We start from the raw sequence: 127333 nt of genomic DNA, 5'->3' as shown, positions 1-127333 counted from the left end.
GCTTGAGATGTAATTCCGCTGCTACCCATGCTGGCAAATCTGTGAAGCACAAGCTCGAAAAAGGCTGCTTTCATAAAAGACTCTTGAAGTTGACACATAGTAAGAACACTTACTTCCTAAGTGAAATGCTGTGTTAATTTTTCTGGTGTTAAAGCAGTGGTATTTAGAGCCACCACTTGATTGAAGGTTAAATTCTCAAGATTTTTTTATAAGTTCACAATCTTCACTTGAAAATTGTTAAGACTAGTCAGATTTGCTTGCAGTCGGACAGAAAATTAAATCAGAAATGTATCTAAGTTGAAAACACAACCTTCCTGTCTTTAAATAAAACGTCTCCAATATTTTAGCTGCAGTCCATAGAGAATTTACTGAACAAAAGGAGGAAAAATGTCACTTCCTATTGGTAATACTTCATGAGTTCATTGTGCTTTCCCGCTCAGATGCTGTGCGTCTAGGTAGAGTGAAGTAGTATGAAACACTTGAAAAGAAAAAAATTACATGACTTGTCGTTTCCTACTGATACAAAGTCGAATTAAGCATGGGAAAACTTTAAAGGGAGGAAGGGGGCTTGCTCATATGACTAAGGCACAGTCCCGTGCTCAACTGGAAAAATCTTAGCAGCAATTAGCATCTGATCAGCGGAAGGAAGAGAGGCTGAGGAGACGGACGGAGAGCTTAGGTCACCCATAGCACGAGGAAACTGCGTGAAACGCTCGGCACAGCCCAGGAGCCTGGCTGCACTTCCGCTGGGACTCGACTCCCTTTCCAATAGAAAGTCATCATAGCCTCTGCCGCTGCACGGAATTGCTGAATAGGTTTTGATCTGGAAAAAAAACATGCCTTTGTCCTGAGGGTGGAAGAAGGCAGGTTTTTCCTTTCGCTGGCCTTGTGGGTAGGTGTGGGACAGCTCTGGTCAGGAGCTGGCTCCTTCCTCCTGACTCATGGGGACAGATGCCACCCATTTCCCGGTCAGAAAGAAAGAAAGGGGACTGATCTACATCCCAACAATTCGCCCTGCTGACAGACCATACTAGTAAAAAAATGGATCCTCTTCCTCTTACCAACCCTCCGAAGAGGCCGTCACTTGATTGCAGAGAGCGGGCTGGGCTCCAATGCACGGTGAGCAGGGCTGAGGGCAGAGGCTCCTGGGGGCTGCCCCTTCCCCAGCGCAGATCCCTGCTCCCGCTGTTCCCCAAAACGCTGAGCTGCAGTGAAACTCCCTCCTGAAGAGCCTGGGGCCCACAGGCCAGCTGATCTCCAGCTGGTCTATTTTTGGAAGTTATCTGTCTGGCAGTTAATATTTATACTCACTAAAATTTGTGTATTTTCTTTCCTCGTTCATCATCTGTAAGCCTCCATGGGGTTTTAGTCCTGAAGCTGACATCGTAACAAAACCTGGGAGTTAGTCTTCCCACCAGACTTTCACTTTGCTCAAGCCCAGGTAAAATCAGCATGTCCTAGGGGTGGCCACAGAATCAGAGAAGGGTTGAGGTTGGAAGGCACCTCTGGAGGTCACCTGGTCCAACCTCCTGCTCAAGTAGGGCCACCTAGAGCTGGTTGCCCAGGACCATGTCCAGATGGCTTTTGAATACCTCCAAGGATGGAGACTCCACAGCCTCCCTGGGGCAACCTGTGCCAGTGCTCGGTCACCCTTACAGGGAAAAAGTGTTTCCTCATGTTCAGAGGAAATCCCCTGTGTCACAGTTTGTGCCCATCGCCTCTGGTCCTGTCACTGGGCACCACTGGTCCTTTCCCTGTTGTTTTGCTCACTTCATCCATGCACGTCTTTCATTTGATAGTCCTGCTCTGGGGGTTCCCAGCTGAAAATGGGCATGTTCATTCCTGGTGATGAAGCAACCAAAGTGGCAGCAGATCATCAGAAACCAGTCTGTAACTTCAAGGTTAGTCCCTTCCTTGGAGCAAAACTGCAAAATACTTCACTTTTCCCAACTCCCAGTTCTCTCACCTACTTTTACAACCCTGGAGGAAAAAAATTCTTTGTATTAAAGTGAAGATTAGCAATTTAATACCTTTGCATAATAAAATACTTTTGCATATTTGCCTGTAAATGACTTAACAGACCTGATTCCCTCCTAATTTTCCTCCCTGCCTGCCGCCACAGGCTGCAGGCACGCAGTGAAAGATTTCCACAGGTGCCAGAGAAGAGCCTACTTCCCAATATGGAGCACTTCACAGCCTCTGGGAATGTGTTTTGAGAAAAAAAAATGTGCTTAATAACACATGCCTGTTTAAATGTATTCTCAAACGTGGTGGCAAAGCCATATTGTGAGCCTCAGCCCCAGGAGTAACTGAGCAGGGCGGGGAATGCAGCTTTTGCTCCAGACTGGGAGGTCAAGCTTCGCTCGGGCTGTTCCCTTGACCGAATTGTTTATAGTCTGAGGTTGGGTTGCTATTTTATTCTTTTTGCATAAACTTTCCAAGTCGAACTGGGGAAAGCTATCAATTAGTGGTTCACCTCATTCCCAAATGTTTGCTCTTCACAGTGGTCTGAAAGTTAGAGTGAAAATAAGGAAAAACCTGAGAAACACTGAATTATTTCGATCTTTCTGAAACGACACCCTCTGCAGAAAAAGCATCCAACATAGAAACCAGAAAATTAATGGGGAATGTACTTACCTGACCCAAGCCCACACAAATCATAATTTTATGGGACAACACAGTGTATGCCAATTAAAGAGAAACAGTGGGTACAGTGAACCAGGCTCGTTCCAACGGCAGGTCTGTTTTACTGTAACACGAGCAATGGTAAGAAGCAATTGGATTTGGCTGGTTATTAGTGGGATGTGTAGACTGAAAAAACAAGAAGTCGAAATGCCGTAGCTGGTTTTCTACTTCATTTCCAGGCTCAGGGCAGAAATATCATTGAAAAGGGTGCCATAGGGCAGCAGCAACACTATGGGGAGGGCAGTTAGTGCTAGCAGCAGGATGAAGTTTCAGCAGTAAAATCCCTGCAACTGCCCAGAAAAGCAGCCTAAGAAGAAAATATTACAAAGGAGAGCTTGCGAGTTGTTTGGCCGTAACCATTAGGTTTATGCTATGGGCATAAAATGAAAATAGTATGACCCAGCATTAACACCTAAACTTGCTGGATGGCAATGTGCAGTACTGGTATAAAAAACCTCCTTTTCCAGCACTGTAGAAAATGGCAGGACTTGTGGCTTCTCATGGAGAAAGAGACAAATACCAGTTTGATGTTACAAACCCCTCTGGTGACATCCTGGTTACGTCTGGGGCAGGCATCAGACGCCGGGAACATGCCTTCAAATGCACAGGGCACCTGAGAAATACGCGTCCTGGGAAGGGGGGAGGTGTGCATTAGTGACTATCCATTAACAATCCCTATTGCAGGGTAATCATGGCTGTAGAAGACAGCTGGCACGCCGGCCGTGGGGCGAGCACTGACCCAGCCCTGTACAACTCCTCAGACTCTTTTTTTAAGACCATGTATTTTCAAGACCCAAAGACGTGATGGTAATGCCCAGTCGCTCTTCTCCTGTGGTAGGGAGAACTTGAAAGCATCAGCAAGAGCTCACACCTTCTTCATGCAGTAGAGTCAACCAGTCGGGAGATAAAAATCCACAGGAAAACTTGGTAGGTCCAGTCACAACGGAGCTGCCTGTAGTTTGTTTTTCTTTTGAAAAATCAGGACCCTGAGCAACATGATGTGGTTTTGAAGCTGGATCTGGTTCAGAACCAGGTCCCGCTCCAAGTGTGTGGTAGGACCAGCAGCCCTCAAGAAGTCCTCCCAACCTAACTTGTTTTACAAGCCTGTGACCAGCTCTAACCACACCTGGAAGCCAGATTTCGGAGCTGCAACAACTGCCGCTCTCCAGCCTTTTGGTCACATTGCAACTCCGCCACCCCGCCGATCTACCCACAGCAAAAATTTACAATGGGGTTTCGAAAAAAATCCCTCATCAGGAAGAGGTGAAATGTCCCTTTCTGAATGAGGCTGCAGGGCGTTGCTGAGGGAGGGAGAGGCTGGAAGAAACAGAGCTGCAAACTCACAACTGACCGCTGCGCTGGGGACAGTGACGGGTTGAATCCTTAAATGGCAGGAGCTGTCGCTCAGGTGAGAGACAAAGCAGAGGTGGTGTGATATTTCACACAGCGGTGCCCCCAGACCCTCACATGCTAACATGAGTGGCAGCTGTATGCTGATTATCAGGGAAAAAAAATCCCCATACAACAATTTTTAACTGCAACGTTAGAAGTACTTGGCTGTATTACTCAGCCTTTGCTGAGAGCTGCTCTCACAAACACAACCCTTGGAATAAAACAGTAATTACCTTTTCTTTTTCCTTGAGGAAGTGCCAGGTTTCCTCTTTTCGCTATAAACTTCCTCATTCTCAACGCAACCCCGCCATAGCTGCTGTACAGCCCGTACTCACCGGAGCACGGGACGGGGACACGCACAGCCCTCGACACAGGCGGGCAGGTGGGTTTGGGTGAGGCACGGTCGCGTCCCCGGCACGTGTGGGCAGCCAGGGCTGGGTGGTGAGAGGGGACAGCCTGTGGGCACCCCGGGCCACCGCCGCCCTGTCACCCAGCGCCCCGAGATGGCGGGCGAGGATGGGAACAGCTGGAGGAAAGGCGCGAGCTCGTGCTCTTGGTGACTCGCAACTCGCACACCGACAGCAGATGACAGCCAGGCAGGCGGGTGCAATGCGTTGCATCTTCCTCCAAGACCGGTGTGCCAGAGCACACGGGCTCGGGAGGTCACTGGCGGCTGGGAAATCCTCCAGTCTGCTGGCAGGGAGACCTTGCTGCCCGTGGTGACGGGTCTCCTCCGCTTTCTGGCCCCATCAGGCCAGACCTTTGCAGGCTCCCGGCTCCCATGGTTGTTGGTGCTGAGCAGGAACAAAAGCTGCACCCCAGCAGGACGTCAGCGCTGCCGAAAGCAGCGGGTCCAGCTCCCCGCGCCCACTGGGCCCCCACCTCCGGCACAGAGTCAGGGACCGCGTGCTCACCGCCCTCCCCGGGGTCACCTCTGCTGCAAGGGCAGCCCACTACAGCCACCCCATCCTGCAGCCATGCGGACGGCGGTCTCCTCCTGACATTCACAAAACCCGCAACTGAGCACAAGGGTTTGGCGGGTGGAGGAGGGGGAACGAGAGGAAAAATAATCAGGAAATGTCCCCAGAGTATTTTAAAACACATTGCATACATTTGGCTCACCCTGCTCTAAGACCTTCCAATGCAACAGACAAATTCCAGCTGCCCGGTGGCTTTTGCCCATGAGCCTCACGCAGTAAAACCAAACAGGAAAACAGGTTTGTGGAGTCGGGAGAACCCACTGGCAGGTGCGGGGCAGGCCTGGAGCGGCGTCGGTGTTGCAAGGCAGAGCAGCATTTGCGGAGCAGCACCCGCCCCGCATCCTGGGGAGCGCAGCCGACCTGCCGGGGGGGAAGCAGCGCAGGAGCCACGACCACACAGCACCAAGTGCCCGTGCCTTGCTTCCTCTCATGCTCCTGTTCAAGGAAACCTCAATAGCACATTAAGGACTATAATGGCATTAGCAACTCCTACAACACATAATATAAATTTCCATTCATCAGGATGGTGATATGGTCACAAAAGAAACATTTTAGCAATGTGCATGTCCTTTGATAGAGAACGGATTTTCCCTCTAGAAGGGCATGTCTGCTATCAAACTCCCAGAAATAAACAGTTTAGAAGAAAGATAAAATGCTTTTGCACATTTGCAAGCCAGTGTGTGGTGCTTCTATCTCATAATTCTCAAATTCTTTACAGTAGATATATAAATACCTATAGGCTTTGCTGTGTTCCTGTACTCTTTCATCTTTCTCCAGCAAGTTCATTCCATTTCAGCCACAACAAATGAATCCAGCAGATCCACAGATGCTGTTGTGAGAACTCAGAAGAGCATTGATCCTATGGACTGTTTCCTCAGCTAAAGAAGAAAATGGCCAATTACAGCAGAGAACAGCAGTCAAAGATACATAGAATAAAATGGAGTTTCTTCTGTGTTAATTACTTCCTATGCCTGATTTTCCCTTGCTTTTAGGGAGGAAATGACAGTATTGTAAGCACCATAATCAAAGGTCCTGTTGAAACACGCCCCTTGGAATCCTCCATATAATGGTAATTTAAAAGTCTGTTTCACTGAAACAATAGCTCTCAAGAAGTCTTGGAAATGCAATAAAGCTTCTTGGGCTTCTTTGACAACTATGCCAGCTGCAGAGAGAACTCTGCTGGGAGGAAGGCGCTAGCAAGGCATTAGGGTTTTGTCATGGAAAAGCAGTTTGTTGCAGTCATGGATGTGCCGTGGTGTTTAACGAGTGAAATCCGGGGAGTATAGATACTTTACCGCTTATGTTATTTTCATTTTGTCTTCTCTGCTATTGAATACTTTCCTGGTATCAAGGACATTAAATCACATGGCCGAAAGCCAACTATGACTTCAGTTATTTACAGGACTGGGAGTCCACAGAACAAACTCCTCGGAATAATACTAATCTAAGATGAAAGCTCTATTTGTAAGAGGGATTCAGTTGGATATTTTCAGGCATTCATTATAACTGACCCAAAACATCTGGGAAGCTTCCTGCCGAGGCCACTAATCTCAATGCAGTTATGACTAAGCTAAAGTAACGAAAAAAAGCTACTTTCAAATGACGAGGAGCAAGCAAATAAGTACCTGGCTGCGTAAATGCCAATAAATAAGCACCGCCACGTAAGGTCACGTTGCAACCCCTGATCCAGGAGCGGATCTCTAGACCAGGTAGCTTATGGGCAGTCCATCTTTTGGGAATCTCCCTCCCACGTCGGCAGGTGGCACAGCTGGCTGTCCTCAGCCGGCTTCTTAAACAGAAAAGATGAGATTTTGGGGAGCGGGAAGTGTTGTCACAAGCAGCACATGAAAAAAAGCGATCCCTGGAGGAATTTAGTTTGGAAACTGCCAGCTTTTAAGTCCCCCCAAAACAAAATGTGCCAGGCTGCCACACAACTTGCTTTAGAAGCTTATAAACACGGCTAAGTCATTAATGTGTAAATAGTAATTTGATTTTTTTTGAAGGATATATGTAATTGCCCAAAATAAATACTTACTTTCCTGAACCTGTTCTGAAATTTGGGACCTCAGACAGCATTCGTACACATCCCTGTGAAACCCATTAAGGAGAGCATCGCAAGAAAGAGGGGAGAGGAGGGAGAGGTTTTATATCTGTGGAAGCTTCCTTAAAAGCCACAGCAACACCTGGGCCTCTTACAACCTGTAGGACTGATCAGGAGCTGGAGCTAGGTAACTAACAGCTTTTATAATAAATAAATGAATTTTATTAATGATTTCACTGAGTGCTGCCAATCCCAGTTATGGATCGAGACGATTCATCATATCTCTGTGGGTTGCAATGACGCCACTGATATTAAGAAATTAAGTATTTCCAGATTTTCTTCACTCCGCCCTTTGATGACAGCAAAGGAACACATTAGGAAAAAAAGCCTTCAGCTACAGAAATGGTTAAAAACCTCCAAAGAATTGTACAGGACACTGATTTTCATCTGACAGAGTGGTAGAACAAGGTATTCTTTTAAAATTCTCTCCATTTTCTTGACATATTGAAATAAATCCAAGTAGGTTTAAAATATAAAATATTTGAAGTTTTGCAACTTGGAAAAATCACATATACTGATTTTTTTTTTTTTTTTTGTAAAAAACATGTTACTGTGAAGTATTCCAGAAAAGTTACCAGACACAAAACTTTCCTAAAAGAATCAGTGATTGAAGTAAAAACACCATTAATTTTTAATGGCATTAATTCTCTTTTCTGTATTCAATGTTCCAGCTGCAAGTTCAACAAACACTTCAGTTTAACTTGATCAGCATCTCTTCAATCATACTAATACTTAAAGAAAGTAATTATTTTTTTCATTGCAATGGAAGAAAACAGCTATCAAAACACCTTCTTTTTGTTATTTTACAATTATTCAAACAGAGAGATTTAAGCCAGCAGTATTGAGATTTGTGAATCTGGAGAGCCACAGCCAGGTATTTTTAGCGGACAGTCAGTGACCACAGAATTTACTTCCATCTTGTTGCGCTGGCTGGTTCGGCAAGGCAGGAAGATTCTGGTTGATAATACCTCAGACATTTGTGTTTTCAAATGTCTCTGCCACTAAGCCCTCCTGACATGAGGATTAGGGCATGAATAAGACAAAAAAACCATCAATGAAAGATGTCAAATGTGGGTGTAAGTTCAGACAGCAAGCATAACCCATCTGACTTCTAGAGTTGCTGAGCAGCCCTAGCAGCACAGTGCATAACAACGCACCTGCAAAAAATACTTGACATTAAAACTTGACATAAACTACGTGCTGATGAGGAACTGCCTATTCTTAAGACCGATGGAGTTTGTGAACATGATCTAGTTTGGCTCAGGTGGAAAGGAAGCACATGTATGCAGGGGCAACATGGTATCCTGAAGTCTATTGCAAACTACAAAACCAACATCCTGAGCTGGCTTCCCTTTCTGCGCTGCAGAACGGAAAAGGTATGCGTTCTCGGCTCCCTGCTGCTCTAGGGACAACTGTTTTGGGGTGTGAACGAAGACATAATTTCAACTGTTGGCTGTAAGTGCCCACATCTGTTTGCCTCTTTTTAAAACACTCAGTTTTTCCTCATGCAGAATTTTCAGGGCACCCTGGCTTTCCACTGCTCAGCAACCTGACAAGTATGCACATCTGCCTCCATAAAAAAGCACCTCCTTTAAGGACACAGAAGTCTAAACAAGTAAAACTTGAGGAACTTGTTTCTAAACATTAATTATCTACCTAGATAATTCTAGAGATTTAATTATCCATTAGTCACACAGTATCCCAAATCAGAATTCTCCCTCCAAATACAGACACATTAGCTTCAAGTCTACTAGCATTTCCTTTGTTAAGTCTTGAACCCAGGAACTGACTGAGGATACACTTTAGAAACAATAACAGGATCCTAAACATCAAGCATAGTGGAAACCTCTCCAATAAATGTAATGATTTCTCATGGTAAGATGCTGATTTGTTAGAAACTAAACACTTCTAATCCAGTCATAATCTTAGAAGCACTTCCACGTTAGAGATCTTGCCCTATTAAACTTGGTTTTATTGTATTCAATCTACTTGCAAATGATGCTTACTTTTCTAAACAGACTTCTGTCAACCTTTTATATAAAAGCATCATGGCTAACAGCTTGTTAAACTGAATGAGATCACTAGGTTGGCTTCCAATGTCAATGAAAATTAAACCAAAATAATGAAAATGAAGCATTCCACAAGGATTTTCATGTTATTTGTGTTTATGTAAAAATGCTTCCTTTAAACAATAGTTAAGAGGTCAACTCATTTAAAAACGATAGTTTGGAACTAGCTATGTTGAAATGCAAACAAGCACATAAAAATCACTAATTTTCACTGGATTAGCCTGGAGAAACTGATTTCTTATAAAATAAATTACCTTCTACAGACCGTACCATCTAAAAAGAAATGCAAGAATCAGGAAGGAAGTATAAAGACCACACAAAACAATACCAAACATTCTAGTGCATATTTGCTAGATATATTATCTATGAAACAGGTTAATATTTCAATATTCAAATTACAAGTTTCTAATAAAATAACAAACTTCAACAGGATTGATTCTGTTCTTTGCAGAGACAAGTGCTGCTACAGTTACATAGAAATGTAAACATTTATTGAAATCCTAAGGCTGAAACAGGCATCTGCTATGGAAGTGACAATTTCAGCTTTTGTAGGCAGCATCTACCGCACACAACACAACTCCTTGTTGCAAACAAGTGTATCAACCAAACAGCTTAAAGAGGCAAAAAGGTATTTGCAGAGCTTCATCTTGGACCCCATTTGATGTCTTTTACACCATGGAATTGCCTTTTCAAAGCATGGTTGTCTGCCCACTCAGCATTTAGAAATGAGTCGTCGTCATCCTCTTCTAGTTTCTGTAAACAGAATCGACAGGTTAAGAAGGCAGTAACGAATGTTACCTGTGGTTAGTGTCTCCAACAACACAGCTCACACACAGTAAAAAGACACTGTTACCTTAAGTTCCTCCTGCTTTCTGTAGTAGTACAGCATCATCTGTTTTTGCTCTTCATGACTAATCAGAGGTTCACGCCCTGGAGCTCCTTGTCCTTTCTGAAAGGGAAATCGTAAATTTTATTTATGATGGCATTTGCAATACAAAAGAGAAGCTGCTACGCAAAGATAGCAAAATTTTTCTTCAGACAATAGGATTCCTCAAACTTAATAAGGTCCCACAGGACAGGAAAATAAACGTTGAGAAACTTCTGCTGCATTCAAGTGAGAATTATTTTTTCATCTCAACATTCGAATCATGCTGCCCATTTTGTGGACATCAACGGAAGCTGGAAACAGGATTAAGTCTATTTTACTTAAACTTTGGCTCTAAAAGACATAATAAATATCTCTGCTTTAAGGCCTTTCTAGATGTCTCAGGATGGGCCCATCTACCTTTAGTTCCCCTGCTAATACAGACTCAAGATGGCATAAGACTTAGTAAAGCAGGGAAGGAAGGCAGTTACAAAACACTACTAATAAAAGAAATTTTATTTGTTACTACAAACAAAACTTTTTTTTTCCAGGCAACTGTTCTCATGGAAGAAATGATGCACACAGCAGAAAATAGCTGATGACAGCTATTGTCAACAATAGCAAACAGGACAGTTTGAATGGAGATGGTGAATCCTCTCTGGAACAAAAACGGTCTGAGGTGGTTTCAATTAGCTCTCCAACCCAAGAATGCAGGCATCCCTTGTCAGACAGAGAACCACCGTACTACTTTGTATTCTCTGAAGAAGTCCATCAACTAATTAAACAGTAAGACAACTTTCCTGGGAGCCTACATTTCAATGGCTGTTGAGTTGTCACACAATTTTTCAGACACCCTGATAGGAAAGAGAAAGCAATTCTGGTCTTCTAAATGACAAACTCATACATCACTTGACTTACCTTTGAGTAATTCTATTACAAACACCTGCAGATAATAAGATCTGCCATAACCATTAATGCTTTCTGTGACAGAGAAGCTCTCAGTGACATGGAGGTGAAATGCAGCTCCAGAATAATTCTGAGCTGTAGGTAAGTACTCTGAGACATTTGACATTCACAAAAGCACCCTTGGAATGTGATTTTATATATAGAGAGAGATACATACACGAACAGGGTGAGCATCTTCTGACAAAGCTCTGAAAATGAACTGAAACACCAAACATTCTTCCCTTGAGTATGGCATTCTCACCAGAGATGAACACAACTGTGCAGTTAGTACAAAATCATTTTTTCCAAAAAATAATGAACAGTGCCAGCAGCTTGGTGCTAATTTTGATATCGTAAGAACATGACCATTGCATCAGACACCAGTATACACTTAATGACTGGCTTCTGCTGAAGCATCAGGTCTATAAATTGAGGAGCAGCAGGAGATCTTTGCCTCATTTTAGCTCATTACTCCAGAGGATGACTCAGACCTGTGTTCACAATTAATACAGAAGGCCTCATCTGCTTCACCACATCTGACAACTGGGAAGTTTCATTTCTTTAAAAAAAGTTCAGCTGGAAGCTTTAGGTGAGCTGCAGCTGACAGCGCAACTGGGTGGTACAGGCCCAGCAGCTTGTTTTTTCTTCCAGCACTCAGCGAGTTCTCACTGAAAACTTCCGGAGAGCACAAGTTCAGGCTCTTCCACAACCTGTGTCCTCTCAAATAGGAGACATGTCCATATTTCCAAGGCAACTGAGACAGTTTGAGGACCTGCCATCAAGAAACTCAGGACATCACAGGCTGAAAACTGAGTTACAGACACTGTCTTTCAGACACAGAACAGACTGAAACAAGGATGAGAGGTATCCACACCACATATGTACAAAACATTAAAACTGTTTTTTAAAGGGCAGAATGTGGAGACAAAAACATTCAGATGTAAAATTAGAAAAACTGTGCAGAATGATTGGGTCTGTTCAGTGCTCTACACTGACACAGAACTGAGAGCCATTTGAGTTTTTTTTAATTTTTCAGTTTGTATTTCATCAATTTTTAAATACCTCTTGGCTGTACTTTAGAAAAGTGCTATGGAGCAAGTAATAGCAACTACAGTATTTAACTGATAGGCAAAGGAATTACTAAAGAAAAACTTACAGTATAATACATTAAAACCTTAAAATAGATGTACAGTTTTAAGACACTCAAGCCGAAACTAATCTAATCCATTTTATACACCTACAGATAATTCTCTTCCACAGAGAATTAGACAGCCAAAGGTGAATAACTTGTAAAGAAATCTCCCAGAAATACTTACTTTCTGTATCTTGACAATGATGGTTGTTTTCTCATTTTTGCCTACATAGTCAGAGAGCAACTTTGTTTCTTTCAACTCCTTTCCTGCCCACCATAATTGTGCTTCTGATTCTTCTATGACTTCAAGTCCAGCCTATGACAAATAAATAAACAAGGTGAAGTGTTGGGGGGTGTTGTTTTTTGCTTTTTTTCAAAACCAGAAAAAATTTCTGGGAAAATCTTTCTGGAGTTCTTAACAGAAAGGCCAATGTAATTCACCTGCTTTTACACTATACTTCTGCTACATTTTTCTCCTCATATTAATCTATGGCATTTTCATTCATATTCCAGTCAATCTTGATCTAACGTAAACACTTTGGGAAATAAATTCTCAATACTGGCATTACAAAGAAATGACAACCTATTTAAAATGGGTCCAAGACTTGCCTCGACTTTGTATGTACATTTGTATGTAACATTTGAAATAAGCTTCATTCATCTTATTTCTACTCTATTGGTGTGCTTTTACATAAACTATCAAACAAAAATCTTGAACAAAATTTGTCATGCAAATGAAAACAACCTTCATTGATACAATGGAGAACATTATAGCACATATTTAACCCAGGCACTGCATGTAATCCAAAAACATTATTGCATACATGAGTTCCTGACAAGTCTTCTTTATCTTCAAACTCCATCCTAACTGGATCATGTGGAGGCAATCCCATTGGATACACAATCATCACAGCCCCTCGGAGCTGGTCCAATGCATCTTTCACCATCTCCATATTAACGCACACATTGGCCTGAACTTGTTTCTGAAACACAGGCAGGGATCATTGTTAATTTAAAAAAATATGCAGGAAGACTTTGCTTTGCAGTCAGTTCAAAGGTTCAACAGAGGGATATTTGAGCAAAGCTAACTGGCTGCACAGATACTAGGAGCACAAATTTTCTCAACTGAGTATCAACTTCTGAATACATCACTACACTTTTGCCCCCTCCTTTTAGCTTGCTTACACTGGGGGGGTGGGAAAAAAGATCTTCACTGAATTGTGCAGCAGGCATTTTGTAACAAATGTCTGTGGGATACAGGCATTCAAACAAATGCGCATATAGACACAGAAACTGGATGTGGAGTCTTTTGTTCCAAGTACTTGTGATTCATGAACAAGATTCAAAACAGTAGAATTCAAGTGAGCGCTAGAGAAGGGGCCTAAAACTTGAGGAAAAAATAGAGCACATGTGAGCAGAAGAGTGAAGTTTGGCATATTGTATGGCTTATGCAGAGATCTGTAAGATCAAATACTTGAGATCGTTCCAAACCCTACTGCAACTGATAGAGGAAAAACAAGACACATCTGGAAGAGAAGAAATAAAGTTGTTGCTTACGGATTTAACAGTTCCAATATTTTAAGTAACAAGGTTTATAAAAAAGAGAGTAAGAGAGCATTGCCTCCTTGTGGACATTCTTAAACTAGTTAACTGGCAAGTACAACTGATCTCCCAATCTCAGATGATCAACCTTTTTTTTTTTTTTTTTTTAACATACACAGGCATATTTCTTCATTTTCATCATTATAAAGTGATGAACCTCACAAACCACTTCACAAACTATCCTTAACTTCATTCACCAATGAATGGCAGTAATTTCTGGAGTAAAGTCAGCATGCAGTGCAACAATTTTGCAGCTTTTTATTGTAAGTGACAACATGGTATATACAGTTGGAAGTTTCACCCAGTAAGACCTGCGAAGTAGAGACACGATGTGCAGATATTTTTGACTCAAGAAGTAAAACTACATATTACTAATTTCCTCCCTGTTTAGAAATAGAGTTGATGAGATGCAATCCAACAGGAAAAAAAAAAAAGTCAGTCTGGAGAAAACCTTTATCGTCCAGAAGCTTTAATCCGAAACATGTCTCATTTTGCGTAGATTTTGCTATGACTCAGAACAGTTTGGCTGAAATCCTGCCTCAATTCAGGAAAGGTTTGCTGCAACTCAGGGCACTGGAAGTGCCGCAGGGCGACAGGGCAGCTCCTCTGCTTGCCTCCACCAGGCCTTTGGAAACACTGAGATGCTCGCTCTAAATGACTGATATGACACCGTTACCAGCAACAAAATAGCCAAGAAGGCTGTAAGCGCACAGGCAACACTAAAAATTCAGTAACATTATCTATTAGCATAACTGGTTTAAAGCTGTTTTAAAGTTCCACACATACCAATTCCCAGAACTGTAGGGGTGGGGAGAAGAAAATTACTTGCAGATGTTTACAAAAAAGCAATCTGATAATAAATACTACTTAATTTGTGTTTCAAAGTCATATGAAAGCTGAGACACAATACAGAGCATCTACAGATTTGATAAAGTCAAGCTGAATAACTGAGACCACAGTCCCATCAGGGCATACCCTCACGCTTATCTTTAAACACACAAACTCATTGGGACTGAGTATGAGTTCAAGTGCTTGTAAAACCAAGGCCTAATCTAAGAGATTAGAACACATTTTTCAATTAATTATACATAAAACTCAAAAGACTATGTTAACGAGCAAAAGGTATTTTATTCCAGGAACATCACAGAATGCAGTTAATTTTTCACCAGAAAACATGACAAGCATTTGCCTAAAGAATGCATCAATAGCAAATTAAGAGCGTGTGGATAAAATTAAATGCGATTTAATCATTCACTGTGGTCTCAGTTGCCAGCATTCACTTGGAGTTTAATATCTGATTCCTTAACTTGTTGAACCAGCTTGCCAAAAGCCATTAAGAAAATCACTAACAGAAATGTCAGGTTTTATTAGACTATTCACATCACTTCATGATATTACTTAAAAATGGTCAGCCCTGGCACTGAAAAAAGTCTATTTTTTCTTAAGCTGCCCAGCTACATAGCACCTATAAGAAAGTCCCACATACCACATGCTACTTCAGGAAACTTACCCTAGAGATTAATGCCTTGGCTTCCTCTATTGTCTTCTTTATAACTTGCTGCATTTTTTCATTTGGAGCTAAAAATAAGAGACACATATTTAATAGTCTACACTTACTATAAAGAAACCAAGCAAACGACCTGTCCAGGTTATTCTCTACTGTAAGCAAATGAAACATTGTTAAATCACAAAGCAAGAGAGACACTACTAAGTTGCAGTCTATTTACTGGTTTGATAGTTCATTGCTATATTTCTTACTAACTTAAGAAACAAAACAGTATTGCTCCTGGGAGAGCCAAACTTACTTTTCCACAAAGACATCTGACTGGTACTTAGAACTTCATTTGGAACAAAAGTACTGAGTAGAAAGCAACAGCCTAATCTCATACTCCCCACAACTGAAGACAAGACTCCCTCCCCCATGCCATACTTACAACTATTGTGGGCTGTGCTGGCAAATGTACTTTAACTGGGGACAAGAGCTTGGAGTTTGCTGACTTTTTTCTAATTAAAATCTCAATCTAACATCAAATGCAATTTTGCAATACAATGCGCATTTCATGTCATAGTTATCTATTTTAATTGTTACAAAAAGCCTCCCCTCAAATACAAAAATCCAATTAAGTCATACTCACTCACAGCTGAACACTTAAATGCATCGTTTGATGTTATTTAGTTTGGCCTACATTTACACACTGTCCAATACTATAACTTTGTTAATATTACAAAGCTGTCCTCTCACTAACAAATAAATAGCAGAGTATAACTACAAGTAAAAGCAGTAGTGTCCTTATGTTAAAGCTGCTTGCAAACTTTTACTGTAAGGCCCAACGCTGCTCACAACCACACCAAACAAGACAGGCTTTGTCTGCGTGCCTACGTACGAGACACTCGGCTATTTCCGAGAATACAGTTAGGAGGGAAAACATTTCACTACAATATAAGCTCTTAATCAAGTTCAGTAAAGGCTTAAATTTGATTGGCAATGTGTTGTTTTAGAAGAATTATTTTCCCCAAAATAAGATACTTGGAGTAAGCTGTTTGTGGATGACTAGTTAAGACTAAGATATTTAAAGATTCCTCCTTAACTGAGCTGCCCTGCAATGAACATCTAAAGGGCTGCTGACCCGACAAGGGCTGTTGTGGTGTCGGGAGTACAGGAACAGACAGCAAGAAGACAATGGCAGTCTCTTCTGTGCAATCAGTCCTCGTGCTCTCGACTGTAGAGTGGTGCTCGATAGACATACCAAGTGCTAAGGCAAAACCACTTGGCTGGAGTTGCAAAAAGAAGAAGTGACAGGAGTGAGTTCAGTAAGTCTGAGTCACAGTGAATGAGAAAAAAGGAGAAATATTAGAAAAACAACCTGTTAATGTATCTTGGAGCCTCTGGAGAAAAATAGTACACAAATACACATTTACAAATGGGGAAAATAAATTAAAGTGAAACAGTCAAACTTGCCTCTGATAATTGTTTACTTATCTTTGGAGTTTACTTCAAGTACTACAGCTGCAAAGTTAAACAGCATATGTGCTGAAGAGATATACTACTATTTAGGTTTTTAAATCAACATTACACCAGGTCCTAATCCAAGACAGAAGACTTATGTACGTAACTGATAGTTTAGTTGATCTGTTGTGAAAACAGGCTTTTAAAATAGCTCCTACAAACAAATCTATGACTGCCTTTAATACAGTTTATTTATATTATGACTTTTATAATTAGCAAATAAACATGAGCTAGCTAACATGCTGGCCTGAAATCAAAGGTATACTTCATATGTACTCGTTTTTTTCTTCTTCCAGGGCAATGAGGTAAAAGTGAAAGATCCAGCATTATGGTTTTTATGTTCCTCATTGTATTATAGATGATCTGTGTCTGCAGGGAAAGAAACAAACATTTACATTTGATTTACCATGTCCATTTCTTCGCCCAATTTCATCCTTCTTGAAGACACTTCCACCACTTGGTACACACTTTTCTGCCCACTCATCCTTTAACTTCAGTTCTTCGATTTGCTCCTCTGTCAGTCCTTGCATATTATAAGGCAAGAAAACACCATGCTCTGCCAGCTCCTCCATCTCTTTAAAGTGTTTAGAGAACAAGATTAAAAATTTGTTACTGAGAACATACCATTTACAAAAGCCTTTCACATTACGTACATGCAGGCAAAACCTTACTCCTAGCCTTCAGCTTTTTAAAGAGCTAAGTATATGGAATAAATAATAAGGTCTATAAATACACATATATAGATATATATACTGTAATTACATTACAATTAATACATTCCACACATATATGAAACAATGTAACAAACGACACAGTGCAGGTATGCAAACCTAGATGATACTTGCTGGCCATAAACCTTTTCTTTTTGTTATTTCCTTAGTCAGCTTTAGCTGACTGCCTATTCCTTTTTCTAAGTACTTTTGGAAAAGAAACTTTTTTCAAAATGGAAAAACATTTTCTTGTTATGCAGTAATTAATTTCTTTGCAGTTGAGAAAACATGTAACTAGACTACCTATAGCTTTGCTCATACTACATCCGACCCAAAGGGTCAGAGTCACAGCCAGTATGAAATAAAAAATAAACAGAAGTCTCTATAGTAATTTATGTCTAATCAAGAAGCAATGGTCCAGGATCATTCTAGCTGAGACAACAGAGAAGTGTCAGCCCACTTCACAGCATCCTTTCCTTGAAGGCCCTCCAGCCTCTTTACCATCATCATATTAATTAAAGCATATCCATCTCACAACAGACACACCAGAAGTACCCCAAGTCCCAAGAAATGGCAATTTTGTTCCTGTGGCTGGGAATATAGGCTACCACATGAAAACATATAAAGGCTAAGACTAAATTAGCAAGTACGGTGGAGCAACAGCAGCAGATCTGTAGAAAGAGTGAGTGCTGAAAATATGGTAACCACAGTGTCTGGCTTTTGGAATTTTTTTATTTCAGATTAGCCTCAGTATAGCCTCATACACTATGTACGTATTTGTGGCTGGAGCACATCAGGTGTAGACGGGCTGCACCGCTTGGGTCAGTCTCATCTGAAGGGAATCCCACTTCACGTGTCCCCAGGCTGATCCGCAATGCAAACCAAAGTGGGTCAGCAGGGACAAACAGTAAATGTTTTTCAAAAGCTGCCTCTTGAATTGAACTAAAGTACTAATTTAGACACAGCCAGTGACTCTCCATTATGTGGCAAGTAGATGCCTTGCACCAAGCATGAGGTAGGCAACATGAGAATTTCATTCACGTGTAGGGTACGCTACCGGCCACAAAGGATTTATGCAGCCACTATGGGACAGGACATGCTGCAGTTCAGTCATGCAACAGATGAATTTCCATCCATGTACAGCAGGAAGCTCTGAGCCGCATGGTCACCAAAAAATAAGGACTACTAAAATACCAGAAGGTGGGAATTTACATGCAGTTTGGCAGTTTTGGTGGGTGCTCACTGTTCTCTTAAATTTAGGGGAGGATTGCTTGTCTGCTGCTAAGCTGGGATTTGAGAGATATTTCCTAATTTCTGCTAGGGTAGAACTCCTGCGAGGCTGCAGCTAAGTGACCTTCTAGTGCTGCCCCTCAGCTCCCAGTCTGTGAGCCAGTGGGGCACAAATACCCAAAAGACTGCGCAGCGCTCCAGCCCGGGGCAGCTGGGCTCCCGTTGCTCTGAAGGCAGCCCGTCCCACCGCCTCAGAGCTCTGCACCCGCCGGAGGTGCGGCCAGGCCCGGGCAGGCGGCGAGCCGACTCCGGCCTACGGGGAGAAGCCAGCACCCGCCGGCTGCCGGGGGTAGCGGGCCGGTACCTGAGCAGAGGCGCTGCACCTTCAGCCGCCCGTTGTAGATGCGGGCGACGAGGGGCGCCAGGTCGGCGAGACGGGCGCTGCCGGCCACCTCCAGCAGGAACTGGCTCTCGTCGCCGCGCTTCACGTGCAGCCGCACCATGGCGGGGCCGGGCCGACAGCAACGCCGCTCCGCACCTGTGTGGAGAAAGGAGGCCGTTAGTGCCGTTGCAGCCGCTGCCCGCCTCCCCTCCCCCCCAGCAACCGATCCGCGTCCTTGGATACCGGCGGCAGAAAGGGAGCGCGGGGGGGGGGAAGGCCACGCCCGGCCCTTCCTGGCCACCCTGAGGGCGCAGCGCGGCGCGGCGCCGCCCCGCTACCGCCCGTCCGCCTCTCGCACCCGCCCGAGCGCCCACCGGAGCCGCGAGCAACCGTAGGTGCCACCCGGCGCCGGCCCTGCCCTCGGCCGGCCCTGCCCTCGGCCGGCCCTGCCCTCGGCCGGCCCTGCCCTCGGCCGGCCCTGCCCTCGGCCGGCGCTTCCGCTTCCGGCCCTCCCGCTGTCGTCATCAGAGACGCGTCAGGGCCCGCGCCACCCCTCCTAGCGGTAACTGCGGGCACTGAGGCGCCGCGGCAGGGCGGGGGCGCGGCAAGTACCTGGGCGACAGAGAGAGAAAGAGCTGACATTTCTTAAGGGCAGGTATGTTTATTTCATCAATACACCACCGCCTTCCACAGGGCAGATACGGAATGTTGTACGCCACTGAGTTTCAATACTGCAGCTCTGGAACGGATACAGCCATAAATACGTGTGTGCCACAAGCAAGAAAATCGTTACATTTAACAGAGCAATTTACCACAGGGAACACAGAATTCATGAAAATGTGTGGAGCGTTTCTAATTTTAACTCTTAGTATTTTCAGAACTTCTGCTAGTAATTATTTTCGTTAATACATGTTACAGCGGTTAGCTATATATATACACTATAGTTTTGGAGCATTTCTTGTGATCTTTGCAGTGCTTTGCTGTCAATCTCCATAATCCCAAAAAGTGTAGAGGTGCTGTATACCAGGTACATTTTAGACAGTAGTTTTTAATCACTGTAATTAAATAGTCAACAAAGAACATATTTATCACTTAACTCCCACTAGCAAAAAGTTTCCCCCCAAAATTGTTTTGCTAATGTAAGAATATACCAACACACCAATCACACAGATGTTTATAGCAACAGTTTAAAACAAGGTAATTCACATACCAAAGCACAAGGAGTATAGTACCACTGCTGTGTAAAATGTACAAGTACTGTTCAATGACCCGAACGGAAAAAAGCACGATATAAAACTCGCTATCGTCACTCCTCTATCCACCTGCAGCTCATGGCTAACCACTACTGTTTAAAGGAAGAGTGGATTATTTTATAAATAATGTTTTGATAGCACTTGAGAATTTAAAAAAAAGTACTGTCATCATGTATTTTGCTACTATAAATATGCTGTTATGTTGTGTTTCAGTCCCTGGTTTTGCAGAACCAGTACAGTTTGTTGGCAAGTAAGCCAGTGCGTGTAGGCATGTATGTGCAGTCCCCCGAGAGATGACAACATTGTGACACATGCAGTTTTGGATGAAAGTACGCAGCTGCGCATACGAGCTATGTCCTAAGACACTGCGAACTGTAAGGAGAACTGCGGGGTTTTATAGCGTATATAAATGGAGCTAAGGAAATAATTTATTTTAAATTGCCTCAAGATAACAAAATGTCGTATTTTATGTAATCTCAGGTGAGCTTTAGAAAATCATAAAAGCACAAAGAGTTGCATTTTTACAGCATAATACGTAGAACTGTGACCTAGCCTTCACTAGCCTCAAAGCAGCTCCACACAGAGGATGCTCACTCTCTCTGGGCAAGGAAGAGTCACTCATTTAGTTTTAACTGCAAAAGTGAACGAATTATATTGTTCAGCTCAGAGAATTACTGTTCTCCTCTTCTCTTTGAAAGCAAGATTTTGAAAATACAGCTGTAAGTCTAGTAGATGGGGAGGATGCTGAGCAGACAGCCCAATCACATTAAGATGACTTTCTCCTTCTCTGATGTTGTAACATGGCTGCTGATTCCCTCGCTCAGGTCTTTCTATAGGACAAGAAAACCCTTCTGATGTGCAAAACAGGAGAGTAGGACAAGCCAACTCCAGTATCTTGTCTGCAACTGGTAAAGACTGCTTTATATCTCAAAACCCAAGGAGAATTTATTTCCAGAGGTTGCGGGAAAACTTGTTGTATCAGTTGTTTCCAATTTGTGGAAAAAAGTATCTTCAAAATAGTAACGAATAAATGGATGATATGGAACAATTATTCTGAAGTAACGCTAGTGAATATATGTCACAATAATATTTAATAGCTGAAATGTACCGACACAGAAAATTAAAGTCAACTATTGAATATATTAATATGCACAGTTTTGTTTGTATTTTGAAATTAAACTATTTTTGTTGTGCCTCAAATTCAAATATAAGCCTTACAAATATCATAGCCTCTGTTATAAATTAAACAACTTCTAAACAATACTTGTGAACATTCAAATCTCAAACTTTGGCAGATCTTTGGTAAATACTTATAAATATCAATTAACGAAACAGTAAAAAGGGAGTGGGGATGCTACCAGCAGGGAGCATCTTTTTTTTTTAAATTCCACAAAGGGGAACAGAAATGAGAGAGCTCCCTAAGCAAAAACTATTTCCAAGATTTGTATATTTTAATGAGATTAGTAGCTCATCCTTCTTTTCTCTGTCTATTCAAATACTATTACATCAGCATTTTAATAAATTTCAGACAATTTTTTGTGCTCTACCATATATACATACTCAAAATTTATACACAAACAATAGTGGCTGTTTATGAGTAGAGTTAAGTTTCAGTGCATTTTACAATCAATTATTGCACACAGAATAATCTCAAATGCCCAATTTTTCTACTGGATAAATGTAGCAACAAATATAACCTCATATTTTTAAACATCTATCTTTCTGTAAAATCTTGCGTTGGTGACACCTTAGGTGCCAAAGAAGTGAAAGGATCTGCGGGGGATCTGTTGCTGGTTATTCTTGATGGTATAGGAGGTGCAGGTAGTCTTCTTGCTGGCATTGTATAGAAGCAATCAGTAGAACTTTTATTCCAGTCATTATCAAAGTTAAAGTCTGAACCAAGAAAAGTATTTTGTTCAGTGCCCAGCAAATCTGGAGATCCAGCTGACTTCCTGGAACTGATTTGCTTAAAATCTGGAACACTTTTAGATGGCTTTAGCTTTATATTGAAATTCTCCTCCTCATCATCAAACGTTACCCATCCTTTTGGCTGTACATTTTTTACCATGAGAGATTTACTTCGCAAGCAAAAAGTGTTTTCAGATGCATCAACAGAAAATACAGGCTTGCTTGTATTACAACTGGGGGGATTTAGAGAAGGGAAAGGATTGCAAGCGGCACGTCCTTCTAGTGAATGTGAAGTTATTTCAGACTTTTGTGTTTCTGTTCTAAATGGGTTTCCAGCATTAGGAGTTCTTTCAGTGAATGGATTTGTGCAGTTCAGTCCAGTAATAAATGGATTTGGAGAGCTGCGCATATGTTCCTGGGATGTGCTAAAGGTTGGAATAGGAGGCATTGCTGGCATGCAATTTACAGTATTCAAAATATCAGCATTTCTTTGTGTTGCTGAAGGCAACTGTATCAACTCCTTTTGGTTTAAAGTCGGAACAGGTGATGTTCGAACAGACGTCTGCATCTTTGACACAAGCAGCTTAAATGACAAATCTTCAAAAGGGTCACTGTTTAATTGTGTTTCAAGTTTAGTGCCATAGTTTCCATTTGTTTTAATCTGGAAAGAAAACAAGGTGCTTAGTAATAATCTTGAAACAGCCAGCCATGTGATTACTAACTCCCCATTTCTCACTCTTCTATGAGAAGAAAAGAAGCTCTTGGGCTTAAACTGAAACTTCAATACAATTTGGTTGTAACTTGCACAATGCACTTGTAGTGGAACAATTGCTTCTTTTCTGGAAAACAGTAATCCTTAACCCCTTCTCTGAAGAAAAGCCTACTAGTTGTTAAACATAATTTTCCCCCTTGTCGGTTGATGCAGCTTGAATATACTTCATGCAGGTCAGAATCCGAGCCAAAAGCGCTAGTGGACATGTATAAGAAAAGCTTTAAGAAACTTGGGAAATGATGCTGTATTCTAAACAAGTGATAACCAAGCACAAATATGAAATAAAAAGCTCTAGGTTTCATTGTTTGAGAATTTATAACACTGATGTTACAAGCAATATTTAAGCATCACAATGAAAGGAAAAATTAGTGTTATTATTATATGCACTTCAGACATTTCTATGTAGACATAGGCATCTGTAGGCATCTCCAGTGCTTCTTGATGTGTGAAGGTACGATCATCGGTTTGTAATATTTTGAAATGGCACGTTATCATTGTTTAGAATAATACCAAATGGAGAAGACGGAGTCTTCTCCACAGAACTTCTCATCTTTTAAAAACAAAATATTCCTGTTTCTATACATTTCTTCAAACAACAATGCAAATTCTATACCTTGTAACAACAGTCCAAGAATGGACTTTGGTTCAAGTCATCACATTGACAGAACAGAGTTTGGAGCTTCCCCTTATGCAAAGAATGCAAAGAATTAAGCTTAAGTTAAAACAGCTTCTAAGCATTCAAATTTCACAAACAAATTTGTCATTTTAACACATCACCTTAATATACCCAAATAGTTTGGATATTTAGCATGAAAATTCTGTTAACTAATGTTTTTTTGAACTAGGATGTTAGCTAATAGCTAACTATCAACTAAAATGCAATATTATAGCCTAACCTCAGCCTTTAAACATCTTGTTTTTACTGCATTTATTGTGAATAGTTTGAAGCACATCTCCACACATCCACTGCCTAAGCATCTATGCAAAACTAGTCTACAGGCTTTAGAGACTCTCAGGAATAGGAAGAATATTGTAAGTTTTTCCCAATGTATCCAGCGTAGCAATTTATTTTAAAAAATTGCAGCTGTAGCTTGAATTGGTTGGCAGGAGAAACAAAGTATGCTCACAACAATGCATTTGCTCTGGTGGGTTTTTTTGAAACAATAATGTTGGTTACAAGCATCCCTGGTACTACTATGTCAGAGAGTTTCTAAAATAGATGAGGCCTTATGTTACCAAACCATAAATAGAGTAGTTCAATATTGGTATTTTTATATGTATATAGTAAGTGTTTTGGAAAATAATATTAAAACCAAGTCGTCAAGTAACTGAGGGGGGAAATGTGAAAAATTGAACTGTAGAAAGAATAAAAATCAAATACAGCTTGGCACCAGCTGGTGAAGTAGTCCTGTGTTCATTAACCAAGTAATCAAAAAGTACAAGAACCAAAGAAACTATGAATCCCAATTGCTCTTTATTGTAAGTAAAAATTTGCTCTGAATAATTCTGGAACCAAATGCTTTTAAAATTGTAACAAACAGTATATTTTACTTTGGGTAATAGTAAGTTCTCTGTTCTTTGAGAAATGTGAAATATGGATTTTATTTTGAAAAAACTTTGGCAGTGCAATTGCATCAGGATTTATTTGTATTAAAGAGAAATGTTAACTCCAACACCTACTCATTTTTTTCCAAATAGACTGAGACCAGGAGATTCAGCAGTGACTAAGCAACATACGTGAGGTTCCAATTGTTTCATAAAAGATGATGAAGCAAAATATTTGCTATGGCACTAATAAATACACTTAACAGTATCAATTTTAATTGCATTATGAAAGGAAAAAGCAAACTATGGTATGACAGTCAATTCATTAATGTGGACAGGTGGTTTTTAATGTGGATGAGACTGCAGATGTATGAAAACAAAATTCATACATCTTTTCTGCTTGGATAGATGGAGACCACATAAAAGATTGGTAAATAGTCAGATACCTGTTACCCTGATGGTTGCTCCTGCTTGTGAAAGAGAAACAGACATCAAAGGAAAGAAAATTAGGAAGAAAATCCAAGTATCAAAGCAACCTCATATTAAAAATACTTTAAGTTTTCACAAAGCCATTTTTTGAGATATGAATACAAACCAAAAATATTTATTTATTACCCACTATACTAAATTCTAAGTTTCTGTCGTATTTTAAGACTTATAAGCTCTACCATTAAGAGTCAAAAAAACCAGCTCAAGCCAATTCTAATGTTATTTCCATACAGACATTCATTGTGCAGCTGATTGTGCTATTTTTTGAAGACTGATTATAATAATTTGACTATTGATGGTCTAATTCTAACCATCGATTAACAGGAAAAGCACTATAGCCCTCATTCTGGGAACTGTGTTGGTATAATCACTCATCTATATTACAGTTTTTCAAGCTGAAAATAACCATAAGACTTCTCATTCCATCAAAACCAAAATCTCCTTAACTTACAATAAATAAAACTATTTACAATAACTACTTTTCTTTTTTAATTTATTGCTTGGTAATCTCTAGAGTCCTGAATATTCACACTGTACACAAACAATTATTTTTATAAGGAGATATTTAGGTTCTTAAATATCACAATCAAGCTTTGAATCAAAGGATGGGCTTGGAATCCATTACCTCTCAAAAGGCTGTATTTATTTAAAGACCTGTTCTCAGAAAACTTCATATATACAAATGGTAATCAAGAAATGAAATAAACATCATTTAACTAAACTCAAAAAAAGAAAACTGAAATAAAAAACCTAAGCTGGAGACAATAAATGAAGCTCAGAGTGGGCCTTGTGATTCCACAGCCTGCATTAATCAAAGAAATCTGATTGCAGAGAAAATTATAAGCTCCCTGAACTAGTCTTAAACTATCTGGTTTGGATATTGTTAACAATATAGCCACAGCATTACACAGCTCAAAAACCTGTTTACAGTGTTCTTAAGCATATTTATGATTGCTGTATATACACACAGATAAATGTAATTTTCGTAATAATTTTGACAACTGCTTGTACCTCTTTCACAAAATAATCACTGGTAAAACTACATTTAGAAGGTGTGAGGCTTTCAGAAGTGACACAATGCAATCTGTTTCTATTCACAAAATTGGTACGTTAAAGTACCTTATGCCTCCATGTATATTCTCTGCTGGCAACGTACTTTCTAACAAACTACAAAAAGTCCTGATATTCTACCTGTATTTTCAAAAATATCCTTTGTTTTTTCACCTAAATTTCCAAAATGGAAAAAAGTTAACAGGCAGAGAGGTTCAGCAGAAAGAAAGGAAGAGCATTTAAAGATTTTTCAGTTCGAATTCAAAATCAACTCACTGAGGACTGAATTTGGCTGTTTCACTGTGGTATGAAATAGGTATTAACTAACTGCTTTAGTGAAAGTGGGCTTCAGATGTAGAGATAAGGTAAAATCCAAAATATTGATGAAAACTTACGTAGTCATAAATATCCACAGCCAAGTTATGTTTAAAAAACCAAACACCAGAAAACAAAACCACAAATTTACTCTTGGTAAGAACTGGGCACAAATCCATCAGCTTCAATAAATCTTTGCTTTTATTCAAGTAGTGTATTATCTGACCTAGCACCTGATACTTTAACAGCACTGGCCTTTAGTGAAGAAGTTTAGCCTTTTGTATATACAAACGAAACTGAAAACCTACTTCTGCATTTTTAAGCAGTAGTAAGAAACTACATCTTCTCCCAGAAAAAAGGGGTTTTTTTGAAAATAACACTCTAAATGGTCCCACAGAACAGAATATTTATGTTACTATATTATATTTTTAGATAATTTTGTTATGTTTCTATATTTTAATTTACACTGATGAATGGGGAGAAATGTATTTCTACTAAGTATCAATCAGTATTGTCTTCCTGCAATGAATTATCATCAACAGAAAGCACCACATCGTGCAATCTATAAAGCTTACTTCATAATCAAAACCTGTGTTAGCTAGTTACTACACAGTTTAAGTCATGCATGTGTCATTATAAAATTACATTTCTTAGACTGAGTATTTTTCCATACAAACTTGTCAGATGACAACATAATTTTAAGAACAAGCTGTCCATAAGTTGTAAGTCTGTCATACAAAATCTTAAGTTAAATGTTTAGTATTTGAGATGTTAGTTATTCATGGACAATACATAAACAATTACAGTATTATCCTACTAGAGCCTGATGATCTTTGAATCCACTCTTTTGACCTTTATTTTTGTTTGTTTGCTTGCTTTAGGAGTTTCTCACAAATCTACAGCATTCAGTACAAACTGTGTTAATTTACATAATGAAAAAAAGTGTATATACAAGGTTTTTCTACTTACTTGCTGCTGTGAAGGAGCAGATTCAGAAGGCAAACTGTGAGATGATCGGCTACGAGGGGGCGGTTGTGGGGGTTCCAGACTTTGTGGGGCACTTGTCTGAGATGGATGTGATGCCACAGGTATCAGAGGCTCCTGCATCCTTAGCACAGGCAGTGGCTGAGTGGTTGGCTGAGCAGGTCCAGCAGCCTGAGGCTTTAGTGGTTCAGGAAGCAATGGTGAGCCTGCAAGTATATTTGCAGTGTTTTTCATTGTAAAGAATTGTATTAGAAATCTTAAGAATGGCACAAATGAGAACACGTGGCTGTGGAAGCACCAGACAGAACTGCAGAAGAAGGGGCTGTAAGAATAGCAGGTGTTCATGGCAACGAGATTAGAAGTCATCAAAAGCTCAGCATATCTCCATTTAAAATTGCTACTACAGATACAAAATAGAGAACCAGAAACCATGTCATTCTTAAGTGTACTTCAGTTGTATTTAAAAGTATTTTGGAAGTCACTATTATAAAATGCATATTTTGATAGTAATACAATTTAAAAAAAACCTTTACGTTTAGGAAGTGGCTTTGAGACTCAAACATGAACACTATTCCAAATATCATGATTATGGAGCAACCACTGCAGAGAATGATCCAGTGATCAACACCTATGATAGGACACACCAATGTGCCCAGACCAGAACACAGCAGTCTGATTAAAGTTTCTCATGATGGTGTAAGCTCTGTGGGTCTAGATCTTCTCTGACTGCTGCCTATTATCTCATAATGGTTTACAATACTTGTGGATGATCAACACTAACAGAAACTGCTACTACGTTTGGGAATCTTAATTTCTAGCAAAAACCGCAGAGTTCTGTTGAAAACAAAGCATTTGAACCAGAGACAGTACCTCTTCACTGAATAGTGACATTTATATTTAACTTCTAAAGTAAACCTACCCCTTGGTGGTTCAGCTGGTTTGGTTTGAGTTTCAGGCGCTGGTCTTCCCCCAGAGGGACGGACATGGCTTTGTGGTGCACTAATAACTCCAGCTCGAGGTGGAACAGTCTGACACAATAATTGGTAAAAAGAAATTATTTTAGTTCTACTTCTGATCTGTAGTCACCTACTGTTAAATGATTCAGGATAATTAGGACTCTGTGAAAAATAAATTCTTTGATAACAGTTGCTAAGCGAATTTTTTATGCATCTATAAAAGCAAAGAATATATTCTCGAAACATTATGAGGGTCCAATTCAAAGCAAAGGATTTTTACAACAGTTTTCAACTTTATATAAATATTTACCTGTGCAACAATGTTTGAAACACTTGGTTTTTTAGTATTAGTAGGTTAATTTTACCTAAGTCTGTGAATTGTTGTAAGCAACAAAAACAACTACTTTATTTGGAGATCTCATATGGACACATTGATAGCCCACTGTCAATGCAGACTGTAGACACCATCTACCTTTTAGGCTATAACTATAGCCTGCCATTTGCAAACAACAGCTACAGTCAGTTTTATATAGTTGAAGTCCAAGATATGCATAAAAGACCATGGTTAGTTCTTTTCTCTGAAACTCATGTTTGCTAACTGTAATGCAGTTACTCCTGTTCCTCAGCAAACAGTATTAATGAAACATACATTCTGCCTCATCTGAAGGCTGGAGTCTTCCCAAACTTGTTGGAATAGAAGTTAATATGCTGGGAATGGAATTGCTCTCATAAAACAAAATAAAGTCTACATCTCTACATCAGTATTTAAAGAGAAATAGAAAACTATTCCAGATTATAACTGAAGCTGAATGAATTACAAAGACCACATTTGAAAGCTGAATGTAAAGCGTTAGAATAAAAATGCTAGATTTCAGAAAAAAGAGATCATGAAGCAAGATAGTTTCTAAGATTTGTTTCCTCTAAAATTGTGTCCTTGGTATATTCTGACAAAATCTTAGTAACAGTGGATGTTGTAGAAATGGTTTTCAGAGCAAACCCCATTACACAACTGTCTACACAAACATGATTTAAAAACAAAGAAACTTCACCACTGCAAAACAAGTATCATCCTTGATCTTACTTTTACTAGATGTATGTACTCCGAAGACTTTGTATCTAACACTTGATTCATTATGCTTGGCTGAGTCCATTTAACAACTTTCTAAATGCTTTAAACCACCTAACCTCTGAAATATGTGTCTTCCCTTTAATTGCCAAGATGCGTTTTGTCATTTCTTTGAATATTCTGAAAGCAGGCAGAAGGGTGGTTGGATTAAATGCCAAAATGTATTAAAAAAAATACATCAAAAAGGAACAGAAAAGAAAGGAAGTCTAACATAATCCTCAGGCCACTGGGTGGGAAGCGGCGGCCGCCGTGGCTACTGTCCCTGGTCCTGAATTCCTTGAAATGAGAAGCTGCCCAAAAAACAAACTGAGAAAAAGGAAAGAAGCAATGTCAGTTAGGAAATCCAAATAAGGGATGAGCTAACACTTGAAAAACCAAGCAGATCTTAGGAGATGTTTTTTCAGACCTTCTATTACATTTGTTTGGTTGGTTTGTTGTGGGGTATTTTTGGTTTGGTTTGCTTAGGTGTTTTTTAAAGAAAATCTCAATGTCTGCAAAAGAAGAGATGTAGTCAGCTTTGTCTTGTCAAATTATGCTGGCAATTGAAGTACTGTGCTCCTTGCTGGAAAGGGGCAAGCAGCTCTAACTGTAGTCCAGCCTGGCTGGTGAGAAGCACAGCACAAGAGAACAGTACTACTTTTTTTCCATCTTGTTCATATGAACAAAAATTCTTGCACTTATGCCAATTCCAAGATACTGGTGGAGTCTCTTCTGTATGCCCAATTTTTTTATTGAATTATTTTGATTTAGAAATGGCAAATCCTGTGCTGGGTCTAAATTACAATTAAAAAAAAAAAAAGGAAGAAAGCGAGGCACATGGTGATAAATGAATACATTCTTTCCTATGTATACCAGGTTTTCTTTATCCAAATTTTAGAAGAGGGCATTTCACGTTTCTGGGAAAAAAACAAAAAAGTGCAAAGATCAAGAACTGTTCACTGTGAGAATCAATCTCTTTGAGAAAAATGAATTAGCAAAAAGTGATTTCAGTGGTAGCTTTCTACAGTAGTTTTCCGTGGTTTCAATATTGTACAAGAGTACAACAGAAATGGCAATACCAGTAAGGTACAACTCCTTTAAGGTCTACAAGAACTCTGATATCTCTGCACAGCTGGCAGCATTCTTTTGTTTCTTGCTCATTTAAAAGGTGGAAAAGGACCCTACAACCTTTTATAAAAGAAATTTATATGGATTTATGTTAAACTCTTGTGGTTAGTTGCATCTTTATTTTAATGGCTTCTTCACACTCTCTCTCATTCACAACAACTGGTCTATCACTCTACTTGAAAGAAAGGTATGGCATTAAAGAAGAGGTGCCATATTTGTAGATAGGTCAAAAACCTCATCAGTATCTACCCCACTGACATTTATGCAAGCGGAATGCTTTTTAGCCTTACTAAAGACTCATATCTGTGCTCTCCATGTTGTCAGTGTTGTTGTGAACATTATCCCAATGAGAAGAGTGAAATGCCTTAGAGAAGGAAAACAAAGTTCTCTAATGACCAAGAAATGATCAGAAAGAGAAAACTTTTGCTGCTTTTTAGTCTATAAAATGTCCAGCTATAAAGAGGTATGGTCTAAGTTAAAGACCCTGGAACTGCCACAACAGAGGGAACAAAGTAAGCACAAATACTGTGGTTGATGTAGCTATAGAAAGAAAAAGTCCATGCTGCTGCAAAAACTCTGAAACACGCTGCAAAGTCTAAAGAATTATCAACAAACAATACCATTCCTTAGTAATTCTTTAAGAAGACCTATAGCTATTAAAACACTTTCTCCTGCCCTAACGCAAAGCTCCTCCTACTTGCTGCTGTTAAGAGAAATAAGGCAGATGCCTTCAATCTCTTGATTTCTTGCTTGTAGTGAAGCACTCAAGTGCCCATAAATCCTTCATTCAGTTCCTTCAGTTCTGTTCCACAAATAAAAAATGAAATGCAGAACTAATGTTTGTTTTGTTACCCTTATCAAAATTAATTTTTAAAACAATGTACAAAATTCCATTACATATCAACTAATCAGCAATATAATACATCAGCTACCTATATAATACATTAACTGCCTGAAAGCAATTAATGGCCATCAGGATATATGTTTCAGCACAGAAGATAATACATTTTATCATACCAAATCAGCAACGTAGTCAACAAGAACTTATAATACAAAGAATAACTTTGCACTTTGCAGTTATTTGAAAGTGGACATAAAACGTGGTATTACTTGAGAGCCTATGAAGTGTGCATAGAGTGCAAAACAATAAAGTCATGTCCAGTATTTGTACTCTGAAGTATTTTTAGTCAACAGACAAGAATTGCTGAGGGAATTAACTCATATAAGCTGTAAAATGGCTAGTCAATTTTGCAGTTTTCTTACATCTGTTATGACTCACAAAAACCCACCGACAACGTAATAAACTGTAGAAACTTAGGAGGAAAATTATTTCAAGACAGAATACCTACCGGTCTGGTTGTACCATATCCAGCAGTTCCTGTGCTTGAAATTCCAGCTGAAGGTGGAGGCTGAGTACGAACTGGAACAGATATTAGAGATCTCTGACTTAGAACATATTTCAACATCAACTTCCTTCTGTATTATAGTTAGTACAAAGCATGTATCTGTATTACCTAAGTTATCTTTTCTTTGTGTTCCAGGACTTTTTTGTGCTTTGAAGCATGGAAAAAAAATTAGATTATCTTTGTTAGATAAGCTACAAACAGGTATTATACAGCAATGGTACATTATCACTAACGGAAATGGGAGTAAAAAGACATTAGTGATTTTTTTTAAAGTTGTTACATATTAAAGTCTATCCACCAGCTAGGCTGTTACTCTAGCACACTCTTATCTCATGGCACACATGAAGTAATTTGACCCTTCTAATTACAAATTAAGTCAAATCACCTCCTATTTCTTGCAAGCTAAAGACGCCCACTTGTACAGGTACCCGGTGTTCTCAATTGTGCTAGAAGTTGTTTTCGTTTGTAGTATATGCTGCAGGTATTCTAACAGCAGTCTTTAAAACAAAGAGAACTTATGTAACGTGCTGATTCAAAAAATTACATGATCAGAAGAGTACATCTGTAATTATACATGGTTCAGCAATCTACAGGGTCTACAGCAAAGTTCCTGAACCTACTCTCTTTGTTTATGGGATAAATATATTACAGCACCAACCTCAACATTTACATGCTGATGCTAATGACAACCTTCTATGCAACATTCAAATTGTGAAGTGCAAGATAGGAAAAAATTACCTTTACCTCAGAAAAGTGCACAATTTCTAACAGGCAAAGAAGTTTACGATTCTGGCTTGTGTTTCTGTTGCCTGTTTCCCAGGAAGGTAAAATCACCATGTCAGTTACAGTACTGGAAGGAATACTCTGTGGTACACTTAGTTTATCAAATTCTCTTAAGACACTTAGTTTATCAAATCGACTTCCAGTTGTTAGACAACCCTGCTTTCTTAGAACCGGTTAGAATGGGTTTCCGGGTACAGTTCTCAGTAATGCAACTCGTACCCTGAGCAACCTGGTGCCAGTTTACCCTACTTTGAGCAGGGGGTTGGACTAGATAACCACCAGAGGACCCTTCCAACCTGAACTATTCTATGCATATAGTGATTTTGCCAATTTAGAAAAATGAACCAGCAATAGAGTCAAAATTAATTGTAGTATACAGGAGGACATCTTGATTGTGACTATATTAGGACTTTCACTGCTATACCTGTATTTGCTACAAAGGGTCACATTCCCGAGGGAATAAGAAGAAACCGAAAACCGTGACTCCACTGGCATGGCTAAAACACAACCCATTCAGCATTATACATTATACACACATACTCCAACTAGAATAATGCAAGAGAGATGCTTCTCATTAATGTATGTCACATACATTTAGGCACCAGAATGAAAAGACATATACTGTATTTTGTACCTACATCTCTTTAGGAAGTGATAAAAATATTAAATTATAGGCCAAATTATTTAAATGGAAATTTCTCCCCCAAAATATATGAACATATGTAGTTCTTCATAGAAAAATTAGGCTTCCTAGATTCCTGATTTAGTTACAGGTATAGCATTTACTCTAGCAATCAGTCAGCTACAGCTTCTTCTGAGAGTCAGTCTTCAAAGTATTCTTCTTGATTAGTGCAGTCTAAGTTTTCACTTTGTTTTTCATAAAAGGAAGACTGCCTTCTATAACAATTCACACCATCACTGAAAAGCAGCAACTTGCCTGTCTGAAAACCATGTTAAACAAAAGAAAAAAGATCCCACATAAACACCTTCATGAAACTACCTTTAGTATCACAAGGGCAATAATATTACTCAGATATTAAATTAGAAATCCATTTCTAGAATACAAAAATTGTTATGTTACCTTCTACTTCTCTCCTAGCTACCCCAGGACTGGGAGGAGCTCCAAGACCTTTTCAGAGAAAGAAGAGAAGCTGTACATTGTATAAGAAAAGCAGTAGATTGAGAAAGTAAACCCAGAAAGAACACTGCCACAAGACAGCTTTACATAATTTAAAAATTGCCTAGCTAGATTGTAGTTACTTGTAGGAGATAACTGTTCATAGCAGCATGGGGAAACCAGACTGATACAAATTAAGTATCAGCAAATATGATCATGTTTAGAAACATGCTATTATTTCAATTTTACATTACAGTTGAAAGAGAATTTAATTTCTTCAGTATTCACTCTCCACAAACTTTTGTAAATTCTGAACGGTATTAAACATCAGTCTTGAAACTCTTCTAAAGCAGAGCACACGTCTATACTCAAAACACTTGAAAATAAACAGGTACATTAGTTATACCCTGCAACATTAAGTCTGCTTCTTGTAATTCAGGAGAATACTACGTAGTATGTTTCTGCCAAGACTACATATAAATAAGCAAGTTTATGGAATAAATAAGTTTCCCATTTTATATGATGTATTGTATCCTACAGAATTGTATCATTAGAATCATAGAATCATTTAGGTTGGAAAAGACTTTAAGATCATCAAGTCCAATTAAGTTATCTCCAAGCAGCACTCTGTACTTGGGAAAGCTGTATCAACTGGTGCGCAGTAGATGTTACAGTTCAGATTGAGAGAAAGAAGATTTTCAATCATGCATAACCATGCTGAATTATTTTATTTCTGCAATATGATCAAGTATATACGGGGTCTGTAAAAATGTATGGTAAAAACATGGCAGGACATAGGTAACACTAGATGGTACGCAAGGAGAAATCCTTAAGGCATGCGCAGAGGAATAAGTAATATCTGGCAACTCTGGAGTGGCTCAAGTATAGAGGAAGGAAAGGGAGCCAGTGTTCAAGAATCCTACCTTAAAAGCAACTTTTGCCTTAGCGATGACACAGCCTCATGCTTTCTCATCATGTGCCACTGTGTGGTATCTGCTCAGGAGCTCTCTATGATCTGGAAAGAGTGCTGTGAATTTTGTCAGATATGGGTGGAGGTGTTACTCAGAGTAGGAAGAGTGAAGGTTGCAGATGTGGCTGGTATGTGATTATCTCCAGAGATGTCAGATCTCTGGTTTTGCTGAACATCTGGTTCAAAGATGTTAAATACTAACATATGTTATATATTCTGGGTGAGTTCCAGGCTCTGCCAATTAACATTAGATTTCCATCACAAAAGTTTCTGGCAGCAAACTCTGTGAGAGAAGCAGCACTGAGGAGGGATGAACAGAGAGCATTTGTAAGGAGGGGGCACAGGAGGAGAGCACTGCCTGAGAACATTTCATTGCTTTCAGCTACTAGCTCTGCCCTTCTCCCATGGAACCCAGACGAACTGTGAGGGGAAAAAAGAAAGTGGTAACCCATAGGCTATGAGAAGCCTACCTGCTAACTGGAGGAAAATAAAGGGAGGTGGAGAGCGGCCCAACGGAGTACAGGACACTCCTCAGAACCCTCTGTGGTTACAGAGACATAAAGCTAACTGTTCATCTCAGAGTATTAATGGAAATGGACATAATAAAGCCTCTTCAAGAGCAGGGAACTAGCCTGTTCATTTCACAGATCTTCTGCACTTTCCCCTCCCAAAGCTCAACTCAGCCCATGCTTTGAATGGGTATTTTCAGGATGCTCTTGTTAAGCAAATCTTGTTTTATGCAAGATTATTAATAAAGTCAACTCCTTGCGAGAGTAGGAAGGCAGAGAGCCTCTCTGACCATAGCATATAGACATGTTCCTATGTTGGTGGACTATACGGAGGGAAGATTTCTGTGAATGAGGATTTTAAAAGCTTTTGCAAATTTAAAAATATTCATTATATGGGAGAGAAAGGGCATAAAGGTCAAATACCCCAAATTTCACTTACTAATAATACTCTTCAACAGTGATAAAGCAAAATTACGGTGCTGTGATAATGCTATCACAATTGGCGTTATAGGAAGATTTTAATCTTAAGGACAGTGAAAAATGTGCATCAGAACCTGAAACACATTTTTGGGTATCATTTTAAACCATTACTGTAGTCTGTATATAGCTTGAAATATCTGTTGCAGTTTGAAACAGTATTTTGCAAGTAAAGATATCACATACTTGTTTTAAATAGCATTTTAAGGAAAGGGGTTGGATTTATACAGAAACAACCTGTAATTTATGCCCTGACATGTTTTAGACAGAACTGCATGTTTTGCAAAGATTACATTTACACATTAGCTTAATGGAAAATAAAGCAACCCCAACTTCTCATAAAGTAAAATGTGCATATATGCACGCGTGTGTGTGTGTGTGTATATATATATGAAATCTAGGCCATTGGCCTACATTTGAACAATGCATTTACTGTTTTAGCATTAAGGCTTTTCATTTCCTTCATTACTGAACATTCCTTCTTCAGCAAGAGAAGAAGAAAGGTGCTCTTCCCCATGTTTAAAAAAAAATAAACAAAACACACCAACAAAAAACAAACCAACAAAAAAAGCTTTTTCAAAATGACTGCCATATCCTAATGCACCCAAACAACCTGAACTCTGTTCTGCAAGAAAAAAAAAAAAAGGCGCTACAAGGGAAAAATAAAGATGTTAAATGGTTCTTACAAGGCTAAGTTTAATGTGTGACTATAAATATCAGTGTACACTAGTAAGTACTTGCTGCTTGGGTGCATGTATTTTCATAGCTTAACATACTTGCATTTCTTTTATTAGTCAACTTTATTACTGTATTTTCTAATTTTATTTTATTTATTTGGAGGATAATCACAGTGAAAATGTAATGCATTTTACCCAAGTTACTGCATATACTAAAAATACTGTGCATTCTCTCAATCTTAATCTAATTTTAACCCCATTTTAACAGTTAAAACCAATGATAAAAGACAACTATAAGCCTTTCCTGCATTAATCAGGAAAAGTCTGACTAATATTATTAAAGGAAAAAAAACCCAACAAATGTTATTTTTTAACTTCAAGTAATTGACAATTAGCAGCCTTTATAATTTTTAAGTTCTGTAAGAATTTACTCTGTAATGTATTAAAAAAACTTGCATAAACAGAGTGCAACATTTTAATTTTTAACTACAAACAACTGAGAGCTTATAAAATCCTCAGTGGAAATCTTTCGTATTAGCAGGCAAAAAGTCTACACTTTGCAAACCCCTGCAATGAGTACATAGCCTTGTTTCCTTGAATTCTGAGTTATTTCTGATGTAAAATATGACCCAACTCTGAAAAAAACCCAAAAAACTTAGATGCCCAAATCCTGCTGCCATCTTCAAAGCATACTGAGCCATTAGAAGAAATGTTATGGGCATTGAAGGGAGTGAAGCACTCAGAAAAAAGGTTAAAACACATGAGCAAAAAAAAAAAAAGGTAACATTTGAAATGCACAACATTTTAAAGACGTGATCAATGTCACTTTGCACGTGCTACAGCAGTCTAAAAACAAAGTTTGATACACTTATACAGTAAACAGGGATATTTTCGCAGTGCTTTAGGACCCTTCATTCTAGGTAAGAGAAAGAGATGCCATTTCCCCAAGCATAGTAACAAGCTATGATATTTATACTGCTTCCAGTCCTGTGCTAGCTTGCTCAGAGCTGAGCTCAGGTACTGCTGAAAAGCAAAGCATTATGCCTTATAAATGTACATCATGAGCGGAAAATGAAGAGGATAGGATAGAAAAAATGGGATGAACTTCAGGGCAGAATAGTGTGTGAAAAAAACCCCTACAATCTCTTTTAAAAGACTGCATAAAAAGCAAGTTTTATGCAACTCAGAATTCTTTATTGAAAGCTATGCTGGGAAAGAAGGTAAAAAAAGGTGGCTAGTCTTTGCATAATTGAGACAAACTAGGCAAACAGGACTGTGTCAGGGCACACAAAACTATATAAGACTGCAGTAGTACAATGAATTAAATCTCCCATATGTTGCGTGGTAGGTATAAACTGGCTATTTTCTAAAACTTGAGTATTTTAACTAATTAGAAATATTATGCCTTTGGCATAATAACCTCTTCCCCTCAGCTGTATCTAAGAGCCATGCACATCTCCACCTGACATCATAATAAGTTAGCTGCTATTTATATACTAGGTAAAAGAGTCTACTTATTTTCTGAGATTGCTCAAAACTTTTGAATTATTTTCTCAACAAAACCTCTTTCCTACCATCTGAATGGCAGTGTCTGAAAAGCCATTAAGAAAGTATTTCAGAGCCACTAACTATTCTCACTCTATCCCATGTATTAATGAGCTGATTTAAGTCCAAGCAGGACAGCTCAACTATGAAGTATGTGACAAAGAAGGACAGAGATTAGTTTCAAGAAGCAGCACTTCTGAGAACGTGTGAGTCGTTATTACATGCAAAACCAGATCACGGTGGAAAAAAACAAAACTAGCCTGAAGGGTTGATAAGGCCCTCAGCATTATCAAAAGGGGAGGAATTAGGGGAGAATTATTTCAGGATTTTGTTACTTTGTAAAGACCTGTAGCTCTGGAGCGCCTTCAAAGTAACTGGGTAAATTCCTTTGCTAAGTTCTGAAGTACACACTAGTTCCAAGAACTATGGAGGATGTTTCATGTCTCTAGGAAGGGCTTAGGAGCACAGACTTGGAAACAGAAAATAAACTACCCGTATGTCAGTGTTCAGCTTAGAGACAAATATAGCTCAGCAATTTGGAGCTCTCTGTTAACTGGTGATCATCCAGAGGAAACTGGGCCAGACCAGCAGTAGTTTTAACTTGAACAATTAATTAATGGATAATCACTGCAAGTAGCTACAATCACAATCCATTTTACAGTGTTCCTTGTCATGGACTGTGAGGAAAAGAGACAGCCTTTTCACAACTAAAGACAAGTTTCTGCTTTCCCAGAAAAGTTAGCTGGGTGTATTTTGACCAGGACAAAATAATAAAAACCTGGAACAACTTTAATCTCTCGGACTATAATGTACCAACTTCTGGAGAAATATTTTTTCACTAAGAAGTCAAATGTAATTCAGAGGTGGATACAAACCCGGAGAAAGAAATTACATTGACATTCAAGAATTACCCATTTTTATACCTTTGAACATCATCATGTTAAGTACTGTCACAACAGACCACCATAGTAGTTTTGCTATGTAGTCATATTCAAAAACAATTAAAATCATTACCTCCAAATTCTTTTCTAGCAGGTGCAGGACTCCTACCGCCTTACAGTATTTAAGAAATGAATGCAGCAATAATGAAAAATATCAGTACAGTAAGAGGGAAGAAAAAGAATGAGAAAGTTAAAGATGACAAGGGTCAGTTTGTTATTAACTATGTTGCCCATATGCTTCTGAACATCCAGTTTCTCTTAGTGCGCAATTGTTTACATTTTCAGATGATCCAGATGAACTCTACATTAAAAACTTGGACATGATAAAATGTATACATACTGATCCCAAAATTAAAGGAATATAAATCAGTGAGTGCATAAGATTATTTATCTTTTATTTTAAAAATGAAGATGCTATAAAAATGAAAATGTTGAGTAAACACTGCTGTAGGAAGCCCACATTTTTAAACTGTGAAGTAAGTTTATAAAAATTTAAAAACTTACTTACTAAGCAAAGACAATAATATTTAAATGGTACTGAAAAATGGTGTTACTTCCCATGCTGTTATTGCTATTAAATATACCAACTAAATATTTTAGTGAAAAAATTGTATGTTCCATTGAGCCCCAAACCAACAATACAATAGTTGTAGTTTGGGTGTGGACTTTAAAGTTCACCTCACAGACTTGAAACAAAATATTCCTGACCACCTGATATACATCACTGCATTACCTGATGGTGGAGGTGGCCTCTGTGGTGGAGCGGGGCGTGCAGGAGGAGCAACGGGGCGAGGTGGTGGAGGACGCTTAGGCTCCAAGCTCTGAGAAGACTCTTTCTGCTGGGTACCAAGCTGAAATTCAGCTGAAGAACATGACAGAAAACAATGCAAAAATTAGTCACTTGTACACTGTAATCACAGTAAAGCTTTTCTAATAGCAAATTATTTTCACAGAGAGTACAGTCAGTCCCCAGCCCTGGAAACAATGATACAGAAGTTTTTGAGAAGTTTTTTTGAGAGAGGGAAAACAAGAGGTGTAAACAAATGGTGAAAATAAGCAGATTTCCTAAACCAAGATTTTTGTCTCATATGCTTTAATCAGTATATGCTTTTCATGGAATCCTGAACATTCTTATAAATTGCAGAGTTCCATATTTTGATTTTGACCCTTATCTGCGAACTAAGTGCTCTGGAAAAAAATGTTACAAGGGGAATTCTGAAGGCATTTTAGCAGTCTTTGTAAAGTTACTCCAAATTACATTCAAATAAACTCTTTTAGAAGCCACTGTAATTCTAAATGTCCGCTTTGTCACTAAAATAAAGTTGTGTTTAAACAGAAGCTTTCATATTATACACCCAGTTTACAAATCTACTGATTATAATTTATGTATTACAGCTGATAGGAGCATTAATTGAAATGGGCTGTATTTTAATAAAATGAACAAGGATTATACTGACACATTGCAACAGAATTTTTGAACAGAGGTTTCAAACTAATCAAACTAATCAAAGCCTATTAAGCACATAACTTTTTGAGGTGTCTCTTTCATGATGAAATGCTGAAGAACTAGAGCAAGTTAGGTAGTTTGCGGCAGCGTAGAACAGTGAACAGGGTACTAAATAAGATTCAGGAAATGAAGCTCTTCCACATCCCATTAGGAAAACCGAAACTACAAAGAGTGAGGTGATTTGCCCCAGGCCACTTATGCGTAAAATGCTAGATAATGACAAGAACAGACTTTTATATTAATCTAAAAGCTCTATTAAAAATAATCTATAAGCTAGTATTCTACCACTGGGCCGTACAGCTGCCAGATTGTATAGTAGTAATAGAGGCAGTCCAGCAATGTAATACACACTGTGTGTGGAAACAGGTGGTCCAGGAGTTTTTGTTGGTGCTCGGCTCGGTCTTACTGGGAGCGTAGGTCCATCTGACAGTGTAGGGGATTGACAGGGACTGGAACGCGGTGAAGAGCTTGGGGAGGTTCCAAGACCAGAGCTTGAAGTTGGCTGTAGATGTTGAGGAAGGATTTCTTCTACTTCAGCACTATAGTCATCAATGTCTCCTAAATAACAAACCCCACCCCAAAAAAGAAAAAGCATGTAAAATAAAGGGAACAATAGTTACTTTAAAAAGTGGGGAAATTATAAACTGATTCTGGGCATGGGATTTTCTGCAAAAAGTCCTCAAGTTCCAAGAGATTAACTCAACAACCAAAGTATGATTCTTGTGTCATAAAATTACACATGAAGAATGCATATGTATTCAAACCAGTTGAAAATACTCCAAACACACAGTATATACTATAGATAGATATTATAGGTAATTACAATAGTGTGGCAACTGTAATGTTGCTTAATCTAAGAAACAATTAGCTTTACAAAGAAGACTTTTGCAAAAATTATTTCCCTGGTTTGCAATAGATGGCAAGCTTCACTTATCATTCTTCAGAAGGCTGGGCAGGGGATTTCAAGATATCTGCTATTTGTAATACCTTCTTTTTGAAAAGGTGGAATGATGTTTAAAAAAAGGTTCAACATGGACGTGCCTTTGAAAGTAAACTGTCAATTTAGAATATTTTAATGTTGATGTTCAAAATGCCTAAAATAGACAATTATCTCATCAGACCATAGTAATTCTTTCTTCCATAACTTCTAGGCTTCTCTCTCTTCAGGTACATGAATGACACACAATGTTCTACAGAAGTTCCAGCTTCAACTCTGCACTGCTCAGCAGTAACAGAGTAACCATGCTGCTAATTAGATATTAGCTCTTGATTTAAGAGTCTTGTGGTATTTGAGACGTCACATTTTAAGGGAATCATACCACTTCACATAGGACTATTAATAAAATCAACCAATCATACAGGCGTCTAAACTGTTAAAGTCCTGTTTCCTACCTGCATTGGAAAAAAAGATGAAGTATCTTATGACACCAAGACTAATGCAAATTCCAACTTTTCATACAGGTTTCCCATATCTATACCCTTACCAAAATATATCTTCCTTTATGAAATATCTGTACAAAATAACCTTAGTCTACTCTTTCCAGTATACATAGCTGCCATCTCTTTTCTTGAAACTTTTGCAACGTAATGTTTGCCACTAAGGAGCTTGGCTAGAAATTCAAAGCAAATGAGCTACTCAAACTTAGAATAAATCAATATAGACACAATGACTACATCTAGAAAGTAAATCTGTTCAAGAAATGACAAAAAAATGACCCTGTAAAATAAATATGGAAATGCAATACACACAGGAAGTGTCATCAGCTAAGATTTGTGGGGAGGGGTTTGCTGCTGTTTGAAAAACAGCTGTTTTACTTGCCAAGGATATAAGAATATATTTTAATGTAAAAAAGAGAGTGAAGCAGACCTTTCATAAAAATTAATGAATACATTAAAAAATAAGCTGTGACAAAGTATATAGATTAGAAACATGCAAGTAAAGAAAAGCAAAAATGCAGAAGCACAATTGCTGCAACAGTGATATTCAGCAACTGGAGGATTCTGCTAGAAAAGTATGACATGGAAAGATAAAAAAACCCTTCAGGGAAAAACCAAAACTGACAAAAATCAGGGAACCAGAAAACAGCAACTCATCAATGCCAAAGATCAGCCTGTTCCAAGGAGCAACAGAGGCTGAACATTTCCTTGCCCAACTCATATTTGTCTGCCTGTCAAAGGCTCACCAGGTGTTTACGTGGGGGTGGTAAGCATATCAATGCTTAGCATGGGAGCTCGTTAGTCCTATTAATCTATTATGTGTGTTGGCAAAAAAATAATTGCTTTGCACTCTGAAGTTGTATACATCCTGCTTGTAGGGTTTCTCCATGAACAGTACAAGTTGCCTGAATGAAGTGACCCTGAGAGGGGAGGTCACAGGATAAAGTGAGAAGAATAAAGAGAATGTCAGTAAATTAGTGAAACCTAGAGATACAGTGCAAACTGACACTGCTCAATAGTTGTTGACAGTATCCAACAGTCAAGATACTGTTGGAAGTAACGGGATTTCTAATTTATCTGTTTTAGATGGGCATAAACTTGTTAAATTAAACTATTGATATATGCATTAAATTAACTACATTATTTAGTACTGTAAGCATTTCAAAACGCAGAATACTTTATTTCAACAAACCTTCCATATCATAGTCTGCAGTAACCTCAGCATCTTCACAAAGCAAAGTGGAGCTAGTTGATGAAGGCAGACCAATATTAATCTTCTCTAGATTCATTTCATCTTCCAAACTTCTGATCCAGTCTGGATTTTTCAAGCTTATGTTTATAATCCTTCCTAGTAGCTGAATTGCCAAAAAGATATGCACAAAACAGAAACTGTTAAAAGTAGGAACGTTAAAATTCAGCATTCTAGATTTAAAAAGAAAAAAAAAAATTACTGAAAATATTACAAATAAGGTTATCAGAATTTCTGGGATTAAACAATGACAGTGACACGTCACAAAAATAATTACGCTTTTCACTTCATTTTGGTAATTAAGTACATTAATGTAGTTTAGACTGTTCATTACAACTATTTAATATTTTTCTAAAGAAAACCTAACAAATTGTCTTATAAGATTTTCATTTTCAGTTAATAGGAAAGCTTCCAGTTTCTTTATTCTGACAGAAACACTACTCTTTGTAAAGAAAAACAGACTTGCTTATAAACTACATTAATAAAGCCATTTTTAGAGAATGATAAAACAGCAGGCCTTCATTCTGCAAACTGACACGTGACACTGAGCCGCTGTCCTGCATGGACTGTCAGTGAAACTCGCAGCAGATGCAAGGATCCATCTGCAAACATCACATTACAGAATCTGAGTCTTAACAGGAACATAGATCCATAAAAATTTGAACATGAAAATTACAATTTTTACAAAGATTAAATACTGGCCCTACAGAAATTAATGAGAGATTAAATTTTAACATTTTTCAGTGATTGCAGTACAGGAGTGCTGAATTTTAAATAAGTGCAGGCTATAGATATGATAAACCAGTTCATACTACAAACTCAAGGTAGAAACTCTGCTTTTTAAATTAAAAAAATAAAACACCAGAAACAATTTAAAAATTGCTCATTTGATGAAGATGCCCCTCAATATGGGATCTTCATTTCTCTAACTGTTCTCCCCCTAAAAATAAATTGTTTGGTACTTCTCTCAGCTGGCTTTTGAAACTCAACATAATGCTATGTGGCTATAAAAAGTAAAAAAAAATATAAAAAAATATTAGATGCAACAGTGTAGTATGGAACATGAAAAACTTTTAAGAATTAAAAACAAACAAACAAAAACCCAATGCACCCAAGCATTCTTTAAAAAGTTGGATTTTCTCTTGCTATATGAAAGTTCAGTAATTTTTACATTACCTCAGTACCACTCAAATTCATAACATTCAAAGCAGAGCTTCCTTCTAAAAATGTTACCCACATCTTGTCTTCCACGAACCTGCAAAGTCCATGGAAACAGTAATTAAAATACTTTATCCTACCTACTAACTTTTGAAAAACCTTTAAGATAAGAAGCTTCAATGTTTTACTTGATGGAGAAGAATTATTTTTTTAAGTTCATTAAAATATATATAATTGGCTAATAAGCTTTAACTGAATGTATCCTTGCAACAACAACAAAAAACAGCAAAAGATACTCAGGTAAATATAACACAGCAAAAGCACTGTCCTCTTAAATGTGTAACTGTAGTCACATAATTTTTAATAGTAATTGTGTGGCTACAGGTTAGATATTTGTATTAGGTGTTCCACGTTACATCACACTATGGACTTGTGACTATGCTCCTAGTCTTCTGGAAAAAAACTAAAACAACGAAACAAAACAACTCCCCAGAAAATCCAAACAAAAACCCGCAACACTTATAATTCAATTAACAGCTTAGTAAAAATGCAACATTCACATGGGTCCTCTCGTGTTCAGTTCATTTAAAACTATTAACCTAATTTTAGAATAGAAAATTTGTATAAAATTACATAAATAACAAATTTTAACTCTGACTGATTTCTGACAAAGTCAGTATGATACTCTGTGTCAAAAAGAGTATCTGGAAAAATAAAGTCTGAAAACTGAGACACATAGAGGTACATAAAACTAATTTTCAATTGTAAAGACATTAAAAGTTGAAATGTTAAAAATTAAGCAGATCATAACTGAAATGCCTGCTAAGAAAGTAACTTTATTCAGGAAGTAAGTGGGAACAATGAAGAGGAATAGAGATTAAAAGTAAAAAGTCTTTTTAACCTTATAAGTATAACTTCACCATAGCTTGCAAATTTTTGAAGGAGATCATCAATCAAGTTATCATCAAAATAGTTTTCTTCTGCTGAAGAACTTCTGATGGAGACCATTACAGTACCATCAGGTGGTCCTTGCATTGCGATCACCTCCTTATAAACTTTTTGTCTCTCTTCTGCTTCAATTTCAAATATGTCGATGTCAATCAATGCAACCACAGGCCTTGGAAAAAAATACACGAGAAAAACCTGTAAGCAGAGTATCTGAGCAACAAAATATGTAACATGAATATTAAATCTTCAGTGATTAGGAAGTAATGTATAAAATAAAAATGAAACCTATGATCAGATGTTTTCAGCTCTGCTCTTCCGTAGTGCAACAAAGTACCAGGATTCCATGTGTAAGGGACATTACTGTCATCATGAAAACTAGCATTCAGAAGATCCAGGTCTTCAGCTATATTCAGTATTAATGAAAACAAAAGGGGAAAAACACAGTGATTGCAAGAATATGCTTTAAAAAATAAGCTATTTGTAAAAAGAGAAAAAAGAAAGTAAACCAAAACCAAGTGTTTTACAGAAAAAAACAGAAGTTCCTTTTGAACTACTGAAATATCAGTAACTGGCATCTGATTCTTGATCCTCCTGTCCACTGTCACTGTATTTATTGCAGATGCTATTATAAGCTTTCTGCCTCATACAAAGTCAGGGATAGAAACTCAGAATCACTAACACTGTGAATGTCACTAAATGGATTCTATAAGCCAGTTAAAAGAATATTTTAAACAATTTAAGGAAGCACTCAAACCTGATCGGTCAAAAGGCCATTTTCTTCTTCTCCAAAGAATACGATCTGTCCATGCCGGTGTACGACATTTTTCACTGGTGTCATAGTCATCAGAAAACAGATCATATTTGTATGTAGGAGCAAAATTTATTTTCCCTTCCAAAAATCCCCTAAAAATCTGTAAGAAGCAAAGCAGTTATGTGTCATGCCAGAAGACAGAAACAGATGGGAAACAGCTTGAAACTAATCAGAATTCTCTTTTCTAACAGTGAAAACCTGTATACACATCTCAAAAAAAACCCCCCAAGTCATTTGATAACATGAATCCTTCTCCAAATTTTATCTGCTGAAAATATTCTACATTTGCCATTAAGACTAAATAGTGACCCAGACAGATCATCGTTAAACAGAAGTATGTCAACATTTATATCTTTAAACCCAGGCTCATGAGCAACCTACTGTTCCTCCAATGTTGTTCAGAACTTGAGGTGATCCAGAACACAGATGCTGTCCACAGCACTTTAATTAGTTGGTTAGTTGCTCATGTGTCAGCAAAAGTTGGGAATTAAGGTTTATATTTTGTGTACCTATCTGAACCTGCAAAGCATTCCCCCAAATTACAGAATCACAGAATCACTAAGGTTGGAAAAGACCTGTAAGATCATCAAGTCCAACCATAATTGACACAAGATACCCCACCAATAAATAGGAGTCAAGAAAAAAAAAAGTCCTTGATACATTCAATATGAACTGAAAGATTATAAAGATAATACCACCATTTCTTCTCAAGCAATAGGAAAGCAGAATAAAGAGATATTATATGAAATTATCTGCCAAGAGTACATATGGTATTTAGAGATACAGAGTCAATTGAAAGGAATCAAAAACTCCATTAGGTACTTTGCAACATAAACAGATACAGCCAGCTGACAAGACCCTAGAAGGCCAGGAGATTTGCTCACTCCTTAAGTGTTTAAACTACACATAAGCTAAAACCCTTCAGTTAACTTAACCAGCTCCAGTCTTGTACGGGCGGTTTTACTTCACATCAGAGATCTGTAAAATATAAATCTAACTTAGATCTTATAGTCAAGTCTGCATCAAATGACAGGTTAACTTGCTTTTCGCGTTGGAAATAGAAATTGAAATTCAGTCTATTTAAAAATCAATGGCAGAAGATCAATGTCAGGATGTCAGAAGATTTGCAACTTCTGAGACAATTTATTAATTTCTTTGCCTTTGGTAATAATTACTTAACCTACTTTTACGAAGGAAGTTGCTATGTAAACACCTTTCCTGAACAGCAGATACACCAGTTAACAGCCACACACAACAACCGTGGAGCTACCCTCACTAGCCAGCTGATATCCCCTGCTACCCAGCCAGCCACTTCCAAATAATGGAATATTACCCCAACAGTGCAATAATACCCCTTCTTCTCCCCAGCCAGGAGACTATTTTGAGTCTTTCGCATATTCCAGTAGCTTCCATAGATCTTTCCAGCTTTATAACTGCTGTAAGTGTCCTCAAGACCGCTACACCTCTCTTGTTTTGGTCAAATTAACAGACAATCATGCTGTCTGCCCATTTGAACATACGTCTCTCTCGCTAGGAACCGGGCTATAAAAAAAAATTAATAATCTCAAGTGTTTTTCCTCCTGTTCTGGTGCGCAAGACACCAGCACAAATGGAAGAGAACTCTAATTAAGAAAAAATACTGCTTATGAACAAAGTGCTGGCAAGCAGACAAAACTAACAACAGAGGATTGTCTCTCATTTTACCATCTACAGCATTCCCACATAAAGCTGGAAAGAAAGAATACACACTTTCACACAAAATTTGATTCATTACAAATATTCCTTTAATTGCTATGTGCTGTCTCCCAAGAAACACTAAAAATCTAAAATCTGAAGCTTCCTTCAGGCTTTGTTATTCCATGCTCTTTTTCTTTGTAAGTAAAAAGGCTACCATTTAGACTATTCCTTTTTCCAACAGAATGACAGTTAACAGCATAAGACCTATTACTGCAGCAATTTAAAGTAAATGGTAACATTACCAAAAGAACTTCTATAAATATTTTTTTAAATAGTTGCACCTCATAAAAAGAAAAATATTATAATTAGTAAACTCCAACACAAAGTTCTAAAAAGATTATAGAGTTTCCTTTTATTTTTAGGAGAGAAAGAAAAACCTCAATCCTACAGCTAGTCACTGTATTTGTATCACTGTCTTTTCAGGTCTGTTACTAGGAATAAGTTAATATATGTTGCTATGTCCCACCCTTCCATACCACTACCTGGACAAAAGTGGTAAGTAAAACATGCTGAGGATATAGAGTTACGGAAGCACCACAGAAAATTGCTAAGGGCAAAAAGAAAAAGAAAGTAATCTTAAGTGTGGCAACATTTTTAAGATACCTGTCCAGAATTTTTCTGATTGATAAGTTGGTCTCCTGCTATAAGGGGATCCCAATTTTGTTGTCGTATTAGGTCCTTAACCTCCTCATTTGGAATATCTATTCGATAATTAAAATCACCACACCAAAAGATATAGTCATGGGAAAAGAGCATCCTTCCCTATAAAACAGAAGCACACAGTGAAATTAAGAACAACCAAGTGACAAATTTACTACTTCCAGGTGCAGAAGTTCAGTTTTTAACTGTAAAATATGCATCATTTCTAGCTGATGAGGACAACTGAAATACATGTTAGTGTTTAGTGTTCATATGGTTAGAACAACATAGCCAACTGTACGGTGTTCACACATATAGAATACGAAAGAAGAAGTAACATTTCTAATGTAATTTGCATTTCTAAAGAAACATGAATCATCTGAATTGGACTCTAAAATTCTTCATCTTTCTACTGCTGTTTTAGAAGTCTGCTCTAAGATGATGACTGCTACCTGTGTCACAAACGGGTAACAAAGCTGAACAAAACACTACCCTGGGATCTTATGGCACAATATCCTGACAAAATGCAGATTGAGGGCTTTATTATTCAGATTTAATTGAAGACTTTTCAGTTACATACAATTTTCATGGCTAGGGAGAGACAGAAGGGCTCTGTTAGTTTAAACAAAGCCTAGGGTTTAAAGTGAGAACTTTTACTTCCCTCTTTGTTTTGGTTTTTCCATTGCCCTTAAGTAAATCAAAGCAGATACACTGGCAGATTAAAACAGCAGCATTTAGGAAGCTGTTTCTGGGGACCATAAGAATACAGTACTTTCAAGAACAACTGAAACGTGACCATGGGAACAAAGTTAGAAATTAAAAAACACTGTAAAATAAGATGTTAGACTCCTGGACAGTGCCACAGAAACTAACAAAGGACAGTTTGACTACAAAATTTAAGACAGCTTTAAGTCTCAAGGAAGCATTTTGTTGCACTGAGAAAATTATTAAGTATTTACTTGGTGTTTGATAATCCTTTATGAGAATATGGTATAGAACTGTACAATCCAACTTGACAAAAATGAATAAACAAAGTTAAAATGAGTTAGCAAAAACCATTCTTGTGTACTGAAAATAGTGCTGTTTCCCATGGATTTTTTTCTCATAGTTGACTAACTCTGGTGCCTAACAAATTTCTACTGCATGTCAGGAATCTATAAGGTCTCCTTCCTATGCTAAATCCTTGATGCCTAATGCAAGTGAATTCACGCTTCATCATCTCTATCAGTCATTGCACTGGAAAGGTCTATTCTTTCTGCAGTCATCTATTTCAATAAAAATTGTGGGAACTTAATTATCTCCAAGACCTCTAACCCAAGGAAATTTGATTTCCACAGGAATCTGGGGAGCAGAAAAAAAATAAATAGAGCTTTTGGATTACACTGCTGGAGCTCAAAGGGTTTAATTTCTCATTCAATATGGAATTTGAATACTGTTGCTTACCATTGGAAAGCCAAGCTTGCGAGCTATTTCTACGAAGTCTTCATTTCTCTCTTTAACTTGTGATTGCCCTGCAGCAAAATGACTGCAGACAAAGCAAAGACTGGATGTATGAAACAACATCCGAATTGCTACTGCACCTTTATTACCAGTGGCTCCTCCCATGCCAGTCTTTACAGTATCAACAGCAACATCCCTAAAAGAGTTAAACAACTATTAAACCTTTAAATACAACAGCACAGAAGTTAGCAGCTTTAAGTATGTCTGATGTTATGTTGGTAAGAGAACATTTTCACATTGTTCTTTCAGCGATAAGGCCACTGGGCTATTTTAAAAAAATGCCAACAGCTGTTGAGCAGTTAACAATATAACACTTCAGCTTTTCAAACTTTCTTGGCAACTGATGAGGCATTTAAAAACTAAGATAAAAGAATTTAAGCAACTAGTTTCCCAGAAGATGGAACAGATCTTTTAGAGCCCCATATGCTTCTTAGTACATTTGTATGTTAGCTTGCAATGCAAAGCAAACTGAAGGTGACCCAACTTGGGCACAGCTGTGTGTTCACTGACCTGATAAAAGGAGCATGCTGGGGCCTGATGAACACGAAAAGGCAGACGCCCACCAACTGCTCAGAAGCCAGCAGCACATACTTGTAATCTCTTGATATAGTCTTCTGCAGTTCAGCAGCCCAGAGCTTCTGATTGGTTGTGCTAGCAGTGAGATTAAAAATGCTAGTTTTAAAATAAATCAAATTAAGCAGGTATCTAAACTGTTGCTCTAATTGAAGAAACTTCATACAATAACCTTAACTAAACCTTGGGGTAGTAAGCCAAAGCCAAGTTGTAAATGGTGCTCAAATGCTTCCTAGCAGAGACATAGGCTATAGACTGTCACGACATCAAAATTGCAAATTCAGCCTCATAAAATGCTGCCTCACATTTTTTTTCTCAACACCACAGACAATGTTAGGATCCAGGGCTATCTTTCCTGTATTTCTGAGGCTAGACTAGAGGAGCAAAACCTAAGAATTTTTCTAGGGAGTTACTTCCTAGCCTGGAGCTCAGTCAATATTGGAAAACAGAGATATCCATCGTCTTAGATGAAGAAGAAACTTCCTTGGAGACCTAAGAGACTATCATTTTCAGAGGTAGCATTGGATATAACTGAAAAATATCAGACCTGGAAACATTGCTAAGTAGACATAGTGTGAAATTAGGGGATAACAAACTTTTCCTCAAGACAAAAGCCTGTGCCAAGGCTAACAGTGTTACAGGCTTTAGATGCTTTTTCCAATGAGGTAGGGCTTGCTGAACACCAGAAAACATGCAAAACAGGCAGACAAAACAATGGACAAAGTGAATACGATCCTAGGACTACACATAAAGACTTCATCACTGGTATCACCCACCACGGGTAAAAATATATTTTCATAACCCACTCTGCTAGGGGTGAAAAATCCGAACCCACGATAATAAGTACGTGGAATGACAGCGAAAACTGACAATATGGAAGGAAGCCTTGCTTTATACAGATCAAAATCTGATGCAAGACACTATATAAAGGCATACCAACAATACATGCTTTTGGAAGGAATTTCACAGGACTCGCTGTTCCCAGCAGTAGTAAGGCACAGAGACTGCCGAACACTACAAGCATTGGAGGTAAATTCCTTCAAAGTGTTAAATGAAGGAAAAAGTTGAGGGGCTGCTCAAAGTGCAATCCAAAATATGGTCAAGTATTGACTGTTTGGAGCTTAAGATTACACTATTCACGATCTAAGTGATCAGAGCTTTGCTAGGGAAAGCTGAGATGAAGTCTGCAATCCTGGCATAGAAACTGGCAGAGAGAACTGGAATACAGTCAAAAATTAATCCAGACTAATCCCAACCATTACAAAACAGGAGAAAAAAAAATTAAATAATATTTTATTCAAAAAATGTGATTATAAACTAAACTAGTACTGTATCGATTATATCACGTACCTGGCATTCACAATGTTTCCTGCATTTAACTCCACCATTTCTTCAAATCCAATGGCAAATATGTCTACAGGCTTGCTTTTGCGATCTGCATTTAAGTATTAAAAAAGCTATTTGTAGTTTATCATTAACTTAAGAACCAAGACCTCATATATCTAGTTTAGTGTTTATGATCTAATTATGAAAATCTGAGTTTTCAAGAAAAAATTGATAGAATCCAAATCCTACCTTGGAACTCATGAATACCAGCTAACTTTGGTGCATCTAGAAGCCAGTCAGTGAGGGTCTGATTTCTAAAGGCAATACTTCGAAACTGCTTCCCCCCGTTGACATTCCACGTCCCGACGCAGACTCTAATTTTTTTCGGTTTTGCATACTTATAAAAGTTTTCACACATACTCTTTAGCACTTTTACAGATGCTGCAAAAACATTTGAAAAGACATTATTTTTATATAGAATGTTTCTTCAGAAAACTTGGCAATGAGATCTTTCCCTTAAAAAAATGGCAATAAATCCATGCACAGACATATAGAAAGTTAAACTGTGAAAGCAAGATGAATGCAGCTTTTCACAAGGGAAAGTACATTTGCAGACATTTTACTTGTCTGGGTAGGATACTGACTGATGAAAGACAGTAGTAATTTTTCAAAGTAATATATATATATAAATAATATATAAAAGAAACATGATTTCTATGTTTTATAAATATCTGTCATTCTTTCATCCTGTGATTCTCTACAGAAACCATTATTTTTTATGCATGCCAACACAGATATCAACCTCATTTTCACAGATTACATTTATGAAATTCAATCTCCATTACAAAAACAACTTACAGATAAGTTAATTTCTAGAAGTAAAAATGACTGATATACTCCATTTACTAAAATAGATACGTTACATTATTTTTATCATATTAGAGTATGTCTATTTAAGCCACAAATCTGAATTATTTTTTAGTTCAGTTGAATTCCTAAAATTCTGCTTTAATAATGAAAGTAGGCAAGGATTCAAAACAATTAAACTAATTTCTCTGTCACACCAGCCTTTCTCTGTGCCTTGTTTCTATCTGCCAGATGGGATAGAGAGTAATGACCCATCTGTAAAGGGCACTGTGAGAAACAAACAAACAAAGAAGATTATGTGATGGTCAGACACTAGAGTTACAGAGATTTTAGAAGTCCCTTCATAAATCAGCTGCTCGTATACCCATATAGATATATGAGACAGGTGTAAACAGTATTTTTTGCATTGTACTTTACCTAAGTGATATTAATTTACCTATTTTGAGAGTCATGGTTATGAGACTCTGTGAGAATCATATAAACAATCTTAGATGGAATTCTTCCCTCCACTGTGTGCTGTCTTGCAAAATGGTCAGCTACTGAGCACAATATTTTCATTCAAATCCCCAAAACAGGATCATTAGTGAACTGTTGTTGTCTTTTCAGTTATTTTTAAGTTTACCACCTTTAAATTTCCTACAGGATATTGGCTACCCAATTAAAACAAAAATCAAGGATTCTCTAGCCCTCATGGTTTTGAAACAAACTGGAAACAACAGAAGAAAATAATACATTGTGTTTGTTGTTTGTGAACTCTTTCACTGCTGAACAAATCGTATATCCATATATGGGCTAATCAAATATAAAAGACAATGAACTGACTGGCATCTCATTGGGGTGCTACAAGCAGATCACGCTTGGGATCGTGCTTTCCTTATCATAATCCAGGTAAACGAACTCAAGAAAACAGCAAGGAACCAAAAGAATACTCTACACCTTCAGGTGAGAGCCAAATACTGAGCCTACTACGGAATGTATCTACACGCTAGGTAACAGTCAAGTCAAGAAGTCCACCAAATGCCAGAACAGCCTCCGAGGGTCAAGGACCGAAGCTACCCAAGCACCTGAGCACAGAAGAGAAACCAATCCAAGAAATGTTGTAGCGACGATACATACAAGTACCCAAACCATCCAAAGGATTAGCTGAACCCGATGAACCCAAAATAGCATCACAGACAGCTTTGAAGAACTGCACAGATTAGCTGTTGTAGTACTCCAAGCAAGTTTAAAAGCAGAGTTTGGACTTTTATTCTCTCCACTTCAGTTCCTTCTTTTTCTTTTGCAAATTTAGCAAATTTCAGCTGAATTTTAAGTAGTTACTGCAAATAATTCATATTTGCTACCAAGCAGCTTTTAAGAAAAGCTGCAAAATTGAATTATTGCCTGTTTAACTCCTGACTTTGTCATGAATCCCTAATGCGAAAAATCTTACCGGGATAGAATCTAACTTTAGAATTGAACTGACATGCTTATTACAAATAAGAAATTCATACCTTTAAACTATCAATCTTTCTAAATTGTAGAATGACTCTTTTTCTAAATTGGAATAAAGGTGACATTGTAATTTATTTTCCAAAATACTGAGTGAACCAATTGTTTTTCAGAGCTCCTGAGCCTCCCACATACATTATTTTCCTACACATTTCTAGCTATTTATCTTTTCAACAAAATTGTGTCTCACTCTACAACGTTAAAAATCCAATCAATTACATTTTCTGTTATTTTGCAGCAAAAATACTTTAACTGCTGTTCATACTAGGCAGGCAGACATTTGGAAATCGGTTCTACAAAGGGAATATTAATTTAAAATTCTTGGTGGGATATTCTGTGCAACTGAACTTGATCGAACTATTTTACTACAACATCCAAATTATTGTAGGTATGTTTCAATATACGCAATTTGTATCCAGATGAAACCCACAGTGAAATGTTACATCAGGAAGTTAAAAAATAGTTGACATGTATGACTCTTCATGAGTTCTAAACTAGGCTGATACACTCTAGATGGTAACACCATAAATGACAGTGTGACTGTTTACTCCAATAAACAGTTTTTAACACTGACAAAATGCCAGTGAATCAGTTAATTTCAGGTGTATATTACCTGTGACTCAGATTTCATTTTTTACGTACTCAGTAATTAAGCAGATACAGTAAAACACTAATAGAAAAAGCAAAGCTGAGAAGCACAGAAAGGGAAAAAACATTTAAAGCTCAAAAATACAGATTACAGTTGGTGGGTTTCTGAGGAGAGGAAAAAAAAAAAGGAAAAAAGCTTCAAATGTATTTGAACAACCACCTAGCTAACAACAAATCCTCATGTTTTCTTCCAAGGATCATCCCCTGTCGATCTTCAGTACCCGGGGCTAGCGTCTACTACCTGAGCACACAGGTTATGGGGATACTGTGCACAATTTTGCTATTCTCTTAAAATGTAAGACTTGTCTGAACAATTATTAAGAGGTTGCTTGTTTCTTTACCTCATCCTCTCCCTTCATCTTCCCAGGTATTAAGAACGTACTGTTTTTCCTCTTACCCAGAAACTAGGCATCTGCTCTGGTTTCACTGAACCTACTTCCAAGAGGTAGCACAATGAGCCCTATTAAGGCAATAGCTCAGAAATGGCTGTTTAAATTTTCTCAACACATAGTAAATTCTGAATATATGAGCATTAAAATATTTTATTTCAAATAATAGTTTCTGGGAACAAGGAGATGATGAAGTGTTGCACAGCTGACAAGTACACGCAGCTCTCCCTTAAAAATATGGAGTATGTATATATCACATCTCCCCAAATGGAGCAGCTTCATGTAAACAGCTTAAGTTAGAACAAAAGGAGAATTTCCACTAAGAATTAGAAAATTTTGAAAACAAAGTTCAAAGGCATTATGTTGCTAACTTACAAGGATAATAACGAAGAGTTTTCAGAAGTTTCTTAAATTGAAGAGATCTTTCATGTCATTTTCCTCTATCTGGCTCATCCCTACACATTCTTATTACATAACACTTCTTCACGTTCACAGTATTGCTGAATCCTCTGAAGCCAACAACTCATATTTTAAGCCCAACATCACAGACATTGGGCAAGATATTATTATGCAATGTCTCTAAGTAGATTAGGAGTTAACCATAAAGTTCCCTCTTCAGGCCTTCTCTTCACCAAGAGTTTTACCTAAATAGATGCTCTAATATTTTCATTTTGTGCCACGTGCAGAGGTAACTGTATCTCAATAGTTTTACTGTACTTTTGCTGCACAAAACAGAAGTGTCAGCATGTTATTTCAGATCATTCCAGTACAATGTTAACCTTTGCTGGGAGATATTACAAAATCAGTCCATCTCATGCACGTACACAAGCAGGTAGAGCCTTTTAACGGCAAGTCAGATGAAGTTACAAATTGTACTGAAGAATTTTACCTCTTATCCTCAACAAAACAATATCGACAAACAAAAATACAGAAGCTCCCAAACCAGATAAAAAAGCAAATCCCTCTACAGCTAGAATAAAGCATTTCCAAAAATAAACCCCAAAGAATTGGTTGCCTCTTTTCATAACTCACACCGAAGCACAACTGCAACATTTTTCACCCCTTATATTTTCACTTTTCTTGTATTAAAGAGCTCTTCTTGGATTAAGGGATTTTGGGGCACAGGAATGCCAGATCCAAACACTACTAGGAAAATGTAAGTCCACAACCAAATACTATGCAAGAGGCACAAGACAAAAAGCCAGAGAAGAACAATAGCTGCTTAGATATTTACAGCTTAATTTACTATACTATACCTGATTGTAATGATTGCTCTGAAACTACGGATGCAGTAAGAAGGAAACAAGAAAAAAATTAGTCAAATAAGTAATTATTTTTTTAAATTTTCCAGCAATATGTGAGAGAACATGCTGTAATATACAATTTATTACACATAACCATTTGCATCAGTTAAAGCACATCTTTTATGCTGCAAAATCTAATATGTTCCACAACAGTATTAACAAATTATCTTTTCTTGCTTTATTAATAATGGATGTATGTATGATGAAGTATGTCTCTAGTTAATTCACCACCTAGCATACAATGCAAAGACATTATGTTCAGTGAAGAGGGATTAATGTTCCTCAGCTGACAGGAGCTGCAAATACTGAAAGGACAGCTTGCATTCACAGAGAAAGTGAGAAGAAACTAAAACGACTTTCAACTAATTTTGAGGTGAGGCCAGTTTAGCAGGTTTCAGATACAGGACAAGTTACAATAACACAAAACCTCGTGGTAAAGAAATGAGAGGAAAACAGTCTTTCAGGTTCCAAACAGGAAATATATAAATACCCACAAGATGAAGACTACAATTGGGCAAGAATTTTTTCCCTTTTGCCACAGATTTACACTGAAGCTTTGACACATTTTTCTCATTCTAGGTTGAGAAGTGTCCAGGAGAAACAGAAAAGGAAAAATTAAGAATGCTGTTAATCCCTAAAAGTGGTAATAACCCACCATTTAGGACACTCTTACCTGGGATCTTGGAAAGACGACTCAAATTTAAGTTCCTTCTTTGCCCAAGAATTAGCTCCTCTATTTTTTATATCCCAGGAGAGTATTCTAAACACAGCCCTACACCTGGCCCACTTACTATTTCCCTGCCCATCAGACCTGCAGAAGGATGGGTCATGACTGTAGTCCTGGGGACCACGTAGGCTACACCTCTGTTTGGGGATGCAGGATGCTGTGGTTCAGCTCCCTGTTCTGATTAGGTGAACCACCTTCCTGTAAACAGACCACCCACATCCCACATGGCTACTCTGCCTAAGCAGAGTTTCTTACTGAAATCTCTTTGATTTTGATGCAGAATTTCACCCACAGCCTGACAAGCTTTTGTGGTGCATACGTTCCTGGGAAAGACGACTTCTCACAAAAAACATGGAAAATTGTTCATCAGGAATTTTCTGATAGCTCCTGTTATCTTAAATTTTCTTCCATTACCAAAACCCTTTCTGTTCCTCAGCAGCATAGAAACCAAAATGAAGGTAAATAGCAGCATTCTTAAGCTTAAGAAAAGAATAAATGCTTTCTATCTAGTTTACACCATGGTGAGAATTTCTTCACTGACATGACAGATCAAATTAAGGAAGATGTTTAGCAAACAATAAAAAACCCTAATATTTTAATAAAACAGGATTTTTTTCCCCAAATTCAGCACGTAATTGTCATGATTAACACTTGCTATAAATGGAAGAACTGAACAGAACATATCTAACATGCATCTACAGTAAAGTTCTGAACAAATATGCTCCACAAATATTTACTTATTACACCACCAGACATAAACAAAATATAAACAGTAAAGAAATTCCTGCAGCATGTTAGTTTGGTAATATTAGTAAAGCAGAAGTAATTTTCATCTTTTAATAAGCCAACAGAACATAAAATAGCATTTATACTTTCCAATATTGCTTTGAAAACAGACTCCATACAGCTTTCTTACACCAAATAGTTATCAGACAGATTAAAATCCTGAAAGACACATACCGCGTAAACTGCTGGTGGTTAAGAGAGCCCGTGCTTTATCTGCTAAATCACTATTTAGGGTATTTCCCAATAACAAAACATCAATGGCCTCCTGCTTGGAGCTATCAAAAAAGTTATTTTGAATCGTTCTGGTCACAGAACGAGCACCATCCTTCAGCTTTCCAGCCTGTTAGGGAGGAACACGTATAAAATATTTTATGTAGGACACTGCTCACAATAACATTGGCAATATTCAGTAACATATTTGTAAACTGCATTAATGATTTTAAAATCTAAGGCAATTTCCTTCTTTAAGTGTTAAATAAAGTCTTCTGAGCCTACTGTACTATGTGTGCTTTCCCTGCCCCCCCCTCCGACCCCCAATGCTAAACAACACAGTAATACCTTCAAGGCATATCTAACAACCAGATTATTCCAGTTTAAATTCTATAAATTAAACAAAATACTGCAGGGAAGAGAATAATTTTTTTTCCCTAAACCCCTGGTCTTCAAAAATTAAATTGATATAGTGCCATGTTTCGACCATGACACAGGATTTTGGGCTTTTCCCCAAATAGTGAGAGATGAGCAAGCACTTGAGTCCAAATGTCATGATACATGAATATGTATGTATATGCAGATATGAGCATATTAGTTCAGAATTCCCATTCTGAAATATCCATGTTAAAAAAAGAGATAGCTTCAACTTCCTAAGACCCCTTACTAATTTTTTAAAATAACATGCATGTCTCATGCAGTATCCCAGAAGGAACATTTACACTAATCTATAGCTACATACATACGAAGACACTGTCATTGCACACACTGCACACAAGTGGCACAATTGAACAGTGCTCCAAAAGAACAGTGTCCAACTACTTGAACTAAACAAGAATCTCCAAGAGATGTACTGCTACTACAGATATTCCCTGTGGGTCAGACACCTAGAGGATAATGTAATCAACACATCATGCAGTCTCACACTTGATTCAAAAACCAGCAGTGTTAATCTGTGTACACAGCACTGACAATGACAGGCACAAAGACATTTTCTTGATTTCATGGTTTATTGTGTCTTATGCACATAAGTGTATTTTGCCTGTGAGGTGTATGTAAACACATGCTATTGCATGTATATGAAATATAGACCGTAATCCATCAGGGATGCTGCATGGTATTATATTATTATAAAAAATACTCTAAGTTTACAGCTTGCATTGTTCATGAAGGTCTCTTAAATGCATAAGAAAAAAAGACAAAAGCTTAAGAAAACTACAAAACTAACCCATCATTTAGTTCTACGAATGGTACTAGATAACAAGAAAGAAAGTACTCTTTTGTCAAGGATACGTAGTAGTAAATTAGCACCATGATTTTTGGAAGACAATGTGGATGAGGTGTTGGGGAGCATACTATTGCAATAGGATTTTAGTAGGATGCTGCTCCCTTTCTGTCAGACAATGTATAATTTATGACATGATCCAAAAAACACACTCACCATTCACATATCAGGCAATTAATTGAAAGGAACCCAGAGAAAGCAAAAGAAAGAGTAGGTAAGGAGTTAGATGTAACGAGTATTATAATACTTTAAAAAGGACTGTTTTTCAGTACAGAAATGTATATTAACACATTTAAGGTTAAAATGTATTTTCTCCTATCCTAAATTTCCAGATTTTTACTTCTAAGTATTCTTGGACTTTGAAGAATTAAACTGTCGAGCAAGAAATGGAAAAATTTCAACCATCAAACTTTTCATTTGAGAAACAAGAATACAACTAACAACTTAGAAACTACATTTTAAAATATATTATCAGAGTACTCAAGAAGATACTGCATAGTGACCTGGTCAGGTTTCACTGAAATAATGGCAAGTAGTGTATGGCTTTGCAAGTACTAAAGATCCTCTTCAAATAGATGGAGCTTCTGCCATGGATGCTGTGCTTGATTTATGAGATGTGGTACTCATTAACAGTTGTACCAGGGCAGGGATTCTTTGTTATTACAAAGACAGCAGAGTAAATGTACTCTGTGTTTTAAACATTAAAAATGGAAGTGTAACTACAGTAAACACATTTTACAAAGTAAAAAATTTAAGTAGCCAAATGAATGGCAGAAAACTATTAATTTAGGAAAAGAAACAAGTAAGGCTGAATGAGAAAGTTCGGAGAAGGGGAGACATCCCATAAAATACTTACTGTAGTTTTCCTGATGGTCTGGGTGACATTTTTGAAAGAAAATAAAACTAAACATCTTTAACCAAATTCCACTCTGTACTAAAATACAAGCAATTCCCAAATGAAAAAAGTCTTGTATGCACCAATTAAGGGTAGAATAAGCAACAAGTCTATTTTACTTATTTTCTTTCCTTGTAGCTTACAGCGATGCCTTGTACATGTGCAGAGAAGGACCCTGACGTGGTTTGAATGAACAAGTGATGGAAAAACAAAACAGTCAACTATGAGTACACAGTATATAATATGGAATAAGAAGCAGCGCATTCTTGAACAAAAAGAATGGTATGAAAAGAAATTATTGAAGGAACTAAGGGCAAAAGCTGCTATGGTTCAACATTTGTTTGTCTTGACAGGTATCAAGTGATAAGAGAAAGAATTATGGAAACAAAAAAAGCAACATTGTTAAAAGAAAAATAAAAGACAGCATTGGAAAATCTGAACAACTCAGGTATCAAAGACAAAACAAGGTGAAGAGAAACAGAGCATTACACTGTCATGTAGTACAGAATTGTTATCACAACATTAGAAAGCAAGGTAGAAACAGAATTTGGGTTTTTTTCAGTAATTGCAAAACTAAAAGGAAATAGCTGCAGGAACATGCAAACAAAAAACACCCAGCTGCAACCTGTTTAATTTTAACACTGTTAATAAACACTAAAAGCATGAACAACATCCAGTGAAACACATTTTAAAAGAAAGGAAATATAGTGAATGAAACTGAAACAATAGGAGGCAGAAGTACAGAGAGAAAAATGAAATTCAAATATTCAAAGAAACTAAAGCTGATGTGAATATATGTTTTTCTGAACTATGATCTAAAAAATGAAAGTTTTGAGCCTCATCCTTTCCTTCAGAATGGTGTTATCTGGGAGGCATGGGCATGGCTGAGAAAGGATGTACTGAAACAAAATCTGGTTATCAACATAACCAACCTTATGTTAATTTTTTTTGGTTGGTTGGTTGGCTTTTTTAGGATTACAACAAACGTACATTTTAAAAAAGAAAATCTCATTGTTGTTATATTAATGACAGAATTTTTTAAAACCCATACTGACTACTGCTAAAGTTTTTAATAAAATGTACTTTACCTTAGCTTTTCCTTCAAGGGCTCCAGTTCCAGCATAAATTTTACTAACAGAATCACCATTCACAGACCACATGGATCGGAAAACTTCCTGAAAGCGAGTAACCAACTGAGGCTTCTCAGCTAATCCTAATACCTCCAGTTGTTTTGTTAGCATCTGCAACAGTTGAGGAGAACATTTGCAAAAGAAAAATCTTTAAATGTATTTATTAAAAGGTACATCGTATTTTTTCAGCATATATGCACAAAAAAACTCTTTTGTTTATAGGTATCATTCTGAACAAACTGACACCATGTCATGTTTGAAAGGCTGCATCGTACGTATAACTTTAGCACCAGCATTTCATTTTCTTTTAAAGATAGGTAGTAATATGGGAAAAGAATTATGTAGTTGATTTATAAATACTTTCATCTAAAAATTCACTAATTACAAGGTAAGTTATTTTTGGTCCTCAAGTCTCTCTATTTACATAATTTAAAATTAGAGCAATTAATGTTCTTCCCAAAAAAGTAATACCAAACACACCGACCTCTATTACTACATGCAGCAGCAACAGAGCTCTGTGATCAGTGAAATGGTAATGGCTTCTGTCATTCACTCTGTTTTCATGCGTAACACACTTCAATCTTTACCCTTACAATAAATATACCTGATTTACTTTTCCACAATGCACAGTCTACATTAAATGCTTTTAAATTGTATACACATAAGACATATAAATGTATTATTTTATATTTAAATACATTACTTAAATGTAGCATTATGCTCATGGATGTAGAATGGGGTATTGTACCTTGTTTGAAATCCTGGTTTATGGAATCATGATTATTTAAAAAAAGTCAAGTAAGTGTCTAGTGTTCGTGGCTACCAACATAATACTGAAAATAAATATCAAAAATTAAAACTAAGTAAAAAAAGCTATTTTCAAGAGCTGTTAAAAATCTTTAAAACCCTGAGGTGTCCAACAGGAAGAAGGATTCGTCTAAAATGATGAACATAAAATGACATAAAGGCAAAATTCTGAAGGTTGGGCAGGAATGAATGAAAGTTACAAAAGGAAACTTGCAGACAAAATTAAGTAGAAATAAACAAGAAAAGAAGCTTCAGAAATTGGGTGCTTCATCTTGCAATTTTAGGTGGTCATCCAGAGCTCAGTACTTGTTATATGAAGTATCTATCAAGTTAAAAAAAGTAAGAATTTAAGTATCTCATTTAAATAGAATTTTCAAATTAAGTAAGGAGCTCACAAGGATTTACCATTTTCCTTCTTATTAATTAGTTTTATACTTTCAGCTCTCGTATTTTAGCTGAAATAATAATTTAGCTCTCACCAAAAAAAAATTTGGCACACCTGGCCTAAAAAAAATGACAATATTTAATCCAGTTCTTAAAAGGATAAGAGAGGAAAAATATAGAGCTGCAAACCTCAGTTTGCCATATAAGTACTATATGCATTAAGGGTGTATAAAGATTTGTTCTTACGCCATAGAAAACTACTGTATTATCAGTAAAGTACATAAGGCAATGTTTCTCACGGCTCATTTAAGATAATCTAATTGCTTACTTCAAGCTTGTATTTCTATCTACAGTGAACTGTTAAACTCCAACAAACAGATTTAGACCAGGAAAGACTTGAAGGTAATCATTTGTCTCTCCCATGGCAAAGCCAATACAGGATGGACAGATATACAAACTAGATAATGCAATACAATGATGTGAGATTGTCAAACCATGCCACTACTCTTTTCAACACGCAGTGAACTAAAGAAAAGCCCGAGAATTATTTTTCTTAGTTTTAGTAATCAAAAAGCGTGACCCCCTATGGTACATGCAGAGCTGAAACAATGGAGAAAAAAAGGCATTAGATCTTTCAAACTGTGTTGTATCTGCTACAGTATGTACCAACGTTGAATGTTAAGAGAAAAATTTTCAGAGTATTTGCATGAGGGTAAACAGTTCAGTATTCCATTCAACTAAAACACCAATGAACTGGCAACAATGTTCACTTGGTAAATGCAGCAGTAAAGCACTACGTATTCCAGAATCAGAAATGTTTGTTCTACAGCCAATGGATTTTTGCAGTTCTCACAGAAATTCCTCCTATAGATGCTAAAACAAGCACATTTTAATTAAATAAAATTCAGAAAACAAAAGAATAATACTTTTACTTAGTGCGATGTTACAGCACCCACAATTTTTCATTTTTAAACATGCTAAGGATTTTAGCTTCAGGAGTCAAACTTAGTTTATTAAGATGAGTGGAGCTGTCAACAGTTTTTCACAGCTACTCTTTCAGCCCAATCAGTACTATTTTACTCCATCAATTTGTATCAGGTTCATGTGTTCAAGCTCTACTGTATAAGCCTGCAGGCTAGAACCTTTTTGTTCAACAGCAAGCCAATATGCTGAAGCACAACCCTGCAGAAGGACTGAATCCCACAGTTAACTTCCAACTACTCAATTTGAGTGTGGCCAAAGCCTCCACCATGGTATCACCCCATGAAGAATTCACAGCACAGTGCTGTGAAAACATGAACACAGTAATCCTATATGCTGAAGAACTTCACCTAATGAGTAACTGTGAACGCAAGTGTTTTCATGAGGGACTACAACACTACTAGAATTACAGGCCTGAACCTTAACAGACTTAAGAAACTGACACCTAAAGAAGAATGAACATTTCTCATAATGCTGCATGACTGTTTAATTACAACTACTACACAACGACTGCTTCTGTAACTAAGATCTGGTTGCCCCAGAACAAGAGAAGTATCATGCTATAAATCAAACTGCCATCTATGACAGATTTTAATTCATCTTTCATAAGGAAGGTAACGCTACTTTTACAGCCTAACTGCTACAGAAGCATCAGGAGCAGCTGTGTATCTGGACACTGTTTTTCCTACCTCTAAGCCAAAGAAAGCCTGCACGCTGTTTGTTCTATCCAGACAGTCCAAGCAGTTTGTTCTGACAGTACCGCTTTGAGATCTGTGCCAAGGACAATGAGAGACAGAGAGAGAAAACAACTGAAATAACTCATTTAACACACATATCATCAACAAAGACAGGGACATCAAGATCTGAACAAGAATAGTAAATCAGGGTATTGTCAGTGCAATGTTACTATCATTGAAAGTCTGTTTATAAATACATCAGCAATAGAGGCTTAGCTCCAATAAGAGCAGTGAATTTTGCAGCAGCGGTCACTTTACAAAACCAATTTATTTTCTGCAAATAACATGAGTCTTTCTTCTTCAGTTTTTCTCTATTCTTCTTGCTTGCTCGGCTAAAGTGTTATGCAGGATTAAGTTTTCTTTTCAAACAATCCAACTAACACACTTCCCAAGAATCTCAGAAGGAAATAGTAACTCTTAGTTAAAACAAAAATGAAAAAAAATGTTAGGACAGTTCTTGGATTTGTTTAACTAAAGTAACAAGAATTTGTGATAAAACTAAAGCCAATTTCAACCCCTCATTACTTTCTCTTTCCTCTCCAAATAAAAATGAAAAATAAGCCTCGCTTCCTTAGCTCAACAGATGCTTGAGGCCCTCAGGCACTCTGAACTGCTCTCCCTTCTTTGCAAGAAGCCCAATAACCCCACGCTATAAGCTCTCAGAAGGATCATATTAGACAATATCCATGTTGTTCTTGCGTGGCTATGACTACAAAATTCTGATGGCTCTCCCAATGATACACACTTATTCCTTACTTTCATTATTTCCTCTACACACTTTATCCAATCAAGTCAGTGAGGCTTCATCACATTTATTTGGAGATCTAACCATAACTTGTAGAAAGTTTTGAAGAACTTTCTCCAAGATTATTTTTTTTCATTACTATCTCTGTATTTTATTTGAAATACAAAGCAACTTGCTATCTATGTTAGAAAAAAACCTGACATTCTTCAAAGGAAGTGGTCCATGAATTTATAAAAATCATCACTGTATCATCTTTTATTAATGCAATTCTTCAAGCTGTCACAAGCCACAGCCTATTTGGCTGTCATTCTATTGTCAGTCTTTTTGTGGCCAGCAGGAGTAGGGGAGTGATCGTGCCCCTGTACTTGGCACTGGTGAGGCCGCACCTCGAATACTGTGTTCAGTTTTGGGCCCCTCACTACAAGAAGGACATTGAGGTGCTGGAGCGTGTCCAGAGAAGGGCAACAAAGCTGGTGAGGGGTCTGGAGCACAAGTCTTATGAGGAGCGGCTGAGGGAACTGGGGTTGTTCAGTCTGGAGAAGAGGAGGTTGAGGGGAGACCTTATTGCTCTCTACAGTTACCTGAAAGGGGTTTGCAGAGAGGCAGGTGTTGGTCTCTTCTTCCAAGTAACTAGCGATAAGATAAGAGGAAATGGCCTCCAGTTGCACCAGGGGAGGCTCAGGCTGGATATCAGGAAAAAATTCTTTACTGAGAGAGTGGTGAAGCACTGGAACAGGCTGCCCAGGGAGGTGGTGGAGTCACCATCACTGGAGGCGTTCAAGGAACGTGTGGACGTGGCATTGTGGGACATGGTTTAGTGGGCATGGTGGTGTTGGGTTGACAGTTGGACTTGATGTTACAGATCTTTTCCAACCTTAGTGATTCTGTGATTCATAATAATATTATCTGAATCTCCATCAACACAAAATGGTGTTCTCCCAACATGAAGTGTCACACCACAGCTTTCTGGAGAAGGGTCAGTGACGTTCTGAGGTGGAGATGGGACCTAAGCACTCTCCCACTAGATCTAATCTTATTCAGGCCTACTAAAACCTGCCCTTAGGGGATTTAATCCCACAGCCAAGTTAGAGCACAGAGTGGCACTGGAACCCTCTTCTCCTCTCCCACTACACTAGAAGATGAAACCCCACTGCATGTGGCACAACCCACTCACTCAACAATTCTCTTTCTCATGAGGAACCTCACTCAGCAGTTTGCTCTGGTATTAATTAAAAGGAGGAAGGATGTGGAAAGGAGATGAGCAGGAATGTTGCCTATTTTTAACCCTACTTCCCTTTTCCTGCTGAGATAAGCACAGCCTTTGCTCTAGGAAGAGGGGTGGGGAAATAGGGACAGAAGTACAAGTACAGCAGGACGGGGAAGTACAGAGCAGAGCAGAAAACATGCATCCCATTCATACTTTGTGGAGAACTGAATCTCTCAAATGGGGCATCCAGGCACAAACAGATTTAGAAAAAGATTGCACTGAACATCAGCATTTACAACAAACAGAACATGGTATGCTCCATCGCTGAGGAAAATATGAATAACGTTATACAGGAAGATGGAAAGATATTAATTCTTTAATCCCATGCGGGTGCACCCAAGAAAAAGGACAATTGCCCATTTTCACCAAAATCATGAGGTCAAGGCCTGAAATTTAGTCATGCCCCATTAATGTCTCAGCGATATTTTCCATTAAGATTTTTAGAGCATAATAAGAACGAGACAAAATTTTAATAGAATAAAATCATATTTCAGTTGTTGAGCATCACCTTGGATACAATAAAAACAGAAGCAACATTTTTCTTCTCTTATCTTCTTGCTAAGGGGTGGAAAGCATCCCCAAACCATAATTTAATTTGAAGAAATTTACAAAAGTTATACACACAAACCTTTTAACTTCCTTTCCATCAAAATAAAAAAATCCACACTCTAAGAATTTCTGGACTTGAGGTTTAAGCACACTGTGTAGTTTTTCTGCCTTTCCACCTTTAACCATTTGATGATAGTCGAAGTTCACCATTTTGATATCAGCTGAATGTTCAGATGCTTTCAAATGGCTCTGACATTGTAAAAAGAGAAGAAAAAAGTATATACCAATATCTCAACATATAGTAGTATAAGCTAAATAAGAGGCTACAAATATTTTTAAAGCTGTTTTATTAGCTATCTTGTTTATTACATGCTTTCTCAGGTAAAACGAAACCATTTTTATCACTATTGTTCAACAAATCACTCAGAACTGATTAGTATTTCACCTGTTTTTTCTTTCTCTTGTCACAATCAAAGTCAGTTTTTTCCTCACTATACTAGGGATCACCAAGGCAGTCTACAGCCTCTTCTACTGTTAAAATGCTTCGATTTACAAAGAGCTGTTTCAGTGGAAACCCCTTTCACTAACAGTCACATTTTTAGACACACCTGCCAGCAATGGGGACTGAGTAAACACTCCATAAACTACTACTGAAAAAAACAGACAAATTATTTAGGTTGCTGTGAAGGGTGGCTTAAGCAAAACTTTCCCTGAAAAACCTTGAAGTGCTCACTTTTGGCAAAGCTATGATCTGCATGCATTAGGCATTGATACGCATCTGGTAGCACTAATGCCTCCTACCAGGAGAGCTGGATACAGAAAAGATACTAGTGAATGGCCTAAGATATGTAACCATTATAACAGAAAGGCAAAAGGAAAATGGGAAAGGGAAATAACAGATGGCTATTGACATGTTCTCTGGCTTCAGACGAACTTCTCAAACTGCCAGTATTTATGGACTACAATGTGACAGTTATTTTTAACCTAACTAGTGGGAATTCATGAAAATGGCCACTTAGAGTTAACATCTTCTGAACAAGCATTTCTATTTAATCACGAAGCAGCTTTTATGCTTAAATTAATTAAAAAAATCAGTGATTTTTAAAAAATATTAAGGAATATATCCAGGAATTGCAAGGCAAAGATTTTTAAAAGAAACATCACAGTATTAAATACCACAAAGTATCATTTATTTATTCACCAATTTCATAGTGCAAAAAAGATTTCTTTTTCAAATAAGCCACTAATAAGCATGAAATATGAAAATAACTGAAAATCCCTCAACACTATGTTGATGTTATAATTTTTCAGTACAGTAACCAATCTAAACATAATCAAATACTAATTGTATATAGAGCTTTTAAAAATTCCTTTCATGTTATGTATCTTAAGCAGTGCTTTTATGATAAAAACAATTTTAACCACAAGTGGTAGTTGCTCCAGAGCACAGCATACCTGTTTCATTTTTCGAAGGCTATATAAAAGCTTCATTGCAAACAGGCAAATTCCAAGGATAAGTACAGTGAGAGAATTGTCATACTCACCTGAAAAGCTTTGCTGAGCATGTGCTCCCCTTCTTTTGCCCCAAGTAAATTTACAATAATTTGCTTGCCATATAAATTTTTAAGAGTTTGGAAATGCCTGTTAACAGAAGAAAAATTCCATGCTCATCTTCTGGCATGCAGAAAATTAACATGAACATGTGCAACACTGACTGAGATGCTGCAGAAATGTACTGGGTACTCTAATAACTGCCACAAGCCTTTTATTATGTCATGTCCAAACAAATCGGTATAACTCAGTAACAGCATACAACCATTGACTGCTATTTAATTAGGATAATAGCACTAATTTAGCAACATACATTTAGTTAAAACCGTAAGCCTGTGAAGCTGATGTGTCATGGCAGGAATAAAATCAAGATATAATTTTTTCTTTTATACAGCAGCTGACAAACATAGATTATTCAATGTAAACATGCTGTAATTTTTGTTTTCAATTTAACAAAGTATTTCACTATTCTTAAATTTTCTTCAAACTTTTCAACAAAGCACTCAAAGGCATAAACAATTCTGCAGAAGTTTGAAAAAGCTGCCCAGGCAGTTTACTGCTTTGCTGAATCACACATTTGTATAGACAAAGCCTCCCATTTGGAATAACATATCCCATCCCTCTGAAGCATCATTTATCAGAGGTTTGTAGTGCATTAACAAAAATTTAAGACATTCTTTCACCTGTCAAAAGCTGGTGCATTTGCCTCAAAACCCCTTGACATTCTGACACGATGGGATCCCACCTATGACATGAAGATTACATTGAATTATTTAGTTTTACACATTTGATTAATTGTTCTTCAAAGACCTCTTTTGATCCTAAAAATGACCTAAAAATTAATTTCACTTTCTAAATGAAATCTCCAAAATTTATTCTGCTTGCTATGGTATGCATTCTTTTTACAGGCTTTTCTTAAATTCCTCTTATTTTTCCTAAAAAACACTTTTTTCATTTAATATACTTAGTCATATCATCTAATTACTTCTTGTTTTGAGTAAAAGGCATGTAAATGTTTCAGCAATTCTATTGCAAAATGCTTGTACGTCTAGTTTAAAGAGCCCAGAGTAACTGTGAGGCATGAACTTTTTTTAATCTTCCCTGTAAAAATTGTATCACAGTAGTAGTTGCTGATACAATCCTTCTTTCAAGGAAACTGGGATGAAATTTTATTACAGTAACTCTTTATTCAAACTGACTTCTTGAAAAGCCTTATCTTCAAGAACAGTTCACTGCGTGCCCTTAGATAAGCTATTTTAAAATAGCAATTTAAATTAAAACAGAAAAACTCAGAATGTCAAAGAGAAAACATCTAAAAAGCAATGGACAATCAAATCTTGTGCAAAACAGCATTCAGAGACTCGAGAGTAGCAGACTTGGTGAATTAAACAATAGCACCAACCTGCTTCCAAAGGATAACCTCATCCTGACAGGTAACTGTGCAGGAGAGCCTAAATGCTACCGTAAGATGTTTAAAAAGACATGAATAAGAATTATCTGTATAATTAAATCTACCTCCTGCTTACCTGCAGGCCTGGCTGTTCCCAAAATAATGGAACAGATCCTCGAATCTGTATGAAAGATGACACAGCGTCATCTAAAAATATCACCTGTTAAGAAAAAAAAAGCATAATATTGATAGGTATTACAGAGTATAAGGTTTTAGGTTTCTTAACCTTAGCTAAACATAGAGAAAATAAAATATATTTACATATTACATATTCCACACTACAAGCTAAAATATTAAGTGTGTTCGCTAGACTTTTCTCTCTATCCCCTCTGAGCAATTCATAAAAGGAGTTCTGGCACTTTCATGCTTCCTTGCAGAGTCATGATTCACAACCTCTGAGAAAATACAGCAAGCTTTTATTATCTGGGCCTGAATAACTTCTGTGCTAACAGTAACTTGTTTTAGAAAAGACCTTCCTGTAGGAACAGTTAAAATGTATACCAATGCACCAAAAATAACAATGCAGCCTACTCAGAACACCTGCACAGATCTTGTGCATCAGAATCCAAAATACAATGGTCTATTAAGTATACAGGAAAGGAAACTTTAAGTGGAATGATATGCCACAGTCATCTAGTGACATTAGCCTGCCAGGAAACTTGGACAGAGAAACTGTAACAACAGTGTTCTGACTAAACTCCTGAAATTGGATGTGTACAAGCAGAGCCCTTCCTGGATTAAAGCCTACCAAACTCACCTAGGCTTTGCAAAGAGTCAGTGAGTCAACCAAAAGATACCTGTTCACATGAATACAGTTGCAGGAACAACATATCTTGGTAACTAGGTTATGGTAAGAAGTGAGCAAAAAAAGGCCAGCAAACAATGATTTAATAGCTTCTTGCATTTCGATGTAATAAGGGCAAAGATACGAAATCAAATGCAGCGGAATTACAGTGGCTTTAAAAACTACCTTTCAGAGGAGCTGTGTTAAGTAACCATAGGCATGCTTTTATCTTTCCTGAACCACAAGATACCATGTATTTGCCAAAAATCTCTTCGCTTGTTTCTAAGGTCTTTTACATTACTATTAGCTCAGGCCAAAAGAAGTACACACTCACCTACAGCTCAAGGGGCTAAAAGGAAGTACAGCCACCTACAATCGTTCGGGTAATGGATAACAGCTTCTTAAGCTATTGAAACTCAGACCCATGCACGCCCTTACCCTAAGCTACACTAAAAACCAAGATCATGAAATTATGTAACCTACTTAGATTCCTTATTTAGCAGCAAAGGAACTATTCCAGTATCTGTTGGTTACAAACTTGACTTGTGATCTGTTGATTTAGGGCAAAAAAACTATCCACACACATGCTTATTTTGAGTTCATCAGCCAAGAAATGTGCACTGTAGTGTGACATACCTGCTCTGTTTCAACAAAATTAGCAACATGACCATCATCATTTGTTCCCCGGACATTAAATCTGGTGCCAGCCCGTTCACAGCTTAGTCGTGAAATGAGACAAGCCTTTGCCTGCTTGTGAGCCGCATAAATTGTCCTTATCTCCACTCCTCCACACATGAGCCGTAGCAACCAGTCATCACAGTTCACACCATAGTGCTTCAGATGTAAATGCAGTGACTGGTTCCTAACAGGAAAAAAAAAAAAAAAATAACTGGAAGGAAATAAAATACAGCTCAAATTGTTAAGCCAGCTACTAACGTCTTATATTTTGCACCCACTACTACAAATAAGGAAAATACATGTTATAGTTTTATGATATAACTCTTATTTAAACATACTTGAAATAGCAAAGTTTACAAGAGAACAGCTTAAATGTTTGCACAATAAGAATATGGAGTGAAGCCATGAATTGTAATGACCTTAAAAAAAAACAACCCTTACAGTCTCTGCCCTTCACCCAGCAAAAAACAACACTCCAAGCTTGTTTATATTTCTCCACTCAGCCTTGCTATGAGAAGCCAAAGATTACAGACTCTAGGAAAAGCAAGCCAGAATTCCAATTACGGGGTTACTTCTTGTGATGAGTAAAGCACCATTCAATTTCACAACACCACAAAATAAAGCTAGAAAAAAATTATTGTCAACATACATTGATTATTTCTATTATACATCACCATAATGCATCACTTGCCCAGACAGACTTCCAGGAATACATTCATAGCCAACTCATTTTCAAATTTCTGTACATATCAATTTCAGGTTTAAGTGTTGGTACATTATATACTGCATATACCATTCTCTAATACCAATTACTGCTCAAATGAAAGAAAGATCCACAGTTTGGATATACCTGTGCATTACATTGTACCAATCAACACTGTAGTAACCAAATCAGACTAAAATTTGAGTATTGTGAGTTTTTTTTGGTTTACCTCACTCTAGTGGGGCTTGGCTTTTGCTCTTCTTTGGAAACACTCACTTGTATAAAAAGGAAGTAAAGTTTTCTGCATAGCAAAGAAAAGTAAACTCTAGTAAGACGGCTGGTTTTGTCACCGCCCAGAAAATTCTACCATAATTGCAAATAACTTACTTGGTATAAAGGTTTAAGCTATTCACTTTCATTTTAGCCTTTTCATTCTAAACTTCCAATTTAAAAAAAACAAACCTGCAACTTATCAAACAACTCAGTTCAATCATTAATGAAGATTCAAATCCCGTGAATCAAGTATGCATTCACTTTACAGAAAAGTATACAGATGGATTACAACAGGAGACTGAGAAAGCAAAAAATATTCTTTCCCTAGGCAATCTGAGACTGGAACTTTTGGATAGAAAAAGCCCAAGAAAGCTTACTGAAGTCCATAAGCAGAATACTTTCTGTTATTGACTTGCAGTGTTTGCATTTTTAGATCTTGGAATCTGGGACATTCCATCTACCTCCTCCGAGGACTGATTCTTACTGAAAAAAAAGCCACGTAACTTAAGAAGTTTTACAACAGAGATCAAAATCAGCTAAGCTTATTTGGACAGGGTCAACAGGCACCACAATTTCTCAAGCCTTGAAATACTGACTTATCAACAGAGAGCCCAGTCTTTTTCCAGATGCAGAGAGACAAACAGCTAGGTTCCCGTAACTCCTGTAAACCTACATCAAGGTAGATGTGTTTGTGAAGACTAGAGCTTATTTTCTGTCTTAATACACATATTTTGTCTTACATAGCAATCTGATCATACTCCTCTATCTGACAAAAATAGTGGCAAAGAGTACAGTAGCACTGGCACATATGCCAGAGCTGATTTGGTGTCTTGTATATTGGACAGAAGAGGGGGGAAGATGTAGCTTTTCACCTGTTCTCACAGCATACTGACAAGTCTTCAGAACCCTTCCAAGGTTCATGGACACATACACCATTTTTAACAAAGGCTGAAAATATGGGAGCAGAATTTCTTACATGACAGTATGCATCATTGGCATTACTTAAGCTGCTTATTGGCAGAAACAGCAGTATTCCTTTTACCAGGAATTCTCTGTGTGAAAACCTATACTTTATTCAAAAATATTCAGTAAAAAGATAGTGAGTTCAGCAGCCAAGCAATGTGCACTGTAGCATAGCCTACCGGCTCTGTTTTCAACAAAATCAGCAACCTGACAATTATCTTTGTAACAGAGCTTTTAAAGCCCTTTTGTATGTTGGAAACCCACTTGGAAACTATATATAAATACCACACCATTTTGGAATCCCGAATGTTCAAAACATTAAAATTTTCTTTAAAGCTCCATTACCACACTCATTTTTTAAAACTGACACACTTGATGAAGAATTGAGACACTAAAGCTGAAACACGACATCATAACAACTGTTCAGATGAAAGTATAATATCATAAGCAGTGAAATCTGTGTCTTCCAATTAAGAAACTCCAAGTGGCCATGAAAATGTTGCATCATTAATAACATATTTATGCCCTTAGAGTTAAAATAATGCTATTCTATCTCATCAACGTTTATGGGACATAGGTGTATATTTAAGATCTGATAAAAACAACGATAAAAATTTGCCACAGATTAGTTTGTACAGGCATGCATTATTCTACATAGTGTCTGATAAAACGCATCATGAACTCACCAGAAAAACCTATTGTCAGTAGTGTGCTCCTGCATGCTGCGGTGAGCATTGAGACTAAGATCTAAACTGACACCAGTTGCAGACCATGCAAAATAAAAGTTTCCCGAGTTCAAAACTTTGCGCACTTCTGAAATACGATCCTCATCTGTTGAATCAATTCGTAATGATACAAATTCAGTGGAAGTAACTCGAAAAACTTCAGAGTCTTGAATCTTTCCCACTGACATGCATCCTGTTACTAGAACCAGATAATGTAACAATGTGTCTCCTGTAAAACAAGAAAAGGCAGAGGTAACAGTTAGTAGAGTGTGATGTTGATGTACTTACATGTTCAAATGCACACAATCTGACCCCAGTTTGCCTGAAAAAAGTATAAAAAGAATCAACATCAAGAACTCTTTCTCAAGTTCTACAGAAGAAAAGGAAACGCAAACAGGAGAAACCATGCTGCAAATAATAGGGATTGTGAAAACGGAAGTTAGTTTTGTCCACTCCCTCATTTCTGGGAGTGCTCCAAACTTGCAAGTTACTCTACAAAGACAGAAAATAAAAAGAAAAAAAGAGCTCAGTTCCTGTTGCAAAGATCCTGTGCTGTGCAGTTCTACAGGAGCAGCACAATTTTCTTTCCCAAATGAAAAATTAAGGTTTTGCATGTTTTACTCACCAAGATTTAATCTCAATACACCCAAGAGTCCATATGCATCCATTACTTTGGAGTAGGTATTCTTGATCGTGTCTTTTTCTGCAGAAGCTATGGAGACAAAACATAAGATTTTATGATGTAAAAGACCATACACTATGGCAGGGAGAATGAGTCCACTCTAAACTGTAAATCCAAGAGATTACAAAAGTAGCGCTTACATGAAACTTCTGGAAAGAAATCAAAATGTATGAGCATATGGCATTTTATAATGGAAAATGAGCATTTGATTTTATGACAAAGTATGATCACGCTATGTTTTTAGGCAACAAAAAAAGCACTTGCAAAAAAAAGTTATATTAAAGGAGAATGTTGGCATTTTTAACATCATCATCTCCTAATATAAAAAGCATCTAAAACACAGGCAAATGAGTTCCATGAGAATGCTCTCCTGTAATTCGTTAAAATTAGAGTAGTGCTAAATGCCACTTTTCTTCAGGAAAAAAATTATCCTTTTTCTCCAAGAATAAAACCATGATATGGCAGTATTATTTCCAGATAAGTAAACAAGATTTTCACAAGTGCATTTTAGCTAGTTTTAGATATATTCCAAGCAAACCAAAACTCATGTCTTAGATCAGGAAATCCCAATTTTCATAGACATTTTTGACAAAAAAAATTTTTGTAATATTTTAGAAGAAATTAAAGTATATCTACCATTATTCAACTGGGAGTTAATGCTAGTGTACACTTTAGAACTTTAGTCAACACTCAAAAAACCAGGCCCACAAGTTTGACTGCACAGCCAGGTGACAGAGATGCTGCACAGCAGAAACTGGATCCCACCTGTCCTGAGCTTTTGCTCATGACTGAGACTGCACCTGAGGCACAAAGACTGACAATTCCAGCTGTGCCACTGGATTCACAGGGGTCAAGATTTCTGGGTCACCAAAGATCAGCACCTTCTCCCTCCTCAGAAATGATCTGCTAATTAATTTTCACTCTGACACTAAAAAGAAAATAATCAGAATTTGACATAAAGAAAAGCGTAAATCAAAATGCTTATTGCCCTGGCATTCTGCTGTGCTCTCTCTCACATTACCTATATTTTCTTTAGAATTGCTGTTGTGAATCTAATGAGTATTCCCTAAGCATAGCCTGTGCACAAGCCTATCCCTTCTGTTCAAATGTCCGCCAGCTCTATTATTAAAGTGGATCAGAAACTCCAATATAGATGAAAAAATTATTTAACCTCAGCCTGAAATCTAAGCTCATTTAATGTTTTAAGTGCATTTTAAAAAAGCTTCTTTAACTATTTGCACTGATACACTCTATTCCTGTAACGAAGATGTTAAAGGTAAGATAGTTATAGCAGCATGATTATTTCGAAAGTCCTCTACCCATAATAAGCGTTAAGACTCACAGCCAATCTAAATACATTGTTTACGCACAGTGATTTTGTCAGCATCACCAAACCATGTTTTTCTTAACCAGACCACCATCAGGCTGGAAAGAACAACTTCTACACTTCAAAACCTGGTTCTTCCAATCCATTTTTCCAGCAAGCATTTAATGATGTCAACATACTCTTCTAAACTCAACTTTCGGTAACCAGAGACCTGCCACGTTCTTCTTTCACATTTCAAATTATTAATGAAAGATGAGGTTTAGTTTCACACTTTTTGCAGGACTTTTCTTAAAGGTGCCTGCCAGCATTTAATGACATTACAGAACAATGGCTTTTCTGTTTTCTATGGATTTATTCTCTTTTTCCATTGCATAGAACACCCGTTATCCTTGCTAAGCCTTAATAATCAAATGTCCAAAGTACATTAAGTAACATGGGCTTTGCAAATTCAGATCACTAAAAAAGGTCACCGCTAATAAAGCGACAAAGGGTTGCAAAAACAAAACAAAAATGGAAATAGAAAAACTTACAGTGGCTAGTCAATTATTATTTTCTTAACAAAGCACCCAAGCACCAACCAAAAGCATTTCATGCCGTGTTTTTCAGTTACATTAGATCTAATACAGTGTGAACTCTGAGCAAAGCTTTTCCACAGTGAGCGTGTAAGTATTTCTATCTCGCACTGCCTGCATTTTTCCCCATATTTTTTTTTTTTAGGCCAAAATTCACATGGGAAAGTGGCAAATATCACACACCTCAGAAGGTTCACTTCATCCATCCTGCCCTGGCCCATCCTCACCTACCCCCAGGTTTCAGCCACTGCCTCCGCAGAACCAGTCTAGGTGCAAGGTACATTTAACAGGCTCCGCAGCAGGCAGCCAGGACACAGAAGAGCTTACCTGCAACATGCTCCTAACATCCTCCCATAAGGCACATCATGCCTACTACAAGTTACAACTTTATAACATAAATTTGTAAGGCAGATACCCCTTCCTTGAGGGCATCTCTTTGAACCTCTAGCCATCAGCGTTCATGAAACCTGAAAGAATTGAGATTTGGTGATGACTGATACTAGCCAATACAGAGGGATAAAAAAAGATTATCACATAAACCTCCTTTTCCTTAAGGAACCAAGCTAAAAAGCAGTCACGGAAGTAGCACCAACAGCAGAAAAAGGAGCAACTCCACAGCACCGCACTGCTGCCTTTTCCCTACCGCAGCAGCAGCACCAACCCAAGCTACGCAGGGCTGTTTTGGATGGTTGACTGCAGCAGTGCTCAGGCTGCTTTAGGGGTAATGCACAATAAGGGACTTCCCATGATCAGGAGTGCTACAATATTAAGGCACTTGAGTTTTCTGAAAACCAAGATGAAATCAGGAATAAGACACAGCTACACCACACTCCTTTCCATTTTCTTCCATTTGAATTGTTGGGACACAGTGGGGACCAGCATGTCCCTGGGGGCCAGGGCATTGGTAGCCATGGGGACCCCCCCAGGGGGGCAGGGCAGGCTGGGGGCAGCCCCAGCCCAGGACATCAGGCACTTCTGTGCAGATGGGCTGAGGCCAGACCAGGATGTCAGTCTGTGGGCAAGGGTCAGGCCTGGTGAGGGTAACCAGGGCCAGATACAGTCCCAGGGTGGCCAGGCAGGCCATGGGGACAGGAACAGGCCAAGGCTGGGCTAGGACATCAGCCCGGCTTGGCAGGGCCCCTGACCAGGCTGGGAAGGGGTGTGTAGAGCTGGAGACCAGCACTTTGCTGCAGCATCGATGCGGCAGGGACTGACAGCCCTCAGGGGACTGAAATAGGGTCCTGGGCTGTGGGCAAGGTGGGGGAAGCCCCAGAGGGGCTGGGCAGGGACAGTCAGGGCTAGTGGTGTCCTCAAGGCCCTGACATGAACAAGCAGTAACACTATGAAAACGTGCAAATGGTTGTACAGTTGGTTTAGACCAAAAGTCCACTTAGGTCCAAACATTTACAAGAATTTCCTGAACCAGCACTTCCACCCCAGTGCTAGCCACAAGGATGCCTTTCCTTCATGGATGCTAAAAGAAAAAAACCAAATACCCAGGCCAGAGTGTAATCTATTACTGACTGCCACTGCACATGGCATTTCCCATTTCTGAAGGTACCAAAATTAAATTTGCAGGTTTTCATATCACTCCATAGCAAACAGCGTGAATAACAACGTAAGTGCCCTGGAACCATCCAGATTCTCCCCGTAAGCATCATATTTAACTCTTCCTTCTTCACCAAAGCAGTAAGCTTCATGAAGATATATGGTCTCTCACTTCATTCAGCATACAAAGTCATCAGATACAGCTGGATATGCAAAAGCCACTGAAGTTACAAAAATACACAGCTAAGACACCATCACTATATTAACTTATATTCAGTGTATATGCAAAGCCAACTTCCAGTTTCCTCTATGAATAGTTGAAATTACCAACTGGGTGAACTGCAGCTTAGAAGTTAAACCGCAGGAAGGCTAAGGTAATCCTGACAGAAGGAGAGAGCATTTCCAAGAGCATTTCCTCATTTCCTCTGTAACGTTCTTAATGAATGAGAGTATCTCTTCCCAGAATGGTAGGTTGGCCTGCAGCCATGAGAACCCTTTTGACTTTGATTTATGAGATCCATATCTTGAAAAAAAAAAATGCAGCTAATATAAATATGCACTCAGAAAAACATGAAGTCCTACAAATTAATGAACCTACTTCTCCTCAAGAAATTGACTTTTCTATTTATCCATCTTTAAATAGCTGGAAGTAAGCAAACACAATTAAGGCTGTCTAAAAAAAATATAAAATGGTGTCACTTGCTAAGAAGAATGAATTAAGACATGCAGCTTCTAAAGACAGAAATTACCAGCTGGAATGACAACTTTCATCCACAACACTGGACTTAACAGATTTAAAATTATACTGTAGAGGAGCACTAAACAGTAGACAATGCAAGCATACCTATGTCTGTGTATAAAGATGGACAAAAACATTATGAGGCAGTATTTCTTCTATTCCTTTTTGTCAGTTCAGATGCTAAGCAGAAAGGAAATTAAAAGCAGCTTCTGCTTAACCCACTGCATTAATTAGATTCGGGTTAATTAATTTCTAAAACAGAAATAATGACTCGCTATTTAGCAGTACAAAAAAAAGCCCCACAACACTTTTAATGTGGTTTTCAGGTCAAGTTGTAATGCATTCTTGTAGAAAACCAGCAAGCCTCGTTTGTGGTGTCAAGAGAAAAAGAATAAAATAATTTAAAGTCAATCTTTATTAAAAATTAATGTGTCACAGTATTTTTAAACTCCAAGTTAATTCACAAGTCTGCATCTGTAATAACCACACTTTATCAATCACTGACTCATTTAAAAAAAGGCGACTGATTAAATTATTTTAAAGGGATTATGTCAGCCCTCTTACTGTTACGCAAATTGAACCCCATTAAAAATCCTGTCTTCAGAACAACTTTGTTCAACATGTACTCTGCTTAATTCCAGATTAGAAATTAGTTTTGCAATTTTAACAATCATAAAGCTAAGATCACGTTAAAAGTTACATTTGGGCTTTCTACAGTTACATTCTCTCCTTGGTGGGTTCACAAACTGCCATGATGACACATTATAAGTTAGTGGCTATAATTCCCAGACAGAACATGGGACACTGAGCTGGGAACAAAGACACACTCCTGAAATTACATGCAATTCCTTCAGAAACAAGACTTCACATTTAAGTTAGATGAGAAAAAGCTCATGCTACTGTCACTTCAAAAAGTTTAAAACCTGAAAAATTTATGAACTACTCATAATTTGTTTTAGAGCTTTTAAGACTGAGGTTTTCAAGCTTTTTGTCAAATCAGGACAGTTAAACTTTCAGTATTTAAATTAAAGCTAACACTTTAACATTACCACATAGGTGACATTAAAATCAGCATGGAGTCACCATTTTCGTTTATAAATCAACCAATTGAAGACTGATTTTATTACCTTTGATACTTTGCTGACATGAATAGATGCAGAGAAAACTGGATGACAGCTGATATTTAAATCTGCCATAATTCATATGATATTTGCTTTGAATTAATAGGATGATTTTTTTGCCACTCTATTTGCTAGTTCAAATTATGAAGTACCAGTATTCACTTCAAATACATTTATACGTTACCATAATCAACACGCATCTTAAGACTATGGGGAGGAACTCCCAAATAACAAATCACCTCTACCCAGCAATGAAAAAAAACCCAGACATCTCTAGATATTAGCAATTATGTTTACACACAGAATCACACACAGAATCACTAAGGTTGGAAAAGACCTGTAAGATCATCAAGTCCAACCATCAACTAACACCACCATGCCCACTAAACCATGTCCCACAATGCCTCGTCCACACGTTCCTTGAACAATAGTTTAAATACTACACACCAGAAAAAAAAAATTGTTTGGAACAACAACAACAAAAAATTGTAACAGATGAGCAAATAAAAAGCTTGGTTGCTTTAACACTATTTTTCAATACTATGTGAATTTACTTCACAAAATGTATCGTTTCAACTACCACTGACCACGGGGGGGGGGGAAACCAAACTGAGAAACAAAAGTGTGAAAACAAAGCTGACCTACATAACAGCCTACAAGGACTCCCCTTCCATCAGATTTGGGCTTTCTGACCCAGTTACATGTTCTCCATTGAATATAAAACTTTATAGTACCAATAATCTACCAAGATTTTCTTCTAAAACTGAATGCTTTGATTAACAGTTATTTTATATGAAAGCCAACTCTTGCAATTTTTGCTGTACAAGTCAATTCACAAAATTACGTTTTCAATTCAAATACATGCTAGCATGCAAAAAAGCTACCAAATTATCTGAAATGTAAAATGTTAATTAGTTTTTCTAAATTATGTCTGAGTAACTCCAAAAGTATGCAAACTAGGCTTCTTAACAGACATTTAATTAGCAAGAGCTATCACTCACTGGATGTCCAGTAGGGCAAACCCAAGACTTTTACTATCATGTGTGCTACCATCGAAATTAAAATTAAACTAAATTGAAAAGGGAACATTCATAAAGAGAATTATATGTTGCCAGCGAAATCCCGTGTTAAAATCATGCAAAGGGCTGTGGTAAACATACAGAATAGTCTTTACTATTGCTGTAAAGCTAGTCTACCTTAAGAAGCAAAAAGCCTTCAGAATCTTTTATAAGTAACTTCTTTTTAATATTTCCAGAACTGTGGAACAAGTTCTTGCAGATCCATTATGCCATTCAAAGAGGTCATAGTCCTCCCAGGCAAGAGTTAATGCCTCCACCAACCTGCTGGGAAGATTCTTACAGTACTTCTTGTAATTTTTAAAGCATGCTAGGCTAGCGTATGTGGCCTTTGTTAAACCGTGTGATTTTTTTGGAAATGCCTGGAAAGCAATGAGCAGAACACCTTCCCAGTAGATTTGAAAGGATCATGAATTCTGGCAGAATCCTAGGAAAGGCACCTGATGACAGGAGGACAGGTTACAGCCTCCTCCACCAGCACAGCTGCCCTTGGCATCCACTGTAGCTGTTGCTTCCCTGCAGCTTCTTAAGTGTTTAAGATACTGTTTAATGGGAAGGCGTAGTCCAGAAGATGACACCTAGTCTAAAGAGTAATAAAGACAGGAAGGTGAAATTGCTGTTTGCCTTTGCATCCTAGTCCCTTCACACTGGTCCCTTCAAATTGGCTTCAGAGGAATATAACATTACATCAAAATACATTCAGAAATTGTTTCTACCACAGCTGTATTTGACCTCTCTGACATAAAGCCACTCTTTCCAGAGGATAAATTACTGCTTGAAGAATTTTAATTCTTATCATTATTGTACCTTTATATACATATGTAAAACAGGAAAATATTCATATTAAGCTTATTTTATAGGATGCCATCATGAAAAACAGAATGTAGTAATTTATTTTGAAATATTCTCCTTCCCTACTTAAGGGGATGTGGTTCCACTCAAAACTCTATGGGTGCAGAGAATCACACAATGGCAGTTTATTACTGGTTGCAGCAGACACTGAAGAAAAAACTCTGGTTATGAGCATCCAGAATGTTAACCTCCTTAATAATTATGTACATATAGCAGGTGCTCATCAAATGTATCTGTCAGTATGTTTCTCTTCTGGGTGTCTAAGTTTCCTCAAGCACCACATCAACTTAAAATCTCTTGCAAAATTATTACATCCCATCTGCTACTGTGGATAGATAACAGCATATCTACTTCCTGCTCCCACCCCCCACCCCCCCCCACCCCGAATGCAGTGTGGAAGGATTTTCTTCTTCAGAAGAAGTGGAATGTGAACAGGTGATAGAGTAGCATTGCTAAACATGACTATGAATACCAGGATGCCTGCTGCACACAGGTTATTACAGCTCTTACTTTATCTAGCTCTACAGAAAGCTCAGGGTGGGCATAGTGCCTCTCCCTGTTCACACCTGCTCTCTTCTCAGCTTTACCATAAGATTGAAGTCAAATGATGTGCACAAAGCTCCTGCTCTCTCCACTCAGGGCTCAGTATTTTCCCAGACGACAGAACATTCTCCTTTACTCATTGCAGGCAACAGGAGTAAAGACAGCTTCCCACTCGTTTCTTTATGACTCACCAGAGAGGATCAGGGAGAGAGAACTCCCTCCTGCACAGTCAATGAAATCTTTACAGGTAAGGTATCTCATTAAAGAGTCCTATTTCAAAGAATAAATATACTGTCTATTTTATATGTCAGATAAGAAAAAATACATCTACGACATCATCCCACTAAATTCTAAACAAATCAGCAGTGAAGCTGCTGACATCTAAAACTAAGTGCTCTTACAAGGCCTTGAGAAGCAAGTTGGCAGGATCCCCTCAGACTTAAACATCTTGTTCTAACCCAATACTAGGAGTGAGTCGATAAAAGAGATATAAAATGTATAAAGGCAAGCAAAGTATTTCTCAGCTGTTTTGGTCACAGTAACATTAGCTAATCCATGTTACAAGCAGCATGTAGAATACTTCCAGCAGAAGCGTGGCTTGGGCTGCTTCCATGTTAAGACTGAATGATTATGCAACAACTACCACCTCTGTGAACTATCCCTTCGACCCTTTCTTTCTTCCATCTTATTTTGTTGACTTAAATAACAGATTCAGCACGCATACAACATGCGCTGAAAAAAATCACACAACATATGAGTTGTGTAGCATTTCACACAGAGGCCTAACTAAACCCTCTGAATCATCTTGCAATGCTTCACTGAATGTAAAGGGGATGAAGGTTAACACTGTTATCCTCCTTCCCTCAGCAAAATGACGGATATACTTCCTTTAAGATGACATTTAAAGGATCAGTAAGCTTTCATTCCTTCCTCTTAGCCCATTTCAAATACAAATTTCTATACATGGATACCCCAGAAGATCCAGTTCACTAAGGCTCTCAGAACTGAACCACATGAATCACTTTTAATGGTAAAGTGTATTCAACCAGGTTGTGCCTATATTACACATTCTACACACAGGTAAGAACTATGATCAGTTATAAGGCTGAGCACCTAATTTTATCTTCAGTATTTATTAAAATCTTTTGAAAAATGTCTAACAGTTTGAGATTAGTATTGCCAATTTTTGTAGTTTAAAAAGTGTTAGCACCATCAGCAAAAAATATGAGTTTTTAACAGCTTAAAGTGACACTGTTCTGGATTTAAATTGATATATACTTGATCTGACCATTTTTCTATCTATTCACACAGATTTTACAAACATCTGGGGAATCTTCCCCAAGGGCCAGTTTTTCATTAACTTTGGCCTTTAGATTTGTACCAATATCCAGAAGTCTGTAAGGCTACAGACTAGAATCTTGTGACTGGTTTCTGTGGCATGACTAGAGAGATGGAGAAGCAGTACTTTACAAATCTTCCCCAAGCACTGATAATTGTACTCCTTTAAATATGCATTAAAAAGAGTATATACCAGAAGCAAACAGCAAGCAGAAAAAGAGAAAAAAAAATCCTGAGCTAGGGAACTCTAGCGCTTTTTCTGCTGTCAGTTCAAGGGTATGATTGTGATCTTTCAACCAGTAATAAGAGAGTCATGTTTCTGTATCTAAAGAGTTTAGGTGCAAAAAGGGAATTAAAGCAAAAAAATTAGCCACAGCTAAATATGCATTGGGAAAATATGCCCATTTACCAGATAGAAAAAGAGTAAGCAGTTTACTGGTTAAGGTTACTGAAAACAATATTCAGAGTTACAACTTCTAGGTAAGTATGAATGTTTACTATGTTGTAACCTACCAATTAGAATACCAAGGACAAACCTTTACAGGTTAATAACATGTTATTACTAAGTACAGAACCCAAGAGAAGAAAGGCTTTCAAACTTTCTTTGGGTCCCACTTCCTCTGTTTCGTAACAACGTAAGGCATAGAAGAGGGCAGGAACTTTGATATGGTTTTTAATTTTTAGAGAAGAAAGTTTATCCAGGTGCCTGCAGCGTATCACAGCACAAAAAGCAACTAACTTACTGTCCTTTTTGAGCATAACTTTCTGGAATAAATTATTTTTAATACATTGCTCCTTAAGTAGCTTAAGCACGTTCAGTAATTACTAAATACATACTAAAATAAAGTTTTCCGCGAATCTTCAAAGCATTTTCCCCCCATTTTATGGATTTCACTAACCCTATTCACTAGCTTTATGACCGGACACTTATTCCCAACCCAATCCACACTACACAATGCCTTTCAAATATTGCTGGCAAAGTCAGTGAGGTTACCTAAATACATAGTAAGAAGAAACTGTATCAGAAAAAACACAATTCTCAAAAATAGGAGAAAAGCACTCATGGTTTTCCACCTGGCTCATCACACAATTGCAGCTGTAACGTCAATCATGCTGGCATGTCCCATTGCTAGGCCTCAAACAGTTAATGGCAGCTTGTTCTAATCACATATTAAAGGTGCAGATTAAGCTGTATGCTAGAGAGTACTTGTTCATACAGCCTGTCCAGTACAGATGACTCTATGGCTCAACTTCTAAGTACCTTAAACAGGACATAGGGACAGTCAGGTGCCTCAGAAAGAGACCATGCCACTGCCAAGGAGCACACTCACGTATAGGAGAGCCAATTGCAAATACCGAAGAAAGGAAACGCATCTCAAGTCCCACTCTTCCTTGGAAACCACATTTCTAACTCTGAGTCTTGTTAGAAAACACACTCCCCATTCAGCCCACTTCACAGTCTCAAAGCCAGAGCATCCTCCTGAAAGGTAGATTTTTGAGTCCACTCAGACTTCAGGCAGTGAATCAAATCTCCCATTTTCTGATCGGGTGCTCAGAATAGCTAGGCTAGAAAACCACAAACAGGCATCAGAATGAATTAATCAAAAAGTTATTGACTAAAAAAACCCAACACTTCCATGGTATGAAAACTTTCTATAATAGAGTCAAAAACAAGCTTAGAAACCCTTTGCAACCAGATGCTCAAACTTTCTGAAGTATACAAACCAAACTACATTTTAAAACACTATCTATATGCTTTATGGATCTCTTCTGCACTTCTCATCTTAGTGTACTCCTTCAACTGGGGGGTGGGGTGGGGGGGGTGTGTGGAAGAATTTATGGAAAACATTTAATGCATTTATCACTGAAAACATGTAAAAATAAATTTGCAATGCAAGACACCTTGCTCCAAATATTACTCGTTTTATTACAAGACGAATCAATACAGAGTCTCAAGATAGGTTAAAAATACAGGGACAAAATAAAGCTAAAAATCAAAAAGCCATCAAAAATCATGATACAAAATGAGATAAAGACCAAACTAAGATGATATACCATTTAAGAATATACGATTTTTTATTATGAAGTACAACACAGAGAATTAGCTTTTCAATGAGTATTTCAATGTATTCAAAAGGAGAAAGACGTTCAGAACCAAAGAAATAAGCAGGTGTTGTTGGAAGCTATTAGAATAAGAAAATTTAGTATACGTGAAAATATACATGCATGATGAAATGTAGTTAAACGTGTAAAATTCTCTCTCAACAGATGAAAATATGAAAATGTCTTTTTTATCCTCATTTAAATCAGAAGCCTCTCCATTAGCAAATAAAAAAACAGAACAGTTGCTTCTTTATATTCCATAAATAAACAGCTTACACAATGTCAAGTCTGCCAACTTTCTACATTGTAGTTATCAAAACATATCGACTTACAGAGGACAGCCACAGCTCCGGATTCAAACATGAGACATTCTTCTCTGTTTCTGGTTTCCACTATCACACTGAATGGAAGTGGATCCAGCTTGTGATAGACACGGTATCCTTTACTGAAAGCCATTTTGCCTTAATCAGAGGCAGTCCTGTCCAACAGAAGATTATGTTAGTGAAACCTTCTTGTGCTTCCAGATACCTTCTGCAAAGCAGGTCTGACTTGCATCCTTTCCTAGGGATTTTACAAGTTTAACAAAAACAAACAACAAAAAAAGACCTGCTCGCTCTTTCTACCTCATGAGACTTATCTCATGTTCCAAAACAAATACAGGGACTATCTAAAGACAACAATGTTTCAAAAACACAGTTATGCAGAGAAACATCTTTCAAAATAAAGGATTTATTTAAAAGCTTCTGAGACAATGAGAATTTCTTTCCCAGCACTTAATAAATAGGATTTCTTCTTAGAAACAAGAGAATTAATGTAAGGTTCTTCAGCCACCACAAATACGTGAGAGTGACAGCTATCTTAATCATAAACTTATGCCAAATGCAGAGGACCAGAAGCCTGTGCAGGCTTCAATTTTTAGATCTATTTTACTGATTCTGACCTTGTAGCAAAGGACAGTATATTTTAAATACTAAAGCTGTTAAGACGTTTTAAAAGATGATACAAAAAGGTTAACCTATTTTGTTTCTCTTTTTTAAATGAAAGCAGGTTTTTGTTTGGATTTAAACCCTCCCCTGCAGTGGCTGACGACTGAAACATTGCAGTATTGTACTTAGTGAAACCGCCTGTAAGCCACAGAGGTAAGATCTTCCTTTAAAACAATAAAAACCCCCGAACAATAAGAAACTACAAACAATCCAGAGAGTAGCCAAATTTTAAGGGCTTAAGCTTCGGAAACATACAGCGAGGGAAGATTCTTCTTGAAAGCCAGAGGCAGGGTTTTCTGCTCTCTCTCCCTTCCCTTCAGCTCAGTGCCCGTAACCTCTGGGGCGGACACAGACTTTACGCCGCCGGCCCGGAACATGCCGGCCCCCACCCTCCAGCGCAGTCCCTGCGGGCGCAGCACCGCCCGGGGAGCAGCGGCGCCGGTCCGGCCCTTCACCCGAAGCCCCTCTCCCTTGCCGGGCAGAAGGAAAAGGGCCACCCAAACAGCCGCGGATTTCCCACCGCCCGGCCGAGGGGCAGCCCCGGTGCCGGCACCGGGCCAGCGGACCCCCGCCCCGCTACCACCTGCCGCCCAGGGCAGGCGCGCACCGCCGCCCGCCACAGCCCGGTGCCGCGGTACCCCCACGACGCTGAGAGAGCCTCCATCTTGTCTGGCACCAGCGGCGCCCCCGCGGCCCAAGCCCCGCAACAGCGTCAGCCGGGCCGGCCCCGCCGCGCACTGACAAGCGCCGAGCCCCCCCCCGGTGCTGCTGCTGCTGCTGCCGCCCCCCTCCCCAGCCCCTCAGCCGCAGCGGTACCAGCGCCTCCCTCACCGGCCGCGCCACCTGCCACCAACGGCCGCCCGCTCCGCTCCGAGCCGCGGGAGCCGGCGGGACCTCACTTCCGCTTCAGCCCCGCCATCCCTTCCGCAATGCGCCTCCCGCCACCGGAAGTCGGTAGAGGGCGTGAGGGGGCGGCAGCGCCGACCGCGGCGAGGGGGTAGAGGAGGGGGGAGAACGGGGCTCGCGAGCCCGGCGTGAGGCGGGGCGCGAGGGCGGCCGTTAAGCGTTTGCCGGGCGCCCCGCGCGGGAGAGGGAGGGCGGTTGGTCGGCGGGCCGCCCGGCGGCGGGGCGTGCGGGCAGGAAGGTGTTAGCCCGCGGGGCAGCCGGCTGGGTGGAGGCTCTGCCAGACCCGGGGTCCTGTGAGCGGAGTCCCTCGTGTAGGCCCTGTCAGGGGCACGTTGAGCCAGAGCCTTGAGCGTTGGGCAAGCCCTGCTGTCGAGGTGGAGTTCAGCCTGAGGAAACCTGGCCCCTCAGGGAAAAGTAAGAAGGGAGAAGAAGAACCTTTGAAGAACTTCTCCTTTCCCCTTGTCTTACGGCAATGCTGGATTGGCAGGCTTCAAAGTGGGAAAATGCGCTATGGATGCACGGTGAGGCTATGTTAAAACACAGCTAGCCCCAGCCCCGGTTGTGTATTTATTACAGGTGCAGCAGGGACAAGAATCTTAGGGATGGGCTGACGAATTAGCAGTGCAAACTGAAAAGCCTTGCTGCGCAAAACGTGTGATGGGCAGAGAAGCTGTCAGTGCAGATGCTCACTGAGTGCCTCGGGTCGGGTGGGAGCACTGAATCACTGAATCACAGCTAGAGCCTGCCTCTTCCTGACAGGCTTCGAAAGTTTTAGGGACAGACCGTAAGCATCTCTTTGGAAATTTCCATTCAGCCCGTGCAGGCTGTAAGCGGAGGAGGAGTACTGCTTCACAGGAGCTTTACTGTATTGTGTTGGTGATACATTGCAAGCTGCCGAGGAGACTACTGAAGGCAGGTTTGAGACCTGCATGCTAAAATCAAGAGAGAAGTGGGCTTTGCTGCACTTCAGATAACGCTGGGGCCAGGATGGCAGTTTGAGTGGAGAGCTGAAGTAGAAGAAACAAAATCTGAAAAACTCTGGAGAAACTCTGTTCTCTGAGACTATAATTTGAACTGAAGAATATGCATAAGGGCAAGTGTGAGAAGTATAGCTACCTCCTGAGAAAAAAGCTGGGCCATCTTTGATTTTAGCTTGTAGCATTTCTTCCCGCTACCTTCTCGTCCAAGATGAATTCCCATTGTGAACTGTAAAAATTAAAAATGGAAAGACCTTTTTTTTTCATATAAACTTTATATTGAAACACAAAAAGTTATGTTTGATATATATTCCCTGAATATCTCTGGTCTATTCAAAGAAATAGTAGATTGTATACATAATCTTTTGATATTTAAATATGGTCTTAACCCACATACCTACCATAGGCTACATACCAATTGACTGGAGTACACTGGTGGGAGAGAACACAAAGCAAATATTTGTGATGTAAAATACAGTGTAAGTAATCTTTGTGTATTTTTAGCTGGCCAATTTCCTACATGCATTATGATGACCTCAGTGAAAATCTTATATAGATAAATAAAAGTGCAATATTTTAAAAGACTATTTAAAGATAAGTTTCATGGGTTTTGAAATTACTAGAATGCATAATTGCTAACAGCTTATTACAGCTTATGCTATTTCTCTCTTGCTCATGGTAGACACTCATATGTAACTGAATTATCTCTAGCACAGCATCAAAAAGAAACTCAGGAAGCTTTTTTACTATTGAGAATGTAAAAATGAAAGAATGACAATGTGGCTGCAGTGGAAGCAAAGCAAGTATGCCCTGGTTTTATCCATGCATAAAGATCACTAACAGGGACAGCAATTTAAAGGTTGTTTTACAAGATACACCCAAGGCTAAAATAATATATACTTGTAGTGTAAAACAATTGATGTATCAAGATTATTCACATTTTTTTCAGCATATAAAATAGATTCAGATGGCACGTGTGGTTGTTTTCTTATGAACACATATATTTTGCCTCAGGGTAATACAACTTTTTTTTCTGATAGCTAATCACTATTATGTAGTTGAAAATGGACTAGTCCATTATTTGCTTAGTGACTTTTCAAAACATCAGAGAAGTGCATCAGTTGGAAATATAATCATAGACTCATGGAATCACAGAACGGTTTGGGTTGGAAGGGACCTTCAAAGATCATCTAGTCCAATTCCTCTGCCATAGGCAGGGGCATCTTTCACTAGATCAGGTTGCTCAAAGCCCCATCTAACCTGACCTTGAACACTTCCAATGATGGGGCATCCACAAGTTCTGTGGGCAACCTGTTCCAACGTCTCCCCACCCTCGTAGGAAATAATGTCTTCCTTATGTCCAATCTAAACTTACCCTTTCAGTTTAAAACCATTGCCTCTTGTCCCGTCACTACAGGCCCTGGTAAAAAGTCTCTCTCCATCTTTCTTTTAGGCCCCTTGAAAGGCTGAAATAAGGTCTCCCTGCAGCATTCTCTTCTCCAGGCTGAACAACCCCAACTCTCTCAGCCTTTCTTCATAGGAGAGGTGTTTCAGCCCTCCCAAATGGGAGGCCCCCATTTTTGTGTCCCTCCTCTGGACCCACTCTAACCGGCCTGTGTCTGCCTTGTGCTGGGGTCCCCAGAGCTGGACGCAGTACTCCAGGTGGGGTCTCACGGAGTGGAGCAGAGGGGAGAATCACCTCCCTTGGCCTGCTGTCCATACTTCTTTTTATGCAGCCCAGGGTATGACTGGCTGGATACTTTCTGGGCTGCAAGCATGCGTTGCTGACTCATGTCCAATTTTTCATCCACCAGTATCAGTTTACATCAACTGAGAATGTAAAAAATGTATTGTTATCCAACAGCGGGAACTTTGATAAAGCTATTATAAACAGCGGTATTTTCTGAAGTTAATAAGTTAATGGAAAATGAGAATGAATGTTTGATTCTAGCTAATTGCCAATGTAATATACTGCATAATATAGCAAAGCATATTATAAACCGTTTAATTTGTTCTTCAATTTTGTGTAATAAAAGGTTTTGGTAGTTTTTCCCCACCCGCCAACTGAATTTCAGAGTCTCACCAACCTTAAATATATGGAAATGTTGAGAGCTCAGGGAGCAGGAGGAGGTAGAGGAAGCAGGAATGAAGAAGTGAAGCTGAGCCTGGGATAAAGAGGCGGGGGGGAAGGTGTTGTGTTCATTGTCTTTGTTTCTCAGTATCCAAATCAATTTTAATTGGCAATAAATTAAATTAATTCCCCAGGTCAAGTCTGTTTCCCATGATGGTAATTGTTAAGTGATCTCCCCATCTTTATCTTGACCCATGAGCTTTTTCATCCTATTTTCTCAACCTGTCCTGTTGAGGAGGGGAGTGAGAGAGCATCTGGGTGGGCATCTGGCTGCAGTCGGAGATCAACCCACCACGACTTCGCTGGGCTTCAGTGCAGAGCCTGTTTAAGACTTCTTTGCTGTCTGAAAGCAGAGTTGGCTCAAGGCTTCTCAGCAACCTAGAGAACGTTTACCTTTCGTATCAAAAAGGTGAGGAAGCCCAGGGCCATGCTGCGTCTGTCACAGGGAAGACAGATGTAAAGGCAGAATTAGGATGCCTGAAAGGGGAAGAGGAAGGTTTCTGGGCCTGCAGGTCCTGCTGCAAAATTGGGAGGAGGAGTGCAAAAAACAGCAATGGCAAAAAACGGGGAGAGAACAAGCCTCAGCCGTACCAGCAGCTTCGCACACCCCACCTCTCCCCTTGGCAGCAGCAACAGCCCCGGGCTGCCAGGCATGTGCACCGCCGGCAGCGAAGCCACTGACTGTTTCACCCATTCCACTAAGTGTTCAAACCACCATTTTCTCAGGGACATCTGTGGTGCTGTACATCACTAAATTGGCACATCAACAGCAAATAAATGAAAGTTTTGAAATTCTATTTAGTTTGCATGACCTTCCTAGCTTTTATCATAGGCCTGACTCCTGCAAACTCCTACCGCTCATTAAATCTTTAAAGCTGTTTGCTCTATCCACCACCTGTTTGCAGATGCAGGTTCTCTGAACTGCTAGCTCCTTGAGGTAGTAACCACGTGCATACATCATAGTTTTAGCATCTTTAGTTCAAGGAATGCTTTATCCGGATTGGAGCTTTTGGGTAAAATGGCGATATGTAATTTAAGCGCAATACAATGATTTTAAGCCACATGTCCCCAGGGTGTGTGAGGCCCATAGTCACACAATCTACATCCCACTTGATGTTTTCTGTTAGCAGGTATCAAAAAAGTCTTAAGGCAGTAAATATACAATACTCAAGAACTTGTATGAAATCTAGGGTACGAAAATTAGGGCTTAAGCACGTAAGAAAAATACTACACCAAATCTTGGAGATACATCTGTGCTTCACTCCAGGTCTCTGCTCTATGAAAAGATTTAACTATGTACATAAAGCACAGAAGTAATGTAAATTGAGTCAATGGGACAGTTCACCTATTTGAACAAAACCATATGCTTAAGTCATTGTTTGGAGTAGAGCCTTAAATGGCAGGCCCTTGTATTATTAAGTTTGTCTCTATGCAATTATTTTATCCCCATTCATTTATTTCTGCATGTTTAGGGCATGAGTTGTAGTTATATACAGAAATTAAGTACTCTTGGACAAAAAATCCTACATTGTTTCATGGTGCAGACAGACTAATTCAACTGACAATTTTAAGGCTACCAAAGGTTGATGTCTGGAGTACCACATGCAGGGCAAAACCACTCAACTCTGATCCATCCTGTTGGTTGCGTGCGAGCTTCTCGAAAAAAGCACAACCATCCTCCCTCCTTGCAACAACCGTTTTTGAAGCCTCCTCAGAGTTCTCTTTTCTGTACACACCACTAACGCTTGCAGGAATGGTTTGCTTGTGACTTCACAGGTAAAGCCTAATGGTCAGATCACAGGTATTGTTATTTCCTTTTAGAGCACTGATCACAGGACATTTAATTTTCACTGGGCAACTAATAAACCTAAGATGACAGGGATAATACTTTTAAGCACCACCATGCATAAGAGGACAGTTTAGCCTGTTAAAACAAACCTCACCAAGTCATTCTACCAAAGCTGTACACTCCCTCAAAACTGCAGGTGCGTGTCCCCTCCCCCAGTACGTATATTTAGTGTTCTTTTTTAAAAAATGCCTTTTTTATAGAGTAGCTTAGGGAGAACTGAAAGCAGAACCACCAGTTAGCAGTCTTCTGCAGAAAATGAGGTGTATATGAACGGAGGAGAAAGAGGAATCGTGGCTCCCTGTATCTGCACAATTTTTCCTCAAACTTCTCCATTTCAGATTTCATTTTGTTTTCCTTTATAGTAAAGGACAAGGTTTTCCCTTTGCTGTTGGTGACCTTGAGGGTAAAGGTAATTTTGTAATAGCTGTGATCATACATAACTGTATAATAAAATAATTATAATAATAACTGTAATAATTCTGTAATATATTACCCTGTTCGTAAAAATGTCAATGACTGACAATTTTACATGGAATTTTTTCTTACATGTTCTACAGCTTTCCTTTTCCTAAACAACGCTAACTACTAAAGAGGTTGTTAGACTTTCTCAAGAGTCCCTGTAGAGTTCTAAGCAGACACTCATGTCACTTAGCGTGTTAGTATCTTCCCAGATGGGATTTCATCATCATCTAGGACATCAGTCTTTTAACATGTTATAACTGCTTGTGAATTTTGATAGTGAACAGTGAGATACACATGGTAAACTGTGGGAGAATAATGTTAAAGCAATTGTCCTCGGATTATACCTCAGCCAAGCAGCAGTCATGTAACATTGGCTGAAGATCATTATGTAAAGTATGACCACTTTGCTACTAGCATTTAATTTGCATCAATAAATGAGATACAGGTGAAGTGGTAGAAGTGAAAGTGGTTATTTTGTTTATACATAGAACTGGGTGACATTATTTACATGAAGTCTTTAAGTGCCTATACAACTCTAACCATTTATACATAGAAAGGCGCCACGTTGCCCAAAATGAGAAGTTAGATGACTTATCACCCATAAGTATACTTTGCTGCAAATTTCTTCATGTTACTGTTCTCCCAACGTGACATTGCGTGGGGATAGGAAGGAGAAACTCCTCAAGTGCGCAAGGGCTTAGACTCTATAGCCACATGCTGTCATTGTAGTAGAGGGAGGATGGGCTAAGTGTAATATTCTGCAGCAGGTAATTAGGAAAATGGCTGCAGGCTAACTTGAAAAAAAGATTCTCTGTAGCCATAATTTATAATGAGGTTACAAGGAAGATACTCTCTTCATTCCCTCCCTTACAGTCCTAGTCACAATCCGAATTGGAGCAAAATGCCTGTATTTTTAATAATAAATTAAAATGGAGCCTCACTAGTCTGGAGCTCCATTAGTAGTGTGCACACTTACTGAAACCAGTTATAAACCTGCATTTAAGTTTTGTAGTTACATATATATATACACATACACTATTAGAAGAAAAGCAAAGTTTGAGGTGATAACCGATGGCTTGAACCTATAGCTTTTCTCCTCCCTGAACTACAGCCAGGGAGGAGAGACTGAGGGAATGACTCATTACAAGTATTCTTCCCAGAAAGGCAGTAAGTAGAGAGTGTGAATAAACATGATTTCCAAACCAAATCCAGTTACTGTTGTTTTATTAGCCCCACCCAGCCAAGCGCACCACCACCACAGGGAGATCGGCTGGACAGCAGAGCAAGGCTGAGAGGGCTGTCAGAGCGGACAGATTACTGTTGACCAACTTTTGTGAACGAGCCATCTTTTTCGACAGAGGCACCTGGCACCAAGAGAATAGTTGACTCCAACCCTTTTCCTGCGCTTTCTAGCTTTATTACCCCTGCTGTTTGAAAAATTTCATAACTGAAAATCCAAACTCTGACAGCTCCTGTTCAAGTACTTGCCATATTTTCCAGTGTTGAAATCTGAATCTGCCACCTTGCAGCTTCAGTATTAGATGGCAGTCAAAATTCTAGATGTAGAAAAAACAGTGAAAATCTTTGGCATTTGAGGCTGTTACTCAGTGATTCTGAACAAATTTGAAAGAACACAATGTGTACTTATGTTAATATATTCAGAGAGGACAGGCTTCTGAATTTTTGCAACTGTGTCAGTAATTTCAGTTGAAGGAATTCCATTGTCTAAAATAGCCAAATAGAGATAAAGTACATTTTCACCCCTGCAGTAATACTAGCTGTTTACATTGGTTTGCAAACAGTAACACTAACTATCCAGTTGGACAACCAAGCTAACTTAGCAGCACAGGTTTTATAACTGCTTGAGCATATTGTATTCTGTCCACAGAATATACTCACCCCATGCACACAGATACATAAATCACAGGTGTAAGGGTAGCAGCTATTCTGAATACCAGCAGTTTTGTTGTACCATAAAAGCCTGTGTTAAAAGGCTTTATCCTCAAGCTGGGAAGTTAAACTTCACTGAGCTTTATACTGCAGTGGCTAGACTAGAAAGAAACTAGACAAAAGGTGTCTGAACTATGCGTCCTTACCCCTGGAGATCCTGTGACTAGAAGGCAGGCATGCGTTAAGATGCAGAAAAGTCTCTGTACAGTATTGTTCCACCTTGTAAAAAAAATTTTAAAAATCTCATTTTGCCTATTTTTCATTACCTTCTTCTCCCTCTGTAAATTAAACCGTCTACAACTTTGAATCTCTCTGATGATTAAGTCACTTAAGTATAAATACTCTTTTAGAAACATTGGTAGCATGGATTATTTGTGTCCTCTTCAGTCTAACAAAATACTAAAATCAGTAAATTTTAAGCACAGAAAAGGTCAAATCTGTCACTGTTGCATCATGAGACTACCAGCATGATAATCTTTTGAAAATATCTTAACTGCTTTTTATGTAGGTATATGAATTCCAGTGTTTATCCTATTGCTTTTTCAAAGTAAATACACTTTTGTTCACTCTAAAAATCCACCTTCTAAGGACGATTTTTTCTTTCTGGTATACTGAAATAAGAGTCAGCCAGCATGCGTATCTTTTCCTTTACTACCTTCCTAAAGGAATAAAGCTTACCAAGTTGCACTGCAACAGCTCCTTGACAGATGAGTTTATTGAAACAATTTTTAAAAGCAGGTATTTCTGAATGTACTCCATCAATCCCAACAGTTCAGAAAAACAATTGTTCAGTGTCCAAATGAAGTGTGCATGTTACAAATTGTACATTTTTAATATACTCGTTTATACCACATGACATGAGCATAAAATACAATGATTTCTTATGCTATTCAGTATGCCAATTTATTGCTACAGTTCCCCCCAAAAGTAGGGCACACCTGGAAATAGCTCTTAATCCAAGGCTACTACAGCTCTTCCCATGCATTGGACCCCAAGATCAAGTCACCAGTGTTCCGATGTAAATCACCAGGTTTTTAAAGTGTTTTCTTTTTAATTTACTTTTAAATTAAATGTTTTTTTTGCAAGACTATTCTTAGATGGTATTTAGTGGGAAATGCAACATTTGAATATTTACTACAATATAAAGACTTCAAATCATAGGATATAAAATTTTCTTCACCTTCATTTTGCTTGATATCTTTAGCCATACCAATCAGAAGAAACAGGTTCCAGGTATGACGTTAAAAAAAACAATAAAAAACCCACAAAAAGACACAAATAGTGAATTTAACCAATTTGCACAAGGAACCAGAGTCCATAGGTAAACTATTACTCCTACAAAACGAGAAGTGTTTGGGGTTTAGGAAGTGCTGTCATGTACACTTGCACAATAAGCACAAGTACTCATTGTATGCCTGTATTAAAAAATAATTAAGCACTGATTTGGGTTTTCCTTTCTGTTTTGTTTCTAAGAACAGTCTTAAGAGTTCCATATTCTGAATGCAAGTAATTTTTTAGCTATTCCAATTTAAGTGCAGCACAACTGCTTTTTAAGGATCAGTTTCCATTTGAAAGTCTCTACTCTTTAGCTCAAATGATTTTCACATATTTGAATGTTTTGCCAGCCCTTTTGACCAATAATATGATCATTTTATTGTCAAAACAAGTATTTTTCAGCAAATGAAAAGCTTATTCCAACAGTACAAGATCTCTATATCCAGTGTGAAAGCAACATGGTGGTATAAATATATGCATACATTGTATTACACATAATATATTACACACATTCCAGTTAACCATGGAACAATTAACAGGAGTAGATGACTACTGATCATGGGTACAAAGTATTTTTGTAAACAAGATTTTTGAGAAACTTTAAGGAAAATCTGATTTCTGGAAAGATGACAATCTTGGGATTCCATTTTTGTTTTCAAAGAAGTCAGGTTTTTTCTGGGGGTTTTTTTTGTTTGTTTTTGGGGATTTTTTTTTTTTTTCTTTTAAGGATGCTGTATATAAGAATGCACTTTGTATTAAAACAGAGATCAATACTTTACAGTTTAAGAAACTTTACATATGTACATAAATTACACATCAGGAATGATTTTAAAGCTCAAAATGAGTTGTCAGAAAAGTCTATTTTCCTTCTATTAAAATCTTTAACTCTTTTACGTTGTGATCATTTGCAATTGTCACAGCATGATCCAGTGCTCGGATACTTGCTAGAAGCTTTATGATCTGCTTTATGTGCTCCCTAAAAAAGAGGAAGGAGAAGTCAATACAGGAATGGAACAATCACGTACAAGTATTAATATTTGAACAGAAGACTACATTATGAATCCATATAGCAAATCAGTTTCAGATAACTTCACATCATCTTCTCCACTCGTTTAGTCTGATAAAATAAGTTGGTTATCAGCTTCGTACTGAAATTGAAAAATTTATTTTGCAAGTAGAAATTAATCATATAATATGGTGTAATACCAGATGCAGTACAATCTCAAGAAAAAGTCTTGGATTACTTACGCTACTGTGCAATGAGTCACAGCTCTCTTGGTAACTAATGTTTAAGCCAAAAAAAAAAAGTCAAGGCAGCAAGGATGCTTTAATGCATGCCTTAAAAAGGTATGAAGCTTGCCACCAATCAACTGCATTACAATTCAGGTCAATCTAGGAAGCTTCGAGTGAACACACTGCTAGGAGGACTGTACTTCTCCGGCTGTCAAGAACAATTTTGGTATCTTGCTAGGAGGATGGACATGAAATTTAGACCAGTCTCACAAAAAAATAATAGAAGTTAAAAAATTAATCTTAAAAATTAACCTAGCTGATCTGTGAAAAAGCATCCAACAATTTGAAAACTGTAAAGATACACCTCCCCGGCACAAATCAATGCATTTTTGTTTCAAACAACTGTACTAGGTTTTATATGAAAAGACATGACATTCTTCAGTTATAAAAAGTAGTATTTCTGCTGCAGACTTATTTTATCTACTCAATGGGGGCAATGGCAACAGATTTGTTAAATGCCAGGAAAAAGCAGGAGGACAGGAGATAGAAATTAAATTAGTACTTACTAGGAAAAAGAAGATTAATTAGGTGTTTCTCTTCCAATACAAAGTTTTACCAAGTTATCATTTCAGCTGGTAAAGAAAAGTTCTTTCAAATTTAGAAACAGGCTACCAAAGGAGAGAAAGTTTAATCTCTACTGGATTCTCTCCCAACTCCTTCATTTCAATTCCAGTATCATGATAGGCTAGGCATTTTTGGTTTAGAAAAGAAGGAGTAATAAGTCTCTTTTGAATTTGAATCATTGGGAAATTTAAATTGGTATGTGACACTACTATTATACTTTGGACACAAAGTTCTGAGAGTGGATAAAAAGTTCTTTGAGCACAACCCAGTGTGGCACAAAGCTCGGTGTTCTCTAAAAATGAGATGATTCATATGCCACATCCAAAAGTGACTCTGAAGACAGAAAAGCGTCTAATAACCAACATGGTAAATGGAAAAAAAATTGATACCAGAAAAAAACTAAAACAACCTCTTAACCAAGATTTTTCTGATATGGTTTAAGGGAAATTTCTGTCTCTATGTTTCAGTGCTATGCCTTAGATCAAAAAGGGAAAAGGATCTAATCCCCCAGAAGGCCTCAATAATTGAAGAGTAACTCAACAATGGCTCAAGCAAGTTCAACTATCACGAACGACTAATGCAGATAGCAAGGGGGTTCATCTTTCCAAGTTTCAGGTTTGCTGGAACAACAGAACTATTGAACTTGAAACCTCTCCTTCTCATGCAACAGCACAGAAATAAACAATCTTCCAGTCTTGTTATATTCCCGCACATCAGTGCAACAATTTGGTTTTTAAGTTTATCATTGCTTAAAAACAATACACCCATAGCATTTCAGGTTACTTGGCCAGCAGTAACATTTATGCATCTAATCCAAACTTTTAATTACACTGGTTATCAGATACAAGTAAAATGATTCTTCAATCTAGGGAATAACAGGTTCATCTAGTTGGTTGTGTAAATAAAGTCAGAACTTTTGTACTGCATACAAAAGCACAGTTTGTAATTTAGAAGCCATTATACAGGAATCTGCAACAGGCTCACAAGGTGGAACAGTCCAAAACCAGTAGCTACAAAATTTGCCAGAATGAGTAACACTAAGCAGTAGTGCAGAGTATATTATGAACATTTAAAGATTTCCACAGCAGTTGCTGTTTTCAGACACCTTAAAAATCTCCCTGTCTACCATACCATAACATCTTGAGTTCAAAGAAGTTTCAAAAGACATGCAGCAGTACAGAGATATTTACCCATGTTTGCATGCATCAGCAAAATAACACAAAGCACAAGAATTGCAACTGTATTAACTCAAAATAAATTACCTCGCATTTCTTTTCTCCACATCAGAGCAACCAATGCTGTTTCTATAAATTGTATCAGCCAGATGAACAAGGTATCTACAGAAGTTTTCTAGCTGAGAAATAGTTTTGTCTCCTTTTAGATTAGCAAACCACTGTTTAGGAAAGCAAGCAATTACCTAGACATAACAGGAAAAAGAAAGTTAAACACAACATAACAAAATTTTAAAAGCTATCTAACATGACTTGTGAAGCCTGCCAGGTTAAGGTTGCAGCAAGGCCCAACTGACTGAAAGAGTGAGAAATCTAAAAAAAAAAAAACCAACCTACACTATACCTTAACTATCCAGAGGTATGAGCCAGAGAAGGTTCTTTTTTTAAAATACACAAACTAAAGAAAGAAAATAATCTATTTTTCACTGACATTACAACCTTGAGATATCAAATCCAAGATTTAATAGGTAACCTCAAGTTTTAACTACATTTTTTCTTCAGCTGAAATTTGTTAATTACAAGTGATTTTAAACATTGTTTGATTTTACTCACACTCTGGGCTTTCTTAATGCTGTCCTCTCCATACTCAGAGTTTTGAAAAGCCATAAGAATATATCTATTTAGCAGACCATCTATTGACAGTTCCTGGAGAGTTTTGTTTGAAAGGATTCCATACCACTGGAGAAAGTTTCCTAATAACTGAAAATACAACACAGGGAAAATAAGTATTTTAAAAATGTAGTGAAACCAGGAAGCTGATGAAACACTCTAGAGCCTCTTCAAATGCAACAGCATCACCAAGGTAAGCAGTGGAAATATGCTTTCTGTTAGCTTCAAAAATATTCGGAATCCATAAAGTACCAGCCTAGAGCGTTATGAATTGTCATACAACCACCACCACCTCAACTTTGCTCATGTTTTGCACAGGAAATCAGAAAAAAAGAATTAAAGTTTTAAGCCATCTTGTTCTCAATATTTGACATCAATGTCCAGCCAAGTCAGGCCTAGCATATGCCATACAGGGCCAAATTCACAGCCCCTTTGTCAATGAAATCCCCAATTATGCTGTCAACACACCCTTATTTCCAAGGCACGGTGACACAAGAGACACAGAAGGTGTCATATGGGTAAGTGCTGGCTAAGCCAACTGTACAGCTGTTATTCCCCACTGGCATACGGCCTGTGGAGAATTGCTGCCAGCTTCGTATAAATGAATGCAGCCAGCAGTTTACTGTTGAGGCAGATCATCAGGAAACAGTAAAGGAGCACTTGCCTCCCAGCTTCTATTTCTGCTCGTCTGTGATGCTGTAACTGACTTGCTAGCGCAAGAGAGCTGTATTTTTAATGTTTCCCTAAAATAAAACAGTGGTAACAGCATGCATACTTCTGAACTGCCCAGGCTCTGATAGATATTGCCAGAAGCAGGCAATTCCACTCTTAAAAGAAACGCAAGCCCTAACTAAGCGATTTGTTTCACTTTTAAACAACAGCATTTTAATAAGTGAGCTTTGTGCATTTTTTGCTCTAGACAGCATTTAAGAAGTTGACTTTTATTTCAAAGTGAAAGAATTCAGTGCCAAATATTTTAAGTAAATGAAGTGATTGCAAACCTATTCAGAATAGTCTCCCTCGCTGCTGCAATTTAAATAGAAAATTCCAGATAAGAGTTCTGTTTGTGTGATCATGGAGATCAGCAGTTCAATCAACATCAGTCTCATACTTTACTTTCCTATTCAGCTGGGAGTTAATGTTCTTCACAGCCTTTTGTTGGAAATAAACTACAACAGTCATAGCTTCTTACAGACCTTTGCAAACTATATTGCGTATTCCACACACAGACTTTTTCTTTCACGCTCTTTATCGTTTCAATTAAACTAAGATTACAAATGCTCTTATACTTTACAAATAGCAGTGGGCTTTCCAAAAGGGGCCAAGTTTTTTCATGAAGATTCTCACACTGTATGTGTATATATATTAAAAAAAAAATTACAAACCAACCTCTCTCATTCCCACATAAGTGAAATAAAAGCAGCATATTTTATTCTGACAAGCACAATGACATTAAAAAACTGGGTTGAGTATGCTAAGTAAACCCATAAGATACAAGTTAAAATGATGGTGCTTTCACTTGGCAATCTTTTGAACAGGGCACAGTGCATTATCAAAGACTAAGAATCCTAATTTAGAGTTCTTTCAAATAAAGTTAAAGCAATTTCCATCTACCATTTTCCCACAATTCGAAGAGGATTTTATTGCTACACTGTCTAGACCAAAGATTTACCAGATGTATTTACTGACTTACCTTAACAGAGGACCAAAACTGACGTTGGAAAAACAAATATGGACCAGAGTTCTTGTTTTCTAAGATGCTGGAAAGTAAGAGATTTCTTTAATGAGCAACCAAGACCACCTCTGTCTGGAGTTTGCTGGCTTCCTCCTTCCCACACACAGTTCATTTCTATAAATATTCCCTTCCATCCTGCTTCTCTTTGCTAAATCCTCACAGCATGATAATGAAAGATCTCCTGTATGCAGCCAGTGAACCATACTGGGAAAAAACCCCTGTTAACTACAGACAGAAGACACCAACTTGCTAATAAAGGTCTATCATCATAGTTGAAAGCAAACTTACTTTTTTGGATATAAGGGCATGAATACATCATCATCTAGTGTTCTCCTCATTCTTAGCAACAAAGCCTTTAAAAGCATCTGAAACAGATGAATTTATTTTTTAGAACAAGTGTCCAAAGCACTGCTTAGTAGTTAACCACTCAGAAATTGATTTTCAAAGTAACAGAAAACATTTGTGACCCTAACAGTAAAAGGCACACATACTTAAGCACACATATAAATAAAGTCTTAAAGAAGCCTATAGTAATTAACAGAGCTGAAATGCGACGCTTTCAATAAAAACTGAAGGCAATGGAATTACTTTATGGTTAAGCTTGGCTACACAATTAGCTTCTGTGAAGTCAGGGCTTTTGTAATTTTTAATCTTCCGCTAGCTTCCCCACGCACGTGCACTTCGGCCTATCGCCGAAGATCTAAAAAAGAAAAGCCTGACTATTTATAGCTGACCCTTAAAGCAAAACTGCAGACCAACAAGTCTTAGTACATTTGGTACCTCTTTTTATCTCTAGCATCTATTTTGGGGAGACTTCACTGAGTTCCTCCTCCTAATTTATCACTGTACTTGACTCTCTCTAACTAGGCTGCAGAGCACCAAATAGTTGCAAAATTCTCTTTTTTGCTCCTCCCCAAGCATGCTGTGTTCTCCAATACAGTGTATTAAAAATATATTCAAATTCCTTAACTTATGCAAGATATTTAACAAAAAACAACTTACTTGTGTATTTTTGTTTTCTGCATTCACCACTGAAGGATATCCATCTACTAGTTTCTGTACAATTGCTACCATTCTAGATGTTTGTGTTGTTGAAAAAGGATCCCATATATTTTCAGAAATCACTGTAAGAGATTAAAGAATTACTCCACTTTGCAAATACTCAATTGCAGGTACTAAGACAGTCAGGCAATAATTTACAAAACAGTAAAATCTGAAAGCACAATCAAGCATCAACTTCCACACACCCCCTTTTCTCCCCCATTTCCTTTCTAAGACTATACCTGTTAATTTAGGAAGAACAACTCTCTCTACAATGGTAGGCAAGAGTGAAATATCAGCATCATCTTTCACTTGCTCCTGTTCTTCACAGCCATAAAACAGCAATGATTCAAACCACAACATAGTCTCAAAATCTCGACACTTGCCCTAATAAAAAAAGAATTGAGGTTAGATTCCTAAACAGAGATTTGAAGTCAACACATTAAAAAAAAGAAAAAAAGTATTACATATACAAGTATAATAGAAATCAGAAGAAAACTACTTCAAAACAGTCTACCAAGTGTTCTAAAGCTGGCAGAGTAAGTAGCAATTGAACACAGTAACAACTTGAGAAATCTAGTCCGTTTTGTCTATGTGTCAGGTACCCATCTGCAACAGAAATAGTAGTAAAAAAAGATACAGTGCCTCAAGACCAAACAGTCTCTTAATCTGGCACAAAGATGGGCAAATTACTTCACCTGCTTTGGCCCCCCTACTTCTGAAGCAGTGATACTACTTCCTTCAGAAACACAGGCAAGCCTGATTCCTGAGAAGTGAAGAAAATGTTCTGCCTCTTTGCCTGGACACTACTAATCACGCCATCACAGGTCAGAGTAGTGTATATGGACAATACAACCCAACCAAAACCTGAGAGAGGATGGGAAGCAAGGTCAATTTTCCATGAAAATCAGCCAAATGAACCAATTCACTCTACAACCACACAATCACTAGATCTAATCAAAATGAAAATGGTGGTAAGACTGCTTTTTTTGGCAGCTGTCGCCCTACAGATTTTAACTTGTAATTGCACCTGAGCCAAATAAAAACCCACAGATTAGGGCAAAAGTGAGAAGTATAGTTCATTTGTGCTACATTAATCCAGAAAACATAATTTTATAAAAACCTCTTTTTATGAATGCCTTGTAATTTTTCTAACTTAACAAAATGCTTAACAGGACCAGTAACGCAGAATAGTGAAAACTATTAGATTTGAGAATTCTGTACCATGTCTCCAACTAACTTGAGCTTTGTTTTGCCAGCCTGGGAACTCACACAGAAATAGCATGGGGGAAGGGAGCATGTACAGAAACAGTTCTAAATTTAACGAGGACACCTTTCATAGATTTTCCCTTGCTTATTCAAATTAAATGCTCTGAATGCTCTCTGAAGAAGACTCGTGCTTCCCTTCCTCTGCAATCAGAGCAGAGATGACAGAAGATCCCCTTCTACAAATATTCTTTTAGTAGTTCAAAAAAAAACACTTCTGAAAAAAGGAGAGATTCAGTCATTTGTGAGATAGGCTGACACATCTGCAGACAGTGCTGTAGATGAGTTAAGTTTTGAAAGGGAAGACAATAATCTGCCTTATTAGCCTAGTTTCCTAAAAAAAACCCAAAACCCCAAGCTTGTGCAACTGCACTCACTCTGTGCCTTGACCCACTCCCATTCCCCAGTAAAAGCCAACATGGCAGAAAAAAAGTAAGTTCCTACCAGTACTGTGAAAATAAGCACTTGACTGCAGCAGAAGTACCTTACAAGAGCTTTCACTGGTAGGAAGAACAGCGTGGAAGTCAAAAGCTACCTGAACTGTTTGTCCTGATAACTACTCATGTTAGCACACATATGCAGGCTGAACAATGAACATGTGCCAGGGATATGGGGCTGCAACAATGCTGTCCTGCTTTTCCCATGTTCCCCACCTAATAACTGGGCAATGAGTACTATGAGGAAGACTTGGAAATTGCCAGCCAGAGTTCTACAGGGTATGAAGGTGTAGGTGAGAGAAAGAAACATGCATAATGTAGAGACATAGGCTGTAAGTCAACATAAAACCAGGCTTCTTAGTTCCACTTCTGAAGAAACAACATCTCTAGAATCACAATTTTCTCTTACGTATTCTGAAACCTTAATGTATTATTTAAGAAGCTGTTTGGCTTTTTGGTCTACACCACTCACTGAGAAGGTACTGGCACATGCTGAATTGAACTCTGGCCTGCTGGGAACACAGAGGACAACAGTCCAGAAACTCCCCGGAAAAGCTTCATCCCAAGAGGGGCCCATTTTAAACTTCATGCCTAGAACACGCATTTACAAGAAACACACATCAAAGGTGCTATTTACTCTGCTCTGCAGAAGTGCGAAAGAACCACTACATAGAAGCTTACATAGAAGTTGCTTGCAGAGGACCTTACCTCCAAAGGAGTCCAGATAAGCAGCTGAAGTCTGATTAAAGGGTTAAACAGCTTTGGTAAACAGAGGCCAATATAAGCATCCTTATAAGAAGCAAAGTACTTTGAGCGCCAAGCTTCAAACTGTGACTTAATACAATCAATTGAGTAAAAGCTTTCCAAAACATCTTCGAAAACTTTGCTGGATTCTTTCAATATACGATCTGGTGGGGGAGAAAGAGAGTAATAAGTTAATCACTTATTACCTGTAATACCTCTTTCAAGATGGACTTCGATGCTCACTAGCATAAGCTATCTCCTACAAACAAAACCAAAAAACCATCACCTTTGAAAGTTCTGTTACTTCTGCCTCAAATATACAAAGCAATAAAAACATGAGCACATGACTACTCTCCAATATACTGTTTTATCACAGGTCTTGCTTTAAACATTGCATACAATGATTTTCAGTTGCCAGACATTGGACTGGTGATGTATTGGGCTGTACTCAGTGTGGATCTAACGTCAAAGCTGGCCTTGCTCTATGTGGGAGTTTGGAACAGCTGATCTCCAGGCTCCTTCCAACCCAAATTAATCTACAACTTTGCTCATCAAGTGCAAGTACAGGAGGGCATCTCAGATAAGCCAACTGAATCAGCATTTCAGACAGAGTGGGTCCTGGCAGACACCATACTAAACTGCTGAACATAACATGGCTGTTAACACTGGGCAACCATTACAATCCCTTAGCATCTTCCTTACATTTTTTTGTATTTACAGTACCAGTATTCTATGCAGTCCAAAACTTTTTCTCTATGTATATTTTCCCTTCATTATTTCTACTTCCCAGGGTTAGTTTCATTTTAATCAGTCATTTTTGCTGCAGCCACAGTTTTAAATGTTCGGTTGCAGTAGTAACCTGTAAACAACTAACATAACTGGTACACACAGCAGGTAGAGACAGGGCTGAGGGAACATGAGATTACGTCATATAAACACACTTTTCACACTGGGATCAAGAAGAGATTCTACAAATAAAGTTAGCAGGTCCAAAGTTCCATATAGCTCACTGCTAATTCTGGAATAACATGAGAGCTACAAATGATAAACAAAGCAAAGCTTTAGAAATACCATGCTTACTCAGAAACTGATGAAACTCCTACAAAAGGCTTTTGTACACATAAAAGTGCAAAGTTACAAAGAGCAATTCAGCCACAATGAATTTTCAATCTAGATCATCTAACTTAGCAAAGTTAATTATAGCACCTAACAACACTAAACAGTTGCTTTGTTTATCAAAGAGCTCTCCCTGCATCCATAATTTTGGTAAATCAGCCAGAAACTAAAAGGTATGGAAACTGTTTGCACTTTGCAGGATCCAACTGCTAGACAGTTAATCTAATTGCTTTTTTAATCTGTTCATACTTTGGGTCTCCACAACCACCTACAGCAATGATGTTGGCATTTTTATTACACTTTCTGTGGGAAGTAACTTGTTTACTTTAAAACTATCCTATCACTTCATTTCACGCCCCCTAGCTCTCATACTGTGAAAAGTCAACATCGTTCTCCTAGCTGAAGAGTCCAAAACTGTTTAATTCCTCCTCACATACAACATAGGCAATTCTATATATGTTATCCTTGCTGTTCCCCTTCTCCACATTTCTTCTGATCTGATTAAATTCTCTTTAATCAGAGAGAATGATAATTGTACTCAGGTTCAAAATGAGAAGGTAAAAGGATTACTACAGTGATGTTCTACTTTCTTCACTACTGGTTTCACAGTAACCACTGGAATTGTTTGCCTTTTAACTGCTGCTATAAAAGATGACTGTTCCATCAAACTATCCATACGTCCCCAACTCTCAGGTTTCCTGCAGTTCTCCCAGTGCGTTAAAGGCATTAGCTGAACTTACAACGCCATTTATTGCATAATTAGGGTTATGTATAATTGCATAATGGTTACTTTGAGCAAACCATCATAAAACTGCAGATGTATTTCAAATCAAGTCAGTACCACAAGATCTTTCTGCAATGTTTGTATTCAACATCGTTTTCTGTCATCTGCGAAGTCTGCCAGGCTGTAACAAGAGTCTACAAAACTTTTGCCACTGCATTTCTAGATGCTTATGCAAAACTCCAGAAAATACTTCCTATCAAGAAAAAAAGGTTTCTGAGGCACTGAGATTTTCATAATTTCACATGTAAAACAAACAGATATTTGAAGAATAATAAACCATGTTACAAATTAGAAGGAAGACTTAGTATACACTGAAAGTACAAAAGCTTACTGCTTGCCAGCAAAAGAATGTTTGAATTAAATAAAAAGAATCTCACTAAGGATGGGGTATTTAGTTAACTGCAAGCTGCACAACAGGTTGATGAAAGAGACTGTTTTGGTCACATTGATGGACCAGTAAGGAACAGTTCCTAAACTTTCTCCAAAATATGGTGATATATAAGGACAGGGCTGCATTTGGATAATATTTTTTTTCTTCCAAATTTTCTGTATTTTGTTATATAAAGCTTAGTAACTTTTCTAACCTCGCTCCATGTTGAAGTTTGTAATATCCGTTGAAGTTTCCTCATCATCACTGGAAAGGCCTTCAAGGTGATCTGCCATCTTCCCAGTTTGCTCTCTTGCTTGTCTACGACGAGCTCTGAAAAGGATCAGCAGTATAAACCAGCTATTACTTTCCTTCCCCTACCCCTACACAATTAACAGACCTGCCTAAGCTTGTCATAACTTTTAACACAAGGAAATCCAAGTTGAAAAAAAACTTCCACTATGTCACCATGACAAACATTCCACTATGTTGCTGCCTCAAACAATGGAAGGAAGAGAAACCAGCAGAGACCATATAGATATAGAATGGATTTACTATGCTTTCTTTTAGTGATTTTAAATCAGTATCATGCAATGGTGCCTTGTTTTGTGCACTTGCATGATAAGTTGGGATATGTAAGAACACCCCTGCCCAGCATACCAGCTTAAGCATTTTCTTCCCTTTGCAGGAAAGGAGCAAACATTGCTACTTACATTAGTATGTCACACAGGACAATTGTATTCTGCAAGCAGGCAAAGACTCCTAATGGACAAGAAAGCTCAGTACTCTACCTTCTAGCCTCCCTTTCTGCAGTCCGACGCTTTACTTGTTCTTGATAGATCACTCTGTCTCGTCCAAAAGATTCAAGATTTGGTGCCATCAGTGCTTTATCTGTAAAATTACATTGATGAAAATTAAAATGCTTGTCTACGATTATGTAAATGTGTTGTAGGCAGTTTCATAAGAGCCTTTTACCTACTTCAAACTAAGTGTAATTTGAAGTAGAAAGACGAAGTTTTCAAAAAGATGCACCCAGAAGCCTGAATTCGCAAGTGTAGAGGTTAAAAGAGGAAGCAGTGGAGTTTGGAAAAACGTCCACTTAAATGTCAAATAGTTTTCACCACACTTTATTCTTGTCCCTCTCACAGCAATGCCCAACTATATAAAAGTCAACAGTTAACAGAAATTGCTTAAATTGAATATTCCAAGACAAAAAGCGTTCCTTACATAAACACGTTCACCATGTACCTTTTGAAAAGAAAATGAACAAAAAGAAAGGCAGAGAAGAGTGGCTAGAGCAGGAATACATGATCTTTCAGAGTTCTAGTTATAGTGTTTTGTAAGTTTATATGCTTTAGATTGCCTAAAGTTTAAAACACATAAATCTACAGGAAAAGAAATCATCTTCCCGCCTCTTTTTAAGCTGCGATTCATTATAGATGTTTCTGATTATAGAAAACAACACAGCTAACCATTGAAGCTGATCAGCAACCTGCAGGCAGACTCAAGTGTGTTTCTGGTTCATCCTTTTCAGGTAAATTTTTAAAAGTCCACAAGTCCACTAAATATACACGTCAAAATTTAAACAAAAGCATACCCAAATTTCAGGAGTAAATTTACCTGTTTAACTAAATCTATTTACAAACCCATTATTAAAAATATTAACAAGGATCTATGTCAGCATTCCAATTCTATACCAGAACTACTAAAAGCCTTAACATAAAGATGAAGATGATATTTGCCCAATTTTTTAAAGTATTATTCAAAGCTGAGCTACTTGTCTTTACACAGAAGTAAAGCACAAGTTGGCAGACAAACTTAAATTCACTTCTAGCCCTTTAGTGTGCTGACACTGTATGAAGAAAAGCAGATCATCTATGTCCACAACACACATCAGATCAAAGGCTGGCATCAATTCCTAGTTTCTGGGATAATTTGAGGGACAGAACTGAACTATTTCTAGACACAGTGAAGTTCATTCTCAAGACTCACAGATACTAAATAAGATCTCTCTTTAAAACCCAGCCTTGACAATGACAACTGTTCCTACCCCACCATTAAATTCCAGTTTAAAATAATCCATTCTAAGCTTCTTTTAGGAAATATGTTTCTAGTTCTCACAACAGCATTTTCACGGTAAAACTGCAAGGCCTACATGTGATTCCTGGGGCTCCAAATAAAGTCCTAAAAGGAATATGTACGCTAACCACTCCATAAAGGGATGACCAACTCTGATGCCCTAACACTTTATCAGCCTCAGTAAGTTCTATCTAATGGTGTTAACAAAATTTCATCTCTGGACACACTGTGACAGAATAGGAAATGGCTTTTATTATAGGATTTTAGGTCATCAATAGGACAGACAAGAAAGCCATTTTTAAAAATGGGAAACTCTCCAAAGACAGACAGACAACTACTATTAATATGGTATTTTACCCTTCATTTAACGTGCTGAATAAAACCTCCCCCAAGGAACACATATTTCCATCCAAGTTAACATTTATACTTTTGTAGAGTTTTACATACTGAAGAGTAATCACCACAAGAAAACTCCTCAATGAGAATCCCCCATCCACACACTCACAGTAAGCAGGTATTTTAACTGGATAATTTTAAGCTGTATTTCATATAGGATCACTTTGTATTAGTCTGATTTTTAACAATGGCACCAGTCTCTTCCAGTTCTTTAGCTTTACCAGTTAAGTGTCTGAAATGAAATACTTATGCTGCCTACAAAATAGAGCATTAGACAGAAGACAACTGTAGCCCAGTACTTCATGGCTTTGTACAGAGTTAATGGTAAATGTTACAGGAAATGTATAGATTCAGGGAGGTTAAAAAAAAAAAAAAAAGGTCTGACATAAGAGAAAAATCGGGAGTCCCATGCTACCACTACTACCACTGCCACCATGCATACATTTTCAGTGCTAGGAAGGAGAAAATACAGTTAAGAGTGAAAGAAAGGAGAGATGAAGTCAGAGTTAAGAGTGAATTTGAGTTTAAAACAAAACAGGTTAGAGAACTTTTATCTAAACTTGCTTCTACCTATCTCAAGAGTAAAGATAAAGTTTAAGACAGTCATTCTTTAAACATTTACATTTACGTTAAGCCATACTAAGTAAACAAGGTTGTTTAATGAATAATAAAAACCTTCAAGATGGACTGACTTGAATGGCTTGAAAACTCCGAAGATTCATCTTTAATATCATCTTGTCGTCTTTGGACAAGGCGGGAAGCTCGCTGTTTGTACAGCTGGTGCATTGCGGATTCAAGTTCGTTAATCAGAGGCACCTGTAAAAATACAACACACTACGTAATATCGAATTCTGCAGGTGCTTAGTTTCTGGGGTACCATACTATTCCGAAGCATAACGCTGTCACTGTACTTCTAGCAACACAAACTGTTTCCTTTTACCCATTTGCATCATTTGGACCAGTGAAGAAAATGCATGCATTTAACAACGTTGACAGCTTTCAACCGTAGCAATAGCATTCTGAAAGTAACTTCTGTTGATTGAATGAGTCTACCCAGTAAGACAACCATTTTAGAGTGTGAAATGTATTTCAAGTATTCTTGTTTTCTCTACCAAGTGCATTACATATTGTGTTACAGTGCTTACAATTCTCACACCCCACTGTTTCTTCTCTATCTGTAAACAAGAACATAGTAGTATTCTACACTTTAATGAGAAAATAACCTGAATGTATACAGTGAAAACACAAAGCATGAATCTAGCCTCCTGAAGCCAGGAGGTATTGTTTTGTTAGAACTCTTTTTAGCATATGCTGAAATATTATTACTGAAAAACAATGAAACACTGCATAAGCATGTTATGCCAACAGGTAATTCAAATCAGTAAAATGTTATTCTAGCGTATCATTAAAATTAAAATTGTACAATTTATGAGAGTTATGCATTAAGTATAACTTTTGAACAACATAGACCTAAGCTGGATCAGACCTGCCGCCTTTTTTTTTTTTTTTAAGTGGACTAAATTTCAGTAGCAGCTATAACAAAAATACATGATGTTGTAAGAACTAGGAATTTCCTGACATTAAATAGCAGATTGACTGCTCACTTTTGCAAAAAATCATTTCCCGAGACAAGTTAAAATTAGATTATTATAAATATTCAAATGCGAAACAGAACTTTTCACCATCTCTTAATTTGGAAAGGCATGAACACTTAAGCCGTATCCTCCTTACCTCCAAGACATATGCTTAGTCCACAGTCTTCCAGCCTTTTAGCTCAAATATTTCATTGCTGCCTACCATCCAGGATTAAGTTTTTTTCAAAACAAAAGATAAAATCAGAAATTGTTTCCTGATGTAATTTAGTATGTGACTCAGCAGCTATTAAAGAAGCTCCTCCAGTAAAATATAAGACTATGACATTATAGCTACAGGGCCATTTCAGCTATCTGAGAATTACACACACATCAGAGGAGATATTAAAAGAAAAGAAGTATTAGCTGTTTGTGGTACAAACTGGGCTACAGGGATTAAAATGAAAGCAACTCTGCACCAACTCAAAATACGTACAAATTTCTTTTGGAGAAAACAGAGTAGAGGGAAATAGGAGGAGGGAATATCCCAGCGCTGGAAGTGTATATTTGGAATTGAAGACAATTTTGAAAACAGAAATAATAATTTAAAAAAAATACTAGTTTTACTGCAGCTTACCATAGAAAACACAGCTTCTTCTCTTAAGCGTGTAAAGGGAATTATAAAATTGAAAATTTTTCAGAGCATCCCTAGAGGTTCTTTCTTTAATTGCCTCAAGATTAAAAAAAACCCAGCTATGTATTCAGATATATGAATCCACTTAAAATATTTCCCATTTAAAACACAAGAGACTTAGAAGCCATTATTCTTCTATAATCAATACTGTGGTTGATGAGCGACTGACAATTTCACTGACTACTATAAAGTTACAGCCCTCATTTATTGCGTTTTGTTTAGTCAATACCTTAAATTCAGTGTTTCGGGGTTTTTTTTCTTCACTTGCACTGTAAACAGTGTAAGAGGAAAAGTGGAAAGCTCTCTGAATATTTAGATGACAAGGATAATTTTAACAGTCCCCCTCTCTGACACACACAGTGTGTTTTGATAATTTGCTTTTGCAGGTAAAATACCAGTTCATCTAACTGTGCTGTCAAAGATACGCTAGGAACAATTTAATCTTTCTATATCCCTTGCATATTCCTACATTCAGAATGTAAAGATACCGTTAGCACTTTCTAGCCTTCTCAGAAAGCATAATTTTGAAGGAAGTCATGCAAGCATCTTCCGCTCCATTGGTTTTATCATTTACAGGAAAAAAACCCCAATCATAAGAGTATCTGACATTTCTATTGCTTGTTTCTAAAATTTGCGTAATAACCGCCTCATTATACTCTCTACTGCACTTTGCCAATAAGCAAAGTGTTTCTAACATTCAGAATCTCTTCAAAACAGAATACAAACAAAACAGTTTTGCTTGACTGGGGGTCACAAAGGGTTGAGCATGGTGAAGAGGTACAGAAATAAGATGGTAGTGGGAAGAAAGTCTAATTTATGATGATGTTTTTGTTCTCCAAAACTAAGTCAATAGATATACAAGAAAACTGTAGAGGAATGGACTCTTTTGGAGTAGACAAGTATCTTCTGAACCCATTAGTGCTTCTCCAGCAAACCACTTTCTTATTCAGATCAGTACCAATGTGAATTTGACTAACAACCATGACTAGTCCTAATAAAATAAAGCATCATATTTGAAAAGATAGGGAGGGACCTAGCTTTATACATATTTAGGCTATGTGTTCATATATGTACGTGTATATACACACACACATATACACACACACAATATTGTTATTACACATGGATACACATTTTATATGCTTATGTATATCATAATCATAACAACTACATACATTATGTATTATAAAAACACACACTTTAAATATGAAGTAGTCAGGGTCATAGGTTCTACAAAAAAGCTGAAGGTAATTTATCTCTACACTCAAAAGATATGAAGAATTTACTGTCCTGCTGCATTTCATTATTTCATTTAAATAAAAACTGATACTGATTTTAGTACTTTATTTTGTCCCCACCCCCCACCTCCTTTTTAGAAAACCTTGCAGTGTCCTGTGGGCTACTGTTTTTGAATTTGGTAGTACTTTTGTCATGCTGAAAGCACTGAATTTCAAAACAGATTATCTGGCCAAAGAACTGAGGAATGTATAGGACACCATAATAAATGAAATGCTCCTGTTAAACTGACCACGTCACCTCCTAATTTTGCAATTCATTGTACATTCAGGTACCGCAGCAACCTCCAACTGAAAACAGCAGAACTCTATGAATGCCCCTAAGAGGCATGAGATAATAAAAATCACATCTTAAAAGTTCAATGGACTGGCATGGCAAGTGGGATATGGGGAGGGTGGGAAGGGGGAGGAAGGTATCGAGGTATAAAATCCTTAAAAGACCAACTACCAGGGAAGCAAAGGTATTTTGTAGGAAAGCAACTTTAACAAGCTTGTTTGTTAATTTTCCAGCAGCTAATTTGCTGTGTAATGGCTGGAATTGATTTATTTACTAGTATAGCTAGATAGGTCAATAACCTTCCTACAAACTGAATTGAAATTGTTACACCATTACTTAACAGTGATTTTTCCTGGTTTATACAAAATCTGGGTGACTAAAAGGCTTGGTTTATACTCAGAATGGTGCACTCTAAAACAATTTGTTTCAAGAATATATTTGAACAAGACAGCATGGGCTATCAAAGAGAACCTCCAGACATGGCTTATAATTCTCACAAAAGAAATTTAACAAGAGATCTTTAAAAAGCAAATGCTGAATAGAGATACAGGTATTTAACCTGTCTTCCAAAATACAAATTTATCTCAGAGAAAGAACATAAAAAGTTATCTATCTTTAAGCAGGAATTTAGGCATCTGGGCAACCAGCACTGACAGAGCTGCAAAGGAAAGTACCTTTACTACCCTTCAGCAGCTAATGGCAATACAGACTAAGGAATACGGCTTCTTCAGTGAACAGTATCTATTGTAACTAATCAATTAGCTGGGTTTGTTCAAGACAGCTGTTCTTCAACTTACAGGACTGAAGATGGGACTCTCCCAACACCACTAATGCTGAACAACTAATGTCTAACCAATTAGTAACCAGAATGCATTTATATTCTTCTCCCACACCTAACAAGCTAGGTAAGCAGTAGCTTCAACTACTCAGGTAATTCTGATAGTCAATGTATTAAGAAGATACTATACTATCGTATTCAAATCAGAAGACAATGAAGAAATAGCCTATGTACTGCTAACTTAATTTTACAGCTCCTATGTGTGTGTAATATATATATATAAAGTAAATAAATATATATATATATTTAGGAGCTCCTGTTACATTTACAACAAAGTAAGCAATTAAAGCATAATGAATAACATAAAGAAAGAGTAAGTTTTCAAGTGAGACATATACAAATGTATCACACTACATGAAAGAAGTATATTTTTTAAGTTTGGGTGTCTTCAGACAGCTACACTAGTTCTAAAACTTTTCTCCTTCAGACACTAGAGCAATACCAAGTATGTGAAACTGCCTGGCAGGAGGAAGTTTATAATAACACACAAAACACAAGTCTCTGTTACTGTGTTCATAAAGCATTCCAGACACCAGCAAAGTTGTAATTCAGCCCTTATTTTTGTTAACCTGATATCCAACACAAGTAAGAAGCAGCATCTGAGTAAAGTTGAAATGCCAGAATATCTACCAAAATCCTGAAGACATATAATCTAAAAGTGTTTTTAGGCAATCTAAAGTCAGTGATGTCTTACACTGTGAAAGAAAGGTTTCTGATAGCTTTTCATCATGCTAAGTTGGTTTTATCTTTACAATCCTTAATAACCAAACCTTTAGAAGAATACGTTCTCAGGGGACCTTTTTTTGAAAACAGAGGGAGATGTGGTGTTTGGCACGTATTAAGAGTCCTTTTTTTTTTTTTAAAAAAAAAAGATGAATGTTTGTGCATCCTTACCTTTTCACTGAAACACTCAAGCAAGTCTTGGACATACCCTCGCATTTCTTGCAAAAACTTATACTGTTCACCAATACCCCCAGAAGACCCTTCTAATCTTTCAATTGCCTTGGTAGAGTCCTCTCGGCTTTGCTGATGTTTCTCATATTGCTGCCGATTAGCTTTGTGCAATTCTTTCATAGAGTCCAACCTGAAGGGCAATGGATAAATAGCAAATTTACATCCAAAAGTCTGTATATTTCAGGCTGTTGAGATATTAAACAGACAGTGCAAGTACCAAGTCTATATATGGGAAGTACTGCAAAGACATATTCTCTAACTTTCATTTGTCACTTTCTCCCCTCTCTACAAAAACAGCAAGGCTAATAGCTTAAATTAATTTGCTAGACTATGCTGAGCGCATTGCACTGCCCACTCCCACAAATTTTTACAGGAGTTGATAGCACTTAGAATAGTGCAAGGCTGGCCCTAAAGTAAAACTGGGAGGAAAGGTTTGGGGGGGTGGGGGTGGGGGGCAGAACTATAGCTTATACAAAGCAGTCATTCTTCTGCTAACTTGATTCACTGTCAAAGGCTGTAACACTACAAGGGGCATACAAACCAATTTTGAAGACATTTAAAGTGCAAGCTGTTCATTACAAATGATTTCTCACTGCCAATTGTGTTGTTCATTCAGTAGGACCTTTTGTGTACCTGACAAGCAGATTACAGTGTTTAAACCAAACCCTGTATAGACTAAAATTTAAATTCTTTATCTACTGAAGGGGAAAAATCCGATTCACAGTTTAAAAGAATGCAACTTGACAAGCTAAACACCTCACTGGCCTTTCAATTCTTGACTATAAGACTGTGCAGTGTCCAGAAGATGCAACTCAGACCTGTCTTCAACAAGATCAATGGCCTCATATTTAAAGCTTCACTTCCAGAGAAGCAATCCAAGGAGATTTTCAAACAAAGTGTCAATGTCATCTTCACTTTGAGCTTTTTTTGTTTGCCTTTTTATTTTTTTTTAATAGATGTGCCAGTCAGTACTTTTCCAGCGATGAAACTCTGTGTTTGCTCACCGAGACTACAAGATGCCTGAGGAACAGAAAGCTAGGGGACAGGTCTTTAAGTCTAAAAAGATGGTCTGTCCTACCTGTCTTTAAGCTGTTTCTTTACCAAATCAATAGTAACAGGAGTCATCTCATTACTGGGAGTTTTGAAAGGAACTGTATTATCTGTTTTTTGAGACTTGGTTTCTGATGATCCATACGCAGTGTAAGTGTATGGAATGCCATATGATGAACCATAAGACAGTGTCTGGTAAGTGTTCTGGTAGTACAGATTATTCACTTCAGCAGGCTGACTTGGTTGAACCTAATGGAATAGGAAATGCAATTGTACTATATTAGACTTTAAAGAAAGTAGAAACTTAGTTTCTTTCACATCTCAAATGTTACAAAGCGAAAAAATGTAGGCAGGTACATTTACAAAATGTAATTATCAAGTGGATTTAAATGTAGAACTTCCAACACCTAAGGTGGAAGAAGAAACAAGTTCCCTCAGAAGCACCTTCTTAAACAGACAAACTCTTAGTATCATTATCATTCTAAATATTTATACGTATAACAAGTTATTAAATGACAATTTTAACCAGCTTGTAACTCCTACAATAACCAAGTGTTTGGGACTATACTAAATTTTGCTAAGACTAATAGAATGACATAGGTTCTCAGAATCAGTGTGTTTGGTTGTGATTTTGCTGAAGTGTTTTATTAAAAAAAAAAAATCCTCTTCAACTGAGTGGCAACTTCACTATGAATGCACGGACGACATATGGTACAACCTGCTACAAATTCCAACTCTATGCTGCAACACAAGATACAGAAACAACAAAGAAACACACAGTTTACATAGACTCTGAAAACCCAATGATAAACGAGAACAGAGGTCTCTTCAACGTGGCATTATTCTAGCTCTGTTTTGGGCTACAAATAAATGCTGGTTAACAGCACCACAAACAATCAGTATCTACCCAGGACAGAGAAACTAATGAAATGGATGCCACTGCATACTTAAAATCTGACCCCTCATTTCTCTTTAAAGAGTATCAGAAGTTACACACTGAACTTCTCAGATGAAATGGCCTCTGTAAACTACTCAAGTTTCTAATGGATTTAGCCAATACATGCAGAAACAAACCAAAGAGTTCACAACTAAATACATGCCTGAGGTATGTTGATTCCTTTTCGTATCTGTTCTTGCTCCCATCTACTGAGTTCTTCATCTTGCTCCCCTGCCACCAGTGCTTCATCATCGCTTCCCTCAATACCTTAATACAAATAAAACAGGTAACAAAAAGGAGAAATCAATGTATTCATAGTAAGGGCCACAAGTTCAAAAACCTGAGACACCATGCTTTGGTGGGAACATCTCAGTGCATCCTCCTTTCCTCTTCATGAGGAATTAAGGACGCTAGCCTGTGAATTGTTCTCACAGAGGTTCCACTTAAAAAAATCCAATGGGTAAATCTGCCATTAACTACTGGTAAAAGCTCTAATGTTAAAATCCTATATATCTTACTAATTCTCCTTTTCCAAAACGTTATTTTACCTGCTTGTCAGCAAGAAGAATGCTATACCAAAGAACTAATGTTTTTCTTTTCATAACTATATACTTCCTAAAAACCAAAGTACAGGAACAATACTAATTGATCCTTAGTGTAAGTTTCCAGATTCAATAGAGTTGTATGCTTTTAAGCACAGGAACACAGGTTGTGCTCAAAATTTTATATGCAGATTCCATTATGCAATACTTTTCCTTAGAAATGGAATACAGCTCCAGATTCATGCCTGTTTGAAAAATGCGTTGTTTAAAATATTGAATAGGAGCACTTGCAGTGAAAACAGTGTGAATGTTTATCAGCTGTCCTTCTAAAAAAGTTTTACCTATTTCCTCAGCAATCTTTTGCCTTTGGGATTTTTCCTTCACTGTAAAAACTATCCTCCTCTTCTCGTCATCATCTTCATCATCACTGGCATCATTTTCATCTTCTCGAACAAGGCGGCCTTTACCTGGTTCACTGTCAACGGGGGTAAAGTCTCCAAGTTCACGAGCCATTTGACGCTTTTTCCTAGCAGCGTGAATAAAAGCAGCATCTGGAATTTCTCCTAGAGATAGATGTTTGCACCGTTAAACAACACTGCAACAAAATAGGTATTATGACTTCTTATTACTCGTCTCTGCCACCCTACCAAGTCATCTTTGCAAACAGAAAAAAAATGTGAGGAAAAAAAATCCATACTCACAGAAACATTTGCAAGCAACTTATAAGCTGCACATGCAAACTTTCTGACCAGAAACCCTCAAAGCTGGGATCTTCCCCCAGAAGTCTGGCTCTGCTTCCAGCAGCTCACAGGCCGTAAGAGCAAGAGCCTGATGTTCCTATGGGAAATATTCCTAAAGAGGAAGCCCATTACAGGAGCTGACTATTGCAAAAGGAGGAAGAAAACTAGGTTCTTGACTGTGTCACTTCCTGTCCCAATATTGCTTCCAACTCTTCTTATTTTGGGGGAACAAAATACATCGGCCATTTCAACAGATGATGACAGCTCAGAGACTAAGAGGACACCAAACCAGCCAAAGCTAATAAATATGAGAAGACTGTACAATTGAGGGGAAACAAGAAAAGCAGACCTAATTAAAAAAAAAAATCTAAAATCCCTAGCACAAAATTAATGCAACTTACCTAAGTCATAAAAAGAACGGTCCTCCAAAATCAATTTTTTGAAACATGAATAATTTTAACCACTACTTCGATTAGGCATGCACAAAAGGTTAAATTTCAGATTCTCTTTATGCTTGACATGAGATACTCTATTCAAGCCAGTGATATCTTTAGAGATACAGTAACGTACCTACTGCACCACTTTGCAATTATCCCTAAAAGGAAAAATTATTTGGGAGTCAACTAGGACATTCTTTTTCCCTTGAAATATGGCCAAGTCTGCGGACCCAGGACATCCATCTTCTATTTGGGGAGCAGGCCTCCAAGAGTTAGCTAACAATTAGGAAACTAGTTTCAAAAATACTTTCTCAGACTGATTTCTTTGGCCTCAAGGCCTAACTAGAACCTCATTAGACAAAACCAGATAGGAAAACATTGGCGATACCTTGCAGACCTGTAACTGAGACATTTGAACTAAAGACAGAATTTCAGCTGAAAGCAGTTAAAATTCATGTTACGTCACCTATTCCAAATCTAGATTTTCTTACAGTTTGTCATCACTTTGAGCATTCCTGCTTTTGACATCAAGATGAAGCATTCTGTAGTAAAACGTGTAAAACTGAAAGCTTTTGAAAACAGCAGCTTCCTGAATTCTCAGATGCTAGATATATTGCTGGAAAATATTTCCTAATCTCTCAAATACATTAGTCTGCTGTAAACACTGACTAAAGCATCTGTTAACGTATCAGACATATTACACTAACCAACCTGGGCGGAGAACATTCAGTGATGACAGAGCACTTGAAAAAGCCCCACCAGATTTTGGTTTTTCTTCTTCCTTCTCACTTTCAACTTCCATTTCTTCTTCACCATGCTCACTGTTTGCAGTCCCATCTTCTTGACCTATATCTTTAATCTGTCCTGTCTTTTCTAGTGGTGGTTCGACTGGCAAGACAACAAAGCACATGTTTTACTCTTTTTATAAAGATCACTCAGAAGTATTTTTTAAGGTCTAACAACCAAAAGTAAAAAAAAAAAAAAAACACAAATAAAATAGATGATGATTTTATTGTTTGAGACCTAGTAAAATACACCTTCTTAATCGTGATTAAGTCACTGACATCCTCTCAAAATAAAATTTGACAAAGCAGACATCCCAACAGCGACTAAACATTCTACATATTGCTAAGTATTAAAAAAGTAAGGGAACGCAATAATTAAGATCATATGGGCAACCTTCACACAGCCTATTACATACGTAATTAGAAAGCATTGCCTGTGTTACACCACATCTTTCCACAAGAACAGACTCATTTCAAAAGAGCCCTTTCATTTTCCTCTTGGGCTGGGTGCAACATTACCCTACATTAGGTGGGTAACATACAGATACAGGCAGGAGGTACAAATATTATGTAAAAAATGCATGTTACATCCAGCTATCCAATCCAAGCCGCACATATCTGAGTTTTTAGACTTTAGAGAATCCAAACTACTGACTTGAGTAGCAGCCATGAGGTCTTTGCACTATACTATAACCAAACCACCTACGGAGACTGCAAAACAGAGGAACAGAAAATGGAGAACACACTAGCCCTGTGTAAAATGCAATTTTTTAAGGATCTTTGTGACAGAAGCAAGAATTAAGATCCAGGTTTCTACAGATGTTCACCTGAACAGAACATTAAGATTTTTAAAAGACTAATTTAATTAACTTAAAAAAAGGCAGTTTTCTGCATGGGACCATGTTTAACTCATATACTTCAGCTATACCATTGCAATCTTTAGATCATAAACCTCTCCGCTTGTGCTCATAGTGTTGTAGGTTATTACTCTACACAAAAACCTAATTGGAAAAGGAATCATTACGCTTTACCAATGAGCTTCCCAAAAACCAACAGCAGAAGTACAATGAAACTGAAATCCCAGGCTCTATTCCAAGCTCTGGAGGACTGTACATTTTTAAAAAGGTCCTTCTGCTCCAACACTTTTCATCCTGTCATCTTAATCATCAAGTCTACTCTACGGTCCAAGTTCTGAAAGAGGCAGCTGTTGAGTAATTTAGTTAATAACAAAGAACACCACTCTGCTGACCCCAAAATCTTCCTTTTTGAGAAGATGCATTACAAGGACACATCCTGGCAGATAAGCACCAGACATAGTTCTAAATTAATTTCATTCCTTCCTAATTCAATAGGAAGAAACTCATCTGACAAACATAGCTGAAATACAGAAACTACTGAGGTCTACTGACAACTGTATATGTAGCTGAGAAGTTTCATTCTTCTACATTCATTTCCACATGAGAGAGTCAAAGAACTCTCTACCAGCTTCAGAACAGCATTTGTAAGGTTCAAACAAACACTTTTAATGCATGCTTTACTTCAGCTCTAAATGCTAAATCCTCTAGAAAGACTAACAATCCATCTTGAAAACAAGTAATTTGTATTTACAATACTTAATCTTCTCCATTACAAAAGTTACTGTTAGTTTTGCAGTTACCATCTGTTGGAGAATTGACCTCTGTTCTAACTTTTGATTTTTCAAGATCTTCTTTGTATTCTTTCTTCAATTGTTTTACAATCTTTTTGCTGTAACTTGATTTCTTCACTTTAAAAACTTCTTCAGTTTCTTTAAAAGAGAAGTTGGAAAACATTGTATTAGACCTGCCAAGAAGTATACTTACCTATGAAATCTCTTAATTTTGTACCTAAAACTTAATAAATGCCACTAACAACATAATTTAATGTGACTTTACATCTGCCCAGTCCCATATCCTTTCATGTGGACTCATGTCCACCTTGTCTTTTTGCGGTCATTTTCAAGCGTATTCATCCTGCTCACAGCACGGTCACAGAAAAGCAAGGCAGAAGTTGCACAAAAGTGTACACACATAGCCTGTTTTTATCTGGCTGTAGTAATTTAAAAAAAAAAAACCAAAACAAAAAGCAGCTGATCCTTCACTGTAACCACATATTTGGAAGAAAATTACATGAAGCCCAATATTTTGGGTCAAGTCTTTTCACAGCCACACACATACACAACTAATAAGTAAGGGAATGGCTGGTTTTGGTTGTACTACCAGTTCAAATGCCTGCAGCACTACAACCTACCAAAAGGTATGCAGTAAGTTAAAGAACGAAGGCACAGAAAAAAAAAAAAAAATCAGTTTGATGTAGGAAATCTGCAAGTGGGGTTTTTCTAAGTCTATACTGTAATTCCATGTTTCCAGTATTTCTGTCAAGATTTCAAATCGCTAGTCTCAGAATCCAAGTTCCAGTGATGACAAGAGAATTCCTTCTAAGAAAATTCAAAATGCATACTAACTCTCCTGCTGACAGAAGACACCACAAAAATAAGCTCCTTATTTTATTCACCCTGAGCTTCTGGGACGCAACAAACTCTGGAGTTTTAGGAGTGTTTTTTGATCATTTTTAATACGTAATAACTATTATCCATAATCTGATTATCTGAGCGTGAATGGACCAATTCATGAGTGCTGCACCTGCTGGAATCCAGCAGAATTATTAGCTGAAGCACTGTACAAGCACAACTACGCTATTTTTCTAAAAGCTGAGGTCCAGAAACTGCTCAACCACTTTTTCCACTATTTGTGAAGGTTAATCTAATAAGCCTTGTGGATGGCTCGATGAACTAACTCTGCAACAAAACACCAGTGGCTTCACATGGAGTTTGCTAGGACAACAGGCAGCCTGACGTGACCTGTGAACACCAGCCACATCAGATGAAAACAAACTCGACACAAAGCCGCAGGAAAGATGCCCCTCAACCAGCACTGCTGGTTCTGGAGGGAGGCGGGGGGGCTGCACAGGCGCTGGGCCTAGTACCTGCTACCGCACAAACCCAGGTCAGGCCCTCATCAGCGACCCAGCTGCAGTGAGCGCAACACGGGTGCAACAGTCAGGCAACAGCAACACGTTAGCAATCTACCCCGCTAAACCGGAATTAAACCCGCGGGACATCACCCCGGTGCCGGGAACACGCCGGCCCCGCAGGAGCCGGGTCGGGCCCGGGAAGGGAGCGGGGCCGAAGGCGGCTGCGGATGGGGCGCTCCCTGCCCGTGCGTCCCTGGCCCCCCGCGCCGCGCCCCCAGGGCTCTCCCCCTCTTTATTCGACCCCCCATCACCTCTGTATCATACGGGGCAACCCGACTGCCTTAAAAAACAAACAAAACCAGGGTCCCGACTCTCTTGGGGGACGGGGGGTGCGCGGACGACGGGCGGCGGCCCGGCGAAGGGACCCGGAGCTGGTCAGCCTGCTGCCCCAGCAGGCAGCGAGCCAAAGGCCGCGCGGCCGGGCAGCCCCCTGCCTCACCCTCCTCCTCGTCCTGGAAGCTGAGCAGGCTTGCCCGCGGCACCTCTTTGTTCTCCCGCGGCCGCTTCTTCTCCTTGGGGCGCCCGGCCCCCAGCAGCCCGTTGCCCTGCTGCGGCGGCGGCGGCGGGGGGGGCAGGAGGGCGGGCGCCGGCAGAGCCCCCAGGCCTGCCCTGTCGCCTCCCACCAAGCCCAGCCCCAAGCCGAGAGCCGCGCCGTAGCCCGCGGCGCAGGCGAAGGCCGCGGGGCTGCCGGGCAGGGCGAGGGGCACACAGCCGGCGGGCAGCGGCAGGAGCCCGGGGCCCGCAGCCAGCGCCATGGAGGCCTCGCCGAGCCCTTCCCCGCCCGCCCCGGCCGCCGGCGCCGGCTCCTGAGGCGGCTCCTCGTCGCGCTCCTCGTCCTCCTCCTCCGAGTCGTTCCGCTTCCGCACGTTCACCCTCCGCGCCTTGCGGAACATACCGCCGGGCACCGACCCCCCGCGCCGCGCCGCTCCGGCACCACCCGCTCCCGCCACCCCGCGCCGCGGCCCAGGCGCGGCTCCCCGAGCATGATAGCCGCCGCGCCGGCGGCCACAGCGCCCCCTGCCGCCCGCCGCCCCCTGCCGCCCGCATGCCAACGGCGAGCCGCCGCCCGACCATAGAGAAGCGGCGGGGACGGAGGATAGAGCGTGCGCAGCGGGGAACGTCGAGAGCAGGGGCTAGAGCGGCCCAGCCTCGCCTCCCGCCACTCCCCCCCCCTTTCCCAGCGGCCGCCGCTGCCGCCATCTTGTGTGGAGAAAGCAGCGCGAGGCAATGCCGCGCGTCACGTGGCCGCGCAGCGCGCGAGCGGGGAGCGGGGCGGGGGGGAGGGGAGGAGCCGCGCCTGGTCCCTGTGGACGTGCGCCATTGCGGGGGGGCGTCGTGGCTGGTGTCCCCCCCGGGGTGAGGGGGTGCGCCGAGCCTCGGCCTCCCCGTCCCCGCCCCTGCGGGCTTGTTTTCCGCAACCGGCTTGGGGACGGCGGCAGCGGGCGTCCGGAGCGGGTGCAAATACCCGCACAGAGCCCAGCACTCGCAACCTCCTCGGCGGCCGGGGTGCTCGCCTCAGCTGGGTCTCGCTTCCCGGCTCCGCACGGCCTTTCCCGGAAAGCCCCTGCCCTCCCTGAGGAAACCTTGGCTTCTGGCTTGGAATTAATGTGGTGGTCTTCTTTGCTGTTGCTAAATAGTAGCTTCTTTCATGTGCGGGCCCCTTCGGGGTTCAGCTTTGCCTAGGCCGGGGGCATCCTCAGAAGCCAGCCTAGCCGGCTGCAGTGGCCACTGTGTCGACTAAAAGAAAAACTCTGAGTTTGGTGGCAGATGGAAAAGCTTGCTGGCCTTTTTAAAAACAGTCTCTCCAAGTACAAGTGTTGGGAACTAGAGGGACCTCTTTACAGCCTTCCCGCCATCTCCGGAGGGCCAGACTCCCCTGCAGCCTGTCTTTGCCAGCCACTTTGGGAGTCTGCCCAGGACGAGATGCAAGGGGCCTGGCTGGCCTCCAGCCTCTCACTGTGGCTGCACAGCAAGATCTCCCTTATAAAGCATCGTGTTACTTTTGTGCTGTTCTCAGTCTGTATTGGCCTTCCAAAGTCACACCAGAATTACTAGTAGGAAGGAAAACTGTAAATGTACAGCTCCTATCTTCATTTTTTTCTGATACAAAAAAATCACCGAAGTTTCTGAGTTTGAAGTTTCTGAGTTTAAAGTTTCAAGTTTAAAGACTGGCAAATACATACGGGTTGAACCTGATACATGGAGAATGAAACCATTGTGTATATAAATATGAATTGCTATAGGGTGTTGAGCGCGGTTAAGTGTGAGTATCTTACACTGGGACTTAAAACAGATTCACAAAATCACATGATTATTTCTGCAGAGTGATGCTTAATGCACCACTGTGTTTAGTTTGCATGCAGTCAAAAGAAACCTCCACCAACAGAACTTACAAAACTCACAACGTATGCGGTATATGTTTTATATGCATTGCTCTGAAGAAATTGTGAAGAAATACGGCAAAGCCATATAAAATTGAAGTTGGGAGAATCAGGTTCTTGGTATCTGCTGGAGAAGAACGGGGGAATCGAAAAGATCACTGCAATATTAGTGCTGTGGATTTCTGCTGTGCATGTAATTGAGAGGAGGATTTTTTCCTGATTGCAGGAAAATCTCTGCTGTGCTTACTTGGGCACAGGAATAAAAGGTCTTTTACATCATTGTTATTCAGAACACTACCATGGCAAAAGTAACTGAAACTGTAATTTGCAGTGTTATAAAGCCCATGGATTTATTAATCCCATGGATTCGTTAATCCCATGGATTCTTCCCAACAAGGCCAGAATACATACATTCTCAGTTACTGCTGCACTGTGTGAATTTTGAACAGCAACAGCAGCCGACCACTGCTGTCACAGCAATGTGGAAGTACTGTGTTATTCAGCACATTTTTTACTAGAGGGCAGCAGTGCCTCAGTGAATTTGCTGAAGATCATTTAAGTTTGATTTTCCCAGCTTTTAAAGGACGGGTTGGTAACATTTAGAAATCAATATATTTATGTGTGCCAGCTCTGGTTTGGTGGTTTGTTTTTTTTTTTTACACTATCCTGTGCAGGGTTAGTGACTAGCCAGTTTGTGAAGGCAAGGTTAGTACTCCTCCACTGACAACTGGAGCATGGGATTCCTGGGCAGACAATGAGAATTATTTGCCTCTATCTGTAATACATTCCAGGCATGTAATGTGCTCAGAACACACACCCTCCCCCCGCCGCCAATCTCTGTCAGCCCAGCTCCAGCTCCTAACCGTTTTGTAACCTGTGACACAATCGTGAGAGGTATCACTAGAAATATTTGTGATTTGGGGAGAAGGCTGACGGTTTGTTGCCAAGGTGCTGACAAAGGAAACAAAGTCTTTACAACAGCTGATTTAATAGTTCTCTGGTTGAGTTAAATTGAGTTCAATCCCCAGCCTTCAAATACCCGTGTGCTTAAATCTGTTAATTTGCAACTGCAAATAGACCTCATTAATTCAATAGTTACCGTATTGTTGATTTCAATGGGAAAACTCACAGAAATGCAAGGTGTGCATGTATTTAAGTATTCTGAAAAATTAGTTTTTCTTTCTAACAAAACTGCTGCATCATTGATTACAGTTAGCGAAAAAGTCTTTCTTTAAAGTTGTTGAAGCAAATTCATTGGTTCCTCAGAATCTTGATAGCTGTTCCCCTCAATACACATATTTTATCCCAATTTCATGTAATCCTCTGCTGGCAATGCAAGACTGTTAGGACTTGCTATTCCAAAAGCTTTATTGTACTATATGGATGGATCCCAGCCTTAATCATATCTCATAGAATACGAATCCTGCAGACACGGGC

At 38.5% G+C, this 127333-nt stretch overlaps 3 protein-coding genes across 8 annotated transcripts; all 3 read right to left on the bottom strand.

Annotated features, from left to right (window-relative positions):
- Positions 1-9505: 9505 nt before the first annotated feature.
- On the bottom strand, positions 9506-19221 carry CFAP298 (cilia and flagella associated protein 298). 2 transcript variants are annotated; one of them, XM_059820832.1, is made up of 7 exons: positions 19083-19221; positions 17185-17352; positions 15282-15349; positions 12994-13152; positions 12354-12485; positions 10081-10176; positions 9506-9980 (listed from the first exon to the last, which is right to left on the bottom strand). In XM_059820832.1, exons 1-7 carry the CDS (start codon positions 19219-19221, stop codon positions 9870-9872), a joined length of 873 nt encoding a protein of 290 aa, XP_059676815.1. In that variant the 3' UTR covers positions 9506-9869. The 2 variants fall into 2 exon arrangements, with proteins under 2 accessions (XP_059676815.1, XP_059676817.1); XM_059820834.1 differs by lacking the exon at positions 10081-10176.
- Positions 19222-19765: 544 nt separating this feature from the next.
- On the bottom strand, positions 19766-86611 carry SYNJ1 (synaptojanin 1). 4 transcript variants are annotated; one of them, XM_059826405.1, is made up of 32 exons: positions 86478-86611; positions 74870-74956; positions 74206-74473; positions 71539-71764; positions 70195-70278; positions 69352-69413; positions 68662-68758; positions 67197-67366; positions 64509-64590; positions 61606-61758; positions 58302-58458; positions 56567-56590; positions 52165-52356; positions 51940-52024; positions 50527-50667; positions 49960-50152; positions 48481-48639; positions 46084-46240; positions 45615-45732; positions 45283-45498; positions 44400-44478; positions 43167-43329; positions 40861-41095; positions 39764-39873; positions 39104-39142; positions 33876-33923; positions 32120-32158; positions 31955-32025; positions 28336-28444; positions 27402-27622; positions 22337-22922; positions 19766-22297 (listed from the first exon to the last, which is right to left on the bottom strand). In XM_059826405.1, the coding sequence occupies exons 1-32, from the start codon at positions 86599-86601 to the stop codon at positions 22068-22070; spliced, it is 4725 nt and encodes a 1574-aa protein (XP_059682388.1). In that variant the 5' UTR covers positions 86602-86611; the 3' UTR covers positions 19766-22067. The 4 variants fall into 4 exon arrangements, with proteins under 4 accessions (XP_059682388.1, XP_059682396.1, XP_059682403.1 ...); XM_059826420.1 differs by lacking the exons at positions 19766-22297; positions 22337-22922 and adding an exon at positions 25028-25048; XM_059826428.1 differs by lacking the exons at positions 19766-22297; positions 22337-22922; positions 33876-33923 and adding an exon at positions 25028-25048.
- A 10043-nt stretch (positions 86612-96654) lies between these two features.
- Positions 96655-124408, bottom strand: PAXBP1 (PAX3 and PAX7 binding protein 1). 2 transcript variants are annotated; one of them, XM_059816595.1, is made up of 19 exons: positions 124282-124408; positions 123955-124131; positions 122122-122250; positions 120391-120567; positions 118844-119065; positions 118124-118227; positions 117052-117272; positions 115914-116103; positions 111037-111160; positions 108661-108760; positions 108087-108202; positions 105567-105766; positions 103398-103542; positions 103117-103238; positions 102403-102479; positions 102073-102139; positions 100323-100469; positions 99801-99955; positions 96655-97657 (listed from the first exon to the last, which is right to left on the bottom strand). In XM_059816595.1, the coding sequence occupies exons 1-19, from the start codon at positions 124406-124408 to the stop codon at positions 97540-97542; spliced, it is 2718 nt and encodes a 905-aa protein (XP_059672578.1). In that variant the 3' UTR covers positions 96655-97539. The 2 variants fall into 2 exon arrangements, with proteins under 2 accessions (XP_059672578.1, XP_059672571.1); XM_059816588.1 differs by having other exon boundaries at positions 123955-124408.
- Between the last annotated feature and the right edge of the window lie 2925 nt (positions 124409-127333).

This window comes from Gavia stellata, chromosome 1 (genome assembly GCF_030936135.1).
Source record: "Gavia stellata isolate bGavSte3 chromosome 1, bGavSte3.hap2, whole genome shotgun sequence".
NCBI lineage: Eukaryota > Metazoa > Chordata > Aves > Gaviiformes > Gaviidae > Gavia > Gavia stellata.
Note: the sequence above shows the minus strand (reverse complement) of the source record. Positions and strands in the feature narration are given on the sequence as shown.

Coding starts and splice junctions, on each gene's coding strand:
- CFAP298 (XM_059820832.1), bottom strand. CDS start 19,221: ATGGTGCGGCTGCACGTGAAGCGCGGCGACGAGAGCCAGTTCCTGCTG. Junction 15,350..17,184: donor TGGGCGAAGAAATGGACATG/GTAAATCAAATG, acceptor TCTTATTTTTAG/CTCCAAATGAAAAAATGCAG. Junction 9,981..10,080: donor GAAAGCAGGAGGAACTTAAG/GTAACAGTGTCT, acceptor TTCTGTTTACAG/AAACTAGAAGAGGATGACGA.
- SYNJ1 (XM_059826405.1), bottom strand. CDS start 86,601: ATGGCTTTCAGTAAAGGATACCGTGTCTATCACAAGCTGGATCCACTT. Junction 74,957..86,477: donor CGGAGCTGTGGCTGTCCTCT/GTAAGTCGATAT, acceptor TTGTCTCCATAG/CTTCTGCAGAAAAAGACACG. Junction 39,874..40,860: donor TACATTGCTGGACTGCCTCT/ATTACTACTATA, acceptor TCAGCTTGGTAC/CCAGCAGAAAGAGTCTTCTC.
- PAXBP1 (XM_059816588.1), bottom strand. CDS start 124,408: ATGTTCCGCAAGGCGCGGAGGGTGAACGTGCGGAAGCGGAACGACTCG. Junction 103,239..103,397: donor TGTTCTTCCTAAATTAACAG/GTATAGTCTTAG, acceptor AATCTCTTACAG/TGATTTCTGAAAATATATGG. Junction 102,140..102,402: donor ATGCCCTTATATCCAAAAAA/GTAAGTTTGCTT, acceptor CTTACTTTCCAG/CATCTTAGAAAACAAGAACT.